The sequence below is a fragment of the Anas acuta genome, chromosome 3 (assembly GCF_963932015.1).
Source record: "Anas acuta chromosome 3, bAnaAcu1.1, whole genome shotgun sequence".
Taxonomy (NCBI): Eukaryota; Metazoa; Chordata; class Aves; order Anseriformes; family Anatidae; genus Anas; species Anas acuta.
This window is the reverse complement of record NC_088981.1, coordinates 69,207,855-69,352,033: the sequence shown is the minus strand read 5'-3', so window position 1 is coordinate 69,352,033 and position 144,179 is coordinate 69,207,855. Positions and strand designations below refer to the sequence as shown.

At 36.3% G+C, this 144,179-nt stretch overlaps 1 long non-coding RNA gene across 2 annotated transcripts; it reads right to left on the bottom strand.

The window, feature by feature from the left end:
• Positions 1 to 38,603: 38,603 nt before the first annotated feature.
• On the bottom strand, positions 38,604 to 91,642 carry LOC137854367 (uncharacterized). 2 transcript variants are annotated; one of them, XR_011095110.1, is made up of 3 exons: positions 91,398 to 91,642; positions 66,728 to 66,844; positions 38,604 to 39,561 (listed from the first exon to the last, which is right to left on the bottom strand). It is a non-coding gene; the product is annotated as an uncharacterized lncRNA (long non-coding RNA). The 2 variants fall into 2 exon arrangements; XR_011095111.1 differs by lacking the exon at positions 38,604 to 39,561 and adding an exon at positions 64,604 to 64,731.
• Between the last annotated feature and the right edge of the window lie 52,537 nt (positions 91,643 to 144,179).

The window sequence follows — 144,179 nt, the reverse complement described above, 5'->3', positions numbered from 1 at the left end:
TGGCCTTCTTGGCCACCAGGGCACATGTTGGCTCATGGTCAGCCTGCTGTCCAGCAGGACTCCCTGGTCCCTCTCTGCAGAGCTTAACTCCAGCGCATCAGCCCCCAACCTGTACTGGTGTTTAGGATTATTTCTCCCTAGGTGCAGGAAAATGTTTATGCCCGAGCCAGATATAGACAACCTTTTCATCAAACCTTTTGCTGATGTAAAAGATGGTGATGTTATTACACAGCTGAAGTTGTGCACAATTTTACACTAACAGCAATGGAATCCTATTTATGGAATCCTGGGGTATGGGTATGCAATGGTTGCTGGCTAGATGTGAGACACTGGTTATCTCCTTGTGAGGAGGGATCCTTCTGCAGACAAAATGCAAATTGAAATATTTTTGATGACTTTGACTTGCTTTTTGTTCTCAATAAATAAATAAAGACCAAAAAAAAAAAAAAAAGGCTTCATGGAAATTCCTCCTTGACAGTTCTATCCATATAAGTTTTTACACAGTCCCCAAAACCTCTAGCCTCAGTTTAAGATTGCTTTCAGTTTAGCCTGACTGACCTGTCCATGGCCATAAACTACAGATGCATCAACACTAACCCAACACGAGTTTCTGACTGACCTCTGGATTCTGGCTAATCAATTTCCATCTAGCCAGTAATATCTATTGCTACCTTCCCACAGTCCCTCCTAGGTAAGCTATTTGTCTACTATCATCTTATTTTCTTTTCAATGAAGAGAAACACTGGATAATGTGTTTAAATTCACTGATTTTTTAACATTGCTACTTTGGCCATATTTCTGGTCCATGCGGACAAGCCTCACAACTGAAGAAAGAGAGCACTTCATAGATTTTTTTTCAGCAAGCTGACACAAAGAGATACCCCTAAAATCCGTTATGATCCTTAATTTGGAGCCATCTGATTCAGATCCCTGGTCCTATCATAACATCTCCAGAAAATTTGGGTAATAATAGGTTGTCTGGATGGGACTAGTGGAGGACTTGTTAGTGTTAGGTCAGAGGTTGGACTTCGTGATCTTGGAGGTCTCTTCCAATCTAGACGATTCTGTGATTCTGTGACTTCCATGTGGCAATCCAAGTAGCACAAAGATGAACAGCTTGACTCTCAGCAACAAGAACAAGAAAGCAATGATCATTCTCTGGTGAAGAAGTCCTCTCTTTCCCCCTTCCTCAGCATTCATACATACTGTGCAGGATTCATGTCAAGTTTTGTAATATGCAAATACAGCAGATGTGCAAAGTGGGGACTATAAGCACAAGCCAAGTGATGCAGCAAATGCAGGATGTTAACAACCATATTTCCTAGCATGTGTGATACCTCTTGAGGACAACCCTGAGTGGTAATTAATTTGTACAAAAATATTCAAACGAATTTTGCAATAGGAACTGAAGTCTAGAGAAACAAAATTACATTTCCTTATAGTTGAAACTAATATTGGAGTGTCTCCATTGAATGACTGTTGGTAATGAATACTAATTATCACAATTCAACTACATGTTGTAATGGGCTGAATGGAAATACATATTCTGCCAAAACAGAAATATTTGTAACAGAATTAATGGTATAACCCCATTTCTACACAAGGGCCAAGAAAGGACAAACATGTTTCCCGCAGTACAAAACAAAGCAGTTTGCATGGAGTGCAGCTTAGTGCAACACTGAAAGCACAGGAATTGACCTCTTGAACTCCTCAAGCTTCACATCAGAGAGGGAAGCACATGCTTCAGCTTCAGCAGCTGGCACGTGCCCATTCACACCTAGCAAAGGGCAAGGCAGCTGCTGGGACCTCAGCACTGATACCTAAGGTTACTTCTACAAGAAAGATAAAAGTAATGCTATTTCCGAAATGATATCCTAAATGATATGAGGCATTTCCAAACTATAATGAATTTAGTAAATCAGCCAGCCAGCCTTCATTCTGTTGAATCGAAATGATGGAGGAAAAAAACAAAACAAAACAAAACAACAAAAAAATAAATGTCCTTTCTTTGTTTCATTTTCTATCCCGTTATTTAATAACACTGCAAATCAGAAGATAAAGTCCAGTATTAAAAAATAAAATAAAATAGGGTGAAATAAAATAGGGTGGGGAGGACAACAGCTGCCTGAAGGAGTCCAGCTGTGCAACCTGGGTTCTGCTTGCAGGCATGTTTTGTGCAAAGTAAGTGAAACTGAAAGCTTATAATAAAAGACCAGTGATCTGCAGGGTTTCGTAACTTGTTTTGTAGTTCATAGGAGGTTCGTTAAGACCATGCTGGCACGGATGAGAAACAGAAGTGAAAGCAGGGAGGAATTTGCATACAGAGTGCTGAATTCATTGTTCGAGGCAAAGCTGCCCTTGATTTGCTTCAATCACTGCAACAATCAGCCCAGCCAACTGTTTACATGCTCTCCATTGTGTGAGTGTTGGCTAGGAAATGGCAGACGAAGGGAGGCTTGCTTTCTGCTCGCACCCTAGGGAACAGTGGGAGTTTGCACACTTGACAGACAGACAGGCTGACCGGGCTCTCTTTCCAAGAAACCAGAGTGTTTCTTGCTTGCTCTTGAGCTGTGGTAATGTGGCAATGAAGTCAGAAAGATGTGTGGCTTGAAACAGTATGCAGCACAACCTAGATTCCAGGGATGAAAAGGTGAAGACTTAAGTGTTGAGAACCAGCTAGACAGAAGGCTTTAAATAACATATTCCTCCACAAAACACTTGCACCTAATTTACTCTTAAGAAACTTTTCCTGGACAAACCAGGTGAGGGGAAAGGCAAAATGTATTCATCCTTATATAACGGTTAAGAAATGTAAGGAAAATGAAACAAGCTGTAGTAAGAATATGTAGAGTTGTCCCTTTCGTGTAAAAGGACTTCTGCATTGCTGCTGTCATAGCAACATAGTCACGGCTGTAAACATAATAAGCTTTCAAATTTAAATATAATCACAATCAAACAGAAGGCCCATGAAAGGCAGTCCCCCTGTACAACCCCCTGCCTCTTATATTCACAACAATCTTAATGGGTTTATGTTGATAGGTTTCCTTGGCCCACCCGGGTTTGATTTGAAAAACACAGATGAAAACACTTCCCTAAGCTATTTGACAAACATGGTAGAAAGGTTAAAACTTAAAAAAAAAAAAAAAAAAACTTAAAAAGCTTAAAAACTTAAAACTTAAAAAGTTCCTTAAGCTTCATCGTCTTACTCTTAGAGATCTGTTTCCTAGAACAAGAAAATGTATCTCTGTGGAATAAGGGATGGTTTACAGTCCCAAGATAGGAAAGTGTTTGTAAACTGATTTGTTTTTAAATCTTTCATAGCTTTAAGAATAAAAAGAATACCTTATAAATGAGATACTTAGAGATCAAGGCTGAAATAGGTTTGGGATTATTTATTTATTTATTTTATTTTATTTTATTTTAAAGACTTAATCACAACCATTATTATTCTGGCAAAGCCAAAACTTACTTCTGGGAGACTCTACACAGCTGATATGTTACTGCAGACAATAATCAGCAGTCGGTCACATTCAAGTGCCTATATGTCTCCTTTAAAATATAGGGAAATTTTGCTCCAGATCTTCATGAACTGTTGATGAAGAAATCTCAGTCAACAGTAGCCTAAGTCTTTCTCATCAGCCCGCACGCTAGAATGATGTGATATGAACCTCTGAAAAGCATACTCTGTGCTCAAACTAAATGAAATATGATGAACAACCTACAGACTCCAAGAGCAAGGGAAGGGTTCTTCAGCCAAACAAAACACAAAGGAATGCATACTTGAAAACAGAGAAGTTAGACCAGTGCTATTGAAAGACTGAATCCCTCAGTGAAACAAAATATCCAGGAATATAACTTAATAAGGTAGGGAGCAAAGTAAGCATTTTACACCTCTATTAAATTTTCCCTACAATTCTTCTCTGCAAATACAGAAAAGATGAGAATACCATTTATTTTATATGGATTGTTAAAGTTTTGTAAGTTGTGATTTATTTGTACAGGGCTGACTAATGACTTGAAATGAAATGGCTATAGCAGGGAAATGATAAATTATCTAGTGTATAACACTGCTTAAAACCTAAACATGTGTTTATAGTTGCGATTCTGGGATAGTTGCCAAAGGGACATTTTACTTAGCAAGTTGTGTTAGCATAAGTATTTTTTTTCCTATAAACAACAAAAAAGTCTCCAAAAATAATAAGATAGTGGGGGGAGATCTCACTTGCCTGCTGCTAGGAAGCACCAGGAATCTGATTTTCAAAGGAAATTCCATGGTGTTTTGATTAAAAATTCATTTCTTAATATCATCTGGGTAGAATTTTCAGAAAAAGTATATGCTACCTAGTATGTAATCTAGTTACATGACAAAGAAGCAACTCCTCAGCATGTGAGCCTATTGCTGTCTCAAGTCAGCTGTAGTGCACAGAAGGATCTTTTCATTCACTCTTCAGTGAATGGGTTGAAGAAGTAACTTATAACATTTACACCATGGAGGACTACCGACTACAAATGATTTTCTTTGCAGTCCTTTGAGATAAAGGAAAAGAACTGAAAGTGATTGAATCTTATTCCTGAAGACTTATTCTGTAACACTGACCATAATATACTTGAGGCAGTCTCAAAAACTGGAAGACAAAAAAAAAAAAAAAAAGTGGAAAAGTCAACTATGTAATATTTATCATTAAAATATTTACTACACGAAGATCTTTAAGATATGAAAATTTATATTTAATTGAAATGAAATAATAATAATAAAACAGTATTGAAAAGTAATCGAGTTAGATGTCCAGATTAAATATACACCCCATGAAGCTAACAAAATAAAAAAGTATTCCATAAAATCTGATCATATTCAACTGAAGAAAATGGAAAATAGATTAAAGTTCAGCAGATTAAATGTAAACCAAGCCAGATAATATTTTTCTGAGTAACTTGCTAAAGGCATAGAAACTATTAATGAAAACATTTTGAAAACTTCAAGAATAGGAAGCTTGCTGAGAGGTAGTGGGGCCAATATATAATTGAGTTGAAAAGGAGAACTAAAGGAAAATAAGACAAAAAGCTAGTGGACTTTTTATATCAGTGTTCATAGAAGAATTTGTGTGATTCCCATAACAGAGTCTGGTCATCCAGGGAAGAAGTGTCCCATATATATATCTTATCACAGAATCACAGAACATCTGGTTCTTTGAATCACAAAGCATCTGGTCCAAGTTCCCCCTGAATACAATTAGGCCTTTGGAAAAAGATCATCAGATCATGACTACCAGACATTATTTATGCAAAAAGTAAACTGAAACATATATATCTAAAATACACACACACACACTAATAATAATAATAATAATAATAATAATAATAATAATAATAATAATAATAATAATAAACAATAGTTTGAATTGTCAAGATAACAGATTTGATACAAAATTCTTCAGGGTAGTTAAAATTGGAACTAACCATTGCAAATATTGTGTTGATCAGCTGAATTCAGTATTCATAACTTATATACATATATGATGATTTTCACTAACGAGTGTGGAAAAGATATCCAGGGAGCACTTTATACTATTTGAGGAAAATATCATTGCTAAAAAAATACTATACAGAAAATTCAGATAACTTAAGAAAGCAATACAGAAAAACAAAGAAGCAAACAAAACCCAAAAATATTTTGCCTCTTGTTTTTGAATGGTGCATGCAGTTCCAGTTTCCTTATCTAAGAAAAAAATATAGTTAAGTGAGAAAGGAAAATGAGAAAGGAAATGAGAAAGGCCACAGGTACTGAACAACCTTCATCCAAGAAGAGGTACAAAGTAATAGACAAAAAGATCAAGGATCCTCATTGTTGAAAGAGAACATCTAAAAGATAATCTACTAAAGGTCAACAAAATCATGATTCATATGATCATGAATGAAGTTGTGATCTTTCTCGCAGTGTCTAAGTATGAAGTCATCCAATTAAATTAACAAGTAGAATGATTATAATCAAAATAAAAGGAAGAACTTCTTTTCACACATTGTGCTAATAGTGTCACAGGATGTTGTGCAGACTAAAAATAGATATAAAAATAGAAAAAGAACAGTTGGAGGAGAGGACATGAGCAGGCTAATAAAGTGGCCTGGACACAAACTAATACAAAGGAAGTCCTTATATTGCTAACTGCTACAAACTGCAAGCCATAGAGATGGAAGAACTATTCTGCACTTGCTCTCTTTCTTTAATGTTCATTACTGATGACTACCAAAATCAGAGTAGTAAGCTAACTAGACATTTGATCAGAATTAGTGTCATAATTTCTACTTATATTCTTAAAAAAAATTGAGGGAAAACTGAGGAGCAGATGGACAAGAAAGGAAAGAAATCTAACGATATCGGGAAGGCTGTGACAAAATCTGGCCTAAAAAGATTGAGACTATCACAAAATGAATTATTAAAGAGGGATGCTAGGCCAAGCTGAGCATTTAAAAAAAAAGGAAAAAAAAAAAAAAAAAAAGGAAAACAAAAAAAAAAGCAGTAATTTACTAGATCTGTAGGAGTCACCATACTAAAGGGATCCAATATTGTCCTGGCTCATGTAATCACCAGAGGTACATTCTTTTACTGTTGTAAACGTTCTGCTGCTATAAGTGGAGCAACTGGATACAGCAGTTTTGTATAGACACACATACTGATCACATCCTAACTTTCTGAGACAATCCTGAAGGAAGAAGGGATGGAAAAAATAAAAATAAAAAAATAAAGGAAAGCAAATGTATTACACAGACAAGCAAAATACAGTGCTATCATCCCTGAGATGCTGGTAGAAGTATATATTCTCCCAGTAATTAGGGGTTGTCTCCTAAATCATACAGAACTACACACTTAACTTTTATTTCTGGAGAGTAACCCCAGTTAGAGATGACCTCTGCTGAAAAATGGTCATCAGGCCATGTGGAAGTTGTTTAGATGATATGACTCCAATAGTTTAAGAGAAATCTCTAGGTGAGCATAAAAGTTAATAGAGACAGATCTTAACATTTGTTTGTGGTCAGATTGTTGTCCTTTATCTCTTAATCAGTGTTTCTGTAATGAGCATTCACAGTCCATTTCTCTCAGCAAGAATTTATTCAGTTATTAGGCACGGGACTGTTAGCAGCCCCATTCATTCAGTCATGTCATTTCCTTGTTTCATTAAAGACAGCTTTCATTTCATCAGCCCTGCATGGGGTTGTATTTGGAGGGAGGGAGTGAAGTTCAGCTCACTGTGTTAATAAAGCCATGCATGGTTCCAGCTTGTTATCTTTAAATTTTACCCTGCAAGGACAATTGTTTTCCATTAAAAATAATAATAATAATAAATTCAAACTCTGATGCTTTTGAAAGGTAATCCTTCTGATCACTTTCTGCCAACAAAGGACTACAGTTGAAAATGAATGTTTTACTATGGTTGCGGGTGATATGGTTCTCTCTTTGATTCAGTACACATGGGAGAGAGATCTGTGTGTTCAAGTGGGTCTGTACTTGCTTTGACCCTGTGCCTCAAAAGGGCCACTGAGGCTGGAGCAGGCAGGCAGAGGGACACTTAATTCCTCCAGCCTCCTTGTGATGTCATATTTAGTGTCATCCCAAAGTGCTCCCAAAGTGCTTCTCCAATATATAACCTCCAATATATATTCTCCAATATATATCAACCTTCATATTGAGGTGACGGTCACCGTTCTTTCAGTGCCTCTTGCAGCAGTATTTGAGATTCACTCACTCAGTTTTTTCTGCACTGGTCTGCCAAAATGATATTTACATACACTGATTTCCAAAAGAACAAAAGTGTCAGGACCTAAAAGACATGGGTCTCATGTGTCAGTGCACACTGACACACAATGCAGCAATTCCCAAAAGTGAGGTGGGAAGCTCAGATCATGCCTGACAGTCTGGGGATGACCCAGGGCTGTAAGCTGCATCTCTGTTGCCTGCTCCCTATCAGAAGGGTGCTTACTGGTACAGTCCAGGAGGGACTTTTCCTTATAAGTTGGCACCTGGCAATCCCAGATTTCATGTTATCTAAGTAGTTTATTTGAAAGAAAGCCCAGCTCCCAACCCTCTCAAACACGGCTTATGTTATGGATCTCCCATGTGGTTGATTTAATTTATCACTTTAATAAGGTTCACTACTACTGGAGATTTATATACCCAGGACTGACAGTTACCTCCTTGTTCATTTTTAGTATCAGGCAACTTAAAGTAGAAAAATGTATTAGCTTGTGGAAAAACAAAAAGTGAAGATCTCAATTGAAAAGTATGAGATAAGGTCACAGAGAAACACAAATCAGTAAAATTCAATCTACTGTATGCTTAAAAGCATATTTCATTCTTAGGCTCCTAGGGACTTTTCTCCTATAATTCCTCCCCACTGAGCTCTACCCTGAAAACACATGGGTGAGGCAAAGAACTGGAACCCTTGCACCCCTGGAACTGAGCTTGCTTTCCCTTCTTTTACTACCCATTTACTATTTTTAGCTTGCTTTATGTTGCCACTGAAATGCAATCACCTTTTCCTTTTGATTCACAATGAACAAGTTTTGGGACTCCAGGTGAATTGAATTTATTATTATAGCAATTTCAGAGGTGCCACAGAATTCCAACTGCTATGGCAGTGTCGTGGTTCACATTATAGGGAATATCATTGTGCAAATTTTTAAAGCTGTATCCAGATTAGAGTGGTTTAAACGCACAATGATAGTTTCTAACATGTCCCTATGAATGGAAACAAGACACATCAGCAATACCAGTGGAAATGTTCTCTGAAACCTGCTCAGCTGAAAATCTCATTGCTCCACACTTGCTTTCATCAGTGACAAATATATACATATATGTATATATATTAAAGGACTAGAGAATGAACTCTTCCTTTTCCAACCAAGTGCCTCACACAGATCATAGGTGAGCACAATAATGGGTATTTTGTGAGGTCCTGACAGCCTCAAGTATAAACTGCCTGCATACCACCATGCCAATATATGACACCTATGGTCAGCATTCCTTTGGTGTCTTTCTGCCATTAAATTAGATTTTTCTCTTTACACTTTCCTTCTCTGATTGTCCATATGGCATTTATCCAGTATGTAATGGCAAAGTACTGTTTTAAGGAAGTTTGAGAAGTAGTGAGTGGGAGCCAGACAGATTTAAACTACCTTCACAACTATCACTAGCAGATGAAGCCAGAATGAAAATAAATAAATAAATAAATAAATAAATAATAAACAAATTAATAAATAAAAATAAATAGATGAGAAAATTCCGTAGCAAAGTAGAACAGTGTGAGAAAGAGGTGGAGATAGATGAAAAAAAGAAACTCAAGAAACCACAATTTGAAAAACAAATATGGAGAATTAATAATATCAGACCTTACAGACAGATTAAGAAATAGGAACCCAGCCAACTCAAGGAATGGAAGAACAATATTATAATTGTTTCTTGAGAGATATGGCAATGGGCCATTTAGCCTGTTTGTTTTTACCTTGGGTCATTGCCCAGACTGGACAATTAAGAGGATATTTTTGTCATAGAACCAGTCATTTTATTTCTCTGCTGTTAAAAAGTGTCACTACCAACTGTGCACATTGATTTAATCTGCAGTTGTAGGATTCTGAGAAACAAAAAGCATTTGCTACAGTCCAGAAAGCACAGCTCTAGTTTGGTTGTTCGTACCTTGAGGATATTTCAAATTAAAAGAATGACTTTCTAGGAAGTACATGAAATCTCACCTTCCCCATCAGGGAAGTTCTAAACACAGATCACCTGCCAAATTCTCCATGATCACCTACACTTTTCCTCTTTCCCATACTGATTGTTGACATTTGCCAGAAACACAATGAATCTTTAAATAGGAACTTCTGAAGACTAGTGTCATTTATTTTGCATCTATAGCTAAAGAATGGATGGTAGCAAGTTTAGTTTAGTGTTTTCCATAAGACTATTAGCACACCTGTTTTAAGGGTTTCTATGTTTAGCAAATAAGTTGATTGTTTAGGTGGTTGCTTTTATTTTAGTTTAGTTTAGTTTAGTTTTTATTTTTTTTTAGTTGCATCAGATCTGAAAGAATTAAAAACTTTTCTAACATTAAAGCTTACTACAGGTAAAGTCTTTTAAAAACAGAAAATTCTGAATCAACTTGATTCTAGTGTATTTAAACATTAAATTTATTATATATTAAACTGAGGAACTGAAGGGCTAGATTCACAAAGGTGTTACACTGTCAGGTCAAAGGAAAAGACTTAGTGCCTCTATTCCAAATGTACCTAAAGGAATGTAAGTCTGTAATTCCCAGTTTTTAAGACAGTTCATTGAGCTATGAGATCATCTCTTACAGATGTTTTTTGTTTCTTTGTTTGTTTTCATATGGAATCCTTCAGTTGTCAGCACAAGACTGAGACTGAGTCTTCTGCTGGGTGACTAAGTTTTGAACCTTGAGGTGAGACACCTCAATTCCAGGACACTTTTGGAACAGCATAGTGAAAAACACCCTAGAAGTCCCATGTCACAAACTGACTTAAGTTTGTTATTTAAGTGACTGCATGGGAGACCTGAAAGGTGGTTTCAAACTAACTTGTCATGGGGAGAATAAAACTGGGTATAAAAACATGGCATAGTATTGACTAAAAGTCAGTTCTTCCCAGCTGAATATATTTGGCAAATTTGGGTTGAATTCATCAAAGATCTCTAAAACTACAAAGAGTGAAATTAAAGTTTTAGGTAAATATATTATTTTTTCTGAGAAAGTTTTCCTTGCTGTTAGGTTAGTATTTACAAGTGGCTGAATATGTGAAAAAATATACCTTTGGAAAAAAAAATATTATATTCACAAGGTTCTTTTTTTTTTTTTTTCTGTCTCATACAGTACTTTGAAATGTTAACAGTTTCTTGTAGATTATATTTTCATTTTAATATTTCAGTTTTGAAACAACTGTCTATTCCCAATTAGCTTAAAGAAAAGAGACAGGAAAAATTATCTGTAATGTAAAATAAATAATTAAAAAATCTCATTGCTCATTGTCTCAGTTTGAAGTAAGAAAAAATAAACCACAGAGTAGGATGTTACAGCTGATTCTGCTTGAAAATGGGTGGGGAAATTTCTTTCCTCATTCCTCCAACATTTAGTTATGAATTGATCAAATCAAAATATACAATAACAGGCTCAGATCCAAGATCAACACATCTTATTCTAGCTGTCCTACATTTCTTCCCATATATTCAAGACACACATAAGCAGGTCAGTGACTGTATTTCAAGGTTATTCTCAGTCAAGAGAAAATTAAATGGAACTGGTTTATACTTTTTACCTAGTATTCCATTTCATCTAGTCATCCTGTCAAGAAAATCAAATCAGACAAGAACTGGAAGCCCCATGGAGCCCCTGGAAAATACCAAATTCATTAGAGCTGTCTAACATAATGGGGTGCAGAAGAGTTAGGAGGAATGCAGAAGTATCTTGATGTACTGTGTCTTGGTACTCTCTGATATTTAAAAATTCGGAATCTCAGTAGTTTTCTCAATGCATTAGAAGCTCTTTGGGATCATGGAGTTCACTTTGGCATAAAAACATGTAGGTGGGAAGAGTCCTCCGGATGGATGAGAAACTGAATATGAGCCAGCTGTGTGGGCTTGCAGCCCAGAAAGCCAACTGTATACTGGGCTGCTCAAAAGAAGCATGGCCAGCAGGTCAAGGAAGGTGATTGTCCCCCTCTAATTCCACTCTTGTGAAACCCCAACAGAGTACTGCACTATATCGGGTTTACACAGCAAGGTCTTGGTAGCAGGGAGGCTGCAGGGGTGGCCTGTGTGAGAAGAATCCAGAAGCTACCCCATGTCAGGTCAGAACCTGCTCCAGATAACTCCAGATGGGAAGTGCCGATGACCAGAGCTGAGACAATGAGCAACGCTGGTTGGGCCTCAGGGAGAGCGGATTTAAGAAAGGAAAAATAACGTTGTGCCACAGAAGCTGGGAGAGAGGAGTTAGAAACAGCCCTGAAGACACCAAGGTCAGCACAAAAGGAGGGCAGGAGGAGCTCCAGGTATGGAACAGAAATTCCCCTATGGCCTGTGCAGGGGCCCCTGGTGGAGCAGGCTGTCCCCCTGTAGCCCACAAGTCCCACATGGAGCTGATCTCCATGCTGCAGCCTGTGGAGGAGCCCCCGGTGGAGCAGGTGGATGTGGCCTGGAGGAGGCTGTGGCCCATGGAGAGTCCCCGCAGGGCAGGCCCCAGGCCAGAGCTGCAGCCCATGGAGAGGAGCCCACGCAGGAGCAGGAGTTCTGGGCAGAGCTGCCGTCCACCTGTTGGGGATCCATGCTGGAGCAGTTTGTTCCTGGGGGATAGACTACATGGTATGGGGCAGTGTGGTAGCAGTTCCTGAAGAGCTGCTGCCTGTGGGCAGCCCCCGCAGGCTCAGTTTGGGAAGGACGGCATCCCATAGGAGGGACCCCATGGGGAGCAGAGGCAGAGAGTGACCATGAAGGAGCGGCGGAGATGAAGCGTTAGGGACTGACCACAGCCCCCATTCATGCACCTCTTGTGGAAAGGATATAACAGAAAGTGGATGGAGGAGAAGGTGGTTTAGTTTGCCTGTAGTTTCCACTGTCCTAGTCTGCTAGTGATAGGCAATAAATTTTATTAATCTCCCTACACCAAGTCTGTTTTGCCCATGACAATAATTGTTGAGTGATCTCCCTGACCTTATCTCAGCCCTTGAACACCTTTCATCGTATTTTCTCCCCATTTTAATTTGAGGAAGGGGAGTAAGAGAGCAGCTGCAGTGGGATATGGCTGCCTAGCAAGGTAAATGCGCCCTCTGTAAGTTTGCAGACCATACAAAGCTGGGAGGAGTGGCTGATACCCCAGAGGGCTGTGCTTCAATTCAGAGGGACCTCGAAAAGCTGCAGGGTTGAGCCAAGAGGAACTTCATGAAGTTCAACAAGGGCAAGTGCAGGGTCCTGTACGTGGGGAAGAATAATCCCAAGCACCAGTACAGGCTGGGAGCTGATGCGCTGGAGTTAAGCTCTGCAGAGAGGGACCAGGGAGTCCTGCTGGACAGCAGGCTGACCATGAGCCAGCATGTGCCCTGGTGGCCAAGAAGGCCAACCGTATCCTGGGCTGCATTCGGAAGAGTGCTGCCACCAGACCAAGGGAGGTGATCCTCCCCCTCTGCTCGGACCTGGTGAGGCCACAGCTGGAGTACTGTGTCCAGTTCTGGGTTCCCCAGTAAAAGAGGGACTTAGGACTACTGAAGCAAGTCCAGAGCAAGACTAAGTTGATTAGAGGTCTGGAGCACCTGTTGTATAAGGACAGGCTGAGAGAACTGGTCCTGTTTAACCTGGAAAAGAGAAGACTGAGGGGAGACCTCATCACTGTGTATAAATATCTGAGGGGAGGGTGTCAAGATGATGGAGACGGTCTTAACAGTTTTGCTCAGTGAGAAGACGGGAAGTAATGGGCACAAACTGAAGCACAGGAGGTTGTGGCTGAATATGAGAGGACGCTTCTTTACTGTGAGAGTGACAGAGCACTGGAACAGGTTACCCAGAGATGTTGTGGAGTCTTCTTCTCTTGGAGATATTCAAAACCTGCCTGGATGCCATCCTGTGCAATGTGTTCAAGGTAATCCTGCTTGGCAGGGGGGTTGGACTGGATGATCTTCAGAGGTCCCTTCCAACCTTGGCCATTCTATGATTCTGTAAAACCACCCTATGCATTCACTTCTGGGGTCCCCAACTCAAGAATACAATTGGGTCTGTTAGAGCAAGTTCAGAGGAGTGCCACAAAGATGATCCCAGGGCTGGATCACCTCTCCTGTGAAGACAGGCTGAGAGAAGAGAAGGCTCCAGGGAGACCTTATAATGGCCTTCCAGTACTCAAAGGGGATCTACAGGAAAGCTGGGGAGGGACTCTGTTATGGAGTGTAGTGATAGGATAAGGAATAGAAATTTTAAGCTAAAAGGGTAGATTTAGATTAGATATCTGGATTTTTTTTTTTACTGATAGGATGATTTGACACTGGCACAGGTTGCCCAGAGAAGCTGAAGATACCCCATCCCTGGAAGTGCTCAAGGCCAGGTTGGATGCAGCTTTGAGTAACCTGGACTAGTGGGAGATGTCCCTGCCCGTAGCAGGGGTATTGGAAATAGATGATCCTTAACAGTCCCTTCCAACCCAAAACATTCAGTGATTCTGTGATTCTATGTCTCTGGATCATTCATGTGCTCAGTGCACGACTGGTTAGAGCAAGTTGCTCAGGGTTGTGTCCATTTGAGTTTTTGTTTGTTTGGTTGGTTGGTTGTTTTGTTTTCCTCTAAAGCCACTCTGGTCAACATGTACCAGTGCAAATACCCTCACGGTGATTATTTTCTAATACTACTGTTTTCCCCTTACATGCAAAGCATCTTATGTCACCAGCTTGGTCTGGCATGACTTCCTCTGGGTAAATCCATGCTGACTGTTCCCGGTCACTTCCTTCATGTGTCCTTCATGTGCCTGGAAGAGGCTTCAGGCAGGATTTGCTCCATAATAATTCCAGTGACTGAGTTGGTGATTACCCTGAAGTTCCCTGGATCCTGACTCCTGAAGACAGGTAAGATGTCTTTTTTCCACTTCTTAACTATGTCCTTTACCATGGGTGTTGTTTCACTCTAACAGGTGTAGATAATAGACTTGGGTCTCCCCTTGGTAATGCCATTTTGGCCCTCAAAGCGAAGTCCCTGGAAATGCTGGGAGAAGCATGATTTCCATGGCCACTTACTCTTTACCCTCATATTACTGTTGCACAGAGGAACTGCAGGCAGACCTTATTTCACTGAATAAAACCTTTCCAATAAAATAAAATAAATAAAATAAAATAAGTATAAAATAATAATAATAATGAAAGGAAAACCACCCTCAACTTGCTACACTACAAAAAATGCCAGATAAAGAGTTCCCTAATGCTTAGACAACTAGTTCAACATTATGAACTGGAAAATCAAAGTTGTACAGTCATTTGTCTTTTTTATAGAGCCTTTAGTAATATCACTCATAGGCACTAAATACTGTGCTGTAAGGATTCACAGACTCTGTAGATACTATAGAAAACACACACACACACAATCAACAACAACAACAACAAAACACCAACATTTCACAAGTCACATTCCTGTACCTCATTATAGCAATTCTTTCCACAGAAGTTGAAAAAATATATTTTTGGAAATTATGTCGTATATTACCATTCTTAATTGGGATGAGCTGAGGTATAGGTGGATAAAATGACAAGAAGAAAGTACTTTAGTACCATGCACACAATTGGCCTATAAAGCTAGTGTTCTAGCAGCTGTTTCTCTGCGCAGTCCTATAAGTCCCACATATTGTCATCAACAAATATTGGAAAATGTTATTCGTAGGCAGTGCTATGACCACAGAAGAAGTCAGAGTGAATCTGAATCCTAGTGTGTCTGAGATAATCACAGACATCACAGGCTTACATTTTATCCTCAGTTGCTTCCAAACCCGCTTCCATTTGGATGAAATAATGGCAGGGAGATTATAATGAATTTATTGTCATGTAATCTGCAGACAGAGAATTATAACATTCTGAATGCAAACGGTGATTTAAGGCACTGAGAAACAATTTCTGCCCTGGCATTTTGCATGAACAATTGCCATTGCTGAGTTTGTGCCCAGATCTAAAAATAAAATTTGGTCCAGCTTTTGGCAAATAATGTCCATGAGCAGTTGAAAAGGATGAAGCCTAGACTGGATGCCACATCTCTTTTTGTGTTCTCAGTCCTAAACAGTCCTTGTCTATTTTGTTTTCATGATGAATGTTGTACTGGCATGCTGTTTTTGAAGAGGGCCAGTTTAATCCAGAAAGCAATAGTGTAAAACTCAGAGCCAGCTGTGAGAATCCAGGTAGAAGTCCCATTAAAAATCAGAGGAAACGCCTGATTTCTTTCTTTGAGAGTTCAAACTCTTTATAACTTAGACTGCTCTTTACAGAGAGCAGTCTTTATATCTTTATGGTTCCCATTTTGCTAGGAGTACTAAACAATCCTGGATATGCTGCTATGAATTATCAGCAGCAAGCTTGGGACCACCAGGCAACTTCAATCTCACTGTTTTCAGGTACTAAAACTAATTCCAGCTGTCCTACGTATACTTGTTATATACTATTATTATTATTATTATTTTCATAAAATATCCTTTTGTGATAAACTGGTCTTTATACACACACATACACACACACAGAAACAAAAAAAAAACAAACAAAAAAACAACTTAAGTAAATCCAGGCAACAACAGAAACTGAGTAAAATCTTTAAAAAAAATACCCAATTATTTGATTATCTTTCCTTTTTAATGCATCATATCAAAATATGATTTTTTTTCCATTACCACTGATTTGTATTATCAATTTTATTTTCTGCTTCTCTATTTCCTTGTAACTATTCCTGCATTTCTAACACAAGGTAATTAAAATAGCATTTTCCTTCAAAAAAATAACAAACTGGCCCTAGTAACTCTCCAGAAAAAATGTGAGATTATATGGTAAAAACAACCCTGTTCAAAAATTTATACTTTTTCTTTAAGATCTTGAGTGGCATGTAGCAGATAATAGCATAACCCTCTGTCCATCATTTACATTCCATTACAGTAGTCTCCATTTCAAATCTACTTGTTATTAAATTGCAAAAGAAATAAGTGATTTTGAGAAGCTTCAACCTCAGAACATCACCAAATTGATTTCTTATTTAAATATTTGTCTGTGTGTGTGCACATTTACGTACATATGAAGGAAAAAAAAAAAAAAAAAAAAAAAGGAAGGGGGGGACTTAGTACTACTGAAGCAAGTCCAGAGGAAGGCTAAGTTTATTAGAGGACTGGAGCACCTGTTGTATGAGGACAGGCTGAGAGAACTGGTCCTGTTTAGCCTGGAAAAGAGAAGACTGAGGGGAGACCTCATCAATGTATATAAATATCTGAGGGGAAGGTGTCAAGATGATGGAGATGGTCTCTCTTCAGATGTGTCTAGTGACAGGACAAGAGGCACCGCTCACAAACTGAAGCATGGGAAGTTTTGGCTCAATACGAGGGCCACTTCTTTACTGTGAGAGTGACAGAGCACTAGAACAGGTTGCCCAGAGATGTGGAGTCTTCTCTTGGAGATATTCAAAAGCAGCCTGGATGCCATCCTGTGCAATGTCCTCTAGGTGATCCTGCTTGGCATGGTCTGATGAGGTTCCTGAAGATGATCTTCAGAGGTCCCTTCCAATCTTGGCCATTCTGTGATCCTGTGATTAGGTCACTGACAAGAAGTATCCTCCCTTATATTTCTGTGTAAGCAAAATCTTCAAATGGTAATGAAGATTACTGCCTATCTTGAAAAACCTCAGAGACCATGCTGTTTAAAAATGCTGTGTTTTGTAGTGCAAGTGTCCTTTTTTTTTTTTTTTTTTTTTCCAAATTTTCCAGATATAAGAAATCTGTGGTTTGTTCCTCTATGTTTACATTATCAATGTTTGAGAAAATGAGTGATCGCTTAGCCTGTAATACATGGCTTCATAAAAAAATAAAAACAAATATAAAATAAAATAATCTACTTAGCACTTTAGACTTAATTTAATATTTAAAAATTATATATATATATAAAAAAAAAAAAAGAGAGAGAAAAAGAGAGAAGAAAGCAAATCAGATGTTTTAGTTAGGCACTTCCTGATGACATTCTGCCTTACTTTCCTTTTTCTGCCTTCAGTTCAGACACTTGATCTTTACAAAATATACTTTCCAACAAAAGAAAATATTGTACACTCTTACCCACTAAGCATGTATACTGTTCATTACTCGATCAGATACAAAAGCAAAGTCTTGTAAGAAGTTAGACTGTTTAAAGAAGCTGTATTTAGCTTATGGTCAAGTACTGTTCTCCCAAGACTTTGGAAAAGACCAGGGAAAGGTCTCATGCTGTGAAATTATTATAAGCAAATAACAATTTCATTGTAAATAAAGATTGCTTTGATTACTTTTAAAGGGATTATGATAAACATGCCACGATATGTACTGGAAAAAATAAAACTATGAATCCTGCATTCAAATTCTTTACTAGGAAACAGGTTCAACATAAATCAATTCATTAACTGCTGTCCCTTGACTGTGGTTTATGGAGATACTGACACAAGCTTGCAGCTTTACAGAACAGAGGGTGTGCAAAGCATGCAAATAGATAAATGGCTGTTACCTGGAGGAAATAGTCTGGCACTAACTGAAGTTTAGATTTTTCTATCAAGTCAGCACTTCAGCAGGGCAATTCAAGTTTGTGACCTACTGTCACATACCTGAGCTGGAGCCAACACCAATTGGCTGCAAAAGTGTAGAGATAATTTCTCTTATAATCTATCTCACTATATTTCTAAATTTTGACATATGCCAGGCATAATTTCCTTTTTTTTTTTTTTTTTTTTTTTTTTTCTTGAAGGAGACAGAATTTCATTTGATTTTTCCCCTACCCCTTGGGTTTTAGAAATAGGTGTTTATACAATTTAAACAAAGGTTAAAGGGTTTTGACTACATGGCCATTTTTTTTTATTTATTTACTTGTCTGGTTCCTTAGTAGCAAATATATTTTGTTGTAAATTGTTTCTTGCTTTTTACTAAGGGGATTTTGTGTGCAGCGTCATCTTTTTAAGTGAGATTGCTTGGTGCCTGCCCTTCTTGTGTTCAGAGGTATACTTCAAAACTGAAGAATATGCTACTTCTCAGTAGATCTATTTATCAGATTTTACAGTATTTTAAGCCCTCCTTAGTCTGTTTACTAGCATACAGAACAGTGAGAAATGAAATCTGGAATCCATATTTAAAGTTAAATGAAAAAAAATAGGTATAATTATAACCATTCAATACAGTTAAAATATTACTGATGTCTGAATTTTTAGATACTAAACAAAGAAAACCACCATTAAATTTCAGCTAACTTAAACCACATCAAGTATATCCAAAACCAGTTATGTAGAAACATTTATTTATTTCTTTTCTAAGCACATTATTTTTCATTTTTGACCCTAATTCGCATTTTTTTTTGGGACATATTAGCTAAACACAGCAGGTTTCCACAACATGTTGTGCAACCTTATTTGCATTCAGAAGCAAAGTTCTTGCTTTAGTATTACTTTTGAGCAGAGAATGGCAAAACCTGTAAAAAAAAAAAGAGTCATAATAACTCCATAAGTTTAAACTTCTATGATATTTATAGGTATATTAGTAACAGAACTGACTCAATACTTCAGAATGAAAAATTCATCTTTAGTTTCTTTATTGCTTATTTATATCATTTATAAGATTTCCTGTACTAAGGATAGATTCTCAGCTGGTGTAAGCCAATGTATTTTTACTGGATTCAGTACAAGATAAGAATCTAGACAGTGCAAAGTTCATATTCATCTCGCTACGTATGCAACTTAGTTTTGATTAGGTGATAAATCACAAAGTTTCTTCTCCTTCATGAAAAGATTGTATAAAAATTGAAGAACATGTGCTGCTGAGTACAAAAGTGCATGTTATAATAATCTTCAACAAAAATTGCTGAATGCAGTTTCATAACTCCCTCTTTTTTTTTTTTCTTTCTTTTTTTCTTTTCTTCACAACCCTGTGCCAGTTAAATTAGGACCACTTGAAGGTGTTAGATAAGCAGAACAGCAGAAGAGAAAAGAGAAATTCACTTCAAATTTACATGAGTATTTTTCTGGAAAAAAACATACAAAAAAGTCCTTTCAGTTTTGATGAACAGTCTATGTTTGTACATTGTACAATTTTACATATGCAATGTTTGTGTTAATAGAACTTTCCATATTTTTAGATTGGTTAACCATCTTGTTATAATATTTTTTACACTATGGCATTTTAATAAATTTTAAGTACATTAACAGAAAACTGGAAGTGGTCACTGAAATCTCTGAATAGACCTCCATAACACTGATCAGAACACAGTATTGTTCTTTTAATAAAAATATAATTTTAAAAGGAAAGAACTTTTTTTTGGTTTACTAATTATCAATGAGAAAGTGACTTCATCTCAACTTTTGCCAAGTTCGTTCAATTGTTCAGTAAGTTGTTTCTTGAAAATGACATATTTTCAATTTCTTATAATCTAGTATATGGCTGATAATGACTAGAATGACCAGATAATAGATAATGACTAGATAATGACTAGAATGACTGCTTCATTTTTCACTTGTCACAGGCAAAATCCCACCCAAGAAAAGAGGATAGGGAATCTGAGACTTTTAATTCAGTTAAAATAAAGATCCCAAAGTTTGCATTCATATCTGAATTATCCATAATAATTAGTCTTTGGTGATTTGGAGAAGTCAAAGAACACTGGGCACTAGTTTGATGATGGAATTCTTTTGTCTGTCAATGGGAAAGAGGAAAGAGATGCTAGTTAATATATTTGGTACTCAGTGTGAATCAAGTAATTTCTTTCCATGGGAGATCAAGAGAATAAGAAAGATATTCGTATCTTCCCTTTAGTAGGAATGTGATCAGAAATAGCTGTGACAAGTACAGAAGACTAGATAGAAGCACAGGATATGTATCAAGATGAAGCAGTCATACAAACACACCAGGAACCAGCTCCCCAGGTGTCGTGGTTCCGCTTGAGTGGGCAGCCAAGCAGCCAAACTCCACCACAGCCGCTCTCACTCCCCCTCCTCAAAGAGGAATGGGGAGAAAATATGTGAAAAGGGCTCAAAGGTTGAGATAAGGACAAGAAAATCATGCAATAATTATTGTAACGGGCAGAACAGACTAAGCATAAGCAGATAGTAAGATTTATTGCTCATTACTACATTACTAACAAGCTAGAGAAGTGAGAAACAAAGGAAAGAAACCAAAAGCACCTTCCCCCCCCATCCACCCTCTTCTACCTCCTCCCCCCGCGTGGCACAGGGGAACGGGGGAATGGGGGTTATGGTCAATCTACAGCACTTCTTCTCTACTGCTCCTTCTCAGTCACTCTCGTCCCCTGTGCTGTGGGGTCCCACCCGTGGGATACAGTCCTTGATGAACTGATCCGGCATGGGCATCCCACAGGCAGCAGCTCTTCCAGAACTGCTCCAGATATGGGTCCGTACCATGGGGTCCATCCCTCAGGAGAAAACTGCTCCAACCTGGCTCCCCTACGGGCAGCAGCTCCTGCCAGGTCACCTGCTCCTGCGTGGTCTCCTCTCCACGGGCTACAGGTCCGGCCCGGAATCTGCTCCGGCAGGGGTCTTCCACAGGCGGCAGCCTCCGTCGGTGCAGGGCCACCTGCTCCACCGAGGTCTCCTCCACGGGCTGCAGCATGGAACCCTGCTCCACCGTGGTACTCCATGGGCTGCAGGGGGACAGCCTGCTTCACCATGGTCCTCACCACAGGCCGCAGGGGACTTCTGCTCTGGTGCCTGGGGCACCTCTCCTCATCCTTCTTCACTGACCTTGGCGCCTGCAAGGCTGTTTTTCTCACTCCTCTCACTCTCCCAGCTGCTGTATGGCGCAGCCTTTTTTTCCCTGTCTTAAATATGCTCTCACAGAGGCACAAAACAACATCACTTATTGGCTCAGCTCTGGAAAACAATGGGGCCCTTCCCAAACATGGGGCAGCTTCTAGCTCCTTCTCACAGAAACCACCCCTATGACCCTCTGCTACCAAAACTTTGCCACGTAAACCCACTACACCAGGTCACAGCATTGAGCCTGACGGAGTTCAAGAAGTATTTGGATGATGCTCTCAGATATATGGTTTGATTTTTAGGTAGTTTTGTGTGAAACCAGGATTTACACTTGATGATCCTTGTGAGGCGCTTCCACCTCAATATATTATACGATTCTAAGGACACAGCATGCAGTTCAGGGACTGTATGATTCCAGAATCACTGGGAAAATAAACTGGGATCATCTGATTTGCCTTTTAAATAGTAGGGACATCTTTCTGCCCTGAAACAAGGATACTACTATTCAGATACTACTGATGAAGCAACAGGAATTTTTGACTTGCTTACAGAACTTCTAAACCTCATCAATGCTTTCACTATATGTCACCATATAAAATAAAGGCCATATGTGTGTCAGTGTTCCATGGTGCTGTAGGAGCACCTCCTGCGGTGTCTACTCAAGCTTGAATGTGCCCCCACACCTATTTAGTTAGCACACACCTTTGCATGTAGCTTTGGCTTGTGCCATATTGTAATCATTTAGATGCTGGCTGGGGCTGCTCCAAGAGATGGCATAAGTCTGGGATGTTTCCTAGTGAATACACTGAAGTAAGACCACCCTGCGGGGGGAAGGGAGAAAGTTTAGGTAGGAGTATTGCTGTATACTTCAGCCTGAGGACTGGCTTTAACCCAAAACCATTTTATTTGTTAGCACAGAAGTCACCTTTACAAATACTTAAAAAGACAGTCTGCCCTACCAAGGTTATAGTCTAAAATTAAGGCAAGAGTTATCAGGTAGACACAAAGACAGCTTCAAGAAAACCGTGAAAGAGGAACAGCAGTAGACAATGATCTCCTGAGTCTCTGACTCCTGTTTCCACTTGAAACATTATAAGAAAAATGATTTTTGGTTTGTCTATATGTTACAGACATTGTCTTCAAAAGTACTGTAAATGCAAGGACATCTCTGGTGCACTTAAATCTAAATAATTAGCATTCACTTCCAGATAACAGCTATTTACTAAAATATACAGTCATGGTAGAGTCATTTGCTTAATCATTATTTACTAGTGACTGTTTTGCTGAGATACAGGAGGAGCTAGACAGCAGGAAGAGTCTCTGGTACAAGTCTGTACACTTAATGTTTATAGCTCTACTCACACGTAAGTGACTCACTGTCTGAATGTATCTCAGATTCTTTATTTTTATTTATTTTTTATTTTTATTTTTATTTTTATTTATTTTTATTTTTGATTATTGTGTGAGTTGAAGGAAGTCCTTAAAATTGTATTTGCGTGCCTTTTAGTCGCCAGACTAAAGATCAGATACTCTTTTACAGAACAAATGTATAGTCATGCAAATTGGGGCAAATGCTATCCTACCATTTTTCAGCAGCACTCATAATGACAAAGAGTAGAGGAACTCCACTGTTCATAAAGACAGAATGCAGATCTCTTATGTGAAGGCACAGGATGAACAGTTCCTCCTTGACATCTCCCATAGATTGGCCAATTTGGTAGAGACCTTCCCCAGTTAAGTATGCCTTAGGGAGGGACTGAGGATAAACTAGTTAATTTATTATGAAAGAATTCATAGAATTTATATGAATCCAGTTTTAGTGAAAAATACTCAAGTTCTTCAAAGGGGAAGAGATTGATGATTTCTATTCCAGATATATTTTGCCTTTTCTCATTGAGAGCTTGCCTGCTCTGCAGACTACTTTATTAGCCTGCATATTAGGATTAATAATTAAAGTAGTAATATATTTTTAACTATAAAATTGCAAATGCAACCATAATGCAGTTGCATAGAGTCTACTTAGCATGCTTGCTGTAAAAAGGAACTTATGAAATTTTCATGAATGTTTTATATTGCAGATAGGCAGAATCATTCAGTGTTTAATGCTGCTTAATAATAACATTACAAACAGTTTTCTAAGGAGTCAAGCTGTGCTGCCAAATATATACGCTGTCATCCATCCCACCAAAAATAAGCCTTCTGATGATTACAAGCTTATACTGTACATAACTTGCACATGCACACTCACTGATGTGTTCCCTCATCTCTCTCTATATATATACTTACAGACCTTCACATGGAGTAAGCAGCAAAGCATGATGCTCATCTTTTAAATAGGTAATAACTTCAGCCTCACTGAGTTACTGTTTCCCCAACACAACTCCATGCATCTGCCTGGGAAGATGACAAAAATAAGGTGAACCGTGAACGATAGAGCATTATGACATTTTAATCATTGTTTTTAGTCACATTTCAGCTAAGAGAGGAGCTGAAACTAGAAAGAATGAGAGGCAGTGAGTTAAGGAGAAATGCCTTTGACATTACATGTGTCACTCCTTATCAGCATGTTCTCTTCTAAGCAGATACCATATATCTCTTTCAACACTTTCTATACTGTCTAATATGTTGGAAATGAGGGAATAATTTACAGGAAAAATGTACATAACCTTAGAGTGAGCTTTTGTTGTTGCTCATTTTTCAAAATTCTGGCTATGTTCGTTCATGATTGTGTATGTCACATGAGATTGCTCCTGCTTCCTGTCTGGAAGAATATAACTTTCCAATCAGGAAGGGGGTAAAAGGAAACCACTGAAACTTCAGTTTTATGGAGGATTAGTCAGGAGATGATTAGTAAGTAAATGACCAAAACCTAAGTAATCTGAGAAAGTTCTTTTTTTTTTTTTTTTTTTTTTTTCCTGAAGTTGCTACCTACAAGACATCAGCCTTAGGAATTCAGGCTGTTATGACACTTAGTGGCTTGAATGGGAAATTTCACTAAGTTCTCTCATCAGACAAGTATTTGAAGACCAGCTGTGAAAAGGACACTTTTTGATTCCTATCTAATTCAGTGTGCCAAGACTGTGGCCAGAATTTTGCCAAGCCTTATCTTAAAAGCAGACAGTCACATTCCTGACCCATGAGCAGTTTCTCCCTAATCACTGCTTTGTTATTTGAGTATTTTGATTTAAGAAAACAGAGAAAAGGCAAAAAAAACAGCTTGTTTGTTTATTTGGCCAGAAGTTATTACATAATTGCTTGCACCCATTTGTTTTCCAGTGTCCAGATGAGAGAACATATGAGGCGTCTATGTGAGTGAGCTTATGGAGTCTCCATTGATGTCTAATGCACAACAGAATCACAGTCTGCAGGGAGATGCTCTCTGATCTGTTTGGATGTAGCTGCAGAACCTGGTCATTCCTTCATATTTCAGTACATACAAATTTATTTTCCTGCAAAAGAGCAGAGCACAGTTTCTTTTTTCATAACAAACTTCCCATGATATATTTGTTCTTCAGCATTTTTGTTCCTCAAGCCTTACTTTTGTGATTATCTCAATTGTTTCTCCAAACAAATGCTCACCTGATTTAGGATCAACCAGCCCTGTTTTATAAGCTTTTGTTACACTGGAAGACAAAATTATTTTGAAAGTCAGTAAGGTGTGTGAATTTCCTGAAGGAATTTACATTTTATAGCTCTATTTTACCTGAAGATTACAAAATTATATTAATTAGTTAAATGTGGTTCATTGAATATATTGTTCTTCCCCCTCCCCTTTTAATTTAGTGAGAATTCATCCCAGTTCAATGTGTCTGTGCAAGTTTCAGGATTTGCTAATTATATTTTGCCACTTTAGAACTAAATACAACTTTTTTTGAGCCTTCTACTAGTGGATGCATTTACTTCGTATTATGACCTGAATGAAGAGGCATTTTGTTCCTACTGCCAACAGTTATCTCATGTTATTTTTATCCATGTACTGATAGTACCATGTTATTCAAGATAACAAAATGTGTGATCCATTCATCCAGAAAATAAAGTTTATCATATTAAATAAGTATGGGTAGCAACATTTTTGAACTGCTGTAATGATGTCTCCCCTCTTCCACGTAATTATAAATAAGTAAATAAATAAATAAATAAATAAGTTAATATGAATCAGGCTGGAATGATTTATAATATCTACAACCAGGCAAGATTTGAGAGTAATTTTTCATCAGTCAGAACAGTGTACAATTACAGCTCAACCATCTTCGAACACTTGTAGTAGCAATGTTTGTGGGACCTAGCTCTTCTCAGTAAAAAATATTGGTTGAAAGTGTCCTTTCCCTAATTCATATTTTGGGGCTACAGAATGAAATAGGATAAAACACAGCAGGGCTCCCTTTCTAGTTAGCATATAAGTTCTACACCAAGAATTATACTCCCTGATGTGCCACCAAATACTTGGATTTGGAGTCATTATTGATCATGAAAAACTCTGAAGAATTTAATAGACATTATACTAATAGCAGTCTTAGGTTTATTAGATTTACCCCCTGTTATCTTCCCTCTAGCAATCGACAGAAAATTGCCGCTTTCACAACACTGTAGCTGCTCTCTGCCTCCTTCCCAACTAATGAGGCATTATACTGCTTTCAGCAGCTGGAAGTGTGTGTCTTTGTCCCAGGCATGCAGACTTACACCATGGTATGTCTCCACTATGTGTGATTTGCCATTTTAAGTCACTATAAAATACCCTGTGCTCTAAAGAATCCGGAAGGAGGACATAAGACAAATGAGAAAAATGAACATAAGTTGAGAGGTTGTTTATAGCTTTACTGATTTTAAAGTCATACCCCTAAGTTAAATCCCAGAAAATATTTTCAACCTTATTCTCAAAAATCCAGAAGCATATTCTCATTTGATTCTTTATGATGAACTGTTTAAAATGCTTTGTGAAACACAGTACAGTGCAATACATTGTAATAGATGCAGACAAATTGAATTGTTGTCACTGAGCTATGCATTAATTATCAAATGATAAATCCATGGCTGTTTATCTGTAGGGAGAAAACATTGGGCGCCTATTCATTATCTGCAGAATTTTTCAGCAGTCTTCAGTGAAATAGAAAAGGCCACTGTAGTCCTACAAAGGCCTTATGTCTAATCATCACTGAAATCCAAAAATGTCCTCTTGTTAAAAATTAGTTATCATTATCCTGTGTTTCATGATCATTTCCACATATCTGAAAAGTCTTTGGTAATGGGAACCTGTAAAGGAGAGTTAGAGTACTATGTTCATTGTCCTGCCTACTACCATGTGGTCTGGCCTAGCCAATAATAAAGTAATTGATTTTACATTACTTTTCAGTGGCTTAAAGAGCAGTAATTAATCTCCTTACAGTTTTGTTAAATGCAAATCCCATAAAGCTGCCTAATGTGCTTATGAGACCAAAACATCATGCCAGTGGCTTAGGATCTGAATCATGTTGCTAAATGTACCCTTTTGCTTAGCTGCTACTGATGAGCATACAGATGGGAGTAGTGAGATATTGAAAACTGAATTCAGTGGTTTTATGATCATATCTACCACAAACACTACCAAACACAAATACAACAGGGAAACATTTTAGTTTTGGCTAGTGCTCAAGGCTTTGTGTCTAATATAGGATGGTCAATTGAAGATAATGGGGATTTCTCCTTTCCTAGTGTCATTTTGGCAGCAGATTTGAAAGATTTCCACTGAAAAATAGATGCTTTCAGCTACAGCTGATGCTGAAAGCTGTGGCTCTTCAGACATCTCTGAATATATAGAGGCCAATTGACTCAAACCTGGAGGTAGAAAGAAAGAAGGCATTAGTACAAATACATCCTCTCTCTTATTTACTAACTTTCAAGACAGCAACAGTTAATAATAATAATAATAATAATAATAATAATAATAATAATAATAATAATAATAAATACTTGCTGATCTAATCTGATGACCTAATCTGACCAGCTAATGTACCATTTTACCTAATGCAAAAGTGTTCTTTAGCCAGAGGAACATAATACGTTATGTGGTTATTAGCTACAGAAACATTTGTTTTTTATCACAGAGCATGCATACAGAATGCAAAATTAACATGTATGCATTTTCAAAGTCTAAGTTTTCTAGCAGAGAACCTTTAAATAGCATCAGTAACAAAATAAAGGGAATGATCTGACAAGAACACAGTGCAGTCACAACGCTGAATATAGATTTGGCTCCTTCAAGTGTGGATTAAAGTGAGCTTGAAATGAAATAAACAGAACAGCCTCAGAAGTTTAGAGCTAAAAGGAAGTCATCCATCACAGTGGAGGAATGTTTGATCTGATGTACAGTAGTTTAGCTCACAAACTTCATTGCTAAAAACATTTATCTCTGTGCTCACTGCAAATTCTAATAATAAAAGGCATGTCCTGAAGAAATTCAATATGACCAGTAATTGTGAGCATCAGTCTTATGGAATGTGTAAAAAATAGACATGGTGGATGTTTAGATACAGTCTGTGTGTCTGCTTAATGATGATGATGATGATGATAATAATAACCATAACAACACTTACATAAATTGCCTCAGTTATTTAACAAGCTTTTATATAATGTATTTAAAGAATATGTCTAAATGTTTACTTTTTAACTGTGCGATTGAATGCTCATGGGAACTTTTCTGTCTTTCCTTTACCTTATTCTTTATAGTCCAATCATATTAATCTATTAAGATTCTTATAATACTTGTTGTACATTATGGTTTTCACACTATACAGATGTATTGAGAAATATAGTCTGTCCCAAAAGGATTATTAAAAAATAATAAAAAAAAAAAAGTGAGCAACAGTTCAGAAGTAACCCAAGATGATTATGTTAGTGCATAGTTAAAAATACCATCCACAAATAGTCCTCAGTAACAAAAAGAGATTTATTTTATTTATTTATTTTTTTTTTCTCATGTATCAGATACTTTTTAGTTGAAGAACCACTTCTTTTCAGGACAACTCTTCTAACCAGCTCTTCTAACACATCAAAAGAAACATACTACAGATTCCAGAAGGTAAAACACCCAACAGATTTTAGTTTAAAATTCTATTCAGTGGTGACATAATATCACATCAACAACTGCTATTGTATTGGCAGTTTTATTGGAATCTTGAGTTAACTAATGGCATTGTTGATCAACTGAATTGAACATTTATGCCCAGATAGGAAAGGGATGAAAACAGTGTCAGCTAAAATGCCTCACATATCTACACAAGCTGTCACTGCAATATGGTCAGATGCCTCTAACAAAGCTTTCTGGAAAACCACAACATTAACTATAAACATCAGTAGTGGTTTGTTCCTCAGGATGATCTAGCACTATTTTACTAGTACTGTCAGAGATGTCACTATTGGAGAGTTTACACTGAAGTTTATGACAAGTTTAAAAAATCTGGAAATCTTAATGTTGTGACTACTGTGACAACAGGTATGCCTTGTTAATCAGGTTGGCAGTACTATATAAAAGGCCTTTCATGAAGCCTCACAGTGATTAAACAATACTTTAAAGGATTGTATCCTCAGGCTTCACTAACTACAGAGACAGGTGCTATGTGAATAAGGACACAAATTGAAAAGAAACATCACAGATTAAGCTAGTTATTGGAACACTCACAAGCATTAAAGAAGTATAACCTTTGTCAAATATGATCTTGTTGTCAATGTACTATTCATAATTCATACAGGCAATACTGAAATACTGTCAAAAGATGGTAGCAGTATTTTGTATCATGACTATCTATAAGCCTTGTCTATAAAGTTTAAAACCAAATGAAACTTACAAGCTAAGGAAGGTTGAACATTAGTAATTTCAACAGCTGTAATATTATCAATCGCTAAAAGTAAATAATGTATACAGTAACTAGCTGCAAAGCAGACAGGTGTCTGACAGCTAGGCTTATTCTGTAACCCAAATCCTTCTATATACTTTAATAGCAGGAAATGGAAATGAGAATACTGACATATTTTGTATGGGGCTTAGCAGCACTACTATTGGACTGCAGAGAAAATTCCTGCTTTAGTCATAGTCTTTTGCCCCATTTTGTTTTGGTCAATCACCATAAGTATAAAAGAAGCTCTAACAACACAAGGAGTAGCTTTTTCTTGCCACTTAAATTTTAAAAGTTAAGGTGTGAAGACCTATATTAAATAATTTAACACCATAGATTAGAAGAAATTAGTAAACAACTGCTAGAAATATATGATCATTTTGTAACACTGTTTTTGGTGGGCATCTCAAGAAGCTGCAGAATGAATTGTCTGGAACCAGAAATAGCTCATCAAGACATAAACAAGTGATTCAGGTGGATCCTCTTGCTGAAGATCCTAACTGTGATGGTCTTACCTGTTGTTAAAGTATTGGCTTCTCTATTAACTGAGGAAAGATGAAAATAATGTTAAATCTTCTTAATAAATATATGAGTCAGAAAAGAGAGTACAAACATACAGACTCTTTCTAGTGATCTAAGATAGAAAGAATAATCCTTCACTGTCACTTCAGGTGAGTCTATGTATCAGTTCCAGGAGAGTTATAGAACATCAAACAAGGAATAAGTGACAGGAAAAGCAGTAGATTCATCATTGCAGAGAGTCATGTACAATGGATGAACTAACTCTGCAAACTAATTCCTTTAAAAAAGGCAAAGTAAAAATTGTTCTTGACAAAACCTAAGCTGAACAGAAAAATCATTGAAATGATCCTTAAATATATGTTACTTAAAAAAACTCCCTAAGTACTTTTGAATTCCTGAAACCAAGTTATTATGTATTGTAGTGCCTTATTCTGTCATCTGCATAACTTAAACAAATACCTCTTCTTGCATTGTCTATCACTATTTGTTGAAGAACACATTTGTCAAAGAAACAGTTCACTCAGGAAAGTTATGTACCACTCAAATATGAACAGTGTTCAGTGTATTAGTAAAGGTCTTCACAAAAATAAAACCTCATGTGCATGTTTGTATACTAGATCACTGAAAGCTTCTTCTCAAAAGATGAAGCCCTAATGGTGGTGGTAACATGCATCTTCTCAACAAATAACTTGCCAACATTTATGTCAGTATTGTTCAACATCTACGGGAGTAATCAGTTAACCAATTTCAGCTCACATCTTAACATACAATTTAAGTCAAAACTAGAGATTTATACAAGTTAAAGCCACATTAATATCTGCATGTTCCATGCTACTGATTACTGTATCATAAAGAAAACATACTGCAACCTGACTAAAGCACAATTTCACCTTTGTAGTCAGCAAGCCAACTAGAAAATAATTATCATGGTTTTGGTAGAAGCTGCATTTTTTTTTCAAACATACTATCTTCTCTCTCCCACTTCCATGCTGGAATCTTATCTTTCATAGGCTATAAATCCTTCTTTTCATTGTTTCTGATAGCAAGATAAACAGCTAAATGACTCTGTCCACTTGAAACAGCCTTCTGCTTTAGAAGGTACCAGCTTCCTTTTCGCACTGTCCAACCAATATCATATATTATTATGTTCAGGGCATTTTTTTTAAGCCTGCATTTAGCTTTGAAGTATGTTGACTCTATTAAAGTTCTTGCTTTCTTGAAAGCTTCCTTTTTTTTTTTTCTTTTTTTTTTTTTTTTTTTTCATTCCATCTTTACTAGTTACCCTAATGAAGGATTTTTCTTTCTATAAACTCTGACTGGTATCATATAGACATACCATCTCATTTGGAGCTATCACAGAATAGCTCTTAATATAACTCTGACAGTGAGGTCACCCTGTGTGAGTGGTGACAGCTGGATCCAAATATTTGAAAGTTCTCATTGCTGTACAAATTAGCCCAAAAGACAGAAGGATTTTAAAGACATCTTGATATACAGCAGACATTTGAGAAGAGCTCCCTCCACAGATGGCATGGCTGTCAGAACGTGACTGCTAGAATAGGCACCTGAGTACCTCTTAGTACAGTTTCCGAAGAGAGACACGACTACTACAGGAGTGGAGATCTACTAAATAGAGCTGATAAGATCATGGTGGAGGGGCCTGGTTATACTTCTTTATACAGAAACTAGAGATAACAGCTCCTTAAAATTGGTGTCTGCACAAAACAGTATTTAATGGTTTTATTAAGGCTATCAAAAGTCTTGCTTAGGAGAGAAATCTAGAGGCCTTGTAGGACAAGCTTAATCGAGAAAGCTAATAGTAAAAAATAAACTGGGGGAAAATAAATTAGTTCCCATTAGGAACATTCTGTCCTCTGACCATATAAACAGAAGCAGTGAAATCAAAGTAAAGGGAAAGAAAAGGGTTTGCAAAGAATAGAAGTTTTAAAGACAAAGTCAGTATGGGAACTGGCTTCCTATACAGGCTTTCTTGTGGTGATAAAAATAATATACTTTAGCATGTATAATCTATAGCATTCATGTTGGCATGCACCTAATGCATAGACACTTATCTGAAAAGATCATCCATCTTGACCTTCTCAAGCTGACTGCTAGCAGTAGTGTCAGCCACTACTTGTGTCAACTACCGCTAGTGTCAGCTTTATAGAGCTGCAGGCTGTTTGAAGAGCTACCCTGCCATAGCAGGCTTCTGATAAATCCCTCCAGCAAGAGATATTGAAACATGCACCTGATTATTGATGGTGTTACTCAGACAATACTAGTCACAATACTTTTGCTTTTCTGCTCTAGAATTGCAGATTTTGTTCTTGTTTCTCAGAGTCTGTTTTCTTTTTCAATAACATGATATTTCTTAAAAAAGAAAAAATATTTTGTTTCCATGTAAGAAAAAGAAGTGTCAGCACAGAAAAAAATGATTTAATTTATTTGCATTTGATTTATTTCCTGAGCATTTATTTGATTTATTTATCTGAGCATTTCCTGAAAAGCAAGTGAGATCATGGCCAGACTGGCAGACAACCATTATATTTTTACATTTCCATAGTGCACAAAAACAGAAGTGTACTGAGCCTCTTTGAACAGAGACCGTAATGAGGACTGTTACTCTACAAAAACATCTTAATATAAGCCACCACCCATTGCACAAGAAATCCATTGTATAAATATATCTAGAATGTATAAATGTAAAAAAATTATATCTCATGGTAACTTCTCTTTCTTTCTAGATCAGATAAGAATGTATATTTAGAGCATGATTCAGTAACAACTTCCATATACAAGTCACAAGTATTGTATATTAAAATGTCATGATTTTTATGAGGGTCTTGTGAGGTTTTGATGTTCTGATTCAGATAATTTTGGAAGCTCTGCATTGGAAAAAATGTAGCTTTCTTTTTCCAGGGTGATCTTATTGCAACTTTGCAATATTTAAAGTAGACTTATAAAAAAGTTGGAGAGCTACTTTTTGCTCAGTCAGATAATGACATAAAAAAAGGAAAATGGTTTTAAACTAAAAGAGAAGAGATTTAGATTAGAGGTTAGGAGGAAACTCTTCACTCAGAGGGTGATGAGGCACTGAAACAGGTTGCCCAGAGAGGTTGTGAATGATGTGATGTGGTTGAGGTTGACCATACCTGGAGATGTTCAAGGCCAGGTTGAATGAAACCTTGGGCACCTTGATCTAGTGGGTGGCAGGGAGATTAGAACTAGATGATCTTTGAAGTTTCTTCCAACCTGAGCCATTCTATAATTATATGATTTCACACCTATGAGGATATGATTGCTGTGATCCAACTGGTCAAAGTGGTCATAACTGTTTTTCTTAGAAATAAAACATCTTTTCATCAATTTACAAGTTCCAGTACAACCACACAGTAAACTGTTAAGCTTGCTGGCTCTAATATTGAAATCTGAATGACATTTACAACAAGGAGAAGAAAAAGAAAAGGAAAAAAAAAAAAAACAAAACCCACCTCCAAGAACAAAAACCTTCCTTTCTAAGGAATCAACTAATCAGCTGTGATGCTTCATTGCCTGCCATAAAACATGCTTTTTCAAATTTAAACCCATTAGTTTAATGACAGAAAGACTTGTGCGATTGCATCTAACCTGCAGGCAAGGTCTGGAATGAGAGATACAGTTATAACACTTTCAGTGAAATTATAAATAGCACAAACCTTCCTAACAGTGTAATGCATAAGCCACTGCCTACTCCATTAAAAAAAAAAAAAAAAAAAAAAAAAAAAAAGGACTGAAGAGTTTTATAGAAATGTTCTGCTATTTATTGGAATTCTTTAAAGTAAGGCATGTTAATGGCATGAAGGAAAGAAACAGGATGAGGTTTTATGCTCTGTGTTATAATGTATGTCAGACAAGATCATTTCAATGATTTTTCTGGCCTTAAAAACTTAAGAGCTTATAGCTCATTCTTACATATGTTGTATGTGCAGGACTTTAACTGGCTATATTATCATGATGAATGATCTTATTTTATGTACAATTTTATTCTTTTTGGGAAAAGTAGACATACATGTATATTATCATTTTCTTAATTTTGTTCATACAACCTGAAAATACCTCCTTTTATCTTTTATTTTAGACTGCTTTATAGCAACTTTACTGATAAATATAAGATAGAATATAAATATAAGATAGAATTGAGCTTTTTTTTTTTTTTTTTTTTTTTTTTTTTTTTCCCTAGGACTAGTGCCTTATAAATTCAGTGAAAATTATATTAATATATATGAATTTAATCATGGATTCTATGTGTTATCAACCTATGCACAAAGGTGAATGTGATATTTTATTTTGATCCTAAGAAATTCAAGAATGTACATTTCAGTGATGTGAACAAAAAACTCAGATTTTGAAAACTTCCTCTAGTGTATTTTTGTTCATCCATACACTTAGCTTTGAGATTAAGATTTCAAACCTTAAAAATTTCTCTTATTGAAATGAACATATTAGAATCCACATTTATACTGAAACAAAATATTGGCTTCCAGTGTTCATCTGAAAAATACTGAGTTATTAAGTTTGTACTGTAGGTTCTTTTGTAGCCAGATAGCCAGATGGTGATTTTTTTTAAAAAAAAGAAGCTATAACCATTGTTAAAAAGTGTTTTTATAATTAAAGTAACATGGACACATCTCAGCATTGTTTCTTACTTATGATTCCTACTGCCTACAACTACCCAATACATCCACTAAAGTGAGCATGTGAAAGATATAAACATGAGCATTGAAAGATATAAATCATCTCTTATGTTAACTTTATTCAAATTCTAAGGCAGATAAGAATAACTTAAGTTTGCATGTGGACACAGAGATCTGTACAAGACTCACATTTTCATGTCTTGCCTACTCAGGAGGTTTCTACTTTCATAAATTACATCTCATCATTCTGATGAAAAACATTTATAGAGTGATAAAGCTGCAACCACCTTTCAAGATATGCCCTGATTCCAACCTCCAGCACTTCCTATTATCTTTTAGGTAATAAGTTTTGTGCAGACATTTGTTTATTTGCTAGACATAGGATACCTAGCGTACCATTTACTGTGGGACTCTTGCCTTAACTGACTCTCCACTGTTAATTATTTTCTTCTCCACAAACTAATTTTTTTTTTTTTTCATAAAAACATAAAATAATTTAGGTTGAAAAAGACCTTCAAAATCATCAGATCCAACCATCAGCCTGACCTACAATGCCTTTTAATGCCATGTCCACACATCTTTTAAACACTTCCAGGGAAGGGGACTCCACCACTTCTCTGGACAGCCCCTTCCAATGCTTGACCAATGCTTGTTGATGTAAGCATTTTTTTCCATGCTCTTCCTGACTTCACTGTGTTGTGTATGACAACCCACTAGTCCCTACTAAGGCTGCAAGGGAAAAAATGAGGTACTCAATCCAATTTCTATCTTCCTTTATGCCTCTTCATCCATCTGTCTTGCAACAGACCATATAAAGTCAACCTAGTACAAATCTTGTCTGTCTGTCCAAGTTAAGCACTTGCCACCTAATACTCTAAAAATGGCTCTGGTTTCAGTCCCAAAGCCTGCTGAGAGTCTAATGCCAACTCTCTACAAACTCTTTTATGCTGCAGTTTGGATCGTTTCCTTCAGTGATTAGTTGATAAGGCAATTTGATTTTAGACCAAAACTGGCTTGTTTATGCAGTGTTCTCAGCTTATTGGTTCCCTTGATTTCTGACATTTCAGATTGTCATAATCTGTCTGTGTCTGTTTCCTATATGTTGTTATTCGGCTGGAGTAGACTGTCTGGAGCAGACCCTAGAACAGTGATAAGGTATCTGGAGCCCTGTTTTACAAAGTAACATGTAGCTGACATGCTCTACTGAGACAATTAGCTATTGTGCAATGCAGCAAATGATTAAACATCAAGGTGCCTTTTCTTGGGTACCCACAAAACAACAGGGTGACAGACTGGGTGAGAGTGACAACTGAAAGGGAATAGCAAAAGTAAATTAAAAGGCCAAGAAGTATTTTGTTCTCAGAGAAGATAGATACACTGCTCAAAATACACTTTTCATGCTGCAAAAAAAAAAATCTGTTGTTGATCTTTAGAGAAATAACAAAGATAGTGCACAGGAAAGTGCAACAGGTGAAAGCAACGTATTTATTTCTTTATTTTTATGTTTCTCCACAGTCCTGAAAACCCTTCATGTCTTCTCATCTCAGTCCCTGTTTCCTGTTCCCCATTTCCTGTTCTCTTCTGTGCAATCTCCCACCTTTAACACCAATGTTTTGCATGCAAGTGTCCCTACTCTTCTTGAGTTACCAGGAATTGGCAGATAACTGAAGAGGTCCTGCTTTAGTGAGGGGAAGAGTGTGAATCTCAGGTCTGGGCCAGGGAGGACAGCCAGAAAACAGTTTCAGAAGAGCTACTTTTGATGGGAAATGCCGCCTTCTCTCTTTCCAGTCCTCCCTCCTGTCTTTGACAACAGTGGCAGGAACAGAATTGCAAAGATAAGATGGGGATTTGCTGATCATCTTGGAAAGGCACGTTTTTATTTCCCCAAGCATACTCAGAGCAGGCAGTTTGCCATCCCTTCTTGGCTGCAATTTATTTTGCTTCCTGCTTCACTTTGACTGGGACTCCATGAAGTTGTATGTTTTATATAGGTTATTTTATAACCTTATGCTATTCACCATAGCCTGTCCACATGTCACATTATTTCATACTTATTCCATTGTGGGATTCTGCCTCATCTGTGCCTTTGAACGCCCAGAAATGCATCTCTCCTCTCTTATCAGTAGTATTAGAATACCAGGGCACCTTCTGTGAAGTAAAAGACAAGCAAGAAGAATGGCAGGAAACCCTTGCATTTCCTGCAAACCACTAGGAAAATGCCAGTGCATACTAACAGTGACAAGACTGTGTGTTATCTGTGCATACATTTTGAGAGGCTCATGATAGATTGACACTTGGCCTTGAAGTTAAAAGATATATTAGGAGTGGAAAGGTAAGCTTTTCTTTACAGTAATTGTAATAAATTGTCAGTGCTCCATGACCCCATGATTACTTTTGGTGACCTCTGGAGAGGTCATGACCCTCACACTGAAGAGACCTTGACCTAGAACATGACTTTAGAGACTCAAAAAAGTGCTGTTACTGGCTTTCCATTGCATAAGATTTTCCCTATGAATTAATCATTACTTCTCTGTCTTTGATTGACCTTGTCTGATTTATTCTGATTCTTCTAGTGATGAATGATGCTAGGCTTTTGGTGAGATATGGACAAGAAATCAATTCCTTCTTCACCATTTCATTTCCTTTCTTTTACTCCTTCAATCCGACTGTTCAGAATTAGTCTGATTTAATTAAATTTGATTGGATGACAATACCAGAATGCTCCATATGCAGACTGGCAATGATGAAGAAGGCATTGGGATCTCCCTCCAGTGAATTTTCTGAGATGGCTGATGGCACAAGGAATAAGTGGTAAGTGACAACAGTGCCCTTCCTGCAGGGGACAGAGGTGCAGACTGATGACATCACCTGTTGGGACATATTTGCTAATTGTTTAGGGGTGGGTCTGGAGCATAGTGGGAAGTCTGCCAAAGCTTTTCATCACTCAGACAACAGCCGACCCCTGCATATATGCTTTTTCATATATGCACTGATAATAATGTCAGGAAAGACCTGGAATGTATTAACTATGACTACTTGGCTCTGGGGTAAATGGTGAAGGGAATAGGGGTTCAGATGGTGTCTTCTTGATCCTGATGGTGAAGAGGAAGAGTTTGAGGGGAAATGGGTATATTCTGTGGGTCAAAAAATTCCTATGCAGCTGGTGTCAGCAGATGGGTCTTGCTTTCTATGACCACAGGACCCTTGCTGAAGATCAGAGACTGCTGGAAAGAGGGGATACACTGAATCAAGTGGAGTAAAACCTTCTTTGCCAGCAGGGTTACCAACATAATAAAGACATATTTAAATTAGAAATGGTGGCGGAGATACACAAAGAGTTCCTTTCAAGTGAGAAAGTGGTAGACCATGTTGGCAAATAATAGTGTGCAGCTTGATATCACAGAATCACAGAATCTCATAATTTCTAGGTTGGAAGAGACCTCAAGATCATCGAGTCCAACCTATGACCTAACACTAACAAGTCCTCCACTAAACCATATCACTAAGCTCTACATCTAAATGTCTTTTAAAGACCTCCAGGAATGGAGACTCCACCATTTCCCTGGGCAGCCCATTCCAATGCCTAACAACCCTTTCGGTAAAAAAGTTCTTCAACTTCTTTATATGAACAGTATGAGCAGTATGAACCTCATAATCAAATCCAGCAAAGGGACACAGGTGATTTAGGGACTGAAACATCTGAGGAAAGGCTGAGAGAACCAGGGTTGTTCATCTTGAGAAAAGGCTGAGCAGGATCTTCAATCTGTGCAAACAATGGATGGGAGGAAGGGGGGGGGTTCCTGCATAGAACTCCAAGTTGGTACTTTAAAACCCTCTATTCTTGACATATTTTTAGGCTAATTTGCATTCAGATGACTTTTTTTTTTTTTTTTTTTTTAAATCTGCCAAATAAATAAAACACATTGAAATAATGTAGTAAGTTTGAACAGAGCATTATATTTTTTACAAGAGGTGGCATTCATTCTTTATGGTATACAAATGACTTATGTGAGTAAGGATTACTCACAGCTTTCCAGAGTTTAAAGTCTATGTTAAATAGCATTTAATATTACAATCTCTTTTCAATTTATAATGAGTTTTCCAAAACTTCCATTATTCTCCCTAAAAGTTTTCATGTCTCTACCTTTCTGAAAGGTGATATTGTTTAGAAAATTTAATCAAAATCTCCTCCACTGTTTTTAAGTTGGATTACATGGTTGAAAGAAAAAGGAGTACCTTTCTTTTAGTTTAACACAAATTTTTAGAAACTGCAGAAGACTTTGCTAAAGTTAGCTGTATTGAATATGGAACCGAGAAGTAAATTCTTCATATGCAGGACATATATCTTCTGCAATGGAGGGGAAATGCAGATTCTGCTTCTGAGCATGATTATTAATCATCTCAACATATCTGTAGTAGAGTGTACTAGAGTCCTCTCATCTTCTTACTGCTCACTGACAGCTAACAATAAGAAGTCTGGATGAAGGAGGAATTCACATGAACATTCTGTTCAAAATATTTCTGATATGTTTAACATCAAATTAAATATAAATACATCCTTGAAATACTCAGAATGTATCCACATTGTGAAGAGACCATGGTGTGGGACACTATGAACACTGGTATTTCTTAGCCTTGGAACTCTCTGTAATGTCACTGGGAGATACAATATTGACCTAGGATTAAGGTAGAACTCTGGATGGTATGGTTTATTATTGTACAACAGGCTGATGTAGTTATCACTGAACTGAATCAACTACTACTTCTACATGTACTGTATACATGACAACTAGGTATTTGCTAGCTCAAGAGAATACAAAATATTAAAAAAAAAATAGTGTTACCAGTGGTTTGGAGGTTTTCCAATAAATCTGGCTGAAGTGGTGTTACAAAAATCCAATCTCTTATGAAAGAAACAGGAAATATATATTTCTGCTTTCTTCTGTGAAGAAAGTATTATCTTGTGATGGTCCAGCACTTCTTTTAAGCACCAGGAAATTTCATCTAATTTTCTTTCCTGTGAATTCAAAGAAAAAAAAAAGTGAGGTTTTCTTTTGGGAAGAAAAAAAAATCACTGAGAAGACTTGGCAATCTAAGGTAGTATGAACAAGGTCAACAAATTATTATTATTATTATTATTTTTTAAATTGGTACTTCAGCTCTATGTGTACGCATCTGCTGTCCTAAGTTTTAAGTTTTGTCTGGACATTGCCTTTTGAAACATAGTCATATAACACAGATTCATAGGAGCTAACCAGAATAATGATGACGTGTTTTAAAGTGATTTTATCATCTATCCTATTTAGATCCGTTTGAAAATCTTAGCTATGGATAATGACTTTGAGTATAGCATCTTAAATAAAACCGAAGCATAAATCAAATTCCTGACAGAAATTTCTCAAACTAGTGCTTTCCTTTCTTACACATAAATTAGTGTCCAACTAACAAAATTAAAAAATGAACACAAGAGTGAAGCTCATCTTCAAGAGCCACATTTTTGTTCAAAATATTTCAGTTTATTTTTTATAATTCTACAAAATAGCGAGTTATATTCAAAAGAGAATTTTCAGACATTGTACCCATGTTGTTATTTTGTTGTTGTGTTTTGTTGTTGTTGGTTTTTTTTTTGTTTGTTTGTTTGTTTTTGTTTTGTTTTTTTCTTTACCCGTTGGAATTTTTCCAGTAAAAAAAAAAAAATCAAGCAATGTTTTGCAATGTATTTTTTGTATTTTCTCTTTAATAACTGGGTTCTAAAACACTTCCATCCTCATTTTGGCCATAATTTCCATCTGTGTCAACTGTTGCTGTGTGGCATGGCCTGAAGAGAACTGGTGGCACAATTCTTCTGCCTGAAACCTGTCAAAGCGGCAGTGAGAAGTTCATCCATAACCTCATACCAGGCAGTACAGCTGGCAGCAAAAATACCAAAACTGCAGAGGAAAAGTAATGTTCAGAATCTGTGACTAGCATCTTGAGGGAACACAGAAGTTATCATGTTCAAAAGTATTGAAACATACTATTCAAAAGTGTTCCAATGAATTTCAAATCTGCAACTTCATTTTTTTTTCTATTTTTTTTTTTTTCCTTTTTTTTTTTTTTCAAACTTGAAATCTAAATATCAGAGTGCAGTATTCTTAGCTGGACTGACTTGTTTTGAAATGTTTCATTTAGACATTTCATGTCTGGAAATAAAAATTGCAAAATGAAAAAAGGTTTTTGTTTTTGTTTGTTTGTTTTTTTTTCATACAAAATATATTGCTCTGAGGTAGGCCTTATTAAATATAAGAGTAGTAGATGGGTTGGTGTTGCGGTTTTAATAATAATCACATCATGTTTGTTCATATAACCAAAGATGTAAAATTTATCGCAGTGTAAGGATATGAGATAAAGAATAGTTATGGCAATTGTAGAAGAGAGATAAAGTTACTCACTATTATTTTTCAGACAATGGGACAGTTTAGAGAGAGGAAAGCTGCACAAGTATAAGGGGATTGATAAATCAGCATGAAGAGTCCCATTTCCTCTGGTTCGCTGCTTTTCTACCCATTCTTTTCTAACCATGCAATCCAAATTTATAACCTGGACATATCTGAACTTCTGACTTATGTCTAGATAAAAAGGGAAATTCCTATATTCTCAAAACAATTGAAAGTCTTCAGGCTTAGCAATGCTACAGCTTTATATCTATAGAACATGCATTTAATTGAAAACACATAACATGACTGTTACACTGTGTCTTAATGGACTAACATATTGTCAAGTTGCTCCTAACATTGGGACTGGTGTAAAACAATTACCCACAGGTCAGGCTAATTTCAAAGGAAAGCCACCTCATTAAGACTATTGTTGGAAACACATCTCCCTAGGTGCTAATGGTGTATCATTCTTTTCAGTTCCTAACACAACCAGTTTGTTTGCTCACACAGTTAATTTTGTGTCTGCAATGGAAAGAAATGGAAGAAAAAAGATGGAAGAAAAACCTCATATTAAACCTGACAATGTCAGTACTTACAGATTTTACTGACATGAAACTGCAGATTTAAGAGTAAGAGAAAAAGCTTTTTTGTATGTATGTATATTTTTGTTAAAGATATTACACAAACAAAATTATTGAAATTATTTGAGAATCATTTTGTTTTGTAGTTTCCCACTAGTACCATAATTCCATTAAACAGTTTATTTCCAACTTAAGAATTTTCATTTTACAACATTTTTGTGTTATTCTTTATACTTTGACTTTGCTCCTTCTGAACATTACAGAGATTAAAATAAGATGACTGATACCATATAACCTGTAGTCTTCCATGGACAGACCATGCTTCATGATCTCTTAGCACTAGAAAGGATCTCCAACTAGATATCTGTTTTCAATTGCCATGTTTTATGACAGGTCAGGAAAGCTCTATTTCTTAACAGGATATTCTTTGGATCCTATTCTACAAATAAGTGGGCTAGATACAAACCAGCTTCCAATCTTTAAGCCTTTCCAAAGCTGTAGTTAAAGAGCTGTCAGAGGAAGCAATCAATCACCCAGGCTGAAACTGCGAGGATACATCTTCACAGCTGAGAAATCACCTTACCCCTTCACTTAAGAAGAGTTGCACACAAAGTAGCTAAATGGTTCCTGCTTCATCATTTGCATATCTAAGGAAAATTCCTTTTCTAGATGTCCTGTATGAAGATGATAATCTGGTCATCTGTGCTCTGCTATGTCTCATAGTACTTATTATTAAGACACCTATGAAATTATTATTTTTTTTTAATCCTGGTATTGTTTTCTCCCACACTTTTGTGTTCTTTGAGATCATAAATCACAGAATCACAGAATCACAGAATTTCTAGGTTGGAAGAGACCTCAAGATCATTGAGTCTAACCTCTGACCTAATGCTAACAGTCCCCACTAAACCAAATAGTATATTAACTAACTGAGGAGATCCAAGTACAAATGTATGTATGATAAGTATTAAAAAGTAAATATTAGAAACCCTTCCCTAAGGTTAGATATCTCTGTGAGAATTTTCTTGATTTCTTCAACAATTAATTTTGGAAAACAACACATTCTGAGAGCTAATACTGTAGTGTTTGCTTGTCCTGTAGCTTTATACAGATTTTTCTGCTTTTTCACTTCTCCACCTGGGGTTCAACAACTTTTTAGAACTTAGCGATGCTTAATACAAGGGCTGCACTGAAGATGTACAAATTTTATTTCATGAAAGCAAAATAGTTTTTGTCATCTAAAATCTGCTTGTTAGATGAAACGTTAGATAAGTGAGGGGAAAAAATAAAAAGTGAAGGACCCTGTTCTTTGTTGCAGTTATATTGATTTCTGTGTGTGCAAACTAATAGGCATTTAACTGAAATAAAGCTATTGCCAGAATTTCCAAAGGGGACAATATCTGGTCTGCATTGAGACCAATGTGTAATCTGAATTCAGCAGTGGCAATATTTCACCTAAATATTTCAATACATAGCTTGGACATCTGCCTATTTTCTCGTAAGAGAAAATTAAGACATTTGTGTCTCCTACATGCCCACCATCATTACTTAGCTAATGAAGCTCCTGTCACTGTTCTGGAAGGGAGTCAGTCCCAGTATTATTTCCTGTGTTCACTAGAATTGCTCAATTGTTCACTAGAACTGCAGAAGAGAACACCAGTTTCAACTTTTTGATCGCTACATTCTGAGTTTCATGAGCTTAATTTTACAGTGGGAAGATAATATGTGGCAGAAATATCTTTTACCAGGAGAAAAAGTTGGGTGATATAGAAGTCTTGAACTATTCTGCTCTCATTTCATAGTTTCATCCTGGTCATTATATATCATTGTGTTTCAGGTGCAGTATATTAAGTACCTTTGTGGGGAAAAAAAAGAAAAAAAAAAGTGTACCTTTGCATTTCAGGTACACCTGAAATATAATGATTTCTCTCTATATATATACAAATATTATATATATCAGTATATATTTAATATATATATATTTGCATAACTTATTACTTTTAAAATACACTACAAAAAGAGTGAAACTCTGCAAAAATAAGAATGAAACTCTACCGTGAAAATCTCAAAAGGCAGACGTGTGTAGAAGTTAAGGAACCACATCCTAACCTTTCTCTTATATGCAAATTTTTCTTTTTCTATTGACGATGACATATCTTGTCATCTCAAAAAAAGCTTCTTTCTGCTTCCAACAAATAAGGATATGCATTACATAGCCCATTAATCTTCCTCACTATATAAAGGCAACCCTCAATGACTCTTTTAGAAGAGTTAAAGATTCAGAATTGATAGGCATGCACAAGCAAAGTTCATAGAGGGCAGGTAGGGAAAATGTAAGACTATAATAACTTTAATAAAGCCATCTTAATCTCTCTCTTTTCACCAACTATGATGAATATATGGCGTAAGTGAAAAAGTAATTCCAAAAAAGAATCATGATTGTACCTGTGTAATCAATAGTTTACTAATGGTGTGCAATTAAATAATGTATTTCAATAGGAATATAGAAAACTGTTGCATATTACTTATATATTACCAGTTTGTGACTAGTTAACTCAGCTAGTGTCTAGTGCAAAAGACATATAATTAAGATAAGTACCTGGTACTCATTTTGACACTTCTTTTCCCCACATGATTACCAGACAAAACAAGACTTTCTTGGAGAGCTTTATTAAGCTAAATATTCATGATGAGTTTAAGAACACAAATACTTTGGCAGGAGACAAAGAGTCTGATTAAATTAATCATTCTTACAAAGCTGAAGTGTTATGGTCATCTGAAGATTGCTAACAAAAATATATGAATACTTTAGAGTGAGATCACAACTAGACATACTGAATATGTTTTATGTGTAACAGATGTACTAAATTTGAAAATAACATTTTACATATAATTTATACATATGCATAGTCAACATCTCCAAATATACACATTTAACTAACTATACATGTTTAACTCTTTAATGATTCTATGTTTTAAAAACATGAACTAACATAAGAATTTATCATTACAAAAGTCATTGAAAAACTCAGTGAATTTTGTAGATTAGTTTGAAAAAAAAAGATGAAGGTTTAAGCTTTAGTGAATAGCTAAACAGTATTCGATCAAGAATTTTTCTGAGGTTTTTCTGCAGCTAATGAATAGCATGACCTCTTCTTTTCCTGGGTTAATTATTGTAGATATCAATTATATGTATGGATTCTATAAGCAGATTCTCTAAGATCATAGATACATTCAATCATTAATGCTAGAAAAGACCTCTGAGCTAATCTAGTCTAGCTGTCTCCCAACAACCAATATTACCCTCTAAACTGTGATTCGACAACCCTGGTAGCTGAGATCTTGGTGGCTAGATCAGCTTTACTCATATTTCTCAGCAATGTGACCACCAGAGCACTCTCAATCAGACACCTCACACTACAGAGCATTAGGATTTTGTCTCTGAGCAGCAATATTGTGTTGCTCCAAGCAAACAAGAATGTAATCAAAAAGGCAGCAACAGTGACCACCCTGACGAGGGTGTACCACCCAAGAAGGACCAAGGTAGTGAAAGCCCACCAGATTCCTGGGTTTTGTCTAAATGGAACCCTGATGCAATTGGCAAACAGTGAGTTGATGGGGGCCAGGTGAGGCTAGTCAAGGCAGATCCACTCACTCCAATCAGCAATTTTGTGTGCATGGAAGAAATTTATTTTGATGTTACTATACAATTAGTAGTACTGCCTGTACAATTAAGACACTGCTTGCCCCTGTCTCTGCTATCCTGACTCACTAGCTGCTTTTCTGGTGTTGATTCCAGACCTTGTAGGTCATTTTACCTCCAGTCCTGTTTCAGGGCCCGTCTCCTTTCATTCTGTATGGATTTCCTGGCTGGGATCTGACTCATCTATTGTATTGCCTGGGACCACTGAGGGATGCTGTCCCTACCAACATATGCTGTCCCTACCTTGGATGCTGCACCCCAAAAGAAAGGACATGGTTCATGGTTCATCCTGCCCAATAGTGCATCCCCTGCTGCTTCCTCACATGAGCTATAGCAACCAGTACGCCAGTACGTGTCTACAGTTAGGCAGAAATGGAGCAAGAACTTCACATTCATGCAAATACGATCTATTTATATAGTTGCAAATTTGACGAGCAAGTTCTACAGAAATTCAAAAGACTTGAATCTGAACTGAAGTGGTTGGGTTTACTCTATTTTATGTATTTTTATCAAATATATAACATTTATATTTTTGAATTTAAACTCAGATACAATTATCTATTTTACTTTTTTTGTATTAAAAGAAATATTGCTAATTCTTTTCTGTGCAGTCATCTACAAATTTTCCATTATAGTCAGAAATATCATCCCTAGACAGACTGTGTCTAGAGATAGTATTTGGATGGCTTCAGTGCTCAAATCACACCTTGGCATATGCACTACATAAAAAGAACATGTCTGGCTACCAGATTGTATTTGTAATAATGGTTTGTCATTTATTATATTCAAAATTCCTGTTGAGAGGTCTGCAGTGTCTACACAGTAAATTTATGGGTACTATTTTATTTATTTATTTATTTACTTACTTGCTTACTTTTTGTTTGTTTGTTTTTGTTTTTGTTTTTGTTTTTGTTTTTGTTTTTTTTCAGATGATATTTCTAAGGGCTTCTTTATTATTGTTATTATTTCTTAGTATATGTATGTTCATGCTGGCTGCTACCTCTTTAGAATATTGCTTTAAAACAAGACTTAAAACCTCTTCTGGTTGATGGATGTGATTTTGCAGCCTAAGGTGTTATTCAGATACTCTGTTTTTAAGTTTCCAACCAGTGTTTGTTCATCATTTCTTCTCTTTATAGCCCTGTTCTAAAATTTAATTGAATACAATAGTATTGTATAACCCCACATCTCCAAGATTAAAGAATAATTTTCACATGATCCAGTACACATCTACAATCTGGTAAATATGTTGACTTTACCTTGGTACATATCACAGATATTTGCACAACCTTATCTGTTCTGTTCCTTGGGAGTGAGGACTATCAGCCACGTAGCCCACAGTGTTCTAACACGGGCCTTGAAAATTTATCATACCCTTGATCTGTCATTGATAAACCCTGACAAATATAGGAAAGATAGATCACATACTATTGCAACTGGGGATACACAAGAGATAACTCTTTGTTTCATATTTCCTATTATCTCTTCCCAAACACACTGCTATAAACCAAGATAGTCCTTTAAGGCTTTAAAGCACAGAAAGTATAGAATCAAAGCAGTGTCTTCTAAAACCATACACAAATTTAGTAAGTTTAGAAATAAGGATTTTAAAGGAAATCAAGACAAGTTTAAAAATCTCAATTCTTAACACCAGTCGATTTTTTTTAAACACAATTTTTTTCCTTCCCTGTTTACTTTCACTTTGTGTTGTCCCCTGTTCATGCCTTCATCCCTCTGTTTTGAGTGGGAGCTTCTCCAACCAAAGTCTTATAACACATTCCTCTTGTCCCATTCCCTGTCAGGACAGCAGCTGGGTTTCCAGGTGTTCCTCTTAAGCAATATTCTGTAGCTTTTTTGTTTCACAGGAGTTTGGTCATATCTATGAGAGATTGGCACACTCTCATGACAAACATCCTATAAGTTAGATTGTTTCTATAGGAAGTTTTGTCTCATTTATTAAAAATAGTGCTACATTAACATCAGTATTTCTCCAGCTTTTGGTTATTACAGTCTTCTCTCTTCTTGTTGCTGATACTTTCTTACCATCTTCATTTTTCTTTTGCAGAATAATTTAATGTTTTGTGCTCTTCTCTGAGTGAAAAACAAGAATTATCTGGTTCTACTGATTATTTTTTTTTTTCATTCTGAATACTTTGCAACTTTTATAAGTGTGTTTATTTCAGAAAGAGTATGATGAGGGAAGTGATGTGGTATCACTACTAGGTGAGACAACAGAGGATGGCTTAGAATTTTATTTTTATTTATTTCTTTTGCCTAGCCACTACCCAAATGGCAAAAGTATAAGGGAGGACAAATCCAAATAACAGTTACCATAATTCAGTCAGTGATTTTAAAAGCTCTGACTAAACACTGCTCTTCAGAAAGCCTCAGAAAGCAGTAGTGGGAGTATGCTACTTCTAGCTATAGATTAATTTACACACTCTTCAAAGTATGTGTTAAGATGCCTTGCTGTAACATATAAGCATCCACCTTTATAAAGGTAGTAGAACCATTAAGGCTCCCCATCCATTTCCAGTCAGACTGTCTTGAAGACAAACAGTGAGTTTGCTACAGGCTTTATGGTGAAGTGGACAAGGATTTGCCCTTGGAAACTGATAGTTGCCAGCCCCTCTCGGCACTTCACAGCTGGATCTGGTCCTAGGAGAGCTGACCTGAAGCCCTAATACAAAGAAGATCTCAATGTGTTGGTGAGGTGTAGCCCTCTGAGCAGTTCCCTAAGGATGCTCATGAACAGAAGCACACAGCATTGGGACTTTTACACTGACATGGGAATATCACTGGTTAAAATTGTAATCTTTAAATACCAGTTAGGGAATAGACCGGCAGTTCGTTGTTTAGGAAAACCCACTCTTCAATGTGTTGTGGACTAAAAGGCATGGAGAAGTGTCTCTATGGCCTAACATGTTCAGTTAGACATCAGAGTTATGAGGGGAGGAATGAAGGTGTTTTGTGAACATAAGAGAAAGAAGGATCCAAAGAGCGGCACTATTCCCTAAACTGGGTGAGGTATAGTTGCTGTCTACCAGTTGCTGTCAGATGTCACATTGATGGAACCAGTGAGGGATATTAAATACCAGAGGCAGGGCAATGAAGAAATGTCATTTGTGTGGGATCAATGAACAAAAAGTTTCAATGAACTTTTCAAAGTAGTAACTTGAATACAGACTGTCTAAAGCTGGGACTCTGATAGTTCATTTGCTGTAGTCAAGGGTGCCCTCAGAAACTGCATATTTAAGATGTCAGAGATGACCTGTACAACAACTGTGTGATGTATTTGTGTTTTTTGTTTGTTTGCTTTGTCTTGTTTTTGAATTAAAATTTATTATCTACCTCACTTCCTTGGGCGGAGTTCTTGTCTAGAAAAAAAAAATGGGTAAAGATATCAGTGTCTGCATGCAACTGGAGATGGGGAAGAGAGGTATCTTGGAAATTAAGAGAATGGGATGTATGAGGGATGGTGACAGATCTACCAGCTGGGAACTCAGCTGTGCTGCCTGCATGGGTCCCCTAGTATCATCTCTAGTGCCAAACGGACACCTGACAGCAGATCTGAGGCAGACACCAGACTTGGGCGCAATGTTGGCACAGTGTCAGAGGCACTTCTTCCCATTTTGAGTTTCACCATTTCCTTGTACTGACCTATCTGAAACCTGTGAGTGCTAAGTTGTACTCTCTAAGTGATAGGGTTGTGAATGCTGAAGGGTGGGGGTGTCTTTTGTGTGGAACAGTTCAGCAGGGTCTAGATGGTCTAGGAACAAAGTCATAACTAGTTAGTTTGAGTGAAAGATTGACATATAGATAATGTTATGGGGAGGGCATGTAATTCTGTAAGCATGGGTGTAGTTGTGTATGGGTCTTGGGATTAATTACAGAAAGGTGTTTATAATTTTGTAGCTGTTTATTAGTATTTCCTATGTTTCTTATACTACGCTTTCCTTATTGAATCATTGTCATTGAATTTTAAATGTATAATTTCCTGATTGACAGTAATTGTGTCATTAATAAACTTTGTACAACTCAAAAATAAAATCCAAATATAATCATATGTGATCACATTTTGCTTTCTTTTCCCTTTTCTGTATCATCCTGTGTCTGTATTCCATCATTGAAACTCCTAAAAACTTGTTGCTTGAAACAAACAAACAAATAATGGATGTTAACTATGCCTCTTAATGTGATTATTGAGAGCTGTTTGGCTGTCTAAATGCAGGTGTCCACTTTATACGGAACTTAGGAGTTCCCTAGGCTCTGTGGCCTGGGTTTACTAGATCTCCATGACTATGTAAGGAGCTTAGACATCTAGCATGTATGAAGACCTCCTTTATATGACCTCCTGTCATGTAGGTGACTGAACCTGGTGTTGAATCCCAGCTCTTACTGTCATTAAGTATTCCCTAGGACAGAGTTTATTCTTGCAGATGAGTTTTGGGGAGTCCCATCTTAATTTAACCTGTAATATTTCATTAATTACATCAATAGTGAGCATTAGGTATTCAAATGTGGTAAGTAGAGCTTGCATTGCAAGAATCTATTGTTTCCCATCTGTGTTCTACAAAAGAGCTGAACTGTCGTCTAGGTTTTGATCATTACCTAATTGGGCTTTATTTATTTATTTACTTACTTCCAATGGGGAATGGGTCCCTTTTGGGTGTAAATAAAACAGCACTGACAGGATTTTTGTGCTCTTATTTTCTAAAGCTGTTAAAAGGCAAGCCACCACCAGTCAAATACAACTTGGCAGAAGATCAGAAAGCGGTGTGCATGCCTCTCAGTGACATTGCTACTTCACAGCCTCTGCCACGAGAGCAGACTGACAAGAACTGGAGCTTGTGCTAACGCATTTTCATCTTCATGAAGCTTATTGTTGTTCAGACGTGTCCCAGAAACTTAAAGACTGCATTTTGGTCTGCCTAATCTTTTGGGGAATGCAGGTCAGCCTAAAGCAGGAGTGAAATCTATGATCTTCAATGCAGACTTGCACACAGTGCAGGAAGTTCAGGATCACAGCAGATAAATAGAGAACAACAATACTGACAGAGACGCAAAAGAAAAAAAAAAAAAAAAAGAAAAAAAAAAGGGAGAGAAAAAAAGAGAAAAGAAGAGAAAAAAAGAGAAAAAAAAAAGTCAGACATGCATGACAGAAAAGCTTGTCTGATGACTGACATACAGTGGCTCACATTTTCTTTTCTGCGGATGTCTGAGATGTGATGGATAGTTGCTATAAAGGTAAACTGTAAGAGTTGTATAGCAAATTGGCACTTTTGCTTTTAAATTATTGTTGTTTTTCAGACTCTCAGGAGCATTTTGATATGATGAGTGATGTACTTTGTAAAGACAAAGGAGTGGAGGATATCTTCATCTGAACACTGCCTGCATTTGCAAGTTTGCCTGACATGTTGCTTGATGGACTCCTATTATCTCTGGTACTCTTTGGAGATGCAGCAATAGTTGGAAATGTGTATCAACAAAAACTAGTTTTATTGTAAGTTCAGCCAGAAATCAGTGGCTGTATAGTTTCATGACTGACGTCCCCAGAAATGCTGCCTAGCAACACCACTCCATCATACCAAACATGGTGCTCGTAGGTAGGGAGAGCAAGGGGGCACGAATGGGAGGAACCTTTATCTCTTCAGCTTACTGAGACAAAATGGAATTCTATGAAGTGGAAACAGTGTAAAAAGTATCTGGCCTTTCAGAGTATTTCCCTCGCTAATTAGTGAATTAAAATGTTAGCAATAAAAAGCATTAGCTAAGAGGATGTGCAAATAATATGAGATGTTAATATAAGGAGGGCTGCTCTTGGGAAGAAGGCTTATGATTTCCATACTGTCTCTTGCTTCCTCCATTTTTTCCAGTCCTCTGGGGTGACTCTGGAGGCTGTGGAGAATCAGCCTCTTTTCTAAGGCATGATTGTATGGCCACTTACACAAATATACTGACATTACTCAAGCTAGGAGTGCTAGTGGGAAAGAGACTTCCATTTGAGGGTGGACTCCTTAAAAACTCTGTGGTGTCATAGCACCTGAGGTGAAGTGGTTTCACTGCCTTAATTGAGCGTGGGTAAATAGAATACGGGCATAAAGTGTTCTCACTCTCCTGTCTCTTGGAGGAGTGCCAGACATCCATCAGGCTCTACTGTGACTAATGACATGGACTAAACCTACTGAATTGTGGTATCCACTTAATATGTTAATGTCAACAATGTATATGAAAGATGGAAAAATAAGTTTTGTTGTATCTCACATTCTTGACAGTTTTCCCAATTGTCGTTTTGGTGGCTTATAGGAATTTTACTATGTACTTGGCAAAGTCAGTAGTTGAAAGACATTATTAGACTGAATTCTCATCTCACATTGGTCTGCATTTGTTTCCTCTCCTAGATAAGGACTTCCATTAGATGTGAATCCAACAGCTTTACATTAAAGTGTGTGAAGCAGTGATTGTAACTGACTCTACAAACTGATACTATACTTAGACATTTCAGATAAACATCAAACATTTTAATATATCACCAGAAATTAAATATATGTGTATATCCATGCAGAATTAAATGTGCAATTGTGGAAAACATCATGCTATTGACATAAATACAAATATTATTCAAAAAGTCTTGATGTACTGTTCAACTTTGTAAGACAGTGCTTCTTAAGGGATCTTGAAAAAGCCATCTGTAAGATGAAATGCATCATGTCTGGGAGAAGATCAGAAGCTGAACAAACTGAAACTGTTTATAGTCATAAAATCACAGAAGTTAAAAAAAAAAAAAAGTGAATGTTGTTGGGATTTACATATCTCTTTCATGCTCAATTTAACAGATAAACTTTTCTAATACCATTATTAAAGAAAAAAAAAAGAAAAAAAAAACTTTTCTAATACCATTATTAATGAAAAATGAATTTAAGTGATGATTCTGTGAATACTGCCAGATTCTAAACATACACTTCCCTGCCCATGAAAAGCTTTTAAACTGTAGCAGAGTTAATTACAATTAATTACCTCATAGTGCTCAGGAGTACCAATACATTCTTTTATTTGTGCCATATTTATGCAGAACAGACTTTTATTTCAGATCTATAATAAACCAAAGCTTTCTGCAACCCCACCTAAATGTTCGTGTGATAATCTAGGTGATTTTGTAAGGCTCTTGGTTCTGCCCATTTTGTGTAGGAGGGACGTATTTCTCTATTAAATACAATCTTTACTGACTACCAGTACGGTTTGAGACGCTAATTTTCTCTGAAAACACTATACAGTCTGAAGCCTGCAAATATTTCCTCAAAGCCTGAACCAGAAGATATGCTTATTTTTCTTAGTGACACTTCATGTCATGAAAAGAAAAGAGATTTCACTGAAGAGTTCCAAGTTTTGAGCTTTGTCTCTTACCTGAAACATTACCTTAATGTGTGACTCCTGAATCTGTTGAAAGTATCAGCTAGAAGGTATGACACATAACCTGTAGGATACCCACTGCCTTCTGAAGTGGCAGCAAGGTTTCCTAAAATGTCTAAAATCCTGCTGATCAGTTATATTAACCCACCCAGCTTGCTCCCTGTCATTGTGGACTATCTCTTCAAGCTGAAGTGTTCCTTCTGTGAAGCTTGTATTTGGCTTTACCTGAATTTGGTGATAGTGCAGGTGAGGGAACGGGGACTATAACTCAAGAAGTTGCAAGGGTTACTAGATCCTGTAACTTGGTTTTACTGCTTTAATTCATGCTCCCTACTTGTAGGACACACACATTTTTAACTGCAAAGCAAAAACACAGTGAAGAAATAATAGAATATACAACTGAATCAAAGGATTATAATTTTTCCTTATCACTGGCTTCAGCAAGTTTGCACAGTTTTAGGATTGGGTCTGTACCACTAATCAGACAGATTCAAACAGCTTATGCAGAGAGTTCATGCCCAAGGCCCTGTGGCAAGGCACCAGCCCGTGACAAACATTTGGCTTCTTCTGCTTGGATCCTAAGGAGATTTCTGCTCAGTTGTGTTACTGTCCTCTTGGCTAGAATTGGGAAACTCCATCTTCTTCCTTGAGATCAAAAAGTATACTCCTTAAAATTCAAACCGTGTTTAAAGTTGTTGCTGTCAGACTAAAACCAAAAAAGGCTGTTTCCTTACCTACCCACATGTCTCTTTTCACGTGGATTTATTTTTTGCTTGACTTACTGTAAACCTCATTTTTCCTGAGTAAGCACTTTCCATAAAAATGTTTCCAGATGATTTGTTATTTCTTTCCTATTCATTCCCAGATGTGCATATACCAGTGATTACTATTATGTGCCTGACTTTCTAGAATACTTATGAATTGTGGTTTTGTAGTTTTATCATCTATTATTCCTGGACCAATTTTTCAGTCAGCATAGCTTCATTGATTTCACTGGTGCTGTTTGACAATTTGAACCATTAGAATATATTTCATTTGAGGAGCTGGTTCTCTATAGAAATCGTCAACAACAGGCTGCTGTAAAGTGTAGTTATATGTATTTGAAACTGAATTAAGGTGCTGATACAACAAAACAAGTTACAGAAACACTTAAGTTTTATAAGGCTTCAAATGTGGCCATATAGGCAATGCTACTTAACATTAAGTAGGTGTTTTAGTGTTCTGCAGGGCATGATCCAAATATCTTTGATAAAAAGTCCATAAACCTTACTAGGATCTTCCAACCGAACAGTAAATACAACATGCAAAGCACAAGTACTAACATAAACAGAGAAGGTGTCATTAAAAAGATCTGCTTAAAAGAGGATAATACAAAAGTGCTTTGCCATTCTGACTCTCCCTTCCTGCAAATGAGGATCTTGAATTTTGAGTGAATGGAGAAATGTCTTAAAACAAGACAAATTTTATTTTTATTTTATTTTATTTTTTTTTATGTGTCCTCCGGAAATGAAAACATCCTAAAAGTGACATTGTAAAGGTCAATAGAGCTCCAAACCTTTACACCAAACTTAAAAGTGAAGCTGAAAGACTTGCTGGATACTTGTGCTGGTCTAATAGGTCTAGAAGATGTAAATTGTGGGAGAAGCAGTCCCAAGTCTAACTAAAGTGAGAACAGGATATGAGCCAGAGTCTGGATGGAAAGTGCAAGACTCTGTGGTAACACTAAGAATAAGATATCAGCTGGACATTAAGTTCTTCAAGATGCCCATTTTTTTCCCTCCATTTTATTTGTTTGTTTGTTTGTTTGTTTGTTTGTCTTGCATAACCTGGACTCCAGTTAATTACATAATTTACATAGGGAAGAAAAAAGTGCAGTTATCTAAAAATGTCCCATGAAAATAAGTAAACAGTATTTCTGATCAACGCTTCAGATTGTTTTGTACTTTGGGTCAATGTAAGCGTTTTGATCACTGATTACTCCAGTAGTAGTTTGAGGCCAAATAATGGGTTGATTTTAGATATAATAATGAATTCTTTTTGAAGCTGTGAAGTCTGAACCAGTGAGATAAGGATTAAACTAGGTTTCATCTAACACTTCTAGTTCTTAATTATAAGACTTACAGGGAAATGGAGTGTTATTAATTCAAGTTTTACTCCATGCATTGGCAAATATTGCTTTGTTTTAGCAGATGCTATTTAATTTTATCATTGCTCAGTAAAGTTTTATACAATTTTAATTATATTTTAATATACAATTTTAATCGTCAAAAGAGAGCTCTTGTAGAAAGTCTTGTTCAGCAAACTGTTCAGGAATAGTAATATGGGTTTAAAAGAAGGACCAGTGATATGGAAGGTGTCACATTTTCTGTACAATTTATACATGAACTATACATCCCAAGCATTTCCCTCTATCTACCTTCCAGCATTTCATGCTTGTGAAGATATTTACAGGTTAGTTACTGTTACGTTTATTAAAATTTAAATTGTTTAGTTCCTGATTCTGAGGATTAATTTTATCATACAAACATATTTTTTTCAAATATGACTAAAATAATAACACTTATTATCTATATCAACTTATTTGTTAAGATGCATTTCTAGAGCACGGACAGAAAGACACTAGTGAGCAAGCTGTATCCAAGTTTTATCTTAAATTGTAGATGGCAGTGTAAGAAAAAAGTAAATTGTTTACATTATAGAAGTGTTTTTCCAAACACTCATCTTGGATGAGTTCTTATTTTCTCCACGATTCTTTTCTCCCACTACAAGCAGCATGAAATAAACTTTTTTCTTTTTTTCTTTTTTCTTTTTTTTTTGCTTTTTTTTTTTTTTTTTTTTTTTTTTTTAATAACCAAAGGCTCAATCATTTTAATAATGGGAAAATGTCTTGCCAACCATTTCCAGAGATAAAGTATGGAGGAGACTAAGAAAAATAATTAACTTTATTATAGCATGCTATTTTTCTTCAGGGCTTTAAAAAATAGCTCCCAGTGTGCTGGTAGTTTGATGTGCACAAGATTACCTGTAAAAGAGCTTCAGTCTATGATCAAGGCAGTTAAAGAAGCAGAATGCACTCTGAATTCAGGTACCTAAAAACTGTATAAATCAGGGAGAACCAGATGAACTATGCAACATGGCAGACGAATGTTGATGGTATAAAAACAGAGAAAACTGCCTGTGACTTTTAAAATGTTAAAAGGTAGCTGGCTGATCCACAGTTGAGGTCATAAAAATCATTCTTCATAAAAAATTTAAATTCATAACCTTCCAAGCATGCATTCTAGAACTGGAAAGAAGACTGAAACGTGAAAATGATTATATAGTGTGATGTCTTTTATGGGTTGGACCCAGGATTCTTGCAGGCTGATGTAAATAAACTCAAGCCTTTGAATTATTTTGCTGTAGAAAATTGACTGATAATTATGTGAATGGAATACCTGACTGCTAAGTCGTGATGTGCCAGGGAAATACTACAACAATAGCTAAAAATATATATATATTTTTGTGAACACATCTTAATAAATATTTCATAGGAAACCTTCTAACTTACTGGTATTCCATGAAAACTTGTAGGAGGAAGTTGGAGGAAGGAGGAAAGAAAACTGCACTGACAACTTGGTATATTGAGCTATATTGCAGTGAAAAGTGAAAGTAGCAAGAGTGGAGATACTGAAAACAGGTTGAAAGCTGTGATAAGCATCTGTCCTATGCAAATATTCTCTCACCATATCAATATATCACAGTACTGCCACTTGTAACATAACACAGTACAGTCTGTATCCGAAAAAATTATTTGAAAGCTTCTTTCTGTCTTGGACATCTTATTAGCATCCAGATCACAGTAAAATAAAACAAATAATATATACGTATGGAAATATAAAACTCAATGTAAAATTTTCCAAGTGCTTCTGTTAGGTCCTATACAATTTACAGGAACTCACCAACAAAAAATTTAAAACTCCTTTCATCTCATGCAGGTATTTATCATGTATATGTATGTATTAATTTTAAACAGTCTTTAAAATTAATTGTAATAGGCCCCTTATCAATCAATTACCTTTTCATTACAGTGAGTTAATAGTATATTTTTACTTCAGCCAGTAGGGAACTATTTTGGTACATAGGTATGGCAATGACATTTCATTGACTCTAAAACTTTGTGTTTTTTTGATGGAAAAACTCCTCCTTAACATTTCTTCACATAAATGTTGAAATGTTTAGCAATATCCTAGGCCATTTAAAATTAATTAAAATTAATTAATAATTTAAAAACAACAGCAACAACAACACTTTTTAAAATATTTATTACTTTTAAATGATCTAGGATAAATATATATATATATTTAAATCAGAAAGCAATTTTCAAAATATTTTACTAAGAAATTGTGTAAAAGAAATCGTGTGTGTCATGTACATATTTGGTTATGACAACTTAACGATTTATTACAGAATTGTAGTTTATAGTGAGGTTTCACTAATGGAGATGTATTTTCTTCCCACTTACCCCATAAAAATTGAAGGTTGTTTTTGTTTTTTGTTTTGTTTTGTTTTTTTTTTTTCCAAAATAATGAAGAGCAAGTTATATATGAGAGGAAGATAAGTGTAGCATAGAAAAGCTTAAACTATGGAAAATAAATAGAAATTATCACATCAAAAGTGTTCAAGAGCTCATCTTTTCTGATATCTCTCAGAAAAGGTTCTGTAACAACTGAAATGTAATTTCCAGGTTTATTATGCAAACAACACAGAATTAAAAGGAGATTTTAGCTACTTTGTCAGGTCGATATTCACTCCATTTGTGTTTTCTGTATGAAAATATTTTTTGTCCAAAGTATCCACTGCATTCAAGGGCTGAACATACCTAGAGCATTTGACCAATCTACCCCAAGAAAACTTGTTTTCTATGTCAGGTTTGACATGAATGAGTTTCAAATACGTTACAATAGCAGCATATCATATTAAACTAAGCACTTTTACTGCTATATATATATATCATTATTTTTTTCCATATTGTGATTTTTAACGGTACCATATTTGATCCTTTTATCACTTTAGACAAGAGGGAAAAGCCTCTACATTGATACATGCACTGTATTCTGCAAGGCTGGTCTAAAAGGACCATGATAAAAAGGCTTGTGAATATCTACAGATGCAAGACTAAGTCTGTCATGTTTTCGTTTGAAAAGAAAACTCAATTTAGTTTTGTTTGTTTTTGTTTGTTTGTTTGTTTTCTAGTTACAATGCCAAAATCAGGGCTGATTTTGTTTTTAAACCCTTGACTTATAGAGTTGAACCTCTTTTTATTGATACAACTGACCACAGAGAAGTTAAATCAACATTCCTTTAAAAGACAGACATCCTAACATTCTTTTTGATATCTCAGTTGACACTTCAGTTACTTTTTCACTAAAGTGTGTGCTTTTTTTGTTAAGTCCATGGAATAGTTTATCGAGATAACTTTGAATTACACAAATGATGAAAATTTTTTTGATTCTAGTGTAAACATATCAACTATTTTCCTCATCTTGACAGAAAGCTGGTAAAATCACTGTATTCTAGTTAATTTTTCCAAGTGTTCATAAGAATATAAACTACTTTCAATTTATTTACTTCCTTTGCATAGGTAAGATGAAATCTTCCATTGTTAGTCTCTGTTAACAGTAATTCTAGAATAGATAGATCTTTAAACTTATTTTCTAATACTGCACATGCAACAAACTATTGAAATTAAAATTCCTTCTTACAGGGTGTGCCTATGTGTCCTCCTCAGCAATTTCCAGGATTAAGAAAGGAAAAGCAAATCTGGTGTCTTTGTGGTGAAGAGTGTCATAGTATCAGAGAAGAGAGATATAAAGTGAGGAGAGATATAAAGTGACTTAGTGTCATGGTTTTGGCTGGGACAGAGTTAATTTTATTTGTTGAGGCTCACACAATGCTGTGTTTTGGATTTGTGATGAAAACAGGGGTGATATCAAAGGGATGTTTCAGTTGTCGAAGAGCAGTTCTCACAGAACCAAGGCCTCTCCTGCTCCTGGTGCTGCCCAGCCAGTGAGGAGGCTGAGGGTGCCCAAGGAGCTGGGAGGGAACACGACCAGGACAGCTGGTCCAGGCTGCCCAAAGGGATGTCCCGCACCGTGTGGCACCGTGCTCAGCAATAGCAGCTGGGAGAAAGGAGGAGGCAGGGGAGATGCTGGGGTGATGGCATTTGTCTTCTCAAGGAGCTGTGCTGCAGGATAAGCCCTGCTCCTCTGGAGGTGTCTGAACCCCTGTCTGCCGATGGGAAGCAGCAAATGGATTCCTTGTTCTGCTGTGCTTGTGTGAATCTCTTGCTTTGCCTAGTGAACTGTCTTGGTCTCAACCCATGAGACCAAGCACTTTTATCTTTCTGATTCTCTCCCACATCTCACCTAGGGGCAATGAGCAAGAAGCTGTGTGGGGCTGAGCTGCCTGCCAGGGTTAACCCACAACACTTGTGTATAGGATGACCTCATCTGATTGAAAGTAAGAACCCACAACTTGAAGCGTAGTGCAGATTTACTGCTTATCAGATATCAGTCACCAGCAGAGCAGCAAATCCTTGGCTAAATCAAAATTCCTTTAACAGTCTATTACTTCTCTCTGTGGTGATCTTCAAAGAAAGTGGTTCAGAGATGATTCAGTGTAGGCCATCATTTAACAGCTAAGGTTGGTGCTTTGTAAATTAGTCTGTTTTGATTTAGTTTTCTTACATCCTAATTATTTCTTATATCTAGCATCCTCCCTTGAAATAGAATTTTCTCTGACAGTCTTAGTCTAAACCTCTCCAGTGATCTTATATGAACACATAGACACAAAAAGATAAAATAATAATAATGTGACAAGAGGCCAAAGCAAACTATGCATAGTTTGTATTTCCATGTGCACAACTCCCATCACCAGTGATTAACACTCCCTTAAAAAATACCAGTCACTGAAGGAAACTAGTGGATAGCTTGCACTATCATATAACTTGTAGAGCCGGGGTGGAAGGGCTGTTAGGTTGGAGGGGGTTTTCTGTGAGGACCAAAAGATGGCAAAATACTGGGAGCAAAGACTCCAGAGTAAGGTAAGTTTTTTTTCTCTTGTAATACATGCATCTGTTCTGCTCAGTTACATTTCTTTCTAAATATGCATTCATGTTCCTTATGTAAATTATATATTTGTGAGTTCTCTGTTCCCTATGTTGTAAACAGTTTTATCATTTATTTAGATAGAAATTAAAGTTTAAATAAACTCAGAAATCTGTAAGAAGGCGTCTCAACAAATTGCATAGAATGAGTGACCATGCAGCTTTATAATCTGTAAAGGCCGAGAGACCCTCTCACTTGTAAGATGCAGGATCTGCAACCCATAAGACTCAGACTCTAATTTCAGCGAGGCACCAAAGATTGCTGACTCTGGTTTTAAATTATTCCATCATGCTTATGAGAGTGAGAAAGTGTAACTTAGCCGACCTGCATCATTAATTATGAATTGTTACATGCAACAGTTTGCAAACAAGTTTTATTCTTAATATTGTCAATAAAGATATTGAATAAGACCATCAGAACTGGCTCAGGATTAGTCTGAAAGCTAAAATAGAGGTTTAATAATAGAGACCAAAAATGTATTTCAGTCTACCTTTGATAACACTTCAGTGTCTATTAGATGCATAGTCTGATCTTCCACCATAAAACAAGAAACCGACACCTCCAACAACAAAAATAATACCTCCTCGATTTTCTCTTTTCTTCTCTCCACTCCTCCCCCTCCCTTTTTAGTTATCTTATTCTGAGTCTTTTGATTTTTTTTTCTCCCACTGTTATTGTCCCCCATCTAAAGATCTATGAAGCACTTCCATTCTGTAAAATAGAAACTCTTGTGAAGTAACCAAAAATATTTTAATATTTAATATTTTTTATAAGTCACTAGGTCATGAAGCAATATACAACTCTCCCTCTCCCTCTCCCTCTCTCTCTCCCTCTCCCTCTCCCTGAAAATGCCAGAAGAAGAAAACCATCCAAAAAAATAAAACAAAAATCATGTCAATAATGGTAATGTTACATGAAAACTGTTGTACTTAGCTGTATTTGATATCACTCAAAAATATAGACTTTCCATGAGTTCCCTTCTCTCTTCTCTAAAATTTATTTCGGTAAAACTTGTAAGAAAAGTTTAAGTTCTTAAAATTGTATTATTTCCACTGTGGAATAATGCATTGGTAAGGAATCAGCTGAGAAGTGATTTTATTCCTACTTCTGCATAAACAAATGTATATACCTGTGTTTTTGTTTGTTTGCTTGTTTGTTTTACTTTACTGTGTATTACCAACCTAGTCTATAATCCAAGCATTGCTTAGTCATGTTCCCTTTCTAGGCTGTTACAAAGTCCCTTTCTTGCATCAGTGAAAGCAGCCCAGACTACTGATGAACAGTGAAACTGACAGGGTGGAAGAGCAAATACCCAGTAGTTTCAGTAGTTTTTTCACATAGACACTGCTACATTTTTTATATATATTTATATATATATATATATGAAACTGATAATCTCCCTTCAGCCTCTATTTTTTGCAAAATTAATGATTTTATGTCTTAAAATATTAAAATGTCCCACCATCCTTGTGAATTTTAAATGCCTATGCCATAATTTGTTGTCATGTAAGGACAAAGGGTAAACTAAGAATATGACATTCCTAAGTGATAGTTGCCTTCATATCACAAATCAGCATGCACAGATTGCATTGTTCTAATTTCTTTTCTCAGAGCTGGAAGGAAAAAATGCATTTCCTATGCTTCAGAAAAGTGGGACAGGTCTGTCCTTGTGTATGAAAAGACATTTAGGCCAAGAGGTTTTCTGATCAGTTGTAGTTTGGTCTTCTGTATGGAACTTTGCAGTTGTCTTACATAGAAAATGTCATTCTGATCTTAATTAGTTCCGGCATGGTGATTACATCAACAGACAACATGGCTCTGTACGAGCTATGCAAGGTGCTGCTTTATAGTGTAAGCTCCCACAGAGTTCAGAAACTGCTCCTTAATATTATTGGGCAAAGGGAAAGACAAAACCACTTCTAGCTGATGTCCTTTTTTTTTTTTAATTTAGTCTCATTAACTTAGCAGGAACTTTCAGTGTGAGTTGATGTCTTTATTGCTACACCATCAGACAGTTGATCTAGATGTAAACATGAAGAATCTATGGAACAAGCACAGCATGATTATATCAGACTCGGAGTTTACTGAATCTATTCCGTTAGCCACAAAACAACCCTGAGAGTGAGAGGCAGAAGGAAAATGTTTAAGAAGCAAGAAACAGAAAATGAGACACAGAACATGGAGTTTGACTGAGGCACGCTCTCACATTTCATACTTACTATACAACATTGACTAAAAATATACCCACTTCTCACCAATGACACCCAAAAGGTGGTGAGCCACACTTTCCTCATGAGACTTATTCTCATTTTCTTTATAAATCACTTACTTTTTGTATAAATCTACACATATTGCTCATACCAACCTTGACTAGAGATACAATAGTAGGCTTGAACATTTTTTATTTTCTTTTTATCATAGAAGAAAAAATGAAGAATATTCCCATTAAGGATTATATTTCTTTAAGTGTTAGGACTTCTGCCATCCCAGAATCTCAAGATATTTAAATAACTATCTGTCTGACATTTATAACAAAAACAAATAGGGAACGTAAAGAAGAGGAAAAGAAGGAAGAAAGTATGGAACATTCAGTTTTATCCTTATGAGAAATCAGTGTTAATGTCTTTCATTTCAATATCGTTATTGCATTCTGTTGTATATTTAACCTGCTTATTTATTCTTTTCCACAGTGCAGAACAGGATTCATTTTGTGTTCATTGTAGCAAGGTAAGTTATTTACTGCTACAGCCACTACCACTACATTCACACACCACTAATATGAGAGCTGCAGAAATCTTATCTTTTTTCCTTTCTTCTTAGCTCCTCTTGGAGAAAGGTCAATGAGAAATCAACACTATCTTCTTGCAATTTAGGTCAATCATCTTTGGTGGTGTTCATTGTGTTTGTTCGTTTGTTTGTTGTTTTGTTTGTTTGTTTGTTTTCCCTTCTATATTTTAGAGAGGATAAAATATTTTACATTTTATCTAGGTTTTCTGTATGCTACTCTTGGAGGTTTTACATAGTTCTGAATATGCCTGAGGAAGTTATTCTCTTTGCTATTTACATAAGGCTACATCTTAATTTTTCTACATGCTATTTACTCAGATTTTTGAATTATATAATTTATTTTATTTCTTTATCTCTATTGAGTTCAAATCCTATGAGCAGTATAAGAAGGAATATTATAGGGCAAGTTGTCCACCTAGCATGTCTTCAATGGAATGCTAAAGTTTAAAGCTGCCCTGTTTAACCTGGATCTTCTTTCCCCTTGAGTAATAGATGACTCTTTGTAGCAAAGAAGAATAATACTTATATTCTCAGAAAGGAGGAGCAAAAATGCTACTAAACACTCTTAAATAGTTGGGTAATAATGGTTTTCTTGTCCTAGATCATATCATCCCACATTATTGGTAGAGCATGTGTGGAAACCTATCAGTGAAAGGAGCTATACAGTAACTCTCAGGCAGGTAATGAAAGGTTTTCCAGAGAATGAAATGAGGAAAATTATGATGACCTGTTTCTAATGTGGGCTAAATTAGGGTGGGCTAGATTCCGTTAGCACAGTGGAAATAAGTAAAAGAATGAATATTGGCTTGTTGTCTGTAAAAAGATGGATTAATAACACAGTAAAATATAAAATTACTTCATGCAATACAATTACTATTGTTTACCTTACATATGTGTGCCTTACGTATGTGTACATGGTGCCCTTTTTTCTCCTGGAGAGCAAGCTGTATAGCAAGAGTCTTGAAAAGGTTATGCATCTTATTCCCAAGATTAAAACACAAATGTATGTGTTAAAAGCTTGTAGAATAAAAGCACTTGGATAACAGTATATTAATATATCTTTAATTAGTATATTAAACATACTAATATTAACAACAGTATATTAATAACTAAATCCACAAAATAATAATTAAAATCAATTTAAAATTTATCTAGAAGATGAAATATGGTCTTTTTTTTTTTCAAAAATGTATTGCAAGAAAATAGTTTTCATTTATAGATTAGCTCTAAGAGAAAAACTAGCAGTTCTGAATCAAAAGATCTTTCCTTTCATATATAAACAACTAAATAATTCAGCTTCTATTATTTCACAGAAACTTAACAAAAATATGGCAACACTGATGTCAACTCTTGTTCACTGCATTCAAAACTATGTTCCATAGTGCTTTTAACCCCATGTCTGATTCCATACAGAATTACAACAACAGTAGCCCTTATATGCATATAAGTAATGGCTCTCAGAAATCTGTTTTCTGGCCTTTAGTAACACCATCTTCTTCACACTCCTTTCACTGGCAAATAACAGGAGCCATATATGATCTCAGCTCTTTAAAGGTAAAAGACTCATAAGTGAAATCAAAACCCATCAGCAGATGTTTATTAAATAATAGAAATAAATTCAACACAACTGCATCTATAAATTTGTCATCAGCTAAATTCCCTGTAAGAAAGCAGATGAAACAATCATTATAGGAATGTTTTATGATATTTCAATATTGTAATATTAAATAGTTAAATACTCAATACAAGGATTTTTCTGCTTGACTAAAATGATAGCTGTAAAGTTGAAACAGTGCATGAAGTGCAATCAAACTGGAAACTCCTGGAGGGCTAAGTCTGTACATACAATAACAGTATGCGCAGAAACACTTATGAAGGTATTCTTCCATATTTCCAACATAAGGTTCCTACAAAAACTGGCTATCATTCTAAATTTTATCATGAATAAGAAATTCTTTCTGTGAATTGATTCTTTTCTCCTTTCTTCCACTGTTAGTGTCTTGCAGACAGAGACGAGTTGTAATAGCCTTGCACCCACACAGTTTCCATGGCAGGATTGGGCTCTATATTTTTTCTCATCCTTCAGCTACTATTTTAAGAATTCATATGACTGTCATCCAGTTTTCCAAAAATCTGTCAATGCTCAAAGACATAAGAAGAAGAGTTTAATGGCAGATAGTTACAAATTGTTATTGCAGTAAACTATAAATTTCAGGCTGATAAAATGGTTTTCTTCTCTTTTTAGAGCAGTAGTGAGAGAACTACCTTCTATACCTGATGACCATAAAGACAATTATTCTCCTCTGTGTTGACTGGGAATAAAGGTTTGTATCTTGAAGAGCCATAAATAGCATGTTTTTGAATTCCTGAAATTGTAACACTTTAAATACATTATTTATATGCAGCTTCATAAACGGTTACTGGAATAACAAATCTAAAGGTTTTAGGCAATCAGGTGACAAAACGTGAAAACATCAAGCATCTAGCATAGTTTCTCTATTCATTTTTTGAATAAACTGTTTATTAAGTGACTTTCAGTAGTAGGTGAATTAGTAAAAATATATTCCTTTAATTGAAATTTTATGAAAGTATAAAGGAATATATTGCTTGCTAAAAATAATTAAGCAGATTCTTTTTTATCTTGTCTTCTGACTGGATAGGAGACGTTGTTAGAAAAAGGCAGTGAACTTTCTCAGTTGTATATTCCCATTTCTCTATTGATAATAATGGAATGATAGCATTAAGCATATACTTCACCTTAGCTTCTGCTGCAAGTTTTTCTGAATATTTACAAAGTAGAAGGGAAAGCCTTCCCTGAAGTCTTTCCTGACTGAGACTAAGATTCATAATCTGAATTTCATAGAATCATATAATATCCTGAGTTGGAAGGTACCCACAAGGATCATCAAGTCCAACTCACAGCTCCACAGAGCACTACCCAAAAATCAGACCGTATGTCTGAGAGCATTGTCCAAATGCTTTTTGAACTCCACCAGGCTCTCTGCCATGACCAGTGACCTGGGGAGCCTGTTTCAGTGACATACCACCCTCTCAATGAAGAATCTTTTCCTAATATCCAGCCTGACTCTTCCCTGTCACAGCTCAATGTCAGTCCCTTGAGACCTGTCACTGTCACCAGAGAGCAGAGCTCAGTGCCTGCCCCTCCACTCACCTTGTGAGGGAGCTGCAGGCCTCCATGAGGCCTCCCCTCAGTCTGCTCTTCTCAGGGCTGAACGAAGTGACTTCAGCCGATCCTCATATGTCTTGTCTTCTAGATCTTTCTAGATCTAGATCTAGATCTTCATAACCCTTTTTTTGATGTGCTCTAGTAGCTTTTTGTCCTTATATTGTGATGCCCAATACTGTACCCAGTACGAGCTGAGGCTACAACAGTGTGGGGTAGAGCAGGACAATCCCTTCCCTTGACCACCTAGCAATACCATGCTCGATGTACCCCAGGGTACAGTTTGCCCTTTTAGTTGCCAGGGCACACTGTTGACACATATTCAACTTGCAGTCAACCAGAACTCCCCAAGTCATTTCCACAGGGCTGCTCTCCAACCTCTCATCCCCCCATCTATATGTTGCATAGATGGGGTTGCCCTATCCCAGGTGCAGAATACAACACTTGTTAAATGTCATGAAGTTGCTGATTGTCCATCCTGCTAATTTGTCAAGAACTCTTTGACAAGCCTAACCTCTGGGAGAGCCAACAGCTCTTCCCAATTTAGTCTGCAAACTTATTTAGTATGCATTTGAGTCCTGCACCTAAGTAATTTATGAAAACATAAATGGAGCTCTGGGGAACCCCGCTAGAGACTGGCTGCCAACCCCTTTACTATAACTCTTTGAGCCCAATAAACCATATAATTATTTATCCATTGTAATATTTATTTGTCTATCTGTATATTAGACATTTTGTCCAGAAGGCTATTGTAAGAAACAGTATTGAAAGCTTTTCTGAAATCCAAAAAGATTACATCAACTGGGTCAACTAGGTGGGTGACCTTGTCATAAAAGGAAATTAAGTTTGTTAAACAGGACTTTCTCCTTGTGAACCTGTCTTGGCTGTGACCAATGACCTTATTGTTCTTCAAATGTTTTTCAATAACTCCCAGAATAATCCCCATAATTTTACCAGGCACTGAAGTGCAGGTTTGTAATTACCAGAGTCTTCTTTCTTGACCTTCGTGAAAATTAGAACAATGTTTGCCAGCTTCCAGTCAACTGGGACATCTCCAGATTCCCAAGACCACTGAAAGATAATTGAAAAGTCTTGCATCAGACAGTTCTCTGAGTACCTTGGGCTGAATACTGTTGGGCAACATAGACTTGCATGCATTCAGGTGGAGCAGCAAATCCCACACAAGTTTGGGGTTGGCTGGGAGTTTATTGTTACCACAGTCATGGTCCTCTAATTCAGGGCTCCAGGGGTTCTAGAACCCATCATTGATGTTGAAGACAGATGTGAAGAAGGCATTAAAAATCTCTGCTTTGTCTGTGTTTTATTTGTTTGTTTGTTTGTTTGTTTTGTTTTGTTTTATTTTTCCAGCATCTGCATTTGAGAAGGTTAATTTCATTTTTCTTTTAAAGCAGAGAAAGAGGTGTTGGTAGACAAGTCATCCAAGAAATCAGGGGCCTACCTGGAAAGCACCCCAACCAAGGTCTGGTCTAGACTGAGACTGTTTTTCAGTCTGTCATGCAGAACATAATTTGGTGCAAATCAGGCTAAAATTATAAAAGTACGGGATAAGCCTTGATCTGTAATGCTGGTGTTATTAAATGGAAAGGAAGCACATATAGTTGCCTTTAAAGTAAATGCTGCAATAATTTTGTAAATGTTCTTTTCAATATTTGATTTCTTGGGATTAAAATCTCTTTTCAATGGATTTACCTAAATTTATGGAACTAAGAATTTTCCCTTTTTAGTTCCCTATGCAAGAACATGAAGTGGTAGAGAAGAGAAGGAAAGTGTGAAGAGAGGAAAGGTAGCTGAAAATCTCTGGAGATTTCCCGTGCCTTCAAAGCACAGGAAAGTATGTTTCTGAGTGGGAGAGGATTTTAAAATAGTAATTATTCGACTATTATTAAGCAGACTGAGCACCAGAAAGCGGCATCCTATTTTCTAGACCAAAATGTACAACAAAATTAGCACAGCTGAAGAAAGTAGCTGCTAAATGCTGTTCTAGGGATTGCAGATCAGCAGTACGACCTGAGCTCATCCTCAGAAATAATTTACAAAAGGCACTGCATTTTTCACATTATCATGTAATAAAACTTAAGAGAAGAGACCTGAATTTTCAGCAGCTTGATAGAAGGCTCAGTTAAGGCCCAGCATAAACAAGGTCATTTCTAACAAAGTCACATGAGCATGTATGCAGGAACGCATAAGTTATGGAATTCAGTTGTACTGAAAAGTGCAAACCTGAAGGATGATACGATGATATTTCTTAGGAATTCATTATTCATAGATCAAAATCTACTTTTTTTTTTTTTTTTTTTTTTTTTTACTGTACTGGTATACTGGTAGAAATTGATTTCAAGGAAATTTGTTACTTCTGTTTTAAATAATATTTTACAGAAAGCCAAATAACTAGCATAAATTAATATAAATGTATATTAATATTTATTTGAAATATTTTTAAATGGAAACTAAAATTACACTGGAAATTTTAATTTAGTAGCAGACTTCCATTTCTGTTCGCTTTGATTTTCATTTGTCTTTATTGTTCACCAGTTTATTCTATTGTTAAATAAATTAGAAACAGAAGTAACACTCTTTAATCAATAACTGAATTTTGAAGTTTACAATGAACAGTTCATAATTATGTGATAGGTTACAAAACATGAAGAAACTGGCAGACTATTTTTGGACAAAAATAACAACAATAACAACAACAAAAACAGTGAATAAGTTATTAGTTTTGAATTACTCACTCATCCTTACTCTGGTAAGAGTTTAAATATCACTTCACCATGTTGTACCATGATGTGATGACATCTAGTGTTGCAATATTGAAATCATCTTGTTTTATCATAATGTGAAAAAATTCCAGCAATTTGGTGTGTCAAAAGAAGACTGTCTTCTGACTGAGCTAATATCTAAGCCACAGCCTTATGGGGTGTGTTTTTTTTTTTTTGATGTCACAAACACAAAGTTATTGTTGAATGCTTTGATGTTACAAATACAAAGTTATTGTTGAATTCTTTGTTGAATTGATAGCTGAATCTCATCAAAAAAAAAAAAAAAAAAAAAAAGCCTGATTAAACAAACATGAAATGCTTCCTAGTCTTCTGGATTCAATTATCAGAAATATTTTGTAAAGAAGAAAGGAAAATGCACCAAGTTTTCAGAAATGATAAGAGCAGTGATAGTGGTTAGCAAAAGTTTCATGGTATTATGCTAACAGTTTTGGGCAGCCAATTATCATCAAGACATAGAAAATCTATAACATCTTGTTTTAAAAGAGTTTTTATTTGATTTATTTTATTTTATTATTATTATTTTTAGTATTTCCTAAATTATTATCTACCTGAGTATGGACAATAACCACTCAAATCAAAATGAAATATTTCAGTGGTATGGCTGGACTTTGTGTAGTACTTAAAAAGTATTTTTCTTGAAAATGCTGAGAATTCATGATTGCTTGTGGCAATCGTGCTGAGAACAGACTCATTAACGCTTCCTCAAGTCTTGATTATGACATCTTTATTACATACTATCACGGCATAATTCTAATATCAAAATTCAAAATGCTCTGTACCTTGACATAAGGATAGTCAGTATGAGGCAGATTTTAAATGGGTCCAGGATACTGATATAAGCCTCCATAGACTTGTGATGCTTTAAATTACTTTTAAAAATTGATCAGTGAAAAACGTAGTTTTATAAAGTCGACTAGTTTTGTGTCAGGGAAATTCTGGAACTTATTTTCAGTTATGCACATTGCTCTCTATTTTGTTGAATAACAGTGAATCTGCTGAATTGAAGCTGGATCATGCAAAATTTGGCACTATTCAGCAAATCTGAGCAGAAAATAACCTCAGTTTTAAATATTCATATGATTCCTTTGATATAATCAATGACAATAAACACTTACTAATTGTACACTTAAGTGCTTTGTTAAATTGAACTTTAGCTATCCATGAAATTAGTATCCACTAACTCAGATAATCAGAAATGAGTAAAAATACACAGACTAATACTTAGATACCTAGACAAAACTGCTGGCAATCCTTTACAGATAGCTACCCTTGTATTCAGAAGGAGCCAAATAATTGAGATTCATGAGATTTCTGTTTTGTCTGTATAGCAAAATAATTGGCAAAATAATCTTGAACTGGTTTGGACTTCTTTTGTGATTTGTGATGTTTCCCCCAGGGTTATTAAGTCAACTCATACATCAGAACACCTTTATGGTTATTAGGTGTAAAAGCTAATGGGGAGAAGGATAAACTTCAAGTTGTGGCTTAGCAGAAGAGTTTTCTGTGCCAAAACATATCAACTTATCTTATTTTTATTTTTTTTCCACCATACTTATTCCATTCCAGTTTCTCATTCTAAGGTCAGAACTTCAAACATGAATCAAACCATATATGCAGACAGACCTTGCTTGAAAAATCAGCACAGAATTTGCCTTTGAGTTCACACAGCTCAATAGTTCACATAGCTGTCACAAAGTCCAGAGCTTCTTTTCTGGAAATATCTTCAGTGAAATTATTAAAATTGTCAGGAACAGAGAAAAATAGTTTTGAGAACTTAAATGCAATCTAAAAGACCAGATATTTATGAATAGAAAATCTAGTTCCCCAAATACTTGAGATTTTATTTCGCTAAGACATTGCATACATCAGCACCTAAAATTACATGTATCAATATTTTTGAAACAAAAATAAAATACTAACACACTTACTTAAATACACCACATAGTGTAGTGAGCTTATATTTATATGACTGCAGTAATTTGAGATAATGTCACAGAACATCATGATTACTATCATAAAAAATAAAGTTAAATAAGCCATTAATACTTATACATTTATGGCATTCATTTATTTTCATTATATTAGTTCACTCAAAAATTGATATAAAAACTGCAGTACCTAGAGAACTCAGTAGCACTTGATAGGATGTGCATGTGTACATGCAAGGAGCCATGTGAATACTAATGTTTCTACAGCTGGAGTTGTCTTTTGGACAGCTTGTGTGTTTTAAATGCCAGCTACAATTCTTCAGTAAAGCATGGATTCACTTTGTTTTGTTATTTAATTATTATTTTATTGTACTTTATCTCTTGAAAATCTACTGCTGACAGCTGAGGCCACACAGTCTGGCAATCACTTGGCAAATGCAGTTTTCCAAAAAGATTACTACTTATTCTCCAGTACCTGCCACCTGCCAGATATTGTTTGCTTTGCAAGTGGTGAAGTTTTATCTTAATGATTGGTTTAAGCCCAGGTCATTTGTGCTCTGATTTTTGTCTTGATAGTGCAGAGAAAATGTAAGTTAAACCCTTCAGGGGGTTAACTAGCTTGATAGTCCAGACATTTTACATGCTGAATATTATTTTCTCATTCTGTTACTTCTATTATTTTAATATATATATATATATATATATATATATATATTTTTTTTATGGCAAGCAGACCTCTTAATCTTGAAAAACAGGAATGTAGGAAAACCAGTCATCCATGATGAACCTCAGTATGTTTGAACTTGCCCAAATAGCAACATATTTTTTTTTTTCATTTAAAGTTGGACAAGTGTGCATATATTTGGAAATATCTACTTTATTATTTCTATGACATTATCATTTAGGTGGTGAAAACGAGAAAAGAACATGGGTGTTTACAACATTTATTTACTTATTACTATCTGTTTCTACCACCAAAACTACCAAAAGAAATTTTTCAACAAGTGAAGGAAAAAAAGAAAAAAAGAAAAAAAAAAAAAGAATGAAGCAGGACTATGCTTCTTAGCATGCCAGTATGTTCCAAATAGGTCACTGGTTCACTCTGAGCTTCTGGAATAGCAGAGAGTGAAATGTGAAGCTCCAAGACTTTGAAACTAAAAGTGAGAAAAATTTTTAATGGATTGGGTTTTCAATACTCAAGCTTACAGTACAAGCTTGTTTAAATTATGTCAGTTTTTCCTGGAGCTGCAATTACACACTTGCTATCAAACAGCTGAAAGTTGCAGGATTCTTAATGGTGCCATATCAAGAGGACACTCAAAAAAAAGTCTAACTCTTTTGTCCACCTGTGATAAGTTAACCCTGGCCAGCACCAGTAAGCACACAACAGTTGCTTATTCATTTTCTCCCACAGTGGCATGTGAGGGGAGGAAGTGGAAGAGCAAAAGCAAGAAAAACTTGTAGGTCAAGATAAAGACCTTTTAGTATGTGAAAGAAAAAAAAAAAAAAAAGTGATGCAAAGGTAAACAATCAACACCTCCCATCAGCAGACTGATGCTCAGCCAGTCTCTGAGAAACAGACACACTTTAGAAGGAGTAGATAGAGACAGATTCTTAAATAAAAAGTAATAGGGATTCTGTGTAGGTGTTGGTACAAGATTTTGTAGTGAAGACAAGGAGCTTCTGTTTGTTTTCTGGCTGATAAGCCAGAAGGCTGTGCTGCCATTCGGCGAGACCTGGACTGGCTGGAGAGATGGGCAGGAAGAAACCAAATGAGATTTAATAAGAGCAAGTGCAGAGTCCTGCACCTTGGAAGGAACAACCCAAAGTATCAGTACAGGCTGGGGGATGACCTGCTGGAGAGGAGCTCTGACGAAATGGACCTGGGGGTCCTGGTGGATAACAGGTTGACCATGAGCCAGCACTGTGCCCTTGTGGCCAAGAGGGCTAATGGGATCCTGGCATGCATTAAAAGGAGCGTGGCCAGCAGGTCAAGGGAGGTGATCCTCTCCCTCTACTCTGCCCTGGTCAGGCCTCACCTGGAGTACTGTGTCCAGTTCTGGGCTCCCCGGTACAAGAAAGACAGGGATCTCCTGGGAAGGGTCCAGTGGAGGGCCACAAAGATGATATGGGGCCTGGAGCATCTTTCCTATGAAGAAAGGCTGAGAGACCTGGGTCTGTTCAGCCTGAAGAAGAGAAGACTGAGAGAGGATCTCCTCAATGCATATAAATATCTGAGGGGTGGGGGACAGAAGGATGTAGCCAATCTGACATGCGAAAGAACTTCACGGTGAGGGTGACGGAGCACTGGAACAAGCTGCCTAGGGAGGTTGTGGAGTCTCCTTCTCTGGAGATATTCAAGGCCCGTCTGGATGCCTACCTGGGCAGCCCGCTCTGAAGAACCTGCTTTGGAAGGGGGTTGGACCTGGTGATCTTTCAAGGTCCCTTCCAGCCCCTACAGTTCTGTGATTCTGTGATAAGAGAGAAGAGCAAGCATGTGGAAGAATGTACAGGGCTATGTGGCATTACTTTAGTGGAAAGTATTTTCTACGGCAGCTTTCAGAATGGATATGATGATATTTATCAAAGGAGAAGACATTGTGCAAGACTATTTGAGTCTGGAGGAGTTACATGCTTTAGTTGAAAGTTTAGACAGCAAAGCTCTCAGACAAATTTTTCTGATAGACACTGTAATATTTGGACAAACCTAAGCAATAAGACCTACAATAGGGTCTGAGTTGCAAATAAGAGGACCTACAGTCTAGGGATCTGAAAAAAATAAGCAATGAATCCTATCAAAGGAAGGTGTGGGGATGGAGGTGATTAAATTACTTTACCTATCTTGAGCAGCTTTTGGTCTAGAGAGAAGCAGATAGGTCTAAAGCACACATCTGGGAGTCATCCATATTAAGAAAGTCATTGTGTTTGGTTTTGCAATGAGGTTACAGAGAAATGAGTCACAGGGGAGGATGAACACAGAAACAGGTCAAAGAAGATGAGGGAGAAGTATTGGTTTTGAGATCTGGCTAACAGCCATTAGAGGCTGTAATGAGAGCAGTTTTATTTTGTGTAAAAGATAAAAGCAGATTTGGGAGGGATATAGTGTACATCTGACAGAGAGACTGTCAGCAATTATAAACAACATGTTGAATTGACTTGGAGAGACAAACAATAAAAGAAGAAAGACAAATAGCTGAAGTATTAGCAGATGATGAAATCTGGAAGTGTTTTTCAAGTACAAAAGTATTTCACAGTAAACAGTTCACCAGATAAATAATTATTTCTGGTTTACTCAAGCTTGGGATGATTTAAGTCTTACAAAACTCTGATAAATTCTTCAGGTTGTGTATCCTTTTTGACCAGTACTCACCTGCTTCTCTCAATATGTGTTTATGTCTGTCAGTCCATTCAGACCTGGACAATACCTTTTCTAGTGCACTTACAAAATAGGAAGATTTAGATGCCCATTGAACACATTTATGTACTCAGATTACTATTTTTTAATAATTTCACTGTGTCCCATGACTCCCTTAACTGTGAAAACTTTAGCTTTATAGCTAGAAAATTCAGTTAGCCAGGGAACTGATTTCTGCTTTCATTTTGAAATCTAAACTTTTTGGAAAATAGTTATTATTAAAAACTGAATAAACAGTGTTGATTTTATGAGAAATTGAGAAAAAGAAAAAAAAAAAAAGAGAAAAAAAAAAAAAAAAGAACAAGAAATCTAATTATATTAGTATTCCACTGCAGTGACTTAGTGACTTCTCCAGCCAATGACATGTTGTCCTAGTATTGTCTTCCAGGATGTTATAGAACATGGTGAGTTGTAACTAAAAAAAAAAAAAAAAATCTGTAATTACTTTAAAGATTTTTATATTTAAATATATATACATATATTTCTACTGTTCCTCATAAAACACATTTGGACACTTTTTTTTTTTTAACATTTAAACTTTACTGTGCTATGAAGCTATATGTATAGTTTTAGTCATATAAAACATCACAAGATTGTAGTTTGTAAGATACATTGTTGTTGGCTAGACGTAAGAAATGCTTAAACATTAACTCTTCTTTCCCCTCTCCTGTTACTATTATTTTTTGAAAGTGATTAGGTTGCAAGAAAATATTGTTGATTTCTTTATCTATGGTGTCAGTATTTGTGCCTCTGACTGTTGCAGTCAAGAGGAATAACTTTGCAGAACATCTTCTATTTTCATTTCCCACAAAGTCAACGATGTTAAATCATGCTAATGATGCTAGGACACTTATTTGTCAGTCACTTTGCTATACTTCTATTCTACAATAAATAGAAATAAAAAATAAAATAAAATAATAAAATGCAAATAAGTATAGTGACAAACAAGCGAGAGAAACCTCCAAACCTTTCACAAAAAATGTAGGGTTTTTTTGTGGAGGGAAGGGAAGGGGAGGGGGATAAGGCAAGGAGGTCTGAAAGACAATTATATGAACCTATGAGTCAATCTGGCCCTGAAGGAAAAGCTAGAAGATGACTGAACAAAACCATCATTCTGTAGGAAGTATACACCTGTTTATCCTAGCCAAAAAACTTTTCACACACAGAGGTTATCTTTCCTTCCTCAGTCTTGGTAAGCACATAGTTCTTTCATTAGTATGAAACTTTCTGAACATAGTAAATCACAGTAATACAAGGCCCTGACAGTTTATTTACATTAATTATGAGGAAGTTGGTAGTGGAGAGGAGAAATAAACCCAAGTTTCCTAGGCCTCATTCAGCACTAAATTACAGAAATTTTATCTTTCTAAAGTAATACGATTCAATTGCAATTTATTTTGACATCTTTCTAATACATTGAATGATAGAATCATTTAGTTTTTTTTTTTTTTTCAGAATTGAAATGTACAATTACTAAGAAAGATTTAAAAATGATAGCAATAGAAGAGAAATTAAGAAGTAGTGTTCAAATTTTCAATAAGAAAAAATCATAACTGAAATTCATTTAATTAAATTATACATTTAATCAGAGTGTTTGCCAGAAAGCTGATTAAAACCTAATGATACTAGACATCAATAACCGTTGCTATTGTGAGATTATGCTCTTGTGGGATTATGATCTTGTGGGATTCTTCAGATTGATTTAGAAGCAATCCAAATTTACTATATATTTTTATTTTTATACAAGTTTCTGCTTCTTGACCAAAGTTTTATTTTCCTGCAGTTGTAACCCATTGATAAAATATTTCATTACCACATGCCTCAGTTTTAGAGTGAGTTGGATGCCATGGCAGATATTTTTTGATGAAGTGTCTGAAGGTGCTTGTCAAGTTGCAGCCTCTCCTCCCAGTTCTTTTTGGATTATTAGCAAAACATCTCCCTGACTTGGGGTCACATCTAGTGCAACAGCTTTTAGCATCACAAAAAAGAGTTGTCCATCAGCCAACTCAGATTTGTCAAGAACAGATTTTGCCAAATTAATCTAATTTATTTCTAATGACAGGGTAAGAGGATAGAGGCAGCAGAGGAGAAGCAGCAATGTCATACATCTGAACATTAATTGGATTTCTGATATTCTCTCAGGTGTCGTTCCCATAGCCAAGCCAGGGAGCTATGGTCTTGATGAAATGACTTCTGTGTACCCAGAGAGTATCTGGGAATGATTTACTGCCAGGATGGCCGGATGTAACAAGTGGAGTTCACTAAGGTTTCACTTGGGCCTCAGTCCAGGCCTGCTCAATGTATTTAGCAATAGGTGATATAACATAGGCTAAGTCTATTAAATTTACAGAACATGAAGCTGAGAGTGCATTGGAAAACATTAAATATAAAAAAACTGGCAACAGCTCTCTGGAGAGAAATATGAATAATTTCAGTTAACCACTGCAGTCTTTCTGTGTTTACTTAAATTTCATTAATTGTATCCAGAATGATCTGTCCTCTCCTTGAAGTTTCTCACAAAGAAACGAAGCAAAATGAAGAAGGAATTATCTATGTTAGTGCCAATAGTAGTTGGAATAAGGAACAGTCATTTTCATTGGGGAAAACCTCTAGTACTAGAGACACTGAAGGCCTGAAGCAGAATGACTAGAGGGTACATTTTTGTCATCAGTCAAAGACGGCTGGGCCCTGTGGGGTTCAGGCCCCAGCAGATCTTGTCTGTCCTGGCCCCAAGGGGGTCAGGCTGCTGCAGGTCCTTCAACCAGACCTCACTAGCACCTCACTGGTGTTTCCAGTAGGTGTGTGCACACACCTACACATACCTGGCTATGCAGACCTATCACAGTCAGAGCACAGTACCTGTACAGACACTAGTGGCCCTCACACAGTCATGAGGAGTGCAGATGGCACCGTCCTGTTCCTCCTCTCCTGCTAATCAGGAACGAAGCTCTTAAAAATGGAACGCATCTACCAAAACATGGACATTTTCAGCAGCTGGCCTATTATGGCCTATGGCCTATTATGGCTTAAGTTTCTGGCCCTCAAACCCTGGTCTCCTCCTGTTGCCTGCCCATGGATCTATGAGACCTTGAGGGCTCACTCCAGTTTCTGGCATTCAAATCTCTTGACGGTTGGACCAGACAATCTTGGAGGTCTTTTCCAACCTTAATGGTGCTATGAATCTTGTCCTATACACTAGCTAGTGCCGCTTAAAATTTGTCTAGGTTCACACATATACAGAATGGAGAGTGCATCCACGTGGAAAACACCTACAAATAAGATTTAATAAGAGTACAGGACAGACTGCAGTGATTACAGTCTGTCAGAGAAGTCTGCTGACCGGCAGCCTGCTTACATTTCAGTGGTCTCTGTTGTTCCATGTCTTGTCTCCCCTGATCCAAACTCATCTCTCCCTTTCCCCACATTTTTCACTAAACATCCCATAATTCTCACATTTCCAAAGTCTCCTTAAAACATTCCATAGTAAGTTTAATACAAATGTAAAATTTCACTCTCTTGACAAAAAAGCCCCACAAAAAGCCCCCTTCCCCTAAACGGGATCATAATCCCCTGTAGTCTGCACAGTGTTCCCTTGACCCCTCTTAGTGGCTTTCCCACCAGGGCAATAATACTATCATTCTCCTTTGATGATTGTAGGTGTAGACAAGTCAGGTTGCTCTGTTTGTCCTGTGGAGGTTACTGGACTCCCTTTGCCTCCCCTGATCCTCTCTGAGTCTGTGTTCACTGTGTTTAACATTTAATAACATCACCTAACATATGTGTTTAAGGAAAGGTTTGATAAACTTCAAAAACATCATAATCATTAGTCTCTGTTCAGAAGAGTGATAGAGAGTCCACACGAGGCCTGTTTTTGAATAACTTCAGCAGACAGTTTTATAAAGGAAGAAAAATACAATTGTATCTTACCTCCAGATGGTGTTTCTCATTTCAAACTTTAGAGGATATATAATACTATATTAAAAGGCCAATGTTCTCCTCCCCCTCCCAAAATATGGAGAGAAGTCATATATCTCTGCCACTAATTTCCTTATTCACACATATTGTGTGAATAAACGATAGACTTAGGGTAAAAGGTTGAATGTCTCTCTTCTGGAGAGTGTTTCATGCTCCACATTTTAGGATTAAAAAAAAAAAAATGAAAGAAAAGAAAAGAAAAGAAAAGAAAAGAAAAGAAAAGAAAAGAAAAGAAAAGAAAAGAAAAGAAAAGAAAAGAAAAGAAAAGAAAAGAAAAGAAAAGAAAAGAAAAGAAAAGGAAAAGAAAAGAAAAGAAAAAGAAAAAGAAAAGAAAAGAAAAGAAAAGGAGTTGAATGAATAGAATACCACAACATTTGTGCTTACTACTTAAAATGTCAATGAAATAAAATGTTAGTAATGAATTAAAAACTCAAAATTACTTTAAAAATGAAAGGCATGTTGTTGCAATTACATAATTAATAGAAATTTCAGTTAGACTGTGATCCTTGTCATCACAATAGTTACAAGATAGCTTGAAGAGAACAGAAAGAGTTAGCTAGAACACATACATCCCTAGTCTTCTCTTATTTTTTAACTGAAATATCTGAAAAAGATAGCTGGTTTAGATTGCTGTATGACAGTGAAAATAATGAATGTTGTCTTAAAAGAGCAGGTGAAAAACTCAGATGCACATTTCATTGGCAAACAAAGTCTAATACATGTATATAAGGGTTTAGTAAATTAGCAGGAAAAATAATGTTACTTTTAGGAGAAAAATTGCATTTTTTGCCTTTAATTACATGTATATATCTTGCATGTTTAAGTATTACAATAATTAATAGAGATAAAGGTGGGATTTGCCTTTAAGGGAAAAATGTTCCACTCATGCATAATTACTTACACCGAGTCTTCAATAACTCTTGTATAACCATCACTAGCTGTCTACCCTCTGACTTAAAATACTGGATTAGATGGACCTGGCTACATTCATAACTTTCTGGTTTTGCAGAACTAGAATGCAAATGGAATACTATCATTTTTGAACAGGTAGTTACATAAACATGAACTATTAATCTCTACATATAGAATTTGATATACTTAAATTGGCCTAAGTCTCAGTTTGCAGAGCTGGAAGATGTATGTTGACTTAGAAGACAACTTCCCTCACAGACTTAAAGCTATCCTCATTGAAAGATGTCTTCTAAGGACAAAAGAAAAGGATATATAGATAAATTTATCTAAGCAGTATGTAAAAAATAGTTTACATATGCATACACTGTCACATGCACTGGAGGGTCCATGTGGCAGGAGCATAGGGATTTAAGAATATTTGCTTCTAAGCCCATATTCGATGGCACATGTACCACTGGCTTTTTGGCATGCAAAGGAAACATAAAGACATAGAGAAAAGAAAAAAAGGAAAAAAGAAAAAAGAAAAAAAAAAGTAAAGTCTTTTCATATGACAGTTATTCCAGATATATTGAGAAATTTGGTCAAACTAATGGGAAAAAATTAAGCTGGAATCATGGCAGAAAAAAAAAAAAAAAAAAAAAAAAAAGTGAATAGGATATTCCATTAGGAACAGGATAGGAAAATTTCCAAAAAGTGTTATGTGTGCCCACTTCTTAGAAAGCTGATATGAATTGCTGTATTACTTAAATCACTTTATTTATTTTGTTTTAATTCTCTATCATTTCATAAAATAAATTGCTTAATAAATTGGTTTTGTATATATTAAGTGGATAAACTGGATGCATTGTTATTGCTTGAATTTATGTATTTATTGTACTGTAAGTTTAAAAGGTAAGGAACTAAACATAGAACATTCTAATGAGTTTCTCATAAATTAGATCGGTTACCCATTCTATCTGCATTGCACCAGCTCCTATCTGTTTCCTATAGGTAAATTCTTTTACATCCTCTTTCTGTCAAAGATAAGGGATGAGGGGAGCTGATACCAAAATATTTTCACCAAACTTACATCAGCGGAACTAATATCTTTTAAAAGAATAGAGGCAGTCCATTAATATATATTATTATCATTTTCTTCATATTGACAATTGTTATGATGTAATAGATGGTAAATTGTACGTTAAGCCTGGCAAATGAGGAATACTGAGGAATAGCTTCACCAGCAAAGCTTCAACTTCAGAAGGGTTTATTTTATTTTATTTTATTTTTTCTTCTCCAGAATATTAACAGGGTCTACTGAGAGAGGATGAATTAAAAATTGTTCAATACTTCATCGATTTTGGATTCTTCTTAAATTTGAATGCAAACCTGTACACATTTTACCGTTTCAAAATTTATAAATTCTATATTTTTTCTTTTCAAAATGATGCACGTCTGCTCAGTCATGCAAAACATTTTGCAGGATCAGCAGTTATTAAACTAATCATGATGACCTTGACAAAGTTAAATAGTTCATAAACTCCATGTAGGTGAATGTGGCTTTCACAGCTGTCATATGTATGCCCTCTGTCCACAGTTTTAAATTCTTCACGTTTATTATAGCTTGCAAAAGATAATGTCTCTTAAAATCTGGTTTTCAAGCTACAAATCCATATATTGACATTTACACACATACCAGACATCATACATATGCACTGTTTCTTAAAGGATGCCTTGCTGGCATCCTACTGCAGATAAACCAGTCGTTTATTTCTTTGTTTCATCATATTTTCTAATATCTGTTTACATATTCCAAGTCCTACATCCAGAATTTACTTGCTCATTACAGAGACAGAGAATTTCAAGACAGACATATTTTGGTGAAAGAAGAGTAGACAGTGCAGAAGTCAGTGTTTGTGTGGCAATATTTCCCTTGGTAGTATCTGGGGGAGATGGTTAGAATTCAGCCAGCTAGTCTGCTTACTACTGCAGTAGTGACAGACTCAACAAAACTTGGTGGTATTAGGTCTCAGTGATGTGAGCTCAGATGAAAACTTCAACTGAAAGTTTTTTGCTTAATACTTTAAAGGGGCCTTTAAAAAGGAATGTCAAGCCTGAGTTGTCTAGTGTAAGTAATACCATAATAGGCACTAAATTTAATTTTCCTGAACCTCTGGAAATCCCAACAATCGCTAGTACTTATCTACTCTATTTAAATTCCTACAGAAATATTTTCTATACTTCTAAGTTACCACATGCTGCAGCCATAATGGTTTTCCAGTGAAACCTGGTACGCTTTCGCAGGCCCCTCAGCTTGTGTCACCTTTTGGACATGTCTGCTCCTGCTCCCACTGCTGCTGCCTTTCAGAGCTCTTACAGACCCAGGCAGTGTTGGCTCAGCCCACCCAGCACAGATGTGCTTGGATCACCTCTTAAACTCCCTGATACGATCTCTAACCAGAACAGGTTTTAGCAAAAGCAACCACAGCAATTGCCTGTGGTCAAAAGCCAAGCTGAGGCCCCCCTAAGGTAAGTTAGGAACTTGAGCTAATAATGTCATATGTGGGTAAGGGCACAGATTATCTCACACCTGCCTTAGCTCCACCTGGAGCTTTCATGAACCCATTGGTGGTTCAAATTCTGTCTCTTAAAGCAATATAAACACCACCCTGTGCATGAACACATTTTTATTTTTCAAAGAGAAGAGCAGAAAAATAAAGTGTAGTCTCATCTCCCAGTTTTACAGTTCAGGACCTCACTTTTGGTAATACATGTGTCGTGCATGATTTTCACTTCTTCACATAGTATCTCAGGGACCACCTATCATACAACCAACAACCTGGGTAAATGCAATTCCTTTGTCATTTCCTTTTGCACAGTCAAAGCTCTACGGGGAAAGCAACTGAACAAGCTTCTTGCTCCCACCCCTCCTCCACTTCTATGTAAGAGTCATATGGCTTCTGGTAGAAACCCAAAAGGAAATAAAGTCATATTTTTGATTAGAGCCAAAACATTGTTTTAGAATAACAGCTGTCAAAACCTGGCCAAAAAGCTTCTTTTTAACTGTGTATAAAGTTTCATTCTTCAATGTGTACAAAGATTTTTAAAAGGGTCAGTGGCATTGTCTAAGGCTATAGGGCAGCACTGCTGAAAACATTTAAAAGTTAGGGGAAAAAATCCTTGTCAATCAGCTTTTCAAACATTCAACATTTTTTTCTCCTTTCAGAAAAAAAAAAAATGTGCTCAGCACAAAAGTCTTTGGGTGTACATGCAATTAGGGACTGGGAATGCTAGGGGAACATGCTGCGCATCAGGCCTGAACTGGAAAGAAAAGATTTCAAGCCATGAGTTTTGCTAAGGTACACTTTAGAATTGTTTTTGTTAAAGGACAATAAGTGCATTGTCTCTCCCTCCTCCCCCTCCACAGGCACTCTAAGCTATTCTCTTTTACTTTGTTCAAAAACATTACCAATCCACAGCATATTAAAGGGATCATTGTTAGGTTGTGTACTCCTAATTCTCTTTCCAGACTGATTTTCCCAGCCATCACATATAGCTGGCATTTTTTTCCAAGATGTGGTCTCTATACCCCCCTTCCAAAGCTCCTAGCCAAATGGCTAGCCTTCTCCGGGGAGAAACCACAGCTGCCTGGCCCTCACTGCAGAGACGTGCACTGGAGCATGGCTGGCACAGCTGTGCTGAGTTTATTCACAAGGAGACTAGAGTAAAAGCCATTCTGGCTGGGAAAAAAAAAAGAAAAGGAAAAAAAAAAAAAAAAGAGGGAAAGGGCTATTAGTGGACGGGGGTTAACATCAAGAAGAAGACACAACTACCTCCATATTTCATTTATGTCCATGAAGTCGGTGAAGACTGACTGCAAAAAGACTGGAAATATTTGTATCCCAGGTTCAACAAGACCAAGTTTTGCATCATTGTTTTCTATATTTAGTCTATAGCTAGTAGGTCTTAAGACTTACAAGAAATTTTTCTGTTGACCAGCTTTGCTTGGACTTCATATCACATACCCATATTGTTCATTGCCCCAAAAAAGAGATCTCCTTTATAGTGCAACAATACTATAGGAACTGCTTATGAAAGACCTGCCATTGGGAAGTTTTTGTTTATTGGCTCCTATTGCTCATCTATACTGCTGCAACTTTTCTATAAAGTTTTACTGGCAAAGTCACGCAAAGGTATAAGTTTTGATAGTAGTGTAAGACATTTTCGTAAATAACCTGTATTATCACAAAATGAAATGCATTTCCAGTGCTGATTTGTTCTTAGCAAGGACTCAAATGGTGCAATGTTTTTTATTTTTTTTTTCACAAATGTAAGCACAAAATTGATACTGGCAATATTTTACAGTGCAGACCTGCCTGTGGTTATTTTCCTTCAAATAGCACAAGCTACAAGTTAATATAATAACTGCTAGTGCTGCAAACTCAGATCTGAGAATCTGAAAGTCAAGCTGAACTCATGTTTTTTAATATTTAATCATCCACATCCACTTAAAAATACTAATAATAATTAAAAACAAAACAAAACAACAACAACACTTAATCTCTCCAACTCTCCAAATCTCTCCAATCTCTCCAAATTGATATTGTCTTAAGTGGACTTCCTCAGCACGTAATTGCTCAAAATGTTGTAAACAAGCCAGTTGTTGCCATACAAGATGGAAAAGACAACAGCTCTATGTTCTTTCTGCTGTGCTAAAAGTTTTTAACAAGGCTGTAAATTTCTTTCTGTCAACTAATAATTTTAACCAGATATAATCCTAAATAGGCAGTTTTATTAAATAAATAAATAAATAAGGTAGAGCTCTTAAATTTGAAGATGCCATTTTTACAGCCAATTTTAAGGGCAGTGTGATGTCTTAATTTCTTTGGAAGAGAGTGTTTGGCTGTGGTGATTGATGGAAATGGTTGGTTTCTTGTTGTTGTTGTTTTTCCCTATACATATATATATATATTTTTTTTTTTACAGCTGTTAAGGAAACAAAGTTTCCTTACTGTGCTTCAAAATGAAATACAATTAGGAAGTAATCATGGACACCATAGATATTCAGAAATGCATTTTCCACATAAAACAGATGAAAATATTTTTTATTGTGAAGTTTTCTACTCCAATTTTTCATTAAAAATCATCTGTCATGTTTTCAAGAAAAGAATTAAACTTTTACGATAGAGCAATATTTGGGGAAAAAAAAAAAAAAGGAAAAAAAAAAAGAAAAAAAAAACTAGTTCCAAAGTTCTGTCTAAATTAAAAAATGAAGCAAAACAAACAAACAAACAAACTACAATCATAGGCCACAGTGTTAAATATCTTCTGTATTTGGTGAATTAATTCTGTTTCAACAATGGTAATGAAGATTACAAGGTCTTAGACCCTGCACATTTAAACCAAACCCTGAAAAACAAAACAAAACAAAACAAACAAAAAAACTTGTTGGCATTACAAATAATTTCAACAGTCTGCTTTTAAATTACCTGGGTGAATCCAAGTCAAATTCATGAAACAAAGAAACAAACAAACAACAACAACAACAAAAAGTTTTCCAATAACTTTATTCCCAAAGGCTTACTGTATTGATAAAGCACACAGGCTTGTCTGAAAATTAAGGTGTTATTTCAACAGCTGTGGCCAAACCCCTACAAAGTAGACTGGACAGATAGGGAATTCAGCATATCATATCAAGACATAGATTAGATTTCTGTATCTAGTTACTGCACACTGTTTTGTTGGGCGACACCACTGGTGTGAAAGTCTAGGAAATAGGAAGAATGCTATGAGAGTAATGGAGTACTGTATGCTTTTCCTACCTATTTGGAGTGAAATACTGCCTATATGTCCAATTATCTGTTATTTTTGTCTATTTCTCATCTAGTCTTCTACCTTCTTTGATGCGTCAATTAAATATTTCAAGAAAAGCATCCAAAAGAAAAAAAAAATGAGAGAGAGAGAGAAAAGAGCAGAAGAGACTGTCTCAATGTAACTTACAGGATATTAAGTTGTGGCAGAGGGTAGAAGTAGACAACACAGTAACCACAAAAGGTGAAGTAGAAAACAGCCTCACTGTTGACAGATGAAATCTACATGGAACTACATTTATTGATCTGTGATTCCACAGTACAAAACATTTCAGTGTCAATGCTGCCTTAAGGACTCTCTGCTCCTCAATTTAATTTCTGCACCGTAGTGCACTAAGTGTTAAAAATACGTTGGAGGAAAATTTACTTTTAGCCTAGGTCATCTCATTGATCCCATTTATTGCATGGCTTCTCCAGAAGTTATGTCTATACAGCTAAGGGGAAAGTGAAAAAATATGATGGTAGAAATCAATAGGTAAGGCAGAAGAGAAGAAGAATGGATAGGCAGTTCTTACACAGACCTTGTCCTTTCTGCCATAGACTGAATACCCCTAAGGGTATCAACAGGAATGTAACATCTGTCCAAAGTCAGGTTAAATATGTTTTAAAAATAAATTAGATAAATTGAATTTACACATATCTTTGAAATGTCAGTCTGCATCTAACAGAAGCAAAGCTTAGTACCTTTCAAATACCATTACTTGAATGTATGGCGAACACAAATACCAAAAATTAGGCCCTTTATTTCTCAAGATTAGGAGAGCAAGGTGCCTGATTATAAGCGTTTTTAAACACTTGTAATTCATAGAGTGGAAAACCTTAAATAGTTTGCAGTGGTCTTGAATTTATTGTCAGCAGTTTGGATAAAAATTTATAAAGGAGAGTAAGCTGCTGGGACATAATGTTAGTATTCTACCTCTAGGGTAACACAGTTCAGCTGTTCATCCTCTCTGAAGCAAAAGCAAATAAAATTTGTTTCCCCAATGGTGCCTCCTGTGTTTGAGTGTCTTGAAACAATTAAACTCTGATCTCAGTAGGCACACTTACTCATATGATTATTGTCTCAATGCTGTTCCTTGTAAATCTTAAGTATAGTTCAGTTAAATGTACTTAAATTAACTTCCATACGGTCGGCAGAGATAGGGCAGATATAGTAGAAGGTGCTTGTGTATTCTTTCAGTGAATAGCATTTGTTTATTTCTGAACCCACATGTTTATATAAAGGCTAAGAAAAGATTAGCTTGTTACTCACAGACACAAAACAGATGAACTACTCTGCAAAACACATCAGCAAACGTTAATATATATGTGTGTGTGTGTGTGTGTGTATACATACATACATATATATATATATATACACATACACACCTAAATAAGTAGTCTGTTTTCCAATGGAAGGCAATGAGTGTGTGGAATAGTGTTGCGCATTTATTTATTTATTTATTTTTCCCCCCTATGCCATAGTAAACTGCGGAATTGCATAATTCTCTCTTTATTAGTTGTTGTTGGCTGTTGGCTGGCCTGGGAGTCAGAAGTCAGATTTGTAGAGAAGAGCAATCACATAGCTTTATCATTTAAGTTTCTGTTCTGTCAACAACTGTAGTGGAATACTGCACATCGGTAGATTTCAGGTCTTAGTTTTCCAGAAGAAAGTTTCATTTTCCAGAACATCACATTTTCAACATTAAAAACAAACAAACCAACAAACAAGAAACCTCTGTTCTAAACCAACATATTTCCTCTGTCTTTGGGTACAGTTTCAGCTAAGATACTTTTATTTTTCAGAGCAGATGGTCACAAGCAAACATGAAATTTAGCTTTTTATTGGCAGCTATCAAATGTACACATCTTGTGTGAATTCCAGGCCCTCAGAGAGAAGCAAGATAGGTATCAACACCAATGCATATTAATGAAGTCTGACATAGGTTCAGGTGACGTACAAGAATTTTGTTCAACTTCTCTGGGTTATATTCACAGAAATTCAAATGAATTCCGGGGTAACAAAAACAAACAAACAAACAAACAAAAAAGTATGCCGAACATAAAATATTAACATAGTCTGATGAGGGAAAAAAAATAAAAAATCACTCCTCTTCTAAGAAAATGTTAATGCAAATCATGAACTGCATTGGAGCAAAGACACATTTTGATGTTTTGGTTTGTACATGGTAGGATGCAGAGGAACTCTTTCTACTGACAGCAGATAGAGATCAAGATAGAGACCCTAATACAGAAGTTTTCTGATTGCTTCCTTGTCCACTAAAAATGAACTTGTCAAACAAAAACTGTTTGAAAAGGTGATGCCAACATGATCTAAATAGAACATCAAATTCAGGAAACACGGAAAAATTCTCATAAGGCTAGATACTTCAAGCACTTGAGAACTCTTCCTTTTGGACTTTGCAATTGTTAAAGGAAATTTCATAGAAGAATATGAACAAATACAAGCTTCTGAAATGTTTTGCATCTTCTTTCGGTTCATATACTAAACCATTGCCTGTGGGCTCCTGCTTTCCTGTGGAACTGGGGCAAATCTCACTTCAAGGGGAATTTGTTTTCTAATTCCAACAAACAGAATCATTAAAAATGTCACCTGACTAGTTAGGCACTGTAAAAGTAGACCAGACAGACTGATGATTTTACAACTCCAGTTACAGGTCAAATGCCTGGGTCTGAATCTAATCATTAAAAACCCATGCAGACACATTTGCAAGGTCTAGGACAAACTGCTCCCAGAAGCAACACCTCAAGGGCTACAAGGGGCAGGCTGCATGTATTTCTGTATGTAGGTGCATGTATTTCTGGTTCTTCTTCTATTCTGGCTGCATATTTCAGCATCTATATGCCTAGGCACCCCATTTAGAAAAATGTGCTCATATGCATTGCCAGCAGAATTCAGTATAAAGTACACCAGTTACAGTTTCTTTCATTTGAAACCAAAGCTATGAGAAATGGAGAAATGTCTATTTTTCTTTACAGTCACACAGTGATTAGAGCACAACAAGTGGGCTCAGCTTCCTCGAGAGTCTAAAGAGGTCTACATTCATACTTCTCAGGAGGATACACGATGGCCCTAGTGAAGGTAGAAATGAGAAAGAGGGATGTCCACTCTTGCTATCAAAGGTAGGACAAAGTTGTGGTGGTTTTATCTTTTTAGGCATCTGATCTCCACCACAACTGCTCTCTCACCTCCCCTCCTCAGAAGAAGAGCTCCATCCCAGCTGGACCCAGTACATAAGCACAGAGAGAAATGAAAGTCATGAGAGCCCAGGAATGAATGCATGACGCTGTAGTCCCTGGTTAAGGAGGTGTGTTTGAAAATGGGGATTCTGATATTTAGTCTCTGCTCTGAATATTACCTATGCATTTTATCCAAAGACTGCTTAATGAAAGCATGAGGACAAGGATTCAAGTCCCAGAGAGTACCCTTTACACCAGACAGCAAGAACCAGTCTCTGCTTTCTAGCTCTCTCTGTAATCTCAAGATTCTCTCCCATGAATCTTACATTTCTGACTGCAAAGTGGCCAAAACATTTTATTGATAACATTCCCTGTAGGTTTACAATCTGATCATAAATGAGGTTGGAAGAAAGAAGCATAACTGCATCTTAAATTGTCCTGTGACATTCTTGTCCTCTTATCTGGAGTCCAACTAAATTAATTTATTGCTGCCAAAAGCTAAAAATTGGGGTGTGTTTTTGTTTTGTTTGTTTTGTTTGTTTGTTTGTTTGCTTTTTGTTTTCCTCAGCTGAGATTTTCTTCCAGCTCCAGTATAGTACATACTCAGGAAAATAGATTTAACTGGTGCCCTGCATGTACACAGTATCTTTCTCTGAGATGTTGTTGAAGCTGGGCTTTTATCTGTCAGTTTTCATCTATTATTTGGTAGTAGAGAGACATATGCAGGATTTTTTATATAAATTATTGATTTTGTATTGAGTGAAAGTCTTATAACTTCATATGTAAGTCTGAGACATCAAATAAGATAGAACTAGAACTTATAGCTTCCTCAGCAGATGTGCAATATCATGAAATGTATATTTAATTTTTCACATGTAACTTCAGCCAAATTCATTGCTGTTTTATGAGGTTTTATGATTATTATTTTGTTTGTAAAATGATGAAAAAGTATCATAACTTGTTGAAGCTGGGGTCTTCCCCTGAAAGCAAATAGCCATGAAATCTAAAATCAAACAGATTTGGGGACCTGCAATTAATAATTTTATCAAGCCTACTTATAAAGAAGAAAAGGAAAATAAATCTACTTGCTTTTTTGTTTTTCCTTTCTATCACAAACCTCAGTTACCCACACAGCAGTACCCTCAAGCTTCTGTTCTCAAAGACAGTTCTGATTCCTGTCTGTCTTTGTCAGATTCATCATAGCATACTTTGTGCGTTACTCACTGACAGTTCTTGGAAAAGGCACGAGAACACTTTTCTAAGCCAGGAAGGGTTTTCCTTGCTATCACCTATAGTTATTTTTTTCATTCCCCTGAAGTATTTTGAGTAAGGGTAGTGTAACAATCTTGGAGCAAGAGCAATTTATATTGAATTAAACTGACTACAGGAAAATTCTTATTTCTTTGTAATGTCCCAGTAAACAGATAGATGACTTTTTTTTTTTTTTTTTTGACTAAATAGGATTGGTGAGATTTTTTTTAAGAGACTTGATTTTGTTAAAGTGCAGATACTCTACCAGCAAAACTTCTTGAAGGATCATATTATGCATAACTTTTATCTGGAAGCTTTCTGAAATCTAAGAACTTTTGGTGCTAGAGCTGTGCTCTGCCACAGGGCAACAAATAATAGATTATTCCTATGAAGGAAAAGAGTCTCAGTGGAGAAATCAATGAAATAGCTGACAATCCGGTGGTTAAGACAATTGCTTCAGTCATAGCAGAACCAGATGTATGCCTTTATCAACCCTTCTTTGACTCTTCTTGATCTTTCTCAAGGATTTTTCTCTATGTAATTGCTTCATGCTTCATTTTCATCCCACTGAGAAATAAAAATGAATTTTGAAACCTTCACAATTTCCAGGAAATAAATGTCTTGGTTTCAGACCCCTGCCTTTTTCCATCCCCTATGGGAAAACTATATTTATCTTTTCCCATTAATAATTGCACAAATACCAGAGAAGTCTTAGAACTACAGAATTAAAGCTGATACTTTTTGCATATATATATGTATATATATATATATATACATTTTTTTTTTTTCTGCTTCTCCCAAGTCACAGTTGCCTAAGATTTATTCTAGAGAAAAGGCAGTGAAAAAATAATGGTCTTTCCTTGAATAGAGATGTTGGGTGATATAGGACACATTGGTTTAAATGGTTTGCTGGATAGTGATCCAAGCATACCTTATTAAAAGGAGAAATTTTTTGACTGTCAGGGGATTTGTTTCAGTTCTAGTCCCAGTATAGTTTAGAAAAGACTGTAAAGTAAGTGTTTTTAACTGATTTCCATATGAAGATAGTAAGATTTCAATCCTTCTTCCTTTTGCTCTAATTCATTATAACTTTTGCATGCCAGATTTTGAGGAACAAAGGGACTACTTCTATTCCAAGGGCCTCCTTGGAAAATGCTTTCTTGAGAAATATGATAAGACTATCGGACAAAACTTTGTGAAATTAAAAAAAAAAAAAAAAAAGAAAAAAAAATTGAGAGAGCCAAGCATTCACCAGAAAGACCTACCCTGTCTGAATGTTTAAGCACTTCATGAGCTTTACTGCTACCAGGCCTAATTCACACACTCATGTGATGAAAACATTTGTCTTGCATGAATATTTTGTGTGGTTTTTTTTTCTCATACCTTACCTCTTTTCTCATACCTTATCCTGAGTCTGCCCCTTGAAAAATGTTCTAGGTCTCAAATTTTTATTTCTAAATAAAACTCATGGTGTGGAATTGTGGGAGCCATAATGGACTGTGTGATATCTCTCTGCTTTCTTCCTTGGCAGGAATACCACATGGTAATTTCTACAGACAAACTGGAGCTTGTGGTTATTGAGAAGAGAAACTTGCTTTTATGCATCTCAATGACCTTTGATATCCATGACTTTTATGAAATGTATTTTATTTGTATGTATGCTACTATTGCAGCATTTTTACTGACTTTCAAAGTAAAAAGTCTGAGGTTTTTTTTTCCCCCAACCTGTAAAATTTTCTAGAGAATTTGGCTTGGAATTAAAGCTTTACAGTAGTTTAAGAACCAAGCTTCTTTGAAACTGAAAAAACATTATGCCTGGGCCTCATCAACTTGAATATGCAGAGAAAAAAAAAATATAGTAAATGATCCAGATGTCTAACCAATTTGAGAAAAAAAGTGATAATGAGAACTATTTTGGTGTCAAAGGAAACGTTGCAGTGTTGATGTTGTTGTCTATGAGGGACAAAGATTCAATCAATTCAAATGATTAGCTAAGATATATGAAATAATAGTAATAGCAAATTCATTAATAAACAGCAAAGAGCTATCATATTCCCCAGTTCCTTGCACTGTAGTTCCTAATTCTGAGTGCAGGTACAACAATGATATTTCCCCTTTTAACCTGTGGTAATCCTGAATACTTTAACATTACTATGGCTCAGTCCCCTGTTTTCTTATATATACACCGTAATCACATATAAGGGTATTAGTTATTCTTATAAGCTTTAAGACTTATAAAAGAGACAGCCCTAACACCAAGGCAAAGTTAATAGCAAATCCGAGTTTGCACATATGTTGCCAGGGAAGACTTACCACTTAGGGCTCTTCAAAGAAGAAAGCAGGTATTTTCAAGGAAAGGACAAATGAAGCAGCAGTTCTAAGATTACAGTTTTTACATTAACTTTAAAAACAAATAAGAAAAAAGAAAAGGAGCAACAAAATAAGCAGTCTTCTGAAACACTAGGGCACTTGAAAGTGAGCATTATTCAAAGGACCCTTTCTTCTGCCTGTGTTTGGCAGAGACACTGTGGAAACATATGACCTTTTACATACTCATAGGGAGAAAGATGAGTTCCTGCAAACAAAACAAAGGCATTCTCAATGAAATTAACAGGGGAGAGAGTCAACGCTGAGAAATTCCACTCTAGTATTTGCTCATCTGGAAAAAATCTAGGCATTAGATTTTTTTTGATTAATAATATTTTTAATATGCATTAGACAAATTAATATTTCTCATATTATAGGAAAGGACAGTTGTTTCTTAAAACAAGATTGAATTCTACTTTACTGAAGTACATGAAACAGGCCAAGTGGGACTGTGGGAATACTACACAACAATTTCCATGGACGTTCATCTGAATTTTTTAATGAAATCACATTACTGATATATGCTAGACCCTTTTGCTTTAGCTGTCACTTGTGTGGCCAAATAAAAACCTGGTATAATTCAGATAATTCAGAGGTATTCCACTGGGATGGGATGGTTTACTTTGGGGTAATTTGGGGTTTATGAAAGAGGGACAAGCCAGAGAATTGGCTATTGAATGTTAAACTTCCTAAATGAGAACTTACATTCCAGATTTGTTTTTGATGACAAATTAGTCATACATATCATGTCTCCTTTCAGATTCAGTTGTTTTACTGGTTTGGCATATCTTGAACTTCATTTTCCTTATTATAATTAAAGAGATGATTTGCAACAGAATGAGTAGTTTATGTGATTCCCTTCTGTTAGTCACAAAGAATATACCTAGCCCTGGGCTCCAAGAAGATCTAGTCCTGTTCTCACTGCTCTGAGTAACTTGTAGTAGTACCTATACTTATCTGTGTGCTTTGATCCCTGAGAATGTGTCCTATATGTGAGCTTGCTTTGATTCTGCTTGAATAAATATGTTTCAAAATCACTTTTCTCTTCCACTCTGACACACTAACCTGTGACCTAACACTGTTATACCAGTCAAAGCAAATCTCTGGAAAAATGGCATATCTCACTTTATCACTGTACTCTGAGTTGTGGCCCTGCTATTTCATCTATTAGTTCTGGAAAGCAATAGTGTTTTGTGTTGTTTTTATTTGTTTTTTTCTTAAATTTATTTTAAGTTCCTGAGGACAGTTCATCAGTCTCAATGACACCGAACAGTTTTATAGTTAATATTTCATATGTGCAGAAACACTAAAGGACTGTGTGTACATTTGCTACAATTTCATCAGTATATAACTGATACGTGCTGATACATAACGCATATATATATAACAATATATGCATTTAACAAACCTAAGTTTGTATGTATAAACATGTAAAGAAAAAAAATAGAAATACCCCCAAACACAGGCATTGTGAGTGATCATGCTAATATATTTCTCTCCTAGCTTTACACTTAGATTTGATGTTTAGAGAATTCATTTAAACGAATTCCATTCTAGCTGGGCTTTCAAAAGGGTCTGAATGTGTTAGGTAAAAATATTCACTAAAGTTCAGTGTCAAGAAACTTAACTTCCTCTGAAAAATGTGAACACATCTCTGTTACAGTGTTATATTACTAGTCCATTCTTGTTTAGTTGTCAGATGGAATTAAGTCTAGGGATAAGTGACAGTCTGCCTGTTCATTGAAGTTTTAAGTTCCCAAGAATCCTGTGTTTTATTTAACTTACCATAAAAATGTAAGAGCTATTAGACTACATAGTACACAAAGAAGGCAGCCCACCTCTTACTGGTATGCAAGACACAGTGTTTCAAAGAAAACCACTGTAGAACAGTGGTTTATCCAAATATATACTATCAAGAAATAAATCTGTCCCCTTCTCTTCCTTTCAGGCAAAAAGTTTAGGCCCTGGGCTATGCACAATGCCTTCACCTGTGGAAAGTCCTTAAAATAAGTGTCTACCAGGATCTAAAATTTTGATTCATGCGCAGAAAGATTTTCCAGACCTTGTTTTAAAATTCTATTTCTTCCTCTGCTCGATGTCTCTGCAAAAGGAAATCACATGTTCTGATTTCACTTTCCCCACACAAAGGAATGGAGAAGGGCCAGAACTGAGGTTCCTTCACTGACATTCTTATTTGAAACAACTTTTTTTTTTTCTTTTTTTCTTTTTTTCTTTTTTTTTTTTTTTTTTTTTGTGTTATCTGATCACTGGAATTTTGTGGCTAATTTGGATTTACTTTGGTTTACAGATTTCAGTTATCTCCCTTCTTTCTCATATCAGAAAGTTTAATTCCCTGAGCTGTTATCTCCTCGAGAGCTTGCTGGCAATCTAAAACCATAACTGTAATAAAACATCTCTGTCTCTTGCACTTAAACACATGCACACACACACACATGAGCATGTGTCCTAGAAACCTAGTGCTTTATTTGTAGATCTGCAGTGTGCCAAAAGATTTGGGATTCGTTGAGTTTCAACATTATTTTTTTTTTATTATTATTTTTTTCTTACCTGATTTTGGCACGCTTAAAACCCTGGAAAGTCACAATTTACTTTCCAAATAGTCATCCTGGACTGCTCAGAAGCAGAGCTGTACAACAGGATATCCAGCTATTGAGGGCTGCTGTCACAGGTGGCCAGCAGTGCAGCTGCAAAGAGCTTCCTGCCAGGAGGGCAGAGTGGGTCCACAGGAAGAAATGTTCCTTTCCTCTTCCAATCTGTTTTCAACTATAAAGGAAGGCCCAGCTCACACTCCAGCGGATCTGCCTACACAGCGGTTTTCTGTTGGAGCAAAATCTTGGTTAACATTTCTAACAATAACTGTCCAAAGGGGACCAGGCCCTTTACAGGGCTACAAACAGCAGAGAGCACTACCTTCAGCATAGAGCCATTCTTGAGAAACACCTCAGCTTGACTGTATCACTCTTGTACATAATTGTATCGCCATTTTAGAGTTCACTTAAGAGCAGTCAGGGATGTGAAGAAAAAAAAATATAAGGGGGGGGAGGGAGAGAACAGCTACCTTTTTCTTGAGATACCACAAGTAGGCAATTCACATTTCCTCTTTTGTCCTGCAATCAACCATAAAAACACTTACAGGAGCAAAATTGCTTTCAATCAATTGTGCATTTTTATTAAAGAAGGAAGGAGTCAGATGTTTCCATCGATGAATTTTACAGACTGATGCTTCAAATCATGAACACAGAAAGCTAGGTTAAGGAAAACCAATAGGGAAAAAATAATAATAATAATAATAAAAGAAATAAACAAGCAAAAGTTCACTGTGTCATGGAGTACCAAAGCTTATTTCCAATGACATCTTATGCTAAAAAAAAAAACACCAGGAATGGAGTCTAGGGATGGGGCTGGTGAGTATTTGGAAAACTGTTTTAGTAATTTAAAATTTGTACCGAGACTAAAGGCAGTTGAAAAAAAGAGGTTTTCTCTGAGCAGACAAGAAGCTAAACATTTTCCTGGAATGTGCACAGGGATCATCTATCTAATGTGAAGTGTGAGTGTAAATGTATTCAGCACTGGGGCCTTAATCACAGAACTGCAGGATCTTTGCTATTGAAAGGGATCTCAGCAGGTCATCTGATTTGATCTCCCTGCTCAAGCAGGGACACCCAGAGCTGCTTCCACAGAACCATGTCCAGATAGGATTTGACTATCTCCAAGGAGATAGTCACTACTTCTCTGGGCAACCTGTGACAGTGCTTGCTCACTCTCACAGTAAAGAAGTGCTCCCTGATGTTCAGAGAGAACCAACCTTGTTTCAGTCTGTGCCCATTGGCTCTTGTCCCGTCACTGGGCACCACTGGAAACGTAATGCCTAAACCTAATCAGCAAGATCACAAGAAAAATTTAGACTGATGTCAGTGGGTTTTCTAGACTTGATCCTACAAACTCAAGTGGCTGAAACCAGCATCATGGACTTTCATCCATAAGTGGTTCTGTAGTCTTCTGTACTAATAAGACACTACTCCATTTCTGAGGCTCTGAAATTTATAGTGCAAAAAATTTTATTCTCTCAGATTAAATAGGTGAATTATCTATACCCCAAAATAGCTAATCTCAATCTGCTGGGGTTGTTAGAAAAGTAACACATAGTCATTATTTCTAAAAAGGTTGCAATGAAGACCAGTCATTCCTAGAGACAATCTGGGAAGGTGAAAAATATCTTAATGGATTTACTGAGCACAATAAATTTCTTTTATGATTAAAGTGTTCCCTCTGTCTGCATTTGCCACACTCATCATTGAAAATTACAAAATATGACTCCTGGTGAGGTTATGTGCCTAAAGCACTCAAGCAATTAAAAATTACACAAACATGGATGGCCTTACCTTATTATCCTGGAAACCTGTCTGATAAAAATACTAAAGAAATAAATTGTGAAACATTTACATCAGGTTGCTCTGATTTTTATTTATTTTGTTGTGTGTGTGTGTTACATTTTTTTGTTTGTTTGTTTTGTTTTTATTTATTTCTTTTAACAGAAGGCATAAACATAAGCTGAATTACTTCACAAAAGCTGCATGAACACTATTAATTATTTGTCATTTGATAATAAAGTACATAAGAGAAATATTTAAGCATCAGTGAGGTAAAAATGCCCATTTAGCCAAGAAATAGGAACTGCTACTATATTCTTTGTTTCTACTGTAATTTTGGAAAACAGTGTTACATAATGATGATTATTTGCTAACTTATAAAACATTATCCCCCACTTTCTCTGAGAAATAAAGCAAAATTACTGTTTTTTCTTCTCACTCTGTAAATATTAGGTGCCTATCAGCTAGTCTTATCTTGTCATAAACAAATTAACACTGCAAATCTGAAGATTATCTGTTCACTTTCTCATCCTCACACCTTAGTTTTCAGGCATTTTGATCCCAGGAAAATATACAGTATTATGAAATCCCATGTTTTAGAGTAATGAGGCTCTAGATGATGCCTTGTAACTGAAAAAGTTTTGAAGACTCATTCAAAATATGCTGAAACTCAGTTTTGCAAATTCATGTGGAATATATGAGACAGAGCCTACCACGAAGACTGATGAAGGGATCTGAGGTTACCATGGGATCACCTTAATTTTCAGCATAGTACTTAAAAATGTTCTTCAATTCCATTGAAATCAGAGGGTTTAAAATTTGTTTTTAAAACACCTTTCCCAAATAGAAAAAGTTTCCTTTAAAAAATCTCAATCATCAGATTAAATGCTGAGAATACATTTTGAATTAACTCTGAAGTTCTTGAAATGCTGATCATTGTACCCACTTGTTTTGAGATTTGTAACCTTGCTGCTCTCTCTGTGATGGGACACAACAATAACTACCCAATCAGCTTGGTGCACCTGACTGACTGGTGCAGCCAGTTTTGTCCTCATCATTTCAGTATGATCATTAACAGATTTTAATGGATCATAGCTAGGTTAGTAATGATGCTTTATGAGTCACATAATTATGTTGTTATATTGGAAAAATAATACTTTTACCACACAGAGGTTGATGCTCTTTTACTTATTTTGCATTAAATATATATATATAATAATAAAATATTTTTCCACTATATATATATAGTAAAATAAAACAAAATTAGAATTATAGAAGGAGGTTATATCCTTTTTGCTCAATAAGGAAAATAGCAAAGAAAAAAAAAACACAGTATTTTGTTTGGGGGAAAATGTTAGAGGTCATTAGTTTAGTCAAGCTGCACCAAGAGCATGACAAATGCAAACATACATGTATTCAACCCAGTTCACCAGTCTGTGACTCACAGTCATCCTGTAAATTATCTAGAGCAACAAATTTATTATAAAATATATTTCACACTAAGGCATTTGGTCAACAGACACATGAGAGAACATTCTAACTCTAGCATCTCAAAACTTCCCAAATCTTATAAACTAAATCCACTAAATGAAAATTATTAGAGAGTACTACTATATCACTAAAAAAAAAAAATAATCTTCCTTATCATTTTTTGTAAAAGATCATTTAATTCACTTGGTGCAAATCAAGAAAAACAGACTAGTATGGCAATTATTCATGTTCTGTAAGATATAATCATGAACCTCTTTTGCAGAATTAATTAACCTTCAGTTTCACTTTGGATAGATAGTAGAATTTAATGACTCTCCCAGATCATCTCTTTGGTGAAGCCTACTGGGAATTAAGAAAGCCTGCTCATCTGAAAATATTATAGTTGGCAGGCTATTGCAACTGCCTAATCTTGAGGTTACATGACACTTTGCATTATAAAGCCTTTTTTTCATTTCAGGCACTAAAAGAATATATAGCAGTTTGGCAGAAGACATCTACATCTTCATACAGATTATACAGTTCAGCCTATGGACTGAAAATTGTCAGCCCTTCCATAAAGTTGAGACTTAGGCCTGCTGACCACTGAAACAAATACTGAACAAACTATTTAAAATAATAATAATAAAACACTAACGATGTCCAGCAATGGTGTGACAGTTGTTGGATTTTTCATTTTTTGCTGCTCCTCAAACAGCACATAAATCAAACAAGCTTTTCAAGGGTTCTTTCTCTCCCTCTCCTCCCTGTCTCATCCTTTCTCTCTTCTCTCTCCCTCTGTTACTCATTTAAATTTATAAATCTGGAGCAATTCACTGAAATGAAGTCACATCAGAATTGCAGTAGTATCACTAAGAACATGTTCTGGGCCAGTGGGAGTTCAGTTTTGCCAGCTGGACCTAATTTTAAGATGAATTCCTAGCCTGAGTGACATGGTGGATTTTGCATGTATTTAGAAATGTCTTGGTAAAAAGCCTATTTAAATTGGTTATCTAAGTAGTCTAGACAATTGCTTGTGATGTTTGAGGAAACGACTCACATAGAGACTTTATGATTTATTTTCTCTCGGTGTGGAAAGTGTCATTAAAAGCAATATCCAATGAAATGTGTCTTGCAGAAATAAGGATTCTTCAAAAAATGCTGTGCCCATACTTCTGAGAAGTTTTTTTACAGGAGCCTTACATTGCTCCTTTGAAATGTAAGATTGAGATAATTTTTTCTTTGAAATGCAAGAGTAAGATAATTTTCATATAATGAAAAAAGAGATATTATCCTTTACCTTATTAACAGTTTTCAATTATTTTCACTCTTGAGCATTGCTTTGCCCTGATCACATTATCCTAAAGTGCCCAGGTTTGGCCCTGTCAAATGCATACTTAACTACTCTTTCCAGCTTGTCTGATGAATGAGATACTTTTCATCGGGTATTGAAGAAATCTGCAGTTAGTATCCTTACATTATTTTTCATTAGTTTTATTCATTAAATCTTAGCAGGGAATAAGAACAGAGACTGTGTATCACTTCCAGAAACCGAATGACAATCAAATGAAAGATCAGCTTAGTGTTAGAACACAACACATCCACATCAAATTGAGTTTTTAAATTCCTGAGAACAGTATAAGGCAATTCTCCCCCTGAGGGTCAAAGAAAATAAAATGTGTGTGAGGAAATGCTATAATAAACTGGTAATATATTTCCATAGGGGATATGTAGGAATGTTCCATACATCCTCCTAAGATGGCAGTAAACGAGATTTAATAGCAGAAAGTAAGCCATTTCCATAGTGTGGGGAAAAAAAGAAAAAACAAAAAAAAGGAAAAAAAAAAAAAAAAGAACTAGCTGTATGACAGCTAGGATGGAGGCCCAAGCCTCAAACTTGGTTTTCTGTTGAGAGACACTGTCAGTGGTGCATGGGTTACTGCCCAGGCTGAATGACTGCTGTTGGCGTAGAAGGAAAATCAGAGCTGTATTGGTCAGTTGGCTGAGTGACAGGCATTTACTCATCATGCTGTCAGAGAACGTAATGCAAGCTCAATCTGCATTAAATATGTTAAATATCTGTTCCGACAGTAAGTGACTCTGCTGATGCAGAAATTTCTGGTGGTCTGCAAAAGCCAGATAGCCACATAGGAATGGCTCTTTTTATTTTCTTTTTTTTTTTTTTTCCTTGTCTCTAATTTACATCAAAATAAACTAATAACTGAAAAGGTATGTGACTTTTTAACACAGGCCTACCACTGATGTAGAACTGCACCCTAAAGGAAGAAAGAAGCAGCATATTTTACCTCTATTCTGGTTTAAAAGCAGGTTTTCCATTTTTTAGGATTTTTTTTCTACTTTTTTATTTTATTTTATTTTATTTTATTTTATTTTATTTTATTATTTTATTTTATTTTATTTTATTTTATTTTATTTTATTTTATTTTATTTTATTTTATTTTATTTTATTTTATTTTTTAACTGGATAGGGTCACAACAAATTGTCTCTGATATTTCTAAACACCAATCACACATTGGATAGCTACTCAGCGGAACTAACTCTTACCCTTCACTGCTAATATAATAAGCTAATGGCACTCAAGGGACTCCTTACCATGCTGTGTTAGGGCTTGAGACCTCAAGCTTAAAAAGTTCCCAGAATAGTGCCTGACCTGCCTGATGATTAAAAGGTTTTGCTCCTAAACCAGCCTGAGATAGCAGAAGGTTTTCTGAACCTTTAAAAGTCCAGTACAGCCATTCTGGCTTTTCACAATGTTTTCATCCAACTCTAATTTGCTCTATAATGAACTCACAGAGGCATAGATTGTGAGGTTTCTTGCCTACCCTGCTTTCTGTGCCTTGCAATTGGTAAATTTAAGGCATACTTAACCCCAAGGCAGCCTTTTACCTGTACCCTCATGACTGGGGCATCTGGGATGCAGGAAACATCTGCTCAACTTCTCTCTTTCCCGGAGGTTATTCTTCTCCCCTACCACAGTCTCCAGCATGAGACCACCTGAAGAGGTGAAGGAAAGGAAAAAAGTGCCTTAATTTTGTACTCCTGCACACTTGTTGCTCTTAAACATTGCATTCCTGTTTTACATTATGTTTTGAGGAAAGTCGTTCTCATTCTATACTGTTTACAATTGCTGCTATGCTGAACATGCAATCCTCAGCTGGATTTAATTGCAAATACCAGCACAGGACACACAGAGAAAAATAAAACAAAGAAATTCCATTTATTTCAGCATATGCTCATTCAGAATCAAATGGATTCCTTCAGGTTTCTGGTCCCTGAGGTATAAGGGTTTACTTATAAATATTTAAGAGTCTCTTTTTAGGAATATTGCTAGCCTGGTTTGTCATGATGGCACACACTGAAAAAGAAGGCTAACTATAAAGCGGACAATTTTGGCTGATCATTGCAAGAGTAAGTGGATGCTAGTAGTAATGAAAGTTTAGTACTTGTTCAGACATGCTTTAAGGACTTACGAGTAAAGTTGCTACATTCTGAAAGTGAATATTTAACATGGGCTTCCTTTCTTCCTTCTCCTCCCCACTCATTTTCTCATATTTATCTTTGCAATTGATCGTGTTACTGACCATTTTGGAAATAGAATAGAAGCAAACACCAATTTTTCTGCAGGAGGCCAGAGAACCAAGTTCTGCTTATCAATTCAGTGATCGTTAGTAAGGTTATTCATACTGGAAGGCTGTAGTGGGGAAAATGTTTTACAGCATGTAAATATGAAAAGGCTTGGAGAACTTGTTATCTAAGGGGAAAGAACAGAAGAAAAAAAAAAAAAAAGAGAGAGAGAAAAAAGACAGAGAGAAAGAACAGAAAATGGTTTTAAGCTGTTGAAGAAAAAAAAAAAAACAAAACAAAACAAACAAACAAACAGGATTTTTTATATTTTTTTGACAAAGTACTGATTATGGCCAACATAAGTAGAAATAAATGTCACACCAATTGACTCTAGTTGTGACCCTTTGAATTTATGATTAACTGATTGGTAAATCTAATAGTTATAATATTTATCAGGGCCTGTAACTGCAAAAGCAACTGCAAATGAAAAGTTTTCTGACTGGTGAAATGAAAGACCACTGATATTTTCTGATTAGAATTGCATCCTGAATTGTTACATTCTTGTGGTTTTTGGTTCTTTTATTCCCTTTAATTATGCCATGATATTGCCTCATATATTAAATAAGGAATTTATTTTCATGATTACATCGTTTTAAAAAGGAGAGAAAAATGCCAAATCAGCAATGCTTTAAAAAGTTACACTGGGTATTTATTATAGCACACTGAGTCAGAAACCATTAGTATTACCTTTCCTGAGCTTAAAAATTAGACGAAAGAATAAAAACAACTAAACACTTGGGAATAATACACTTAACTACCAGCTGCTAGAAGTATACAGTATACGCATACACAACTCAGAGTTTCCAAAGAGAACCTAATCCCCTTACCTACTCCAAAAGATGGAGGTCAAATGAATTAAATGATGTGAACAAGCAGACAACGTGATGATCACCTGTTAAAAGATACAGCTTTTACAGACACCATCTGGTACCCCTGCAGAAGCATTTCTATGCACATTGTCTTGCAAATGAACTTCCTAGAGCTTTCTAAAAAAAGGGAAATGCCTCAGATTGAGTCCCTTAAATTGGTCAGGTACTGCTACACCATGTGAATTAAATACACCTAGTATACAATACAATATCTGAGTTTATTGGCATCACTCTCTATCTTGTAAATCATCCTTTACACACGATCTAAAAAGAGACAAAAAACTTGATTTTACCATTTTTTAAATTATAATTTTATATTAAAATGTCTAAAATGAATTCTCTGTATATTTACATTAAAAACAAAACAGAAAGTCCTTAGGTGGATTTAATTAAAGTGGCTGCTTTCAAGGAAGAATACAGATTTTACACTAACAATGACCACCACGCTTCCAATACTTTATCTCTGCTTGACTGGGCACTGGGACACAGAATGTTTGTGATATCAGAATGGACAGAAAATTACATATAGAATATGTAACATATATAAAATGTAACAATACATAACGTAAGGAAGAGATTTGCTAATAAAACTGTTTTTGAAAAAAAAAAATCACTTTTAAATACTCCACTATTTAATCAATTTCATAGTCTTTCTTGGTTTATATCAGAATATAGAGAGATTCAGTCGACACCATTTAAAACTCTTTGTTTGCTTATCTTTTTCTCAAACTCTTATTGAATGAAAAATATTTCAGCCTTAGTGAAAAATTTAACATTCTTCTACCATTGCAGGTAAAGTTACTTTTTTGTTTATTTAAAGATAAACAAGGAAAAAAGAAATAAAGAGAATGATCTTGACTTAAAGTGTTGATTCTGTGGGAATTTCTTGTGCTACCCCTAGTGGGCTAGTGCTCCCTTTTTATTTTTATTTTTATTTTTATTTTTATTTTTAATCCAAAAGCAGAAAAAATAAACAAACACATAAACAAACAAAAGAAAATGAAACAAACAAACAAACAAAATTAAACACCATTTAGAAACTTTTCTTCCCATCATCAAAATATTACATCACTAACAGCAAGGAAGGGATTTACAGTGTGTAAGATATTAATTGATTTATTTTTTTTAGTTTAAAGAATATATCATGATTTACCTAGATATTTTCATATAAAATTTTAATTTGTCATTCCTTTCCCGCAACAAAAATCTAAAGAACAATTTTACACAGATGTAGAAATAGTTGGAAAATGGGATTTCTGATTCATGGGAAAATCTGAAGGTTAAAATCTCATTTTATATTCAGAACTGGGCCAAAATGGAACCACTGGGCAGCAATTTATATAAAGTATTTTGTCTAAAAACTTGATGAAATTAGCATCTCATTTTGCATTTATTTTTTTTTTTTAAGTTCAGCTATTACATTGGTATTGTGTTTGATTATATTACTAAAAGTAAAATAGCATTTGAACCTAAAAAAAAAAAAGTTTAACTTTATGAAATGCATAAATAAATAGAATTTATCCTATATCCATTAATGATGGAAATTTTGAGGTTGTGGAACTACTTGAAGTTGTTGACACAAAAGTAAAGCATGTTCTGCTGAAATGTTTTCTGTATTTGAAATTCAGGTTGTGAGAATACTTTTAAAGTCACTTCTTGCTTTATGGTCTTTCATGTTTTATGATCTTCCCAGAAGACCACAGCTGAAGTTAGAACACACCTGCAAAATCATTAAGAATGTGAATTAATATTTGAAGTAAAAGTAAAGAAATCTCCCAGAATGTTTCTATTTCTCCATTGCTGGTCTAAAGTGAAGTGTACTGAATTTCACTGAGTACAGAGACATATCTTTAAGTTGTCAAATCCCTTTGCACACATGAGTAGCTTTATTCAGAATTTCCTCAAAACAGTAGAAAGCTTCAGTCTCCAAATCATTAAGCAAACTCTCATTTGTGCTCCAGCAATAGATCAAGGAAACACTAAAACAAGTGGGCCTGGATCCAGCAGGCTATGAGTAGGCTGTGAAAATACTACAATTCCTTGGGATTCACTTCTTATTAGTCACCAATATATACCAGCTCCTAAAATGGCATGCTTGAAAGACCACAGCACTTTTTATTTTTTTTTCATTACTTTGTTAGTTATACCTGAAGTGAGTGACCACAGATCCTCAAATCTTGCCCAGACTTATAGTATCCTTCTCTTATTAGAGAGAAATAACTCACCTTATCTTCAAGGCTTTGGGAAATTTTCAGTGTCTTCTATAAAATTAATTTAACATCTTCTGTGAGTAAAGACCAGGAGGAAGGGAGGTATGCAGAAGTACACATTGCTCAGCACAGTTCCTTGCCCTCATTGCTCATTGCTATATGAGCAAATATAACTCCTATATCTATTTAGTTCTATGCATGCCCTCCAAGGTATGGAAAGCTGTTCTTAAAAATACAATAGATAAAGATGGTTGACAAGAAGTCTCTGGCTTCATTTGTATTCATATTTGATTATGACAGGTCATTCAAAAAGAAAGGATGATTTCTATGATTATTTCTTACCTCTGTTTGCTTTTAACCAACCACTGATATTTTTAGGCAGAGTACACACAAACTTAAGGAAACACTATCATTTAATATATTGTCTTAACAAAAATGAAAGAAAAAAAGAAAAAAAAAACAGCAAAACAAAAAACACATTTAATTAGCCAGTGAATACAAATCAACAATAAGAAATACTAATTTATTTACATGACATCATACAGAAAGATTCTGTCTGGAATACAACCAATCCCCCCAGGGGATCTTATCTACAGTCTTTAGTGGAGGAAATTACATATATATGTTATGTATATATATTTATTACATATAAGTAAAATAAACAGTTGTTTTCACAACTCTGACCTAAGATCTCTGTTGCTGTATCTTACTGTGTTTTGAATTCATGTTACTAGACCCAACAGCAGGTGTGAGGCAATTGAAAACAATGTACAACTGCATCATTTCACTTCTATGTGAACTTCTGCCGTTTGCATTCTTGGAGAGGAATTAGTTTGAGGTCAACAACATTGTCATGTTAACAGGCTGTTTCCCATAGCTGAGCATTAGCCAAGGTCACTCAAAGCCTTAATTTGCTAAAGTGTGTGTACAATCCTTTTAAAGAAAAACAAAGACCAGCAGATCTGAAATAAGTGTTATCCAAAGCAGGCTAGTTTGAAGTTAGATTTTTACTTTTTCATTGCTGGGAGGGAGGAAAATGAAGTTACTAAAACATTCAGAACTATCTTGCTTCTTTAGAAGACGCAATAAATTTTTTGTTCACTCACAATGCTCTAGGTGTACAGGCAACAGAAACATGAAGATTCCAGGCTGTGCAACGAAGAATCCAGCTACACATTATGCTGCTTTTCAAAAAGCTCTGAACCCTTCAAAAACACAGAGGCTCTCTGGTGAGGAAATGCAGGTATGTAATACTTTTGACCACAGGCTCCCCAGCCAGTTGAGATGTTTTGCTTTTTGTGCTGTGCATTTCTACAGACCATGCACAGAATGGGTGGGATGTATACAATTAGAGGTCTTACATACATGACTAATGAAAGCGTTCTGGGCTACTCAATACTGAAGTGCATGACCTCGATCTCCGCTCATTTATAGGTCCAAGGAGAAGTGTGTATAAGCTAGAACTGTGTTGAACCATGTGGAGAACCACAGTTGAAATCATTCTGTCTAGGGAGGTTCCAGCTTGGAATGAATGGCAAGAACAAGTGCTGACATTTTTGCAGATTGCCACACAGATCTGACAGGCTTGGTGACTAAAAGATTTAATTGATGCTATATGATGGGTTCCATGCACTACAAATTTATTACTGCCTGAGTTCCAGTCCAAGTCACCATCCTCTTCTGCACTCTGTGTGACATTCTCATCTTGTTTCTTCTGGTGCTATGCAGTCACAGGCTGGGTAACTGTTTTGAGGTTTTACTTGACCTCATGAAAAACATATGAAAAATTTTACAGGGCTAGAAGAATTTGTCAGAATGGGAGTAGAGCAAGTGCATGCTCACTGACCTTGCACATGAAGTTGTCAGAACACTGATGTCTCTTGTTACCTGGCATAAAATTGAAATATTGGATAACAAAGAGGGACTGAAGTGCCTATATATGGGGGACAAGAAATAGGTTTTAAGATTGTATTGGTCTTCAATCTCTTACAAATGTATAAAACAGCTGGTTGGTCAGTTGGTGCTGAGTATGCTAAATACTCAGTGCTCTGCTTTGTCATATTCATATTTTTGTCAGTAGCTTTTCATTAAGCTAAGTTCCATTCAGCTGTATTCAAATGTAGTCCAGATGACTGTCCATTGCGGGCTGTTAACTAAAGAGCCCATAAAGTACAATTTTTAGACTGGTTGGGTCTTTTCCATTAATCAGACTGCATAATCTTCCAGTAACAAAGTCATGCTGATTTTATAGACTAATACATGAAACCTAATAATTCTCCATTCTGTTTAAACTAACATATACTTTAGTATGGATTATGATCCTATCATTAGCAAGAGAAAATGGTAGTATTTTCAACATAACTGATACTGACAAGAATTAACAGTTCCTTTACATTTGCTTTTATTAACGATAGCCATATAAATTAATTACTTTCACGTTATATAGGTGAGTTGGCTCAAACATTCTGACCTAAGAAAGCCATTTGTGCTAGACTTGAATCTGTTTTTCATAGACAGAAAGACCCTGAAGTTTCTCTCTGCCTGGGTGTAGTAATTCAGTATTGTTCATCCGTCATGTTTTTCAAAAAGTTTTGGCAAATTCTTTGTTATTATCTGTTCTTTCTTGGGTCTTTCTTTCATTATTTTTCAATAAGCCATTTGAGGTATAAAGATACTATACTTTCCATCTCTCCAGCAGTTTTCCATTAGAGGATATGTTTACAAACTGAAAAAGACTTTCTAGCTAGTATCCATATATGTTACACTACAGGCAGTAGCAAAATAATCAAAAGGTTCAGAATGATCCAGTAGATGCAAGTTACAGATCTTGGTAACAAAAACAAGACAAGAAAGATTGTATTTGACATGAGCCAGCAGTGCATGCTTGCAGCCCACCAGAAGGCCAACTGCATCCTGGGCTGCATCAAAAAAAGTGTGACCAGCAGGTTGAGGGAGGTGATTGTCCCCTCTACTCTGCCTTCGTGAGTCACCACCAAAAGTACTGTATCCAGGTTTGGGGCCCTCAGCACAAAAAAGATGTGGACTTGGTAGAGAGAGTCCAGAGGAGGGCTACCAAGATGATCAGAGGACTTGGAGCACCTCTCCTATGAAGGAAGGCTGAGCGGGCTGGGAATGTTCAGCCTGCAGAAGAGAAGACCCTAAGGAGACTTCATTGCAACCTTTTAATTAAAGGTTTTAAGTAATTAATTTTAATTAATTTTATTTTATTAATTAATTTATTTTATTTTATTTAAATAAATAAATAAAAAATAAATAAATAAAATTGTTTTTGATTTTAATTAATTAATTTTAATTAAAGGGGTCTTGTAAAAAAGACGGAGAAGGACTCTTTACTCAGGTGTATAATGATAGGAGAAGGGGGAATGATCTTAAACTCAAAGAGCATAGATTTACACTAGACATTAGGAGGAAATTCTTCACTGTAAGGGTAATGAGACACTGGAACTGGTTGCCATGAGAAGGTGTGGATGACCCATCCCTGGAAGTCCCAGGCTGGATGGGGCCTTGACCAATCTGATCTAGTGGGTGGCATCCCTGTCTATCGCAGGGGAGCAGGGACTAGATTATCTTTAAGGTCCCTTCCAAACTGAGACTTTCTATGATTCTATGATTTACAAAATTAAGAATTGTCAGTTGTAGAATCTCTTATGTTTGTGTTTATGTCTGCATACACATAAACACTGGATTTGAGATTCTGTAGTCAAGTGAAATCTTTCCATTTAACTGTCTCATCATTGCCTTTATCAATACAGTTATACTGCAAACAAATAATACATAAATATAGTTTTCTTTTTATTTTTATTGCAGTAGTACTTGAAGCTAGTCATGGATCAATAACTATCTTTCCCGATGTTGTAGGAAATCAGTGTAAAAGTATGTGGGTTATTTATTTATTTATTTATTAATAATAATCTCAATTGTTCATGCCAGTCTTCAGGCATATCAATTTATTATAACATTTCTTTGGACAGCTTTCTGGGGTTAGTAGATTACTTCTCATGAGTCAATAAAATGCTGTGTATGTGTATGTGTATGTGTATGTGTATGTGTATGTGTATATGTATATGTATATGTATATGTATATGTATATGTATATGTATACGTATAATCTCAGCAGACTTTGACTCAAGTGACCCATAAGAAGGCCAATGTCACCCTGACTTGTATCAGGAATACTGTAGTCAGCAGCACCAAATACTGTAGTCAGCAGCACCAGGAGGTGATCATCCCCTGGTACTCAGCTCTGGTGAGGTCTGTGAACTGCGTTCAGTTTTGAGCCCCTCACTACAAGAATAACACCACGGCATCTGAGTGTGGCCACAGAAGGGTTATGTACCTGGTGAAGGGTCTGGAACACAAGTTTTATGGGGAGCAGCTGAGCAAACTGGCGTTTAGTCTGGAGAAGAGGTGGCTCAGAGGACACCTTATTGCTGTCCACAACTACCTGAAAGAAAGCCGTGGGGAACTGTGGGTTCGCCTCTTCTCACAGATAACTAGTGATAGGACTAGAGGGAATAACCTCAAGTTGTACCAGGGGAGGTTCAGGTTGGAAATTAGGAGAAATTTCTTCTCAGAAAGAATAGTCAGAAATTGGAACAGGTTTCCCAGAGAGGTGATGGTGTTACCATCCCTGAGAGTGTTTAAGGAAAGGTTGGACCTAGTTCTTAGGGACGTGGTTTAGTGGGTGCTGTTGGTGGTAGGGGGATGGTTGTACCAGATGATCTTGGAGGTCTTTTCCAACCCTAATGATCCTATAATTCTATAACTCCAATGGGAAATGAGAAATACTGACATCAATGACACTTCTACAGTGGTTAACAAAATGGTATTTTCAACATTCATTGAACAAAATCTCTCATTATCCTCCTCAGACTTCTTATGGCATTTATATATCAATAAACTATTTTCTTGTGCAGTTTCTCAACATGGGACTGGATAACGTGACGTTAGCCTGGGAAAGAGATAGAAGTTGTTTTTTTCTTACTGTACACTGCTAATATGATCTGCTTTTAAATGTAACTTATTTTTTGTGTACATAATTAAAACATGTGAAGGCAATCCTCTCATGAAACTATTTTCTAAACCATTTCTAAATGGAAAATAAGTAGAAACACTACTTCCAGCAAATACATTTCAGCTGCCAAGGAATCTCAGGGATGAAGGGGTGTGATGAAACTTATATTTTTTAGTAGTGACAGAAATTTGTCAATATTTAATGTTGTCCCACAGAGTAATAAGAAATAAGCCATATCAAGTAATTTTCTGATTATGCAAATAACATCACTGATTGAAAAAGGTTATAAAAGGGGACAGTTCTGTCCTCAGAAACGCATGGAGAAAGATTATGCAATGACATTGGTTGATTACTGTCTCCTAAGCAAGGGCTTCATTTGAACGTAAACACACCTTTTGGAAATTTAAATTTTCTTAAGGCATTTGTTAGTATAACATGAGGGAAGAAAATAGTCTGCCTTCTAGAATTTGGTCAGGTTTAGGTCAAATGTGATTGACTCTGTCAAGAAACAGGTCAGTTTTTGAATTAGTAATCCAAAGATGTTGTGGAGCTGAGACTATCCAATGGCAAGTTTTACAGGACAGCTGGCACCAACAAAGTCTAAGCTGTCACTGGCTGAGAGACAGATTCCATTGCTGTCCTACAAATTAATAGTCAGATTTTCCAAAGTAGTGGAAGTTGTGCTATGATTGAATTATCCTTTCTGAAATCCAAGTCAGAAACATGATTGCATTAAACTGTTGGAGGTTTGTTGTAATCTGTTGGAGGAATTTAAGCTTTTACTTGAGCACATATACTTATAAATGTGTACATTTGACACAAAAATCATTATCTGAATAAAATGTACACAAAAATACTGGTTACTAAATTATGTTTTTATCTTAAAAAAATGAAGAATTTGTTAGAAGTAATAACTTAAAACTCAATGCAAGAAAACAAAATGATAAATACAGCCTAGCCTTAAGCATTATTATCCATTGAAACAAACTGTTTAGGGACCAGGTGGATTCTCCATCTCTCTGCTTTTAAATTGAAACAATTCACCTTCACTACTTGAATCAGAAATTTGAGCTCAATAGAAAGACAGAAAGGTCTGGGTTATGTGTAAGGTCAGAGTCAAATATCTGCTTGTCCCACTTTTCCTCAGAATATTAAGTCTTGAAATTTGAAATTGAAGAAAAAGAAAGTTATTTTAGCACCCAGACTTGTGCTGGGGCTCGACACAGAAGGTTGTGATGGATTTTGGGTACAACTAGCTTCTAAGAGGAGGCATAACAGAATTACAGAAAGATGATGTGGAAGGGACCTTTGGATGTCATAGTCTTACATCCCAGTAGGAGTAGGATTACCACAAATGCTACATCAGATAAGTTTTGTCTTTTCTTAAAAACATATTTATTTTTATTTATATTTTTATTTATTTATATTTTTTATTTTATTTTTATTATTTTTATTTTTAAATCTTGAAAACCTCAAAAAACAAAAATAAAAATAAATAAAAATAAAAATAATAAAAATAAAAATAAAAATAAAAATAAAAATAAAAATAAAAATAAAAATAAAAATAAAAAAGACTCATGGCTAATTCTTGAAAACCTTCAAGGATGCAGATCCCTTAATCACTCTAGGTAACCTGATTGCAGGGTTGCATGATTGTCCCGGGTACATAATTTCTTTATAATGTCCAACATGAGGCACCCAAGCTGCAAGCCCTGTTAGATTGTTTTGGAACTACTAGTACTCTGTACTAGTACAACACTTAGTTGTACTTAGTTGTACTAGTACAACAATTATAGACAGTACAACAATATAGACAAATAAATTGCCCTTTAGCTTCTTCACTGGATACTTCTACCTATAGAACCCTTGAACTCAAGGACCCAAAACTGGGTACGGAATTCTATACATGGCCTCACCAGCATCAAGAAGAGGGGAATAATAACTTCCCTTGATCTGATGTATATGTACCACATTTTATAACCTGATCTGGTTTATGTTTGTAGTGAGAGTGCATTGTCGGCTTATTTCCAGTCTGGCTTCCATTGTAATTCACAAGTCCTTCTCCTTGGGACAGCTACTCATACAGTTGCTTGCCAAACTGCACCAATGCATACATACCTTCCTCCTTAGTGTAGAACTTCACATTGTATTCTATTGTATTGTATTGCCAGCCACTTTTCCCCATTTAAAGTAATACGTAGATTTTCTGGGATTGCTCTCTGTCACTTATAGGTCTCACTACATATTGACCTGAAGAAGAAATACTAATACTCCTTTGTACAATGTTTCTAACTGCTCTGCTCTTTTTGTCTGTTAATTTAAGTTTCCCATATTTGCTTTCTTTTCCTAAAGGTAATTGCATGTGTCATAAACCTGGGCTAAAAAGAAGTACGATAAGGTTACAGGAAGTTTTCAAGTTTCTTCTTTATAAATTGAGAGAGGATGAAGAGACGGGTAGGTGTCAATGCACTTCAAGATCTGAGCAAACTGTATCTGGTAAAAGAGGAATCTTGTATCAAACAAAAGGTTCTCTGCTGAGCACATGCAGACAACTTTAGATTACTTGACTAGCTTCTGTGATAAATCACTTGTATAACCATACCATTGCAAAGATACAGATGAAAGCAGGTACAAGGATGCAAGTATCCAAAAGGAATAAACGTCCCTTAAAATCAAAGTTAAGTATAGTGATGAAAAGTCAGTTTCCACTACAGAATGTGCCCTCCACTGTAACAGGAAAATAATAACACTGTCAAAATCTTAATTAAAACCTACTGAACAAGTTAGGAAAACCAGTATGACGAGTAAGGGGGAAAATAATTTCTAACCATGTCTCTTATACTTGAGAAATATTGAAGATTAGAAGAATAGTTGAGTATTTATCTTATAAAAGATTTAAAAAGAGATTGACATACAGTTCCTTCATCTTGACCTTGCAATAAACTCTCATAATCCAGATAATTAAGTGTACAGAGACTTCACAAGCAACACCAGTGCTACTATAGATACAGCATGAGATACATGAAGCATGAGTTCAGAGTGATAAAGATTCATTTTCATGTTCTCCGCACAATGTTCCAACCTCAGGAATCAACTATGTGGTGTTTGAACATACCACTAGAACAAACTGGAAGTTTAGTCAGATTAGTTTTGCTCTGCACAGGACAAAAACTTTGCTTGGTCCATAAGACAATCTTTTCTCTGAGAATTAAGGCAAGTTTAAAAGGTCCAAAACCTACTCTGTAATGTGAGTACTGCTATAGCATAGAACTTTATGCAGTGAGTGTTGCCTTTGCTATCTTGCATAGAATCTCAGAATCACAGAATAGTTAAAGCCGGAAGGGACCTCTGGAGATCCTCTTGTCCAATACCTTGCTCAAGCAGGGCCATCTAGAGCAGGTTGTCTGGGACCATGTCCACACAGCTTTTGAAGATCTCTAAGGAGGGAGACTCCACAGACTTTCTGGGCAACCTGTTCCAATGCTCAGTCACCAACACAGTAAACAAGTGCTTCCTGATGTTCAAATGGAGCCTTCTCTTTTCTAGTATCTGCTCATTGACTCTTGTCTGGGAACTGAACACTACTGAAAAGTGGTTTGTCCTCTTTGCACTCTCCCTTCAAGCATTTATATGCGTAATAACACCTATAATATCAATAGTAGCCTCCTCTTCTCCAGGCTGAACAGTCACAGTTCTCTCAGCCTCTCTTCAACCTCTCACAGGAGAGGTGCTCCACTCCCTTGATCACCTTGGTGGCCTTACATTGGACTCTTTCCAGTATGTCCATGTCTCTCTTGTACTGGGCAAAGTACTCCAGGTACAGCCTCACCAATGCTGCCAGCAGTATTTTGCCTAATGCAGCCAAGAATACTGTTAGCCTTCTTAGCGGTAATGGCAAATTGCTGACTTACATGTATGTTCAACTTGGTGTCCACAAGAACTCCTAGGCCCTTTCCCACAGATCTGCTTTCCCAGCATGTACTGGTGCCTGGGATTGTTCCTCCCCAAGTGCAGGGCTTTGTATTTCCCCTTATAGAACTTCATGAAATTCTTGTCACCCCACCTTTCCAGGCTGCCAAGGCTCCTCTGGATGGCTGTGTGGCTCTTTAGTGAATCACAGAATCATATAATCATAGAATGGCTTGGGTTGGAAGGGATCTTAAAAATCATCTAGTTCCAAGCCTCATGGATGCATCAGCTACTTCCCCTAATTTCATGTCATCTGCAAATTTACCGAGGGTGCACTCTATCACATTATCTAGATCATTAATGATCTAAATGATCTGATTAAACAGGCTTGGACCCAGTATTGACCCCCAGGGTACCCTGTTTTTACTGGCCTTCAGCAAGACTTTGCACCACTGCCCACTACCCTCTGGGTCTGGCCTTTCAGCCAGTTTTCAAAGTACCTCACTGGCTGCTCATCCATCCCATACTTCAACAGCTTCTCTATGAGGATCTTACGGGTGGCAGTGTCAAAGGCCTTACTGAAGTCCACAAAGACAAGTTCCATTGTTCTCCCCTCATCTGTCAGGCTGGTCATTTCATTACAGAAGCTTAGCAGGTTGGTCAGGAATGCCTTCCGCTTTGTGAATCCTGATGACTACGCCTGATGATTTTCTTCTTCTTCATATGCCTTGAAATGGTTTCCAGGATGAGCTCTCATCACCTTCCCAGGGACAGATGTGAGGGTGATTGGCCTGTAGTTCCCTACACCCTCCTTGACCTCCTTAAAGATAGGAGTGAATTTTGGGGTTGTGCTCACTTGCTGTGCTTTTCTGAAGCTTCTTTCAGTATCACCCCAATATGTCTAGAATTTGTCATCTTTTGTGGTGCCAGGTTAGTTTTTAACCCATTTAGAAGCATTTTTGACATAGGATTAAATACAGTGGTGTTTTTTTGTTTTGTTTTGTTTTGTTTTGTTTTGTTTTTTGGCTTAGCTTTTACGTAGTGGTAACTTTCAGAAGAATGACTTAATCTCTTACCTTAGATTGATTGCTGTGCTTGGCAACATGCTGTTTAAGTACAGTGTGTTCAAACTTAATACTCAGATGTAAACTGTTTTAATGAAAGCTTTGAAGTTCTTTGAATAAAGAAGCTACAGTATTGTATACAAAATAAATCTGTTCTTTACCTATATCAGAATTAAGTATATGAATGTTTGATTTCAGGAAAGTGAAAAAGAACACTTGTAAATTACTAAGACATTCAAATAATTATGCAGCTTTTAAAACAGCTGTGTATGGGAAGCTTATCACAAAGTCCTAGTGATAACTTGGATTATTGAACCAGGTTTGTCACTGACATTCTAGTGCCTTTAGATATAATTCATCACTCCTGTTCATGCTCTTCTTAGACTTTGTGATTCAGATTTATTTTTACTTTCTTATTTTGTCTGTTTTCATTACTGACATCTAGATACTAGACTGATTTATGAATTTTCTTACTATTATGATACATTAGCTTAATTATATATATATATTTTTTTTTTTGAGGAGAAAGGAAATAAAAAGAGTAGAAGCCTCCCTTCACTACCTCCTCACCCCCCCACAAAACAAAACAAAACAAAACAAAAAAAAAACAACAAACCAAACCAAAACCAAACCAAAACAAAAAACTTTCCTTAAGGAATAAATCTTCTAGTTCATAGTTCTGAAAATGTTGTATAAACAATATTCTGTTTCCAGACAGTTCTGAAAGAAGAATAAAAGTTACACTGGCTTTCTAGAGTAACAGAAGGTTGTGAATGCATATAAACCTTAAGCAATGGATTTCTAAGATGTTTATCCTCATCATATTCTTTTGATTTAAATCCTTTTTATACTTATAAGTGACAGTGGCATCCTTCAACTGAAAAGTTGTTCTAAAGTTGCTTCTTTTGTTGTTGTTGTTGTTGTACATCATCTGCACATTAATAACTATGATGTATAGTGATATTTGTGGGAGAGACTAAGATGAAGTTTGGCTTCAGCTGGTTGTCTGTTCCAAATTTTTTTCCTGTTCCAAATTATTTTCCTGTAATAATAAAAACAAAGTAAATGGGGGAGGGGGGTAGGATGGGAGGGGGGACAAGTGTGTTGGGGGGGTTGTTTGTGTGTTTCTGTTTTTTGTTTGTTTTTTATCTTTGGCTTCTGGTGGTTTTAAATTGAGAAGAAATCCAATCCGTCGCTTTTTTCCAAACAGTGTGGGTAAGCCCCACACCACCTATCAAAAATGTAGCAATGCTGGAAAGTGAAAAAACTGTAAAGAGAATACAGAAGAAAAAAAAAATCATTCAAGATCAATAGTCTTTTCAAAGTCCAATTCAGCATGAGAAAAACATTAAATTAGTTTGGAAGAGGCTCTATAAAATCCCAATATGAACTGTAAGTGCTCTTTATTGAACGATGAATTGGTACAATAATGCTCAGAACTGAGAGAAAACAAGTGACTGTAACAATCTACCGCATCCATTTGTAAACTAATCTACCAATATTGCTCCTGGCAATCTGTTGATATGAGAAAATGTGACAACTGAATGCAGAAAGCAAACTTAGAAATAGGTAGGTAAACATGCCAAATTTCAGTTATTATGGCTTGCAGCAAGAAAGTACTACAGATATGCTCTGGATTGCACAGGACACAAAAGGGAAACTTAAGAATGTGTCTGTCACTGTTTTATTATTATTAATATTAATATTATTATTAATAACAGAAAAATGAATTTTGTAACAAGGCTTTTTTTTTTTTTTTTTTTTCCCTATTATTGACACTTTGTTTCTTCGCTGGCCTTTTGATTTGCTGCTGACAATAACAAAATCATAGGAACTGTGGGAGCTTCTGACTGTGTCTCTACAGACAGTTTCTGGTCCTTTGCCATGGCCAAAATGTACAAAATATCAGTTTATCCATCAAAGCTGTGGAAAAAATAAAGCAATATAATCCAGCTCTGACTAAATATTTAATTTCACCATTTCCGAGCTTCTGCAAGGAGCTGTCATTCTTCTTTCAGAAGGCATATTCAGAACTCATGGAATCCAAATCAGATCACCTTCCAAATTCCACATTTCCCTTTGGAAATAACTAGGCGATGCTTAAGCTAGAAATCATTACTTAGGCACAATGTTTTTCAAATGATCATTCCTAAGATATACAGGGAACACCCTCACACAAGAAATCTAATCTTCCTCTTATCAATTCTACCTAACCAGGAATTGTCTTCTTCCCTGCAGCCAACTCAAACAGTCATCATAGAGCTGGTGGTTATATTTTCAGCCAAGGCTAAATTGGCTGAAGTGTTTAAAGAAAGCTGAGTCCATATACAAAAGCATTTGTGTAGAATGTCAGCAAAGTCAAATGCTGACATAAGCAGACAGCTGGCTACCCACAGGCTAGGTTTAGTTGTGTCTTATTTTAAAATGGATACTATTTTGTATTTGAAACATACACAGGACAGGACAGTACTTTTTTTTTTTTTTTTTTTTTTTTTTTTTTTTTTCCCTAATTCATTTACACCAAGAGGGAAATTCTTAGTCTATAAAGGAAAAAGAAATGTGTCCCGTATTCTGACCTCATACCTACAGTGTACACTGGAATTTTCACTGGTTAAAGTGACCAAGCTAACAGTAACTGCAACCACATTTTGCATCACTTTTTAGCCCTAAAATTTTGCTATAAATCAAGGAACCATAATAATATTTGTTACATTCCCTGCTCAGCTGCTTTTGAATTTTATTCACAGGTTATTTTTAACACTATTTTTTGGTGGTGGTCACTTTGCTTGTTTGTTTCTTTGTTTGTGGTAGTTTTTTTATTATTATTATTTTTATTGGGGAGAAATAAATTCTACAGTGATTAAATTCCACCATTCAAATAAAATATAATTAATAATAACTCTTTGCAAGCAATGATTCAGTTGCTGTATGTTTCAGTGAAATGTGAAAGGAAGGAAGGCCAGCATGTATTGAAACCAAAGGCATACAATCATCTGTGTAATTTTAGTTAGTATATATATATAGAACAGTCCTAGACCTAGCCTCACACCTTAAAACCTCTTCATAGTAACTGAGGTAGACTGTATTAGAAGAGTGGCTATGATTTTGTATGCAAGTATTCAGGTAAGGCAAGGATGAGGTCAGTACAAGAAGAGAGAGAAAGAATGAAATATTCCCAAGAAGCAGACAGTGACAGGGTGGACAAGGGGTGAACAAGGTCATCTCACACGGACATTTGATGAGGAAACTCAACAGCTTTAAAAGCATCTTGAAATTATATAGACAAAAGAGCTAAAACCACTCCAGAACTTAAAATCCCTGCAATCTCAGAAAAATGAGCAACACACATAGAGTTTGTACTCAAGGCATTCATATTCAGCTATGATGCTGTAGCTTTAAGTTCATCTGAGAAAAGCAAATTCCCCCATATCCTTACTTTCCCTGTTATAGCAGAAATGAGGTAGTAAAGATTTAAAATGTTCCATAATTAACTCAGAGTCCAGTAGCCGTCTGAAACGAGTGAAGTGAGGTGGACATTAAATGATGGGGTTTTATAGCTATTACCAACTTGATTTGTAAGAAACTACTAGACACAATTCAGGGCTGTGAAAGTGATCTATAGCTTTGTAAAGTATTGCATCGACACAAAGGAACAATAAATGTCTTTCCACATGAAAAATAACACGAAATTAATATTATGACTGGCATTTCTTCCGTAAGGCCCACAACTTCAGTATTTACTTTCTGCTTATAACACAGGTAAATAAAGATATATTTTGGTAAAATTGGAAATAAAGATGTAAATTGTAAAATGTTGCAGTGATTCACGTACAGACATATTATTCTAAACAGCTCCTGCATGGTGTCATGGACTGTAGAAAAAACAAAACTCATCTGGTGTCAGGGTGAGTTCTTTGTATTGTTGATTTAAATACTTTTATGCCTCTTCAAGGACCTTCTTTTCTAAATATCTATTATACTAAATTTCAGCTGATCATTTAGGAGCTTATTGAGATAACAGTTTGAATGTTCTTAGGGAACAGCTGACCATATCTGGTGGAAATGAAGAAATGGCCACTTCCTCCAACAGTGACTGTGGCTCTGATCACTGACTTTGAATCTGGAGGATGGGCAACCTGTACAGAGACCATTAACGACTTTTGTGATAGTTTTATATAGTTTTATTGCTCAACCCTAGGAAATAAATGGGTACATTTTATGTAAGAGGCTGGAAAGAGAACACAAAATAGCCAAAGTAATTTATCAGAGCAAAAAAGTCTGCTATGCATTCAAAGGGACAAAGTGCATTTGCAAACATATGAACATAAAGCTTCTACATATGAAACAACATTCTAGAATTTCACCTGCAAAAGACCCTCCCTGGGAATGATGGGAGAGATAAGTAGGAAGAGGAAGAACATATTAAATAGATGCATATTGTGTGGAATTCTTTCAACACTTAACCAAGATATTAAGGTCTTTCATTATTAAGGAAAAAGAAAAATAAAATAGTTATTTAAAAAAGATCTAGAATCTCAAAAATTAAAATAAATTGCTTGTTTTTATTAATACCTACTCTAACTGTAAGTTTTACCTTCAGCCCTAATAGTTTGTTGGTGGGTGACAATTTGTGTACTCTAAAATTCATACTAGTTTGAAATAGATAACAGAAGATGGCCATAAGTTTAGATCACATAATTTGGTCCCTAATTGTTTGAATATAGCAATATATGAAAAACTATGCAAAATACTGAATGTGCCTGTGGTGTGCTTAAACTCACAAATCAGAAAAGAAATAACATTATGATCCATATGTCTCTAAATCACTCTCTCTCCCAGGACCACAAATCTAACACAGTCTATATTTCAGCTTGCCTTCTATATTTTTCTTTTGCCTGCTTTTTGTAATATTTGATATTATCTCTGTAACATACTGTGTAAAATTTTGTATGGAAGTGCCACATTTTAAAATTCCGTAATTCTGCACACGTAGGCATCTGGAATTATTTTCTCTCTTGTTTCCTGGGTACCTTTGTACACTTTCCTGTTTGACTGCAGAAATACATTTTGCTGACAATTTTGTGGCTCTGTTTACTGTTTACACTCCCAGGTTCTTTCCCTGCTTTCTGCCAAATATCACCATTTCATATACATTGTCTTTGTTTTTAACCCTAACACTCTTCATCCTCAAACATGCTGCTGGTCTGATCAAATCAGTCTTCTACTTAACATCACTGACAGCAAGGGCTTGTTTTGAGGTACAGAATCAAGGTATTTCAACATTTCTATAGAATAAATAGAGTATTTAATGGTGCACATATAGCTGTTATGTTGGTAAGATAACATTAAGCATACATAGGCCAGGAAAGTGATGCTGCATCCTGAATCAGTTAACAGCAGGCTGAGGCTGCACCTATCTGAAACTGCAAATGTCTTTGAAACAGCTCTCTAGGCTTTTATATTATCTGTTGGCCTGTCCAGAGTGTATTTTTAATCTCCAGAATGAAGGACCCCATTTCTCACTTGCACCTTCTTTCTCCTTGTTTGTAAGTGTGATGTCTGTGTTGTGGGTTCTCTCACGCAAAACAGAGGATGAAAGAATGCAATCCCAGTGCTTGCATCTGTGGTGTGGAGATGAAGAAGCAGCATATTTGAGTATATATTTTTGAAAAATTTAAAACAAATGAGGTATTTCAACACAGAACTGATGCATAAGGAGAAAAGAGGCATGAAGCTGTTTCTCTGATTTTAAGGTGATGTCTTGTCTCCATATCATCTTTTGCACTGAGTTACAAAGACTTGTATTTCTTGTTCAAAAACATTAGTCTTTCTCTAGATAAATAATTCTTAAATCTTGCAAATGCTTTTGTTTAGCTATCTACAAGGATAACTGTAATTAAGCCAATTTGTAATAAAAATATGAAGTATTCTAACACTTGGGCCACACCCCCGACAGTCACCCATATCTCAATTCACAAGTATGTAACAGACCCCTCTGTGTTTCACATAAACTGTTCTTAATATTTCATTTTCTGATCTGAAAATACTAATAGAGTGGAAATGTTATTAACATTTATTAATCCCAAAGATGGATGGTTTTTTTCTTATTTTTCTTTCATTAATGTACTCTCTTCACATTTAATTTTTCACTTTTTCCTCTCAGTTTTTCATTGTTGCTTCCAATTTTCTCACACATTTTGCTCTCTAAATTCCTCTCTCTGTTTCCCCGTCCTTTAGCTTCTTTCTTTTCCTGTATATTTCTTCTTTAGTCTACCCTTACAATATTTTTCTTATAGGCAATTCTGCTATCTTTACCCCATGGTGTGTTTCCAAGACACTGACCATCTTCTTATACTCACATTAAATTTCAGCCTCCAAAACTAGTGGCTAGTAAGCACTGCCACTTTGACAAGATCATATAGCAGTGATTTGCACCACAGTGCACTGCAGGTCACAGAGAAATCTCTGTTGTCCAGCATAAATTCATTAGTTTGTTTCATTGTTGCATTTTTGGGGTACTGTGGAAGGCTTCCTTGGGAAATTTAAACCTTGAATTTGTAAGCTCTTTTACCACAGCAGCAAATGATATCTTAGAGACCAGGATGACTACACCAGCCCTGTGTGCATTGGTGGAACCCCCACACCTGCAGCAGTAGCAACATGGCTCATTATGGGAGTCTATCAGTTTGAAATCACCTAAATATATAGTCTGGCAGTCATGAGGGCAAGCGTGGGTAAGCTTGTGGTCAGGAGTGCTGCTTTATCACAGAAGCTTCATTCTTTCTTTCACACTAAACAGATGAATTATCCCCACAGACAGAGCATGGTTTGATTTCTAGTGCTGACAAATTGACAGATCAGAGTAAAGCTAGAAGAGACAAAGGACACCACAGATAGTAAACCTGTACATTTACTGCCTGCTCAAACAAAAGCTGACATTTACAGTACAGGGTGCCTCAGGAGACATCAAAAGCCTAAAAAACTATAAAAACAATAAAAACAAAATACATGTATGTAACGTCATCTGAGAAATACTCTGTCCTATCTCAGTCATAAAACATTTTGAACCAATTTAATAACTACTAATGCGTTGAATGTGAGGTTGGCTGCCTGACTGATATTAATTATGGTGGAATGGAAGGAGAGATGAGCTTAGTTTCACCTCTCCAGCTACACTGATAATTGAAATAAATTATCACTGTTTCTACTTGTGTCCACACCTCATGTTTAAAAATCACTGCAAGGTGACAATGGCAAGAAAACATACAATGTCAACATGGAAGCAAGTGCTCCTCACTGCTTAGTCATTGGGGCTGCTAGGCTGAGGGTAATATTTGGGTGGAAAGAAGTCATAAAAAAGTGTGTAGTTCTGATCAAAACTCTTAGCCTTTAAAATGTGGACTTAGCACTCTTTTTCCCCTGTACAAATCATATTTGTCTGGCCAGCCCATCAGCAAATTTGATGCTTCCATGTGTATCGGATATCTGTAACCTGTATCTGATATTCCAATATCCAATATCTATTTCAGGCTACTTAATATACATCCTGTATCAGTGACCATTCAGGTCAAACCAAGACATTGGGTAAGTTTATCTAAACACAGCCAGCTCAAGTCCTAAGTTTTATATCTACTTAAGGACTTCATAATTTTACCGTGAATTTCAGGAGAAGTGATGAAACATGTCTATATCACTTTAGGAGAGGAGGTGAGTACTAGGACCTGTGATTAGCCCACAGAAGACCTAACACACAGCAGTCTGTTTCTAAAGCACAGATGTCACCAAGCATGGCCACACTTGCAGAAGTAAGCTTGGTATCCCTTAAATAGGACAACTGAGACCAGGGTAGGGGCACACCTGTGTCTTGGTACCAAACAGGAAAAGGCAAATCTAAGGAACCATTCACAGATTGTGCCAATGGCCGTGGGACAGGATGAGTCCAGTCTTCTGTCCCCTATCCCTCTGATCAGGTGAAGATACAGAGGGGACATGAGAGCCCAGTTCCCTGGCGTAAGGATTTTACATCTGTACACAGCCTTCTATTTCTAGGTCAGGAAATAAGCCTGAGGCTGACTTCATGTCTTTCTTATTTAGAAAATGGGACTGTGCATCACTGGGAGTATTCAGTTCAGAATCCAGCTATGAATGGTCATGTAGATAAGATTATGGCAGTTATCTCATCAGTTTAATAATTAGAGTCAAGGTGTATTTTTTTTCCTGTTTGCAGCTAGAATTTTCTTTTGATGAATTTCAGAGATCACCAGAAAATGGAAAAAATAATTTAGAACCTTTTTTTTTTTTTTTAAAGATGTTTTCTTCATTTTTTTTTCATCAAATTTCATCTTGATCAAGATTTTCTGAGTAAACACAAACACATGCACCAAAAAAAAAAAAAAAATTTTAAAAAATGGGCCAAACTAATCCTCAGTGTAAGATTAGCCTCTTCCATGGAAGGCTTTAGTACAGAGCCAAGGAGTCCAGGATGTTGGAAGAAACTGCTTTTGGAGTTACTAAATTACAGTCACCACAGTGATTTTCTTGCCATACGTTAAACAAGCAAGAAGAGGAAACATACTGGGGAAGACTTTCTTCTAGCAAAAGTAAGTATATCTACACTGGAGCAACTTTTCCTCACATCTGTGGAAGCATTGTTTCAGTGAAGAATAAATTACACCCTAAAATGAAAGCTTCAGGTTTCTGCAGAGGCATTTCACAGTAGGTGAGGATGTAAGAAAATATGCTTATGGAAAGGGGCAGGAGGAGTAGAAGGATGGGGAAGGGAGAGTCATAGCAAGAGGTACAGAGGAAATTTGTTTTTCTTTTTCTTTTCACGACAGGGCATAGAGTGATTTACAGTTGGAGTTTGAAATTGCTTAAGGTTTCAAACACAGTCCTGCCACTGGCATTTTAAAGGCCTCTGCTTAAATTACGGCAAATGGTAACATCTCTTGCTTCTTCTGTATAGCAGAGATGATAACGTTTATATGGTTTACTGGAATATTTTGAAGCTCAATTGTTTGCTATCAGTATATAATTTTAAATGTGTAAGCAATAGTATGGTTGTTTACGCTTACCCTTGTTACACAAGTCAACAATAATACTGTATATGACTTACTTTTACTTTTCAAATACTTTACATATATTTTTAGTGCTAGCTTTACTTTTACACATAGCTTCTACATTGAGGAATGTAGGATTAAGATGCTTTGAAAAATTCTTCCTCAGAGAATTTCTGGCTTCTGGAAATACTGAAAATGGCCATGAACAGCTTTGCTTACAGGATGTTGAGACATCATTTTCTCTATGCAGTAGACATGTAGAGTGACAGTAAAAGAAACAGCACTGTATGGTATTTAAATCCTCCTCTAGGTACAGTTAGCAGAAATAAGAAAGTCTATTCAGATAACATCCAAACCCAGTAATTAGGGTCTAGACTGCTAAAGCAGGAAGGACACTGCAAGAATTGTTACAATTCTTGTCCTAAATTCCTACAGTATGATAGCAATTTAGAACATATCAGAGCTTGGTAGTAAATAAGATAAAGAACAACAACAGCAATGTCATGTTTAGCCTAAATAACAGTTACATAGCCTTGACATTTCTGTAACACTGGAAGATATTGTCCCACTTCCATGTTTTGATAAATAAATGTAGCCAGATAATGCTAACAGATACAATATACATCACAGACATTCATGTGTCTTTGCTTATTTAATTTTTAACCAAATTATTTATATCCTCAAACAATTCTTTTGCAAAGTCTATGTTACTTTTGCATAGGAGCATGAATGAAAAGCACTTATGCCATGATACAGAGTTATTTAGAGCAAGTTAAAATAGGGAAAGCAGGACCTATTTATATCAGGGAACTACAGGAGTAACAAAACTCTTGGGAGTCATCATGCGGCACTTGAAGGGCAAGCAGGCGATCAGGCCCAGCCAGCATGGGTTTATGGAAGGCAGGTCCTGCTTGACGAACCTGATCTCCTTCTACGACAAAGTGACGCGCTGGGTGGACGAGGGAAAGGCTGTGGATGTGGTCTACCTTGACTTCAGCAAGGCTTTTGACACCGTCTCCCACAGCATTCTCCTCAAGAAACTGGCTGCTCTTGGCTTGGACTGGCGCACGCTTCGTTGGGTTAGAAACTGGCTGGATAGCCGGGCCCAAAGAGTTGTGGTGAATGGAGCCAAGTCCAGTTGGAGGCCAGTCACTAGTGGCGTCCCCCAGGGCTCGGTGCTGGGGCCGGTCCTCTTTAACATCTTCATCAATGATCTGGATGACGGCATTGAGTGCACCCTCAGTAAGTTTGCAGATGACACCAAGCTAGGTGCGTGTGTCGATCTGCTCGAGGGTAGGAAGGCTCTGCAGGAGGATCTGGATAGGCTGCACCGATGGGCTGAGGTCAACTGTATGAAGTTCAACAAGGCCAAGTGCCGGGTCCTGCACCTGGGGCGCAATAACCCCAAGCAGAACTACAGGCTGGGAGAGGAATGGTTGGAGAGCTGCCAGGCAGAGAAGGACCTGGGAGTGATGGTGGACAGTCGGCTGAATATGAGCCAGCAGTGTGCTCTGGTGGCCAAGAAGGCCAACGGCATCCTGGCTTGTATCAGAAACACTGTGACCAGCAGGGCTAGGGAGGTGATCGTCCCCCTGTACTCGGCTCTGGTGAGGCCGCACCTCGAGTACTGTGTTCAGTTTTGGGCCCCTCGCTACAAGAAGGACATCGAGGTGCTTGAGCGGGTCCAAAGAAGGGCGACGAAGCTGGTGAGGGGCCTGGAGAGCAAGTCCTACGAGGAGCGGCTGAAGGAGCTGGGCTTGTTCAGCCTAGAGAAGAGGAGGCTCAGGGGTGACCTTATTGCTCTGTATAAGTACATTAAAGGAGGCTGTAGCGAGGTGGGGGTTAGCCTGTTCTCCCATGTGCCTGGTGACAGGACGAGGGGGAATGGGCTAAAGTTACGCCAGGGGAGTTTTAGGTTAGATGTTAGGAAGAATTTCTTTACTGAAAGGGTTGTGAGGCATTGGAACGGGCTGCCCAGGGAGGTGGTGGAGTCACCATCCCTGGAAGTCTTCAAAAGACGTTTAGATGTAGAGCTTAGGGATATGGTTTAGTGGGGACTGTTAGTTTTAGGTCAGAGGTTGGACTCGATGATCTTGAGGTCTCTTCCAACCTAGAAAATTCTGTGATTCTGTGAAAATGGCTACAGCCATGATGTTGTTTTTACTTAAAGAGGCAGAGTCCAGATGTTTATTGCAAGAGAATAAGAGAATAAGAGAAGGGGGTTGCTGGTTACAAAGAATGGGGATCAGAATTCAGGAGAAGAACTTGTTCCCCCAACAAGACTGCTTGGGTCAGGAGAGGCAAGTCCTGTTTCTCTGGAGGGGAAATCTCTACAATATTCATTGAGTCTATTCTAATTTTATTTATTTAATTATTTATATAAATGCTATTGGTTCTGTTATGTTTGTAATTAATGGTAAATATCTACAACATAACCATATCACATTCTTTTAGGCTGGGTTCCAACAGAGTGAATATTACTCAAAAAAAAAAAAAAAAAAAAAAAAAGAAAAATTAAGTTAAGACTCATTACAAATAACCTTGTTCTCTTTGTGTTACACCATTTGCAAAGTGATGTGCACATTTCAGAGAAATAACACGTTAAATCTAAATGACCCAAGCTCACTGAAACTGTCAATATAAACGCAAGGATGATTTACATTTTAGGAGTTATAAATCTAAACAAGCACAGTAATTCAGCTGTGATCTTAAGGTATGTTAATAATATTCTATATGTTCTTGAAACTGGAATAACTTATGCCAAACAACATCTAACTGAAAAGCAATGGGTTTTGCAGCTTTTAAAGCTATTACATTCTTTCTAAAATGTTAGCAATTCCTTATTTAACTGTTATAATGTAACTAAAATTAATTACCAGGTAAATATTCCAAGAAAAATCCACTGCAAAACCATCACTTGTAATGTGAATCAATGTGAATTTATTTGCACACCTGAAATGGCAAAGTAACTCAACCACAAATTGAGGTTTTTCAGCTGTAAATGGAGGAGAACGTGATTTTACAAGCTTTTATTTATTTATTTATTTTTAATTGCCACCGAATTTTGGTCTAGATCTCCCTCTGACATTGTTACTTATCCCTTAATAATTAAGTGAAAGATTCAGTTCCTAATTTGACTGCATCATTTTATAGTTATAACATTTTTCTATCAAGGGTCACCTAGGATTTGGACAGAGTCAGACAGATGCAGATTTTCTGCACAGGCTGTGAGATGGCTAGATAAGAGCTGGTTCATAAACCAGAGTGCATGAGCAAACACAGCTTATAAAAACATCCAGGAAGACCTTTGCTCATCATTGTCTCTCTTCTTGGTTAACAATACACCTATGCAAACAATTCAACTTGACTTGTTCAGGCAAACACCATTTTAAAACAATTCTGCATAATGCTGATAACCTTCTATACAAGTGCAAGGTAACATAAAAAGAGCTTAAAATAATCTGTGGTCATCCCTACCTTTCCTTCTCACTTAAAAAAAAATGAATTCAGGAATCACAAAGTTTTTCCCTTCTCAAAATTCTGTTCACAGTTCACAAAACTGTTTCCAGGATCCCAACAAATGTATAGCGGAGCCAGTTCAGACACAATTGCCCCTTGAAAACTGGAATAATTCTCATGAGCTTTGGATGGTTGACTAATTCCCACTGAGAATGAAACTACTTACCCTTTCTTTACAGTCTATTTATACCCTCAGTTTTTTAAGTTTTGTCTTCTACTCCCAAGCTCTCCTACAGATGAATGCCCTGCAATATTCAACACAATATGCTTTTGATTTAACTTTCCTTTCCTTTATTTTCAAAATGAATAGTTTCATCTGCTTCTCACTCATAAGAACATCTCTGCAGAATCATTCCTTGCTTCATTTTGTTCAGTTAAGCAGCTCAATGATGTCAGGTTAAAGTAAAAGGTAAATGAAGCCATTTGAAAAAGTCTTTAAATGATACATTCTTGTGTCCCACACTATGTTTCACTGCATCATTTGCAAAGATAACTATGTGAAAAAGTAAAAACAAAATTCAATAAAAACACTGCAATAAAATAACTTCGGCTTAATTCAGTTGTTTTTCTATTGCAGTTTCCACATTTAACACCTTTTTACCACTTACACTAAAACACAACATAAAAATAGATACATATATATGTGTTGATTTGCACTGATAGAAAGAGATGATATCGTTCTAGAAAGATTATTTGTTAACTCCAGTTACATCTTAATATCTGCCATGCAAGTTGAACATATTTGTTTCCAGGTTTTTCTTTAGACTCGAATAGTTGTAGGAAATATTTATCAGAAACAAACTGACTGGATTAGCATCAGGACCTTCTTTCCCCATTGAGCATCTATTTCTGTAATACTATTGTTAGAGGTCTTCATTACTATATTTCTTATTACACTGGGAACCTGAAAGCAAGAACACATTAGGCTGATGAGCTTGGGTATAGTTTCCTGAATCAATACTACTTCTTCAGCAGACAAGTTAGTAGCAGACAATTGCATAATGAAGCTGTCTGTCTTTATTTACACAATGCATTTTTGTATTCAGCAGGCCAGAAAGAATAGTTCTGTGTAACAGCTGTCATTGTATTTTTTTGCTTATCTCTGTCCTGTCTGCCAACGTTATAATTCACCAGCTGACACCCGCCTTGGCAGAGACCAAGTGCAGTTACTCGGTGCCAGAGCAACAACCGTGCTCTGAACTACGACACGATTCATCTCCCTTCCAGCCAGCAACAGGGCACTCTTTTGGCTTTTTCACTGGTTTGTTGATACACTTTGTGGCAGTGGGGATTCAGTGAAAGCAAGTTCTGGGAAACAATTACAGCTCTGTTACACACCATGGCAAGAAGCCTGTGGGGAGTAGAGCTGAACCATTGGTGAAGGGTGATGGCAAGGGGCTGGACACCCAGAAGGAGGTGCTCTGGGATGTAGTTTTGAAGAGTTGGGAGGGTATGAGGTCAGGCTGGAGAGGCAGTGCTCAAGTCACATGAGACTTAGAATCATAGAATTATAGAGTATCCCAAGTTGGAAGGGATCACCAAGTCCAAGGGGTTGGAAGGGATCACAAGGATCACCAAGTCCAAGTCCTGGCTCCACACAGGTCTACACAAAAATCAGAATTTGGACCATATGACTGAGAGCATGGTCCAAATGCTTAATCTATGATAGGCTTGATACCACAACTACGTCCCCAGTGAGCCTATTCCAGTGTGCGACAACTGTCTTGATGAAAAACCTTTTCCTGATATTCATCCTGAATCTCCCCTGTAGCAGCTTGACTCCATTCCCTCAGGTCCTGTCACTGTTCCCCAGAAAGAAGAGATTGGCTTCTACCCCTCCACTCACCCTCATGAGGAAACTGTAAACTGCAACGAGGTCTCCCTTCAGCCTCCTCTTTTCCAGGCCTAGGGCCACAAAGGCAGGAAGAAGTGGGTGTGAATGATCTGTTTTTTGTCTTTCATATGTCTCCCCTTCTTCAAAGGGCCCTCAAATACAGGGAAAGGTATAGGATGACAGTTTAAGTGCAAGTGAGAGGAGCTTGCTAGCTTTTAAACATGAGTTGGCTATGCATGTAAGCAGGTTCTGGGGCAGAAAAATCACAGCAGAATAACCATTGATACTCCCACTGGCAGGGGAATTCAGATGGCAGAATGAATCTAAACCTCTGAAGTGAGCTAATAGGTGGTCAGTGATTTTTTTTGTAATGTTCTAAAGATTAAAGATTAAGTTATCCAGAACTGGCAGTAATTGTTTAAATGCTGCAAACCACCATCAGTCTCACTGCTGCTTTCTGAGGACATCTGTTGAACTGTTCATCCTGGACATCAAGGCTGAATGAAATCAAAACCATTTTTCAACCACATGGAAGCATGAAGATCTATGGGTAAGCTGCATACAGTATCTAATTGGTTGAGGTAAGTTGCTCATGTTTTTAAATGTGGGATAAACCCTGGTAATATTCATGTTCCTTAGAATGCATATTACTCTAGCCTTTTGGTACTGACTTTTATTGGCCTTGAAAAACTTCTGACATTTATGTTAAGGGCAAAAGTGGGTTACAGTTCCCCTTTCCTTGTGAGGATGATCATTCTCAGAGCTTGACGAAAGGTGATGTTATGATATGCTGATACAGGCCATACAATTTCTACCAAGACCTATTTCTTTGTAAGAGGAACAAATAAACAACAAGACACCAACAGTGAAAAACACCACAAACAGAGAAAATATAGCCCTCAAAACAAAATTAATGGAAAAACATGACTTCATTGAAACTGACTTCATAGAATTATTGTATAGTCTTGGTTGTAATTTCTATAGTACTGTATTCAATTGTCTAATGAACTTGATAATAGACAAACAAGCAGGAGAAACGTAATACAAGTATTACACAATTACACCAATTACCAACATGTGAACAAGACTACGCTTTTGATAATGAATTCATGATTTAAAAAGAAAATGCAATTTTTATTTTCTACATTATGGGATTTTAATGTCATATTCACTATATTCTAGATATAATTCTGCTACATCCGCATATACAAGATCTGGTACAAGATCTCACCCATACAGTGTAGTTGAATTGACCTAATAAATAAATAAATAAATAAATAAATAAAGGAAGATTCTTTTGCTTCTTCATTTTGATGATGCTTCCTAGCAGCAACAGCAAATAAAATGGTCTAATCCCAAAAGAGAGACCTGGAAACCATCAAAAGAACCCAGAGGCAAAAAAAATAACAGTGGAACAAGAACACTTGAAATAGAGGGTATCCCTGGCACACACAGCTTCCCAGTGACTCCCAACATTGTTTCACTCTCCCAAAGGCACAGAGCCCAATGTCTATGGCAGGCTTTTGTAGAACTACCGGCTCTTGCCATGCCAAGGAGAAAGAATGAGAAACAGAGAGAGAAAAAAGACCATACTTCTGGTTTCAACATAATGGGCCAACTTGGAAACTTCATTTATTGAAATAAAATATTCAAGAATGTATGTAAAGGCTTGGGAAAACTGAAATCAAGATGAAAGGAGACATTAATTATTCTGGTAAATTATATGCATGTATAATTTTTATTCTTGCCAACAGAAAATGACCAGAAAGACAAGAACAAAAATGAAGGATGAGGAGTAGAAAGAGCAAAGAAAAGAAAATGTAAATGGGCACCACTGGAATTAAAGCAAATATTTGATTTTAAAGATGTTTTAAGAGAGGAATTGAAAGACACCATAGGATGCTTGCTGTGTGAAGAAAAGAGCACTTCCACTCTGGAACTGAACAATGATAAATCTCTCAAAAGTAAAAGTGAAATAAGTTTAGATGCCAGACTCCTTCTGTCTTCCATTCCTATTCCTAAGGTAAGAGGAAATAGCTCATAATTAGCATGCATGAGCCATGGCTTACTGCTCTCAGGGAACTGTACAAAGCTGAGGCATATGCAATGGGGGGTGAAGGGGAGATGGCATAACAGAATACAAAACAAAGGACACAATGAAAAACAAAATACAGTAACAACAAAACAACAACAAAAGAAAACAAACAAACAAAAATAAAAAATAAATCAAGCAAAAAAATAAACAACAAGAAAGAAAGAAACAGTGAAAGTGTTCAGTGAATAAAACTTTAACTCTATCTGAATTCTGAATTTCTTTAAATTCTTCAGAACAGACTGCACTAAGCAGTGACCTGAAAAAGGGGTGGTATATGAACTACACAATGAGCCTAGAGATAGAGATATCTCTAGAGCCTATCTAGAGATATTGTGACTCAGTGACACCACTATGTAATATTTCAACTCAGCTGAACAAATCCTTGTGTGAGTACCAATTTAATGCTAGCCTATAATAACAGAAAAAGAAAAAAAAAAATAAAAATAAAAGACACAGTTCAGTCAAGCATCTACAAGGGATAAAACCAAAGTATCAGACACTCTCTGTTGACGTACTCACCTACTCTGAAGAGTAACTACACAGGTAATTACACTAACTATATCCATGCCTAGGGCTAAAAGCTGAATTACCTGTTGCATATTTTCTGTCGTGTTTCCTTGCGTGAAGATACTGAAAATGCTGCCTATGAGGATTTATATTTACCTGTTGAGTTCAAGCCATTCCTTATTCAAATAAGATTATCTGCAGATATGCTCTTAGATTTTGGTGAAACTGAAAAGCTCATATGGACATTTTCTGGTGTATTGTTTTTTGTTTGTTTTCTGGTGGGTTTAAAGACACCTGAACATGGAGATGTCCTTAGTATCAGTTTAGATCCTTTCCTTGTGGGCTATAATTGCTTAACAGTATGTTATTCTTGATGTCAAGGAGACATCAAGGTGTCTTTTGAAAATTGCTTCTTGGAACATAGCAAGAATGTAGCAAAAAGAAATGATCCAAATTCTCAGTAAAAGAAAAAGAGTGTAATTTGTCTAACTCAGTTAAGTATTTGGCTCAGATAAAGTAAAACTCACACAGTAGCTGACACCAGTGATGAGGTCTGGGGCTCAGGCTCAGATGTCCATCTGCAGTTTGGTGATCTGTTGACCAACATACTTATATGGTTTCCCAAAGGCCAGGTGTCTTGGCAATGGTTCAACAATCTACCTCTCATTCTAGACCACTGATGAAGCCATTTATGGCTAGCTGGATTGAAAATGGTCTTTGAATTGAGTGTAGAGTGAGGTTTAGTTTCAAGCATGTAGAGCTGTAGAAAGACATCTGTTTTTTTGTTTGTTTTGTTGTGTGTTTTTTTTTTTCTCAAACCTTGTAGATGAGCCAAAAAAAAAAAAAATAATAATAACATTCCCCACATGCTATGCTTTTGTATTCTGTTAAACTTCATCCTGTTCCCAGCTCCTTACTTTAATATCTGAATGCATTCCATCTTCTCTATATGTCAGCAATATCTGTGTTTTCTTCCCCACAGAATGACATATAGGGGGCTATTTTGTTTTAGGGATGTGATTTTATACTAAACACAGAACATAAAGTGAGAAGGAGGGTATTAAAAACAGTTTTTAAGAGTCCTAATTTCTCCAAGTAGTGCATTCCAGTCTCTGAGAAAACTCTTGCTCTTTCAAAGGAGTGTTCTTTTAATAGTGGAAACTACATCTCAGAGTTTCAATTAATTTTGATCTGCCTTAGATTCCTTAAGTGCCTAAGAGATAGTGACATGCATTTTGAGGTTTAAAACCGATATAAATAAGAGATGATTCAACTGATACTGGTTCTTATTTTTGACAGATGCATGCTATGTTTTGTATTGCTTAACATTTTTGATAGCATACCTTCATGACCAGTTGACAGCTGAAAGTGAGGTCATCATTTACCATGCTGCAGATGATATAAAGTATTAGTTACAAGTGAACCTTCAGCATAAATAAAGAGTATAAAACCACTTCAAAATACTTGAAACATGTTTTTTCACCAAATGAAACTATAATGCAGCTACATGGTGACCTGCTTGTGACTTGGATGTGCGCAAGTCGATGGGGCCGGATGGGATCCACCCGAGGGTACTGAGAGAACTGGCAGAGGAGCTGGCCAAGCCGCTTTCCATCATTTATCAGCAGCCCTGGCTATCAGGGAAGGTCCCAGCTGACTGGCGGCTAGCAAACGTGACGTCCATCTGCAAGAAGGGCCGGAGGGCAGACTCTGGAAACTATAGGCCTGTCAGTTTGACCTCAGTGCCAGGGAAGCTCATGGAGCAGATTCTCTTGAGAGTCATCACGCAGCACTTGCAGGGCAAGCAGGCAATCAGGCCCAGTCAGCATGGGTTTATGGAAGGCAGGTCCTGCTTGACGAACCTGATCTCCTTCTACGACAAAGTGACGCGCTGGGTGGACGAGGGAAAGGCTGTGGATGTGGTCTACCTTGACTTCAGCAAGGCTTTTGACACCGTCTCCCACAGCATTCTCCTCAAGAAACTGGCTGCTCGTGGCTTGGACTGGTGTACACTTCATTGGGTTAGAAACTGGCTGGATAGCCGGGCCCAAAGAGTCGTGGTGAATGGAGTCAAATCTATTTGGAGGCCAGTCAATAGTGACATTCCCCAGGGCCAGTCCTCTTTAATATCTTCATCGATGATCTGGACGAGGGCATTGAGTGCACCCTCAGTAAGTTCGCAGATGACACCAAGCTAGGTGCGTGTGTTGATCTGCTCGAGGGTAGGAAGGCTCTGCAGGAGGATCTGGATAGGCTGGAACGATGGGCTGAGGTCAACTGCATGAAGTTCAACAAGGCCAAGTGTCGGGTCCTGCACCTGGGGCGCAATAACCCCAAGCAGAGCTACAGGCTGGGAGAGGAATGATTGGAAAGCTGCCAGGCAGAGAAGGACCTGGGAGCGATGGTTGATAGTCGGCTGAATATGAGCCAGCAGTGTGCTCAGGTGGCCAAGAAGGCTAATGGCATCCTGGCTTGTATAAGAAGCATTGTGGCCAGAAGGTCTAGGGAAGTGACCGTCCCCCTGTACTCAGCTCTGGTGAGGCCACACCTCGAGTACTGTGTTCAGTTTTGGGCTCCTCGCTACAAGAAGGACATCGAGGTGCTTGAGCAAGTCCAGAGAAGGGTGACGAAGCTGGTGAGGGGTCTGGAGAACAAGTCCTGTGAGGAGCGGCTGAGGGAGCTGGACTTGTTCAGCCTGGAGAAGAGGAGGCTCAGGGGTGACCTTATCACTCTCTACAGGTACCTTAAAGGAGGCTGCAGTGAGGTGGGGGTTGGTCTGTTCTCCCACATGCCTGGTGACAGGATGAGGGGGAATGGGCTAAAGTTGCACCAGGAGTATTTTAGGTTGGATGTTAGGAAGAACTTCTTTACCAAAAGGGTTGTTAGACATTGGAATGGGCTGCCCAGGGAAGTGGTGGAATCACCATCCCTGGAGGTCTTTAAAAGACATTTAGATGTAGAGCTTGGGGATATGGTTTAGTGGAGGACTGTTAGTGTTAGGTCAGAGGTTAGACTCGATGACCTTGAGGTCTCTTCTAACTTAGAAATTCTGTGATTCTGTAATACATACTCCTTCTATAGAACTTCATATATTCCCCATCCCTCCAATGCCCTGAGAAGATTCAGAACATGACTATTTAGAGAAAGTGTCTGGAATTCAGTTTCCTTCACCTTCTCATTGTCTCTACCTGAATCTTCATCAAGATCAGCTGTGACTTGTTCTGTGTCAGTGACAAAGATGATAAAAGTACCAAATATAGTTCGATTACTCTCTACAGGTCCTACAGGGCTGCCATGAGTAAACAGTGTGCTTGGTGCGCTGTAGTGTTAATACTGTTCTCACCCCACTCGTGTGAGAAATTGTATGGATAAACCAGGTGTAAAGATATACAAGTGATAAAAGAATGGCTGTCAACAACCCAGTTCTAGCAAGGGTTCCATAAACTCTCAGAAAAAGAAAAAATAAATAAAATAAAAATAAAGAGTTTCTTGAAAGATTCTCCTTTCAAGCCTCCTACAGAAACCTTCCACAATTTAGAGATTAGACAGCAACCAACCAACCCTGCAACCAACCAAAAAAAAAAAAATCCAGAAATTCAGTGCTATTTAAGGCTTGGCTAGCATTTTACTCTTCTTCATTTCTTCTATCTCCTAAACCATTAAATGCTTTCCCCTATACAACTAAGTGACTCAATTCTTCACAAACAGAAAATTTTGCTAAATCAGACGGGTTAAAGAAAATAAACTGGAAGTTCTTGATAAATTTTATCTAGTTCAGATTCTAGTATTTGTTTTACTGAAATATTTGCTCTATAAATTAAAGCTCAAATGTTGGGACATCTGCAAAAACAAACAAACATTGTTTTTAGCTTTTCTTCTGAATCATTCTTTGATTAGCTTGCCAATGAAGAACCTCACTGGGAGTATAAGAAGGTATCTTTCTCTTTCCATCAAGCAATTTATGTTTGGTTATTTACTACCAGATGTTCATGTTAAGAATTACAAAGATTCACAGGGATCTAGGAGTGTGTGGTAGGTAATAAATCTGCCAAAGATTATCGAGGTTTGTGTATTTTAACATACTGTGATGTGACCTTAATCTCTCAAAGTCTAAAGAAAAAGAAATTCTGTCTCTTTATAAAAGATCCATTATGTACATGAAGATAATGCTGTTTGTGATTTAATTTAGATGTTGAACCTTATTTTTGTTGATAGATTCTTGGCATTACTACAGAAAGGTCAAACAGGAGGTATGTCTTTGTGTTGTACAATCAGACAGAAACAGATATTGCCAATGTGATAGAACTACTTCAGGGTATCTTGAGATTCTTTTTTTTTTTTTTTTAATGTATGGATTCATAAATGTTAATGAGTATATGTAATTCATAAATGTTAATGAGTATATGTAAATGCAAAACAAAAACTGCAAAATTACTAACATCTGAAAATATGGAATTTGTTGCAAATAAAAATATTAGTGTATGTTTGTATTATTTTTCAAGGATATTCTGATATATATTACTTTTTAGTTGTGTTATTCGTTGTTGATTTTTTTTTCTTAAATGATGTTTAATACAAGAGTGAAGGCTTTATTGTCTTCATATTTTACAAAATAAAAGTGATCCTAAATCCCTTTAAATTCTAAATTCCTGCATAAAGTTAAAGAACAAAGAAAAACCTTTAAGAACTGAAAAAGAAATAAGAAATAAGACAATTTCCTAATGGCCTTATGTAAATTTTTAAAAGTTTCACTCAAAGTTTGTTTGAGTTTAGAATGTGGCTTCATGTTCCTTCATCTCACTGTAAATGTTGGCCATATCACAAGGTTTTGTTATGGCAATTAGCATGCAGAACAGTTAGAGAACTACGTAGTTTGTATTGGAAAACTAAATAACTGGGATATATATTTCTCCAAATTGGAAATATTGTTTTGTATTACATTGTATTACATATTGATTCTTCTATCTTTTTTTTTTTTTTTTCCAAGTGAATGGTCAAATACATAGTGAAGTATTACATGACAGAAGCACCACAGAAATCCACACCAAGCATAAAAAAATATCTGCATCAAGAATTTTTTCTCCCTTCTTGTTGTTGGAGTGTATCCATCTCCTTGTTGTTACGGTTTTCATTGTTGTAGTTTGCTTGTTTGTTTATTTCTTGTAATTTTAAGTCAATAAACTTCTTTAATCTTTAGGAATTTGTAAATGTACATTTATTTTATTATTTTATTTATATATATATATATATTTTTTTTTTTTTGCTTAATCTTGTACAATATTGCAGAGAATATTGGAAAGACAAACAATTACAAAAATCTCCTATCTCTATACATTTCTTAATACTGAGTATCTAATATATCCTGTCCTTGAACTCCACTGAATGTATTATGGCATGTCCTTGATAATTGATTAACTATAAAATCAAATACAAACAGACATTAATCTTTTGCTCAGGATGTTTTGGGTAAAATAATAATAATAACTCTTTCTGTATAAAGTGTAGGGGGAAAAATGCACAGTTCTTAATTCAGCTCTTTTACATTCATACACTACCACAAAACAGATATCATAACAGTTTGATATCTGAATGTTACTTTATTTTTCCATATAATATTTCTAGCATGAACTGCATCCATTTTATGGATAAAGGGCTTCTTATTAAAATTCACAGTTGTAGCATGTCAAAATCTTTTACACCAGTCATGGATCTTGTTGGACAAATGGGGGTCAGGTTCTCCACAGATCAGCTTTATAGGCTAATTGAGTAGTATTTGTTCTGCCTTACCACCAAAAGATGTGCCAGAATTCTAGTATTTAAATTTATTTATTTATTTATTTTTATAACCTAAGCAAAGTCTAAATAGCTGCTTGTAATGGTACAATAAGGATAAAAGAGAAATATTTTCACACCACTGTCTAGATCCAAAAAAAAAAAAAAACTATGCTCAAGGCAGAATTTTTAGGTGAACATAGTTGTTGGGTATTACACCTCTGAAAGTGTGTCTTTTTAATTTGTATTTTTTATTCCTGAAATTCATAAGGGTGAATCCTTTATCACTAAATATTTCTTGTGTCATATATCTAGTTAAGCTTTTTCTGTTGGACTCCCAGTGACCAACTTCACTAAAGGTACCTGAAACTGAACAGAATTCAGAACTGAGTGCAACTTTGGGATGCAGAACTTCTAACAGGATATAAATAGAAAGCAAAAAAAATATTCAATTTTATGTAAATAACTGAATGTTTGTTTTATCAGACAAAAAATGTGATTGCATTTGTTGGAAACATAGAAATGTAACAAAACCCCACTTCAATTGTGTGTGTTGAACATAAGTGAAAAATATTGCTCAGGAGAGATTTGAAAAAGACCTAGAGGAACAATCAGTGCCCAGAGTCTAAAGATGTTATGTAATGCCCTGCTTCAGAAGAATAGAAAGCAAATGGACAAGGTCCTAAAGTAAGATACAGACACCTGAATGCAGTAGAATAAAGTATTTACTAACATTTGTCATAGTCAGCAAACTGGGAAGCTTAATTCATGTATAGAAAAGACTGAAGAATGAATTATACAGACATCTCTCTCAGGACTACTCTGACATATTGCTGTGCAACTAAAATTTAGACTTTGAGTCACTTAGTTACTTCAAGCATCTACATAGTATTATTTCCTCCTAAAATAGTGATAGTCATCTTCACAACAGTGGAGAAAGCCCTTTTCCAGACAGTGGGATAGCACATTTCCACCATTTCTGCATCCACCAGAAGGCTAAAAGGAGTGGAAATGTTCCCATCTTGTACCGGGGCTTTATATGCCTCCAGGGAATTCAGAACTCTCAGTTGTAGATCTTTAAGAGTAAACTTCAGTTAATTTTGTATAATTTTCTAGATCATTTTACTGTTTGTGAAATTATATCATTTCTAGAGGAATGATAAGCAATTCTGTACTTGCTTAGTCTGTGAGGAAACGTGTCAGTTCAGTAACACATAGACTTCTGAACAACATTGAGCCTCTAATGGTGCTGCAATAGGTGTTAATCTTAGTGCCTTAACAGTTTATTCAGCAAAATAAAACAAGCATTAGAGAATGGACAAAAGTGATACAATTAGAGGCCATATAAAATAATTGTCCTTCACCCACTGTCAGCCAATACTTCCACATTGTTCATTGTTAAGTGGTTGCGGAGGTTTTGTTTGTTTGCTTGCTTGCTTGTTTCGACATATAACACTTACCCTATGCTAGCTTTACCACCATGGGTGTCAGCAGCTTGCCCTTCTAGTCTATGCTTCCTTAATGATCCAGAAGAAATTGCAGAGATCTTCTTAGACAGCTAATTCTCCCTTTTGTGATAGTTTCATAACAATTGTCATTTGTAAGAGATATCCATTACAAACCAGGAGCCTTGTTTTGATTTTGCATGCCCTCTTGTAGATCAGAAGGAATGATATTGTGACATCCAATGCATCTAACAACTATTCTATTGTAATACTACTTAACATTTGTTTTCCAGTAGTCCTAGAGGCAACATGAAGATATGAGCTCCACTAAATGAAGAACTCTGCAGACAAAATGTTTCCTTGCTGAAACAGTGCGTAAAGGACCTGTATCCCAAGGGACACTGCAAAGCTAAAACAAATTAACTGAATGTATGAAATTAAACTGCATTTGTTAAAATATACCAAGGCCTTGAGGTTACCCTTTAGAAGTCATGTGTTCAATCCCATTTAAATCCTAGTGGAGTTACTTACAACTTTCTTGTGTGTTCCTTTTGCAAATTTCAGCATACAGATGAATGCAGGCGAACACTTTTAGCCAGAACCTCACTGTAAGAAAAAGGAAATGACTGCCTGTTCAGGCTGTGAGACTGCAGGATCTGGACTTGGAAAGACATACAGGGAGACTAGGCAAATAATACAAGCAACAGGCAACTTATAAATAAAACAAAACAAAATAGAATAAAATAAAATAATATATTAAAAAGTCTTTTGCCTTTAGTGTGCTGACCTTTCAGTTTATTTTCTTGACATGATCTTTGTACAGACATAAGTGTCTTTTTTTTTTAGGATATTCAGGTATGGATTTACTGAAGGAGTAGGGGGGAGGGGGGGGGGGGAGGGGAGGAGGGTGTATGGGAGGAAGATCCTAAACAGCCTAATGTAGCACTCACACAATTCTTTGTGAAGTTTAGGACCTGGTCATAGACATGCATATTTTATGTGTATGTATTTGCACATATATGAGGACTTACATTTGTTTTGTAGCCATGAGTTTCTCTCGAGGCAATGTATTTTGGGTTGAGTAATCCATCTTCCTCATCTTATGGCTTTTTCTTCAGTTTCAAATTACCAAAGGGAAATGATGCAGATTTCTGAGTATCTAGGAAGCTGAGAATACCAAGGTGAAGGAGAATATGAAGAACTTGAGAAAGTTACTGTACTGGGTCTGGCTAGGATGTTAACTTTCCCTGCAACAGCCCATACAGTGCTGTGCTCTGCACTTGTAGATAGAACAGCAGTGTTATCACACCAGTGTTGTGTCTGCTGCTGAGCAGTGCTGGCACAGCATCAGGACTCTCTCTAACCCTCCTAGGGGGTGGGCAAAAAATGTGAGAAGAGAAACATCACCAGGGCAGCTGACCTAAACCAACCAAAGGGATATTCCATACCATATGATGTCACACTCAGCAATAAAAGGTGGAAACCAGAAAAAGAGGGGAGGAGTGGGCTCTCATGAAAATATCAGTCCTCCTCCTGAACACTGGCTACGTGCATTGAGGCCCTGCTTCAAGATGTGGTCAATTATCATTCATTTGTGGGAAGTAGAGAGTAATTTCTTTCCTCTGCACTTCCACATAGCCTTTATTTGTTTTGTTTGTTTGTTTTCCTCCCTTTTTCCTCTTTCCCCCTCCCTTTTCCCTTTTTTTTTTTTTTTTCTCCTTTAGTTATATTGTTTAGTTAATAATAATCTTTCCTTAATTATTATTATTTTTTCCCTTTAATTAAATTATCCTTATATCAACCTGTGAATTGTTCTTTACTTTACTTCTTCCCCTCCTCATCTAAGGAGGGGGAGTGAGAGAGAAGTTGTGGTGTTTAGCTGCCTAGCACGGTAAAACCACCACAGTTACATAACTGGAGACACTTTTCAAGAGAAAAATATATTGATAGATTTAAGGTCAATTGCAAGAAAGAAATAATATACCTAACATTGTCATAGGAAATAACATGTACATTTCTCCTTTGGTTACTGAAATTCTTAAATCCTTCTTATATTTGGAAAAAGTGAAGGCAGTGTGGAAGATTTCTACTAATTTCCCTAAAACAAAGCTAATATCTGGTTATCCTATGTACAATCAGCATAAATGACTTCATTAGTTTAGTTGTCTGAATTGTCTCTCTGACATTAATCCAAGGTCTAAAATATTTTTTACAACATCAAGTTTTTGAATGTTTGTTTTTTTCAAAGCTTCAATTTATTACATAGGTAAAAGGTAAAAAGTACCCTCACATCAATTTCAGGACTCTGCAATTTTAGATATTATTACAAGCATTGTGAAAACCTAATCTCAAATCAAGGACCCATACTTTACAACTGGTAGTGGGTAATTATGAAAAAACATATGTGCACAGTGGTGTAATGATCCTGCCAAAGCAAAGTGGAAAAATCACAGTCCATCCTGAGAAAATATTAGGTTTTCCACCAAATCCACAATAATGTATCCAAACAGTTCATAGCTTCAGCCCTACATACTTTAAAAGATCTCTTTTAAGCATGACAAAACTCATAGGATAAAAGGAAAAGTGTCACATTAAAAAGATGTACTTTGTAGAAATAGCTAAAGTGCTTCTCTTTTATAACCTGCGACTATGTCCAGACTCATTGAAATCATTAATTGTTAAACAAAAGGAGTTTCAAACTATAAAATGGACTTACCTGTATGAAGTCAATTAACATAGTTTTTCAGTGTTAAACCGCTAGTGCACTGCCTATGGCTTATATAATGAACACTGTGCTTCAATGGCATTGCAACTGTTTTTTCTGTAACCATATGTGCATTGCTATAAGTGTAGCTTTCTCTGTGACATACCTTTTCCATATGTTTAGAGAATTTAACAGTTCATTAAAATATCACTCAAAAGAGTGACTGTTACACTACAGTTACACCACTCAAAGAAACAAACAAACAAAAAATAAACGTTAGTTCATATCTACCAGCATAATAAAATTGCAAATACACTGCAGTGAATGAAAAAAAGGAAAAAAAGGCAGAGGTGACTGCTTCAGTTGGCTGAAGTACATGTATATAGCATACTCATTATTGAGTGTGTATCTATAAGCTATTTGCATGTTTGCATGGCCAGAATCATGCACTATCACAAATTTGTTACATTTAAAATAAAAAGTATCATTATATATGCTTAGCATGCATACTGATTTTGGCTGGGATAGATTTAATTTTCTTCACAGTAACTTTTATGGCACTATATTTTGGATTTGTGACCAAAACAGCATTGATAACACACATTTTATTATTTTATTTTTTATATTGTTCTGAGTGGTGTTTTCATATAGTCAAGGGCTTTGCTGCTTCTCATGCTGCCCATGGAATCTGGGGGTGCACAAGAAGCTGGGAGGGGACACAAAACAGAACACGACACAAAGTGGCTAAAAGGACATTTCACACCATATGGTATCTTGTTGAATAACACAAGCTGGGGAAAAGAAGAAGAGTGGAGAAGTTGAGAGTTACAGCATTTGTCTTCCCAATAAATTGTTACCCATGATGGACCTCGCTTTCCTGGAAACAACTGAACACCTGCCTACCCATGGGATGTAGTAAATGAGTTCCTGATTTTGCTTCACTTTCAGTCAGAGCTTTTACTTTCCCTACAAAACCCAGTTTTCTCATTATTACCCTACTGATTCTGTCTTCCACTCCATTCTGTGGGCCTTAGATGCTTGCTAGATTTAACCCTCAGCAGTGAACAAAAAAAGTAAGAAAGTCAATCAGGAACCAGGTTTTAACATAAGCCTTTGAAATATCTGGCAAAATTCCATGGAAAAGTGCCTAAAATAGTGTGTGGGGGGGGGGGGGGGCGCGGGGGGGGGGGAGAAGAGAGGGCGGCATTGTTTGTTTCTTTGTTTAAATTGTTTTTGTTTGTTTGTTGTTTGTTTTCATTTTTGTTGGTGTTGTGTTTTTGTTTCTTTGTTTGTTTTTGTTTTTCAGTTCTTTTGGTTTCAACTGGTTTGCACACTCAACACATCTTCCAATTTCAGTCTAAGCTTTACTTTCCACTTATGATAAAGGCAATCAAAATTTTCAGGCATTGGCTGGTTATTCAAAACCACTGGGAGAAACCAGTTTCCCTTGACCCTTTCCCAGACCTTACAAATGAGCACAAGAGAACTTTTATCCATAGTTATGGGTATTTTTTCAGTTTCCTCATATTCTGCCATTTGCATCAATCTTTCACAGATATCCTCTTCTGCTCTACATTTGAATTTGTTTTGTTCCCAGATAGTATATCATACATTTTGGCCCTAAAATTTTGTTTCCATCTTACACTGTAATAAAAAATAAAACAAAGAAAAATGGTTTTCTGGTAACTTTCTTTTTCATACTTCCAAAAGGGACATTTAAAAGGTGGATTGATATACATCAGACATAGATCAACCAAAGTTTCCACTTTAAGTCATTTCACTTCCTTCAACTCTACATCACTACAAGAGGATGAGTTTTTACCTTAAGGCTCTGTTTATCTAATTAACCTTTCTAAATTATCTGTTTTTCCTTTGTAGCTGGAGTCTATGTCAATCTTAAAAAATATGTGTCTTATTAGTGTTTTAAGCAACAGATTTATAACATATTTGTCATACTGAGGGAAAATAGTTGTTGCTTAAGTATCATTAGAGACTAAATGTTGTCATGGACTTTTTTTTTTTTTTTCATCCACTTGTGGCTGCAATAATCACAGTTCTAGAATTTCTCTGTGAATTCCTACTTGAATGGAATATTTTTAGAAGACATTAACAGGCTTGTAGAACAAGTAGATGATAAAACAACTTTTGTCTTTGTTAGTTCATTAACATGAAATGGAAATTATCTCTTTCTAAATGATTATAGTTACTTTTTTCATAATTTCTGTAAGCACAGCTAAGATTTTTATGGTGTTCTTATAATTTTTAGTAAAACTTTATTGACCAAGATGTGTTTTGCATTTAAAAAAGGCTTTAAGACCTGCAATGTTTTAATATTTAACATTTTTTTCACATTACGTAGAGATACTAAGAAAATTTTTCCATGTTGTAAGCAGGTCCTTGGCCACGTGGTTCTTATTATCGTCAATGAGATTCATATGGCTAAGTCACCATTTTGACTTTGGATACTTATATGTATTCATACACATACTTCTATGTTTTGCTGGAGCTGTTCTTCTCTGAGAAACAAGAATACTTATTCCTACCTGAAAATCTGTCAGTACTTGCTGAATTTTTCAGAAGAATTTTCAGGAAAATTTTGATCCATCAGTGATTTCACTTCACTTACTATTCGCTCTTTACAAATACTTCTCTAAGTAAGTTTATTTTGTGCATTTGGGGAATGGATGGCCATTTTTCACACTAAGAACATGTTCAAATAATAGTCATTCACATGTGTTAGCAGTTATGGTGTTTTCTAAAAAAAAAGATATACAGACACCACTATGTGAGCTAACATACTAATTGAGCACAATGAACAAAGAAGGGTCAATTTTCATATAGAACTACCATCAAAGAACCTATGGGAATATTTGTCTACTGTCTGTGAAACTATTTGGCATGATAATTATGACCGTGCATACTGATCCTGCATTGAAAACAGATCTATCTGAAGCATAACAAGTTCTACTCTTAATTATAATTCTTACCCGTCTTAGCACTGGCCAGTAGAGGATCCAGTTAAGAGCTTGTTAGGTTGCTATTCTCTCAAAATTCAAAGGAATCAGGCTCAGTCTGGAACAGAAAACCTCACTCAAAGTTCACCACAGTGGTTACAGGTGTTACTGCTCCCAGCTTTTGGTAGCATCAAAGGTTACAGACTCTTCTAATAAGGACACCAAAAAAAAAAAACGTACTTTTATTT